We start from the raw sequence: 132,259 nt of genomic DNA, 5'->3' as shown, positions 1-132,259 counted from the left end.
CTATCAAAAATTAAATACAAAGAAAAAATATTAAAAGCAGCAAGGGAAAAGCAGCAAATAACATACAAGGGAATCACCATAAGGTTAACAGCTGATCTTTCAGCAGAAACTCTGCAAGCCAGAAGGGAGTGGCAGGACATATTTAAAGTGATGAAAGGGAAAAACCTGCAACCAAGATTACTCTACCCAGCAAGGATCTCATTCAGATTCAACAGAGAAATTAAAACCTTTACAGACAAGCAAAAGTTAAGAAAATTCAGCACCACCAAGCCAGCTTTACAACAAATCCTAAAGGAACTTCTCTAGGCAGGAAACACAAGAGAAGGAAAAGACCTACAATAAAAAACCCAAAACAATTAAGAAAATGGTAATAGGAACACACATATCAATAACTACCTTAAATGTAAATGGATTAAATGCTCCAACCAAAAGACACAGACTGGCTGAATGGATACAAAAACAAGACCCATATATATGCTGTCTACAAGAGACCCACTTCAGACCTAGGGATGCATACAGACTGAAAGTGAGGGGATGGAAAATGATATTCCATGCAAATGGAAATCAAAAGAAAGCTGGAGTAGCAATTCTCATATCAGACTTTAAAATAAAGACTATTACAGGAGACAAAGAAGGACACTATATAATGATCAAGGGATCGATCCAAGAAGAAGGTATAACAATTGTAAATATTTATGCACCCAACATAGGAGCACCTCAATACATAAGGCAAATACTAACAGCCATAAAAGGGGAAATCGACAGGAACACAATCATAGGGGACTTTAACACCCCACTTTCACCAATGGACAGATCATCCAAAATGAAAATAAATAAGGAAACACGAGCTTTAAATGATACATTAAACAAGATGGACTTAATTGATATTTATAGGACATTCCACCCAAAAACAACAGAATACACATTTTTCTCAAGTGCTCATGGAACATTCTCCAGGATAGATCATATCTTGGGTCACAAATCAAGCCTTGGTAAATTTAAGAAAATTGAAATCGTATCAAGTATCTTTTCCGACCACAACGCTATGAGACTAGATATCAATTACAGGAAAAGATCTGTAAAAAATACAAACACATGGAGGCTACACAATACATTACTTAATAACGAAGTGATCACTGAAGAAATCAAAGGGGAAATCAAAAAATACCTAGAAACAAATGACAATGGAGACACGATGACCCAAAACCTATGGGATGCAGCAAAAGCAGTTCTAAGAGGGAAGTTTATAGCAATACAAGCCTACCTCAAGAAACAGCAAACATCTCGAATGAACGACCTAACCTTGCACCTAAAGCAATTAGAAGAAGAAGAACAAAAAAACCCCAAAGTTAGCAGAAGGAAAGAAATCATAAAGATCAGGTCAGAAATAAATGAAAAAGAAATGAAGGAAACGATAGCGAAGATCAGTAAAACTAAAAGCTGGTTTTTTGAGAAGATAAACAAAATTGATACACCATTAGCCAGACTCATCAAGAGAAAAAGGGAGAAGACTCAAATCAACAGAATTAGAAATGAAAAAGGAGAAGTAACAACTGACACTGCAGATACAAAGGATCATGAGAGATTACTACAAGCAACTCTATGCCAATAAAATGGACAACCTGGAAGAAATGGACAATTTCTTAGAAAAGTACAACCTTCTGAGGCTGAACCAGGAAGAAATAGAAGATATAAACAGACCAATCAGAAGCACTGAAATTGAAACTGTGATTAAAAATCTTCCAACAAACAAAAGCCAAGGACCAGATGGATTTACAGGTGAATTCTATCAAACATTTAGAGAAGAGCTAACACATATCCTTCTCAAACTCTTCCAAAATGTAGCAGAGGGAGGAACACTCCCAAACTCCTTCTACAAGGCCACCATCACCCTAATACCAAAACCAGACAAAGATGTTACAAAAAAAGAGAAAACTACAGGCCAATATCACTGATGAACATTGATGCAAAAATCCTCAACAAAATACTAGCAAACAGAATCCAACAGCACATTAAAAGGATCATACACCATGATCAAGTGGGGTTTATCCCAGGAATGCAAGGATTCTTCAATGTATGCAAATCAATCAATGTGATACACCATATTAACAAATTGAAGGAGAAAAACCATATGATCATCTCAATAGATGCACAAAAAGCTTTTGACAAAATTCAACACCCATTTATGATAAAAACTCTCCAGAAAGTAGGCATAGAGGGAACTTACCTCAACATAATAAAGGCCATATATGACAAACCCACAGCCAACATCATCTTCAATGGTGAAAAACTGAAACCATTTCCACTAAGATCAGGAACAAGACAAGGTTGCCCACTCTCATCACTATTATTCAACATAGTTTTGGAAGTGTTAGCCACAGCAATCAGAGAAGAAAAAGAAATAAAAGGAATCCAAATTGGAAGAGAAGTAAAACTGTCACTGTTTACAGATGACATGATACTATACATAGAGAGTCCTAAAGATGCCACCAGAAAACTACTAGAACTAATCAATGAATTTGGTAAAGTAGCAGGATACAAAATTAATGCACAGAAATCTCTTGCATTCCTATACACTAATGACGAAAAATCTGAAAGAGAAATTAAGGAAGCACTCCTATTTACCTATGCAACAAAAAGAATAAAATACCTAGGAATAAACCTACCTAAGGAGCAAAAGACCTGTATGCAGAAAACTATAAGACACTGATGAAAGAAATTAAAGATGATACAAACAGAGGGAGAGATATACCATGTTCTTGGATTGGAAGAATCAACATTGTGAAAATGACTATACTGCCCAAAGCAATCTACAGATTCAGTGCAATCCCTATCAAACTACCAATGACATTTTTCACAGAACTAGAACAAAAAATTTCACAATTTGTATGGAAACATAAAAGACCCCGAATAGCCAAAGCAATCTTGAGAACGAAAAATGGAGCTGGAGGAATCAGGCTCCCTGACTTCAGACTATACTACAAAGCTACAGTAATCAAGACAGTATGGTACTGGCACAAAAACAGAAATATAGATCAATGGAACAGGATAGAAAGCCCAGAGATAAACCCATGCACATATGGTCAACTTATCTTTGATAAAGGAGGCAAGAATATACAGCGGAGAAAAGACAGCCTCTTCAGTAAGCGGTGCTGGGAATACTGGACAGCTACATGTAAAAGAATGAAATTAGAACACTCCCTAACACCATACACAAAAATAAACTCAAAATGATTAAAGACCTAAGTGTAAGGCCAGACACTATAAAACTCTCAGAGGAAAACATAGGCAGACACTCTATATCATAAATCACAGCAAGATCGTTTTTGACCCACCTCCTATGGGTGAAAGAAATGGAAATAAAAACAAAAATAAACAAATGGGACCTAATGAAACTTAAAAGCTTTTACACAACAAAGGAAACAATAAGCAAGATGAAAAGACAACCCTCAGAATGGGAGAAAATATTTGCAAATGAAGCAACTGACAAAGGATTAATCTCCAAAATATACAAGCAGCTCATGCAGCTCAATATCAAAAAAACAAACAACCCAAACCAAAAGGGGGCAGACGACCTAAATAGACATTTCTCCGAAGAAGATATACAGATTGCCAGCAAACACATGAAAGGATGCTCAACATCATTAATCATTAGAGAAATGCAAATCAAAACTACAATGAGGTATCACCTCACACCAGTCAGAATGGCCATCATCAAAAAATCTACAAACAATAAATGCTGGAGAGGGTGTGGAGAAGAGGGAACCCTCTTGCACTGTTGGTGGGAATGTAAATTGATACAGCCACTATGGAGAACAGTATGGAGGTTCCTTAAAAAACTAAAACTAGAACTACTGTATGACCCAGCAATCCCACTACTGGGCATATACCCTGAGAAAACCATAATTCAAAAAGACACATGCACCCCAATGTTCATTGCAGCACTACTTACAATAGCCAGGACATGGAAGCAACCTAAGTGTCCATCGACAGATGAATGGATAAAGAAGATGTGGCACGTATATACAATGGAATATTACTCAGCCATAAAAAGAAACGAAATTGAGTTATCTGTAGTGAGGTGGATGGACCTAGAGTCTGTCATACAGAGTGAAGTAAGTCAGTAAGAGAAAAACAAATACCATATGCTAACACATACATATGGAATCTAAAAAAAAAAAAAGGTTCTGAAGAACCTAGGAGCAGGACAGGAATAAAGACGCAGACGTAGAGAATGCACTTGGGGACACGGAGAGGGGGAAGGATAAGCTGAGACGAAGTGAGAGAGTGTCATGGACATATATACACTACCAAATGTAGAATAGATAGCTAGTGGGAATCAGCTGCATCGCACAGGGAGATCAGCTCCGTGCTTTGTGACCACCTAGAGGAGTGGGATAGGGAGGGTAGGAGGGAGATGCAAGAGGGAGGGGATATGGGGATATATGTATACGTAGAGCTGATTCACTTTGTTATACAGCAGCAACTAACACAACAATGTAAAGCAATTATACTCCAGTAAAGATGTTAAAAAAAAAAAGATTAATGTGGGTGGTGTTATATGCTTGAGTTGTGGTGGCTTTTCTCTCCTCTCTCAAAAAGGACCAAGTGTTACGGCAACATGACAAGTGTGGGAAGGACATGACCAACCGTGAAGTCAGCAGTAACTCTTTTCTTTTATTCTTTGTTAACCAGTTGATTCAACAAGATAAACAGGTACAACTGGAAACTTGATATGAAGCGCGAAGGAAATTGAATTTCCTGCTGTCTTTGGAAGGAATCTGTAGGAGTGTTGGGGTGGTCTGGTGTCACAAAGGGCGTTAGCTGAGTGTTTGTTGATGATACTTCCTGGGCTTTTCTTCAAGGCCGGGCCCAGCTGAGCTTTGAGGAGCAGCTGCTAAAACGGGACAGACAGCAAGAGTGAAAGTAGTGTGTGGAAACCTCGTGGGAGTTTTAACTTGGGGATTATAAACCCAGACTTTCTCTACCTGAATTACCTCTCAGAGTACATTTGGTGGAAGGAATATTTCAACAAAGGTGCATTTTATAAAATCTGTTGTGTTCTAAATTAATTGAAGTACGTGGTTCTTCCGAGATTGGGTTTTGCTGTCTCCTCACTGCTAGGTGGCGCTCTAGGACAGAAATTCCGTTGCCAAGCCTGGTGCTAAAAATCTTTTCCTTGAAATACTTTGTTTCACAGCACTGTAGAGTTTCAGTGGTGGAAATGGATGGATCCTGGAGCTCACTTCATCCAACCTCTCTTTTTACTTGAAAAAAACAAATAAAGTGACATAAGTGACTTCTTTGGGAAGTAAGGGTCTTGGAGTAATTCTCATAGGATGCTCTTACCACGCTTTAAAATTTCTTCTAATTTGACCCTACAAGAAGCCGCCACAGAGCTCTCTCTTTACAGAACTTAGACTTTAACACTGTATGTCCATCTTTATTACGTGAAGGTGGAGGGGAAACACCAATATAACCATATTTGGAAGCTACAACTACTAATGCTACCTTGCTCCATTGAAAAAGTTCTAAGGAAAAAAAAAAGTCACCTTTCCATCTTTATTTTGGACTTTCCAAGCAGATATGTTTTTACCCTCTTTTATAAATTTCTGTTGTAAAAAAAATGCAAAATCCTTACAATTTAAGCACATTTTGAGTCTTTAAAAGGATTTTCTTATCCCAGGGCATTAAATTGTGTGTGTTTGTGTTTTCTTGGGGGAAGGTCCGTGGCTTCCTTGGATCTTCAAGAATGATTAAGAATGCCTTCAGGAATCTTGCAGCCTGTGTTAAAAGACTATAGAGGAGATGGAAATCAACTGTTAACCCTTGTGACTTCACTCTCTGGTGAAGACAAGCAACTTCTATGGTGCAGAGAATGGGTTTGACTCACAACAAGATCTTGAATCAGTTCTAATAACCGTCACTTCATAGGGCTGTACACATCACAAAGCAGCAGAGATAGCCGCCATCAAAAGCTAATGAGTTTGGGTCACATTAGCACAAGGATCGTATATAAGTTCAGCACCCTGTTCACCTCTGGGCAACACCACATTTACAGAAGAGGTAGACCATCATTCCCAAGAGTATTGCTTGAATAATAAGAGCTTTATCGAGTTTATGTAAGGTGCCACAAGCTGCTTGTTACAGATTATCTGCTTTATACAGATTATCTCATTTAATCCTTTCAGCACCACTATGGAGTAGGTACTATTACTCCTGTTTTACAGATAAGAAAATTGAGGCACAGAAAGGTTAAGTATCTTGCCCACACTGACAGAAATTAATATTGTGTCATAAGAATGTTAATATTAACTTACTAAGTACTTATTATATACTATACCTTCTACATATTTTATTTAATTTTCACAGCATCCCTACTACTATTCCTGTTTTACAAGAGGAGAAACTTGAGGCTCAGAAAATTAATTTACCCAAAGTCACATCTAGTAAGTGGCAGGAACTAAATGTCTGACTCCTCCAAAGAGTTGTCTACGTTGTCTCACACCATGCTTCTTCTATTCCCTCTTAAACCCCCTCCACTTCCACCCACACCACTGTATCAAAAGTGCTCCTGTAGAGGTCACCGGTAACCTCCACATTGCTGATTCTAAGAGTCAGCCCTCAGTCCTCATCTTGCCTGACCCATCGGTAGCATTTGACGCCCTTTCTCTCCTTCAGGATGCCACATTCTCTAGGGTTCCCTCCTACTTGTTGGTTAATGCTTGGCATCTCCTTTCCCGGCCCCTCCTATTTCCCCCTGACCTCAATGCTGGAGGACACCAGCCTTCACTTTCTTGGTGAGTTCCTCCAGTCCCATGGCTTTTAATTATCATCTATATGTTCCCACATATTTATCTCCAGCCCAGACCTCTCTCCTGAACTATATACTCAAATGCCCGCTTGACCTCTACAGTCAGATACCCAAACAACATCTGAAACTTAGCAGGTCCAAAATGGAAACTCATGGTCTTTGCCCTGTCTGCAACCAAAACCATGCCTTGTACAGAGTCTTCTGTAACCCACGTGATTGCAACTCCCTCCATCTAACTACGCAGGCCAAAACCTTGGGAGTTATCACCAACTCTCCTCTTTCTCTCACATCCTGCACCCAGTCGGCAAGGGAGTCCTACTGGCTTTACCTTCAAAATGTATCTGGCATCCGACCCCTTCCCCACCACGCCTACTCCTACCACCTGGTCTGAATCACGGTGTGTAGCCCGGGTTACTTCAGCAGCCTCATCTGGCTTCCCTATGGCCTACGTTGCTCTTTCACTCTGTTCTCCACAAAGAAGTCAGAGAGAAACTTCCAAACCACACGTTGGAAGGAATCTCTCCTCTGCTTGAGACCCTCCAAGGACTCCGAGTTCTACTCAGAGTCTTTACCGTGGCCCTCAGTGGCATTGCCAGATAAAATGCAGGATGCCCAGTTAAACTTGGATCTCAGATAAGCAGCAAATAATTTTTTAGTGTAAGTATGTCTCATGCAATATTTGGGACATAGTTATACTTAAAAATATTCACTGTTTATCTGAAATTCAAATGTAACTGGAATCCATATTTTTATTTGCTCACTCTGCCAACCCTACCCGCAAGGCCCTAGCTGACGTGTGCCCCCCATTACCTTCTGCCCTCATCCCCACAACCTCCCCCTTGCTCACTCCATTCCTCCCACACTGACCTTGCTTTCCTTGAGTAAAACAGGCAGCTCCCACCATTGGCTTTGCCTTGGCTCTTCTCCCTCTAGTATCTGCATCTTCTCAAAGAGGTCATTTTGAAAATTACTACTTGACCCTGCACTCCCAATGCCTCCTACCCTGCCCTACTTTCTTCCATAGTACCTAACATCTAACATAGGATGTAACTTCTTATTGTGTATTGTCTGTCTCCAGCAACCAGAATATGAACTCCACAAGCAGGTATTTTTACCTATTTTGTTCACTATTATATCCCAAGGGGCTAAAACAATAGCACATAGGTACCTGATAAATATTTGTTGAATGAATGAATGATTTCGAAAGACTATGCTCCTTTCCGTTGCGTTATATCCCCTCTGTTTCGACTTGTCTTATGAAAAATATTTGAAGAACCGGAGAGTGTGTGGTTTGGAGAGGAGGTTATTGGCTAAGGTGGGGATTGCACGTACATCCCAGCTATGATGGTCCTTCTGTCCTGGGACATTCTGGGTCAAGGCACGGGGACTGTCCATGTCTCTCTGCCCAGGCAATCACCATGTCCCTCAGCACCCTATTTAACAAAAAGTTGTTTACTTTCTATATGCCAGGCCCCATGCTAAACTCCAAGGATATGAGAATAAACAAGATACTTCCTACCTAGAAGGACCTTAGAGTGGCGTTGAGGTTCCTGCCTGTCTGATAAAACAAAATTGGGAATTGGGCCTGACTGGCCACATTTGCCCCCTTTCCAAAGAAAGCACCACAGCTTCCAAACACCCTCCATATCCAATCATCTCCCCCCAGGATTTTTTCCTACTCTGGTAATCCCCAGAGAAAAAACAAAGTGAATATTAAGCAGCAACAGTGAGAAGAACATCTGCTCTAACCTCACTGTGACCCCGATGCACTGGGCAGAGATAAATTAAAGCAAGCGCAGGAAGCCTGTTGGCGTCAGTCTCGAATGACGCCAACAGGAAGGTGGAGCGGGAGAGGGAGGATGAGAGCGTGCACACATGGGCCCCGAGAAGCAGATTTGCTGCTGAAAATCATTTCCTCCCAGAATGTCCCAGGAGGAAACATAATCGTTAACAACTAGAATAACAATGTTTACTCAATAACTTTGTGTAAATTTGCAACCCACCTTATTTCTGCACTGTTATGTTCCTGAATTACTGATTAGAGAAATCACCATCTCAGTATGCAGTTGCTAACTAGAAAATTCTACAGCGGTTTGCAGAAATGTAGTAGTAATACGGCTAAAATGCATAAACTAGAAGATGGAGCGAGAAGTATCTTTGGGGGAGGATGGTTTTTTCTTCTCTCTCTCGCCCTTCATTCCGGGTGGACCTTCAGCTTGTACTGGTCACTCAGTGAGAGGGCTGTCATTTTCTAATTCAATGAAAAGTTACTATGGCCTATTTAACACAGGCTGTAAAACTTCCTGTTTCCATGGTATTAAATTTACCAAAAGAGCTCACCCTTTACTAAAAGAAGACAGTTCCCTAGTGCAACTGACCAGGCAGAGAGAGGGTAAAAAAAAAAAAAAAAAGGAAGGCCTTGGGATCAACTAAATGCCAGTAGCAAGAACTTGTTCTTTCTTCTTGTGAAAACTGACCAGATGCTAGCTGGAACTCAGGACACCTTAGATGACAGCCCAGGGTTCTAGAGGGAAATCCTAGACCTGCCAGATCTTGTAAGGCAGAACTGGCCCAGCCAAACTGGGGAGCAGCCAAATTGATCCTCAGCATTCTTAGATTTTCATTTTCAACTCTTCTCTCTCTGACCTTTGTTTGCTGTGCCCCATGAGGGGCCCTGCCCTGCCCTCCCCCATCACAGCACATGCAGGCCCTGCTAGGCAGCATGACCCTTGTTTCACTTTTTAGAGGCAGGATTTGGCTATCCAGTTTTAAACTTTACCCATCACTCTTAGTAACTATTAGTGTCTTATAGTGAAATCTAGTCCCCTGACTAAATCTTCCCTCTTTTTTTTTTTTTTTAACAGTTGCACAGTATAAAGGGGGAGAGAATCTATGCTCTCTGCATATTTGCTTCAACAACTTGAGGATTTTCCCATCAGTCCTTTATCTTTGGCTTAACATAATGTTTTTCTTTTTCTTGGTAATGTCCTAGGAAGAAGTATCTTTGTTTTTTTTTTTTTTAGGAGGAAGTATCTTAAACTTGTTTTGGCACTGGGCATTTATCCTTCCTATCACCTTGATGAGGTGGGAATCTTGGAATAAATAAGATTCAAATTGCAAAAATAATTTTAGAAATTAATTAAATAATTTTACTGGAAAAAAATTACACCTTGAGCACCAAAGTAAGGGCACTAGTTTCAATCATTTTAGTAGATTATGTCCCAAGAACAAAATGCTTAGGGCAGGCCTGGCAGACTGTCCACACCATTGGGAACATTCAGGCTGAATGTTCAGCACCATTACTTTCATGTTAAAGGTTAATAAAATTTTCGCTGCTGCAAAAACTAGGATCTGCTAGGATCCACTTACAACTTTATCCCGAACCCCAATCTTCTTCCCAGGGAACTTAGCCATCTAGGAGGGGAATGTGATAAAACCAAGTCAAAAGGAATAGCTAATGACTATAAGCATTTAGATGACCTTTCTTGGAGTGCTTGTCTTTTGGAGAAGCAGTGAATGAATCAAGACAATGAGGCTTTACATGTCCAGGACCAAATAGGCCCTTCTTAGCTGCTATGCCTCAAAGTAATACAAGAATTATCTTAAATTCTGTGACTATGCCAAGAAGAAACCATTCCACTGACCCTCATCATAACTGAGACAACTTTTAGTTCCTAATCAACCCTCCCCTTCTCCAGACAGACGCCAGTTCCCCTTGTTTCTAATTCCTCACCTGTGGCAACATGAAGTGGTATTATTTTAACTATGAAAAGATGTTAAATTTCTTCATTACTTTGTCCAAAAATGTGTGATCCAGTCACATACAAAATGAAAGATGGCTGTTAAAGATTTCTTCCAAGATAACTAAGTCTCCACCTCCCCCAACTCACAGGACCCATTTTAAACTGAGGAATAGACTCTAAGAGGAAACACTAAAGCCAAGTGTGAATAAATGTCTAGCCCACTGGTCCTGGATGGCTAAAGCCCAGCTTCTTCATTCAATCAACAAATACTTGCCAGGGACCTACCATGTGTCAGGCATTGTGCTAGATGCTAAAGACAGATGTCGTTCCTGTCTTTAAGGATTCCGCAGTTTGGTGAGAGGATGGGCAGGATGGCGGGAACTTGCCAATGAGCAACCACGTTTTAGTGCATAGAAGGTATTTAAAAACCACTGGAAAGGTATTTCAAAAGCACAAAAGGAAGAAAGGAAGTATGGGAGACGTATTCCAGTTACGGGGGAGATGGGGAGTTTAAAAAATAAGTTTAAGGAAAATACCCAGAACCTCTAAAGAAGGTAAAAGATGATCTTATGACCTTTTATGTCAAGCTAAGAGCATTTTCTAAAGAGCCTACCTAATTTTATTTGCACAACTGATCATGGCCCAAACATTTTACAAGTCTGTAAAATTTATAAGGTGATTTTCTTTTTTGCCAATTTAAAGACGATAACTCTGAGGTTTGTAGTTTATTGTCCTGTAGGACATTAACCAATTTGAAACTAACTTAGCAAATTTATTTCACCATTCTTTTTTCTTTTCTTCATTAATTATAAAAATCCCAAGTTTTCACATTGCCTTTAAAAACAACTTTGCCATCCTGCTGGTTTCATCATTAGAGTTAATAAAACTTTGAAATGAGCTCACTATTTTTGTTTAAAAATCAGGCTTGTAACATTTTGGGAGTTACCCTTTGATAGATAAGTATGACCAGAAAATAATAGCTCATTATAAAAGCATATATGGTATGCAAAATGCTTATTAAATAAAGGTTTTGAATTTAGTGATATTACCCAACCCTTATTAGCTATGTTCTCCTCTGTTTTTCCATCATAAGAAAAATAGGGATATTCAGTAATGATCTAGACTTAGCACTTTCATCTAGGCAGCAGTCTCAACTATTGATCTGTCACCTATGTGAACTAATAGGGACCTTTTTTCACTGCTTCATCTAGGGGCCTATGGAAATGTTAATTTGTGGGGTTTTTTCCTTGTGCTTTAAAAAGCATATACATTTACAGAGATTAATTTGAGAACACCAGAACCATATAGTACCATGTAGAAATTAAGAAAGTGTATACCTGCCAGGAAACAAGCTTACATCCTGTTGGAAGTAGTGCAGCACTGTGATTAGGACACTTTCTTCTGAGCTTGGCCATCACAAGATCCAAAACTTTTGACATGAGTTTAAACTGAGTAATTTTTAAATTAGTTCATGGTTGTTTTTAAAGGAGTTCATTTCTTCTTCACTTAATTAATTGCATATAAATTGAGAGACAAGTGTATAGATAAATAAGGTGGAGAGTGAGTATGCACCAAGCAAAGAGACCACATGTGCAGAGGTATAGAGATGTGGGGAGCGAGGGAATAGTGTATTTGAGGAACTCCAAGTAGATCAGTACGACTGGATCACTGGGCAGATAAGGTAATGAAGAAATAAAGCTGCCCCAAATAGACAGAAGCCAAATGAAAACGGGCCTTGCAAGCCATACAAAGGAGTGGAGATTTCTGAGGGCAATAAGGAGTCATTGAAGGATTTCAAATGCACTTTGTAAAGATCACTTTGATAGCAAATATGAAGCATAGACTGAAGGACACAAGATTGGAAACAGGGTCACTCGTTAAGAGGTTATTGCAGGGACTTCCCTGGTGGCGCAGTGGTTAAGAATCCAGGGAACATGGGTTCAAGCCCTGCGCCGGGAAGATCCCACATGCCGCGGAGCAACTAAGCCCGTGCACCACAACTACTGAGCCCGCGTGCCAAAACTACTGAAGCCCACGTGCCTAGAGCCCGTGCTCCGCAACAAGAGAAGCCACCGCAATGAGAAGCCCGCACACCGCAATGAAGAGTAGCCCCCGCTCACCAGAACTAGAGAAAGCCCATGTGCAGCAGTGAAGACCCAACACAGCCAAATAAATAAATAAAATTAAAAAGAAAAAAGAGGTTATTGCAATAATCCATAATCCATGTAGAAGTCATGAAGCCCTAAAGGAGGACATAGGGGATAGGGAGGATCAGATTACCTCCCCTTGAAAAGGAAACTGTCCAAAGATCTTATCAGAAAGTATAACTCTTTCCCATGTCTTGTCTCCACATCTATTTGTGTGAAAGCAAAGAGATAACAATAACATTCCAAGCAGGAATTTTATCTATGTGTCTTGAATCTGTTCGGGGAATAATATTGTTTCACATTTGGCCTCTCCAGCTGTATCTTTTGCTGTACACACATTTAGGAACTCAGAGTCTGTGAAACTTTCCCCATGTTCCTAAGAAGAGCACCCTGAGAGGAACTGGTCATGTGGCAGAAACCTTGAACTACGGTTATCTCCCTGCAAGTCTTTTGGAAACAGAAATTCTTCATTTTTACAATTCCAATGAATCACTTATAACTAATCAAAGCTCTTTTTCTTAAAAAAATGCATCATTTTCTTTTGCTAAAGTTGGTATTTTCTTTGGCATGTAGTGGAAAGATAGATAAGTTGATCTCTTAGAGGGGACTAGGATCCCAACTGGTCATTTAAGAATGAGAAGGAGGGGCTTCCCTGGTGGCGCAGTGGTTGAGAGTCTGCCTGCCAATGCAGGGGACACGGGTTCGAGCCCTGGTCTGGGAAGAGCCCACATGCCGCGGAGCGTCTAGGCCCGTTTGCCACAATTACTGACCCTGCGCGTCTGGAGCCTGTGCTCCGCAACAAGAGAGGCCGCGATAGTGAGAGGCCCGCGCACCGCGATGAAGAGTGGCCCCCGCTTGCCGCAACTAGAGAAAGCCCTCGCACAGAAACGAAGACCCAACACAGCCATAAATAAATATGTAAAATTTAAAAAAAAAGAATGAGAAGGAGACAACTGAGGAGTCCAGGACCTAAAGCCATCTGGGAAATTGGTGGAGTAAAGATCACCAAAAATTCCCTCTTTCATAAAAGCAAAGAAAACATTGGCAACATTGTGAGAATCAACTTGTTCAGAACTCTGGAAATTAACCAAAGGCTTGCAGCAATCCAAGGAATGTTCAAGAAAAACTTGGTAAGAAGAGCAAGCATTGTGGCATTTTAACTTGCCCTATTTCCATTCCCCCTTTCCCCAGCATCATGGTGGTCTTGAAACCAACGATCACAGTGAAAATCAGCAGCCTGGCAGCTACTGTAGGGGCGCAGTAGGACTGGAGCTTCTTCACAGTCCCATTACCAGAGAACTTTTATTTTTTGACCAGTCTAGCAGTTCCCTGGAAGACTCCACTAGCAAGTGTATCTTTATTTGACTTGAGGCAGAGTTCAACCAGTGCAAACAACCTATTCCCTGGGGATATTTATTGAAAACAATCAGAGACAATTATTTTACATCATGAATGCCTGAGGCAGTAGATAATAGTTGGGACAGTAGCTGAACCAAAAGTCATAAAAGAAAAGTAGGGCATGAGATATACCTAGAACTTTGAAAAGCTCTGATGTACATATTCCTGAAATTCTAGAAAGCTGTTTGAGGCTGTGCATATGCTCTGGAAAGAATGAACTTGGACCCCTACATCACATTATATACAAAATTAACTCAAAATGGATCAAAGACCTAAGAAAATACAGGCACAAATCTCAGTGACCTTGGATTAGCAATGATTTCTTGGATATGACACCAAAAACACAGGCAACGAAAGAAAAAACAGACAAATTGGATTTCATCAAAATAATTTTGTACTTAAAAGGATACATCAGGAAAATGAAAATATAGCCCAAAGAATGGGAGAGAATTTTTGCAAATATATAAGGGACTTGTGTCTAGAATACATAAAGAAATCTTACAACTCAGTAACAAAAAGACAACTAGCCCAATTAAAATGGGCAAAGGATCTTAATAGATATTTCTCCAAAGAAGATAAACAAATGGCCAATAAACACACTAAAAGGTGCTAAACATCGTTAGCAATTAGGGAAATGCAAAGCAAAACCACAAAGTAATACTTCACAATCACTACCATGGCTATAATAAAAAAGACAGAAAATGACAAGTGTTATGGGGATGTGGAGAAATTGGAACCCTCATACATTTCTGGCAAGAATATAAAATGATGCAGCTGCTTTGAAAAACAGTCTGGCTAAATACAGAATTACCATATGACCTGACAGTTCTACTCCTAGCTGTTTACCCAAGAGTAGTGAAAAGTGATGTCCTTACAAAAACTTGGACATAAATGTTCATAGAAGCATTATTCATGATAGTGAAAGAAGTGGAAACAACCCAATGACTCATGACAACAAATGGATGAATGCATAAACAAAATGTGGTATATCCATACAATGGAATATTATTCAGCCATAAAAGGAATGGAGTAATGATTCATGCTACAACATAGATCAACCTTGAAAACACTACGGTAAGTGAAAGAAGCCAGACACAAAAGGCCAAATATTGTATGATTCTATTTATATGAAATTTCTAGAATAGGCAAATCCATAGAGAGAGAAAGTAGATTAGTGATTGCCAACGGCTAGGGGGGAGGGGAGAATAGGGAGTAACTGTTAATGGGTATGGAGTTTCTTTTTGGAGTGATGAAAATGTTCTGAAATTAGAAAATGGAAATGGTTTCTTAGCTTTATGAATAAGCCACTGAATTGTGCACTTTAAAGGGGTGAATTTTATGGCATGTGAATTATGTCTCAGTTTTAAAAAAAGTTAATTAAAAAAAGTCTTTTGGGGCTTCCCTGGTGGCACAGTGGTTGAGAATCTGCCTGCTAATGCAGGGGACACGGGTTCGAGCCCTGGTCTGGGAAGATCCCACATGCCGCGGAGCAACTAGGTCCGTGAGCCACAACTACTGAGCCTGCGCATCTGGAGCCTGTGCTCTGCAACAAGAGAGGCCACGATAGTGAGACGCCCGCGCACCGCGATGAAGGGTGGCCCCCGCTTGCCGCAACTAGAGGAAGCCCTCGCACAGAAACAAAGACCCAACACAGCCAAAAAAATAAATAAATAAATAAATAAATAATAATTAAAGGTGCTAATAATTTTTTTTTAAAAAAGTCTTGATTGGAGCAAAAGCCTATATCTGATCAAGCGGGGCTGTTGGCTTCACAGACTACAAAGGAGGCTCAGGACACAGTGCTGTATGGGATCTTAATCAGAGACATGGATCAGAATCACTTGTGGAGCTTTTAGAACATACAGACAATAGGCCCACTTTTAAGTTTTCTGATTTAGTGGGTCTGCAGTGGAATTATGAGTGTTTCCATGCCCCAATTCCCATCCTGTCTCTTAAGGTGTGGATAAGACCAAACCTACGATTTTATATATTCCTGATTTAGGTGTTGAGGACTTCCCAGTTATTAGAGGACAGCATGAGAAATTAGAATCAAGAAATCCAGATTCCTCTCATTCTAAGTCATTTTGGTTCTATACCAAGGTTTCTCTCCTCTACTCTAAGAGCAATTGCTGTCCATAACTCATGTTTCATGAAGAATATTTACAAAGCATATTGGTCACTTACACTTATTTTCGCAAATTCATGCCAATATCTCAGCTGTGTTAGGTATGTAAGAGGTACTCAGTAAATGTATTTATTTTCCCTTTTTTAAAAAATGAATTTATTTATTTATTATTTATTTTTGGCTGCGTTGGGTCTTCGTTGCTGCATGTGGGCTTTCTGTAGTTGTGGAGAGCAGGGGCTACTCTTCGTTGCGGTGAGTGAGCTTCTCATTGCGGTGGCTTCTCTTGTTGCAGAGCATGGGCTCTAGGCACATGGCCTTCAGTAGTTGTGGCACACGGGCTCAGTAATTGTGGCTCACGGGCTCTAGAGCACAGGCTCAGTAGTTGTGGAGCAAGGGCCTAGTTGCTCTGCGGCATGTGGAATCTCCCCAGACCAGGGCTCGAACCCCTGTCTGCCGCATTGGCAGGCAGATTCTCAACACTGTGCCACCAGGGAGGTCCCTTCCCTTCTTTATATCTACTTATGTCTGAGCCCCTAAAGCCTTAGGAATGAATAGCTTTCTCTAATAGTAACTTTGAAATTTGGAATAGTAGCTTTTGTAATAATACTTGGAGTATTTTGGGAATAAAAAGAATTTAGAGGGCTTCCCTGGTGGCACAGTGGTTAAGAATCCACCAACCAATGCAGGAAACATGGGTTCGAGCCCTGGTCCGGGAAGATCCCACATGCCACGGAGCAACTAAGCCCGTGCACCACAACTACTGAGCGTGCACTCTAGAGCCCGTGAGCCACAACTACTGAGCCCACATGCCACAACTACTGAAGCCTGCGTGCCTAGAGCCTGTGCTCCACAAGAGAAGCCACCGCAATGAGAAGCCCGTGCACTGCAACGAAGAGTAGCCCCCGCTCGTCGCAACTAGAGAAAGCCCACACGCAACAACAAAGACCCAATGCAGCCAAAAATAAATAAAATTAAAAAATAAATTAAAAAAAAAAAGAATTTAGATAAGGATTAATATTGGTTAGTCTAAAAGTAAATATGAATTCTAGTGAAGATTAGAAATCTCCTTCATCACTGAATGGCATTATGTATGTAAATCTGTTGCTCACAACCTCAGTCTTGGCAAGTATTAAAACATGAACTCTCTAGGGTTGTCCCAAATACAGTGGGTCCCAGAAAAAGAAGAATGACTCATGACAAGAACCCCGTGGAGTGCTTCAATCTGTTTCCATGATTTACAATCCCATTACCTCAGTGGTGACTTCCACTATTTGGTCCAGACCTACAGAGGCCATGTCTGACATTTTGGCAGAGAGAGGGGCATGTACCGTCTTGAATATATCTTGGGCTCACAAATCACCTTTCTTTCCTGCAAAGTTATCAGCTGCTTAATCATAGATGAGAAGTTTGCATCTGTGGCCAGAAACCAGGGCCAGGTTTAATAAAGCCTGAACTGGCTCCCAGTTTCCAAGGACAATCAACATCAAGGAATCCCACTGCACACTTGCCCAGGACGATAGGGGTGATGAAAAATGCCCATCTTCCCAAGTATAATGTTTTCTGAGATTCATGAATGGCTACTGACAATGTCTAATAAAACAACTGCTAATACATCTGGGTTTGAGTGAGATGGCAAGAAAACCAAAACTATCAAGGTGACCTACAAAAATCACTTCCCTTAGGTCTCCATTCCTTTTCCTCTAAAACAACATTCAGGGCACTTTGGTATGGCCCCGAAAAGGTAGGGGAGAGAAATGAATGACTTTTCAAGATTCTTTAACTTGAGTCTTTGTTGTTGTTTTTTTTTATATAAATTTATTTATTTTATTTGTTTATCTTTGACTATGTTAGGTCTTCGTTGCTGCGCGCGGGCCTTCTCTAGTTGCGGCGAGCAGGGGCTACTCTTCGTTGTGGTGTGCTCAGACTTCTCATTGTGGTGGCTTCTCTTGTTGCGGAGCACAGGTTCTAGGCATGCGGACTTCAGTAGTTGTGGCACATGGGCTCAGTAGTTGTGGCTCACGGGCTCTAGAGCGCAGGCTCAGTAGTTGTGGCGCATGGGCTTAGTTGCTCCGTGGCATGTTGGATCTTCTCAGACCAAGGATTGAACCTGTGTCCCCTGCATTGGCAGGCGGATTCTTAACCACTGTGCCACCAGGGAAGCCCTAACTTGAGTCTTTGAAAAGATTCAGAAGGGTCTACAGAAAAATGTCTCCCATCCATTTCCCTTAATCCTCCAGTGTCTTATCCCAGGGGCAATGGTGCCAGGCATCATTTTAGGTCCTGGGGATAGAGCAGCGAATGAAACAGAGTCCCTGTCCTCAATGAGCTTACATTCTAGTATGGAGAGACACAAAATAGCTTTGGGTCCTGATAAACCCTATGAGAAACATAAAATAGCCTGAGGAAGACCAGCCTTTGAGGCTCTCAAGGAGAGCTTGGTCGGCTTTGCCAAATGTTGCCAAAAGGTTGAGTGTGGAGCTACATGTAGTGATGCGTCTACCGGATTTCCCAGCATGAAGATGGTTGGTGACCTTGACAGTGGAGGGTAGGGATAGGAGCTTGATTATGATGGGTGGAAGAATGAATGAGAAGTGAGACAGTGGGAACCATATTAACTCACTCCAGAGACTTGCTGTGAGTGGGCAGAGAAATGGGACAGTAGCTGGCATGTTGTTGTCAAGTGAAATGAAACAGCGCATATAAAGTGCTGAGACCAACACCTGGCACAGAGTGAGCACATAGCTATTTTTAGTATTATCTTTCCTATTCCTAGTCCTTTCTATGTCTATTCACATTTTCTTCTAAAAATATTTTCAATCTCTGATTGTCTTATTTGAGTCCTGGGAATGTACAGTGACTCAGAGAATCACCCACAGTTATGAATGATTGTATCTCTGGCGACTATAGACAAAAGTTACTGTTCCAGGAATTGTAAAAGGAAAGGCTTTGTGCTTAAGTGGCTTGTCAGAGTGCATTTAGTGCTGGCAGGGTGAGGTCAGATGACAAGTCATTTCAGCCTGAAAGAGTGCTTTGAAGGGGCTGCCAAGTACCAGATTCCAGGCAGGAAGTGATTTCTCTCCTTTTTCTCTCTGCTGCTGGGTCCCACCTTCAGCTCAATTATAGTACAGATGTGACAGCACCCACATTCATTGTCTCTAGACAGGTTTTCTGGCATTTGCATATTTTCCTATGACAATTGTTGGGCGGTGGCGGGTTTGTGATTTGTTTGCTTTTGGTCTTTTATTTGAGAAATGTCTGCCACATAGACATATTTCCCAGTTGTCACTGGCTATGATCACTTAAATGGCCATAAGGATAGAAAGACAAAGCAACTTGGACAACTTACAACCAAGGTAAACTACCCTAGCAGAAGGGGAAGGGCGCTAATGGTGTCTATCCTGTCGCTCTAGTCCTGTTCCTCAAGGCACCAGCTCATGTCCCAAGCGGTAGCTCCATATTCGTTTCAAAACCTGGGCATATGTGCAGCATGTCAATCCTGTTAAAGCATCAGTTAATCCCATATTCTCAGTAAATGAATGTATTTGTAGCCAGCTGGACAGATATTGTTCTGGAAAGAGAAGAACATTTCTTCTTATCTTCAAGGGGATAAAGTCAGAATGGACCCTTCTGTTTCTCCTTCTGCCAGCTGAAAGGCACCATCCTGAAGCTTCTCCTCTTGGAGTTGTGGCTTCTTAAACCGCTCCCTTGATGTCTCTTTAGCATTGTCTCCTTTTTGAAAGCAATTTGATGGATATTCGTTATATAACCCCATGTATTTGTGACTTCAGTCATTGCCTTGCATTGACATATAGTTGTTCTGTGTGTCTTATTTTTCCAACTATAACTGTGGGCCCCTTAAATTTCTTTGAATTCCCTTCAGCTGAGTATATAATGTAGATACTCTGTAAATACTTTTGAATTAGTTCTAATGCATTACTTTACCCTCGAGGATCTTAGCGTTTCACTGGGGAGGCAAGGGATACTCAGGTGAAATAGTTCAATAACAAGGCAAAGCAACAATTCAATGCCAAAGTGGAAATGTAGACCCAGGAGGTACAGTGCCAAGGATGCCAGGAGAGAAAAAGTCAGAAGGCTGGGCCAGTCTGAGAAGGCTCTTACTTGCCCTGAGAGAATAAGTCAATAGTTGGTTTTACAAATGAATCTACCTAGCATAATAATATTACTGCAACTGTCATTTTGTCTTTTGTACACAGATCTCTCTGCTTCCCAAAAGGAATTTGTTCTATAGACAAGCCCAGTTCCTGGCCCCTAGAAATCTCCCAGCAAAGTTTACTTCTGTCCTCTTTTCCCACTTTCCAAAGCCCTTTCATCACTATTTTTTTTAAACCTCTGTTTCTATGAAAAGATTTAGCTTATGGTTCAGCTCTCTAAAAGAAAGAGCCGATAGCAGGAGAATGGGCAGAGAAAGGATGCATACGCTTTCCTGTGCTGTTTTCTGGGTTCTGCACTTGTGCTTTTAATCCTGCTGCTGTCAAGCTCCATTAGGAGATTTGAGCATCAGCCTCCTACCTTTGGGGCCTGGCCTCCCGTCAGCCCTGGCTGAAATGAGGACAGTGTTTGAGAATGGTAATCAAGAAGAAAGACAGGTTGGGTATTTGCAAAGAGCCCTTACCATCCTTACAGCCCAATCACCTTTCATATCACGCGGGGGCATTTATCCTCCCAGTTATAAGCACTGATCGCCATTAGGGAAGCCATCAAGATGCCATGTGCTGGCATCCATAAAGTGATTTTAAAACAGTAGTAGAGAATCAAGGCTAAGCTTCTGTAACCCTCGTATACTTTTGAAAAGGAATGGATTTCCTCTTTCTAGGAACATGGAACAGTGCTGGAGGAGCAGGGCCTCCTTTTCCTCCAAAGTAGGCAAAACAATCCTGGTAATCATGGGGTGACAGATGTTACAGCCAGACAGCCTTCACATCTGGCCTCTGATGTGACTTTACTGGGTCAAAGCAATACTTGGACTCTTGCCTCAGACCACTGGCAGCAAGTTTCTGGGAAGGAAAAGGTCCCCTGGTTTCCCTTTCTTTGCATTTGATATAAAATAGGAACCAGTGCCATAGAAAGAATCCATGGGGATGTTTGTTTTTCAAGCTGAAATTAACACCTTTGTTGTCATCAGCAGAAAATATTAAGAGCCCGTCTATGCAGCTTATTATGCTGGATCTCAAACCAGAATCTGTATATTTTTCGTGAGCCCTTAGTGTCAAAAAACACTGATTTGCACTCAGCAAATATATGAAAAAAATAGATGGAATATAAAGCTCAAGATCATTGTTAGTAGGGAAAATAAATAGAAAGATTATGAGTGTTTACCCCTATCTTGTTTCCACAGCTAATTATTGAAATAAATGCTTCTTTTTTTGAGGAAAGCTCAAAAGTTTACGTAGAAATTTATTTGCTGAGCCAGGCATTTAATTTGGAATTTTAATTTATTTGTTAAAATTTAACTTGGAATTAAAATTTGCAAAATTTGAATTTGCAAAAGAAAAAGTTGTATATTAATGCCTACAATTAGTTTTAGTGATATAAGTCCAACACACTCGTTTTTTGAAATGGTTATTCATCCTTCATTAGGTTGAAGCAAAAAATTTTCTAGTATAATCAGTGAGACAAATATATTTAGTATTGGAGGGTTAAGGTAAGTTCAGACAGAATGGCCTCAGAAGAAAGAGGAATATAGATTTATGAGGTGGTATGCCATGAAAAACTATAAATGTGAGTTTGGATGTGAAGTAGCAAAGGAGAGACTGAAGTAGCAGCAAATGTCCAGACGACAATGAGCAAATCACTTCTGATGTGAGAGCCTGGGAGAGCAATACTGAGCTAAATACAGAGATTTAGGGCTCTCCTTTGGACAGCAATGATAATAGTAGGAGAGTGGTGTCAAAGAAATTTCCACAGGAAATAGGACAGTTTGCTCTATAAGACGTGACATATGAGAAAACAATTTATATGGTAGGTTTTTAATGATAACTTCCGGTATAAGAAGAAAATATTGACTTGTGGTGCTCACCTTGGCCTGAATAAATAATGCTCTGGACTTAGGCCATTCTGGCCAGACTCAGCATTGCCCAAACTGCAGTGTTTAGAATGACCTCATCATGATTCCTCTGTGTCTTCAAGCAGCTTGCAAATTAGAAGAACACCATTCTTTTCCCTTGTGCCCAGATATGCTATATAAAGTCTTTTTAGAGGGCAAATATTGCCTCCTCTTTTTGTTGTTGTGATGTTGCTGTCCTTCATTTTTTTTTTCCAGCTTTATTGAGCTATAATTGACAAATAAAATTGTACGTATTTTAAAGTGATAGTTTAATATACGTATACTTTGTGAAATGATGACCACAAGTCAAGTTAATTAACACATCCATCACCTCCCATAGTTACCTTTGTGTGTGTGTGTAATAAGAAAATTTAAGGTCCACCCTCACAGCAAATTCTAAGTATACAATACAGTGTTATTAACCATCTTCACTGTGCTGTACATTAGTTCCTCAGAACTTATTCATCTTACAACTGAAGGCTTGTACTCTTTGACCAGCATCTCCCCATTTCCCCCACACCCCAGCCCCTGTTAACCACCATTCTACTCTGTTTCTATGAGTTCAGCTTTTTTAGATTCCACATATAAGTGATATTATGCAGCATTTGTCTCTCTCTCTGACTTACTTCACTTAGCATAACGTCCTCAAGGCCCATCCATGTTGTCACAATGGCAGGATTTCCTTCTTTCTCATGGCTGAGTCATATTTGTATTCATATATATATCTCACATCTTCTTTATCCATTCATCTGTCAATGGACACTTAGGTTGTTTCCATATCTTGAATATTGTGACTAATGCTGCAGTGAACATGGGAGTGTAGATACCTTAGAGATACTGATTTTGTTTCCTTCGGCTATGTACCCAGAAGTGGGATTGCTGGATCATACTGTGTTCTATTTTTAATTTTTTGAGGAAACTTTATACTGTTTTTGATAATGGCTGTACCAATTTACATCCCCATCAATAGTATACAAGGATTTCCTTTTCTTCACATCCTCACCAACACTTGTTACCTCTTGTCTTTTGGATAAAAGCTGTCCTAACAGGCATGAGGTGCTATCTGTGGTTTTGATTTGCATTTTTCTGATGATTAGTGAAGTTGAACACCTTTTAATGTTACCTGTTGTCCATTTGTATGTCTTCTTTGGAAAAGTGTCTATTCAAGTCCTTTGCCCATTTTTAATCAGATTATTTTGTTTTTGTTTTTGTTTTTGCTATTGAGTTGTATAGGTTCCTTATATATTTTATATATTAACCCCTTAGCAGATATATGGCTTGTAAATATATTCTGCCATCCCATAGGTTGCCTTTTCATTATGTTTATTGTTTCTTTTGTTAGGCAGAAACTTTTTAGTTTTATGTAGTTCTACTTATATTTGCACTTGTTGCTTATGCTTTTGATGACATATCCAAAAAATCATTGCCACAGCCAATGTCAAGGAGCTTTTTCCCTATGTGTTTTCTTCTAGGAGTTTTACAGTTTCAGGTCTTACATTGAAGTCTTTAATCCATTTCAAGTTATTTTCGTGTGTGTGTGAGCAGTGTAAGATAGGGATCCAGTTTCATTCTTTTACACGTGGATATCCAGTTTTCTCAACACCATTTATTAAAGGAACTATCCTTTCCTTTCCCCCGTTCTTGGAGCCCTTGTCAACGATTAGTTAACCATACCTGCATGTGTTATTTCTGGGTGCTCTATTCTGTTCCATTGATCTATGTGTCTGTTTTTATGCCAATACCATACTGTTTTGATTACTACTGATTTGTAATATAGTTTGAAATCTGGGAGAGTGATGCCTCTGGTTTTGTTCTTCTTTCTCAAGATTGCTTTGACTGTTCAGGGTCTTTTGTGGTTCTACACACATTTTAGGATTGCTTGTTCTATTTCTGTGAAAAATACCACTGGAATTTTTATAGGTATTGTATTGCATCTGTAGATCACCTTGGGTAGTATGGACATTTTAACAATTTTAATTCTTCCAATCCATAAACATGGGATATCTTTCCACTTATTTGTGTCTTCTTCAATTTATTTTATCAGTGTCTTATAGTTTTCTGCATACAGATGTTTCACCTCCTTAGTTAAATTTATTTCTAATTATTTTATTGTTTTTCATGTTGTTATAGATGGGATTGTTTTCTTAATTTCTCTTTCTGATAGTTTGTTGTTAATGAATAGAAGTACAACTGATTTTTGTATGCTGATTTTATAGCCTGTAATTTTACTGAATTTGTTTATCAATTCTACAGTTTTTTGGTGGACTCTAGGGTTTTATATATATATACAGTTATATCATCTACAAATGGAGACAATTTTACTCCTTCCTTTCCAATTTGGATGCCTTTGTCTCTTTTTATTTTCTAATTGCTCTGGTTAGGACTTCCAGTACTATGCTGAATGAAAGTGGCAAGAGTGGGCATCCTTATCTTGTTACTGAGGCCAGCATTACCCTGATACCAAAGCCAGACAAGGATACTACAAAAGAAGAAAATTACAGACCAGCATCCCTGATGGACATACATGCAAAATACTCAACAAAATACTAGTAAGCAGAATTCAATAGCACATTAAAAGCATCATATGTCATGATTAAGTTGGATTTATCCCCAGGATGCAAGAATGGTTCAACATATGCAAATCAATAAATGTGATACACCACATTAATAAAATGAAAGATTAAAAATTGTATGATCATCGATCATTTGACAGAGTCAACATCCTTTCATGATAAAAACTTTCAGCAAATTAGGTATAGAAGGAATGCACCTCAACATAATAAAGGCCATATATGACAAGCCCACAGCTAACATCATACTTAATGGTGAGAAGCTGAAAGCTTTTCCTCTAGGAACATGACAAATGCTACATCCTTGATGGCAAAGAAAGACTATAGTGCCAACGATGTTCCTAGGTCTATTCAGGTCTTTTGCATAGCTTGAGTAAATCACTTATATATTCTATCCCCATGTGAAGATAGGCTAATAATCCCAGTTCACATGGGCCTGGAGAGGTTCCCAACCATGTGAATTAATTGCCAAATATATAATTGTGTTGAGAAAGATAAGTTAATATCCTGCCTATGTTTTAGGTGGATAAAACCAGACCAAGGCAAGCAAATTCTATTTTTCTTTCTTTCTTTCTTATTATTATTTTTTTATTTTTGGCTGCGTTGGGTCTTCATTGCTGTGTGCAGGCTTTCTCTAGTTGCGGTGAGCGGGGGCTGCTCTTCGTTGCGGTGCACGGGCTTCTCATCGCAGTGGCTTCTGTTGTTGTCGAGCACGGGCCCTAGGCGTGCGGGCTTCAGTAGTTGTGGCACACAGGCTCAGTAGTTGTGGCTCATGGGCTCTAGAGCGCAGGCTCAGTAGTTGTGGCACACGGGCTTAGTTGCTCTGCGGCATGTGGGATCTTCCCGGACCAGGTCTCAAACCTGTGTCTCCTGCATTGGCAGGTGGATTCTTAACCACTGCACCACCAGAGAAGTCCCTCTGTTTCTTTAAATCACTCTCCTTTGATTTAAGCAATTGCAGGAACCACTTAAAGAGGTTACAAGTCTGAATAAGAAATTGCTCTTTACTTATTTACTGAATTATCCCATAGCTCTTTCGTGAAGTTTTATTCAAAAACGGATTCATCCTTCAATATATTCTGGTGGCCCATGCCAAATGGAAATTGGATGTCAACTTTACTTCATATGGAAACATAGATGCCCTAAAGCCCTTTGGTGCCGGGTGGAGCTTTCAGGGTATGGGCGTTGGTACTGTATTCCCATACAGCCACACACTTTTTTACCCTCAGTTTGCTGTACCAGTTACCTTAACACAGTGGTGAGAAAGTACTCTACTATGATTATAATACATTTCAGCACATTGTTTTAGTGAGTTATATTTGTACCACCCCCCCCCCCCCGCCCACGCAAGAAAAGAGACTGACCACATTCAACTCTAAAAGCAGCTACACTGGCTGTAAAGTGGTTGCTTAGTCTCGTGCATGGCCCTGTCCTGGCCACCAGGGCAGGTGAGAGGAGCCAGAGGAGAGGATGTGAACACAAACCTGCTCAGAGAGGCTTCCTAGAGTGTGAAAGTAAAAAGGGTTGCTTGATAGTGATATGAACATGAAGCACACAGAGATGAGTCAGGGACCCTAGCAACTCTCTATTTTTTAAAGCTGTCTTTATTGTATACTAACTCTGCATAAGCACTGGGTTAGGCAATCTCGTATGTGCAGCCTTAAGAGGTAGAGAGTACTTATCTCCCATTTTGCAGCTGAGGAACTAACGTTAAGAAAGATTAAGTAACTTTCCCAAGGTTACTCTGGCCGTGAAAAGATCCAGACTCAGTTTGTTTGATTAAAAGGTTCATGCTGTTAATCGTTTGACTATTGACTATACTATTTGTTTTTGCAGTATGATTATTTAAAATTCAAGCCAGTAACTCGTGATTCCTGGACTTCCCTTGTGGTCCAGTGGTTAAGACTCCGTACTCCCGATGCAGGGTGCCTGGGTTTGATCCCTGGTCAGGGAACTAGATCCCACATACTTCAACTAAGAGCCCACATGCCACAACTAAAAGATCCTGCATTGCCACAACTAAAGATCCTGCCTGCTGCAACTAAAGATCCTGCATGCCGCAACGAAGATCCTGTGTGCCGCAACTAAGACCTGGCACAGCCAAATAAATAAATAAATATTTTTTAAAAATTCCTGATTCCCAAGAAGCAACTATAAATTAAAAGACTTTATCTTAAGAGAGGATAGATGCTTCACTTGTATTGGGGAGACCAAGAAAGGGAGACAGAAGAAAATGCAAAGTTGAATAAATTTAAATGCAAGATAAAATTCAGACCTTCACAGAGGTAGCACACCCCTTTTTGTTGGATAATTCATTACACCTTACCAGAGTCTCATTTCCAAGGACTTGTGAGAGAAGACCACACCCACATTATTTCTGGGAGTTTTCAGAACTCATTTTCTCACATTTCTCTCTTTCTCATGTATATTAACACATGCTCTTCCTTCCTGACCTGCACTGCAACAGGCACAAAGCCAACCCCCTTCACTTGTTCCTACACACCCACAAATTCACTCACAGAAATGCATATTGTCAGTTTAGAAACTTTGCTGAAGATTTGGGGGAAGAAGTTCACAGGAAGGGGTGACACGTGCCTGTGTCCACTAACCTCCTCTCTTCCTCCTTGTTCTTTACATCCCAGGAGCAACAAAGTCTTCCCCTTGCCTCATAGAGAACAGTTTTTTGAAAATCAATTTCCCCCCTAAATTTAGAAAGGAAATTTGGTGCATATCCTGTCTATTAACATAACACACCCCTTATAGAGACTGGAGTGGCATTCAAATACATCAATGTTTTTGCAGAATTAATAAATACAGGCACCAACTGAGATAAATAAAGATTTTAAATAGCCTCACTGTTGCTTGAGATTTGCCACCAAATCAGATCAGATCGACTCAGGTTCTTTCTCAAATGAGATCTTTTCTATACTGATGTTCAGAGGTTTTTGAATTTCAAATTGTGGATAAGGGATTGTAGAACTGTATAAGAGAAAACCACTGAGCTGGGTTTTATAATCTAACCCCTCTCTAGAGACATCTGTGGTCTTAATCACTGATTAAACAGTATTTGACATCTTTAAAAAGAAAAACTTAAATCCTAGCTCTGATTTAATACGTGGCTTGAATGGCAGATGGCAGAGGTGGTCATATGGAAGAAATTAAACTAACTAACTAACACTCCTTTTTGAAGCTTCCACCAGCAAAACCTGTCTTTAGATAAAAAGAATTTTTATTTACCCAATTATACTGACAACACCAAGACAGCTTTGGAAAGACAGGAACAGCCTTCTCAGATAAGGGAGGAGGAGATGTTTCCACTGGCCAGAGACTGGGTTGAGGTGATGTAGTCCCTGTCTAAAGGGTCCTTTTATTTTGTTATTATTTTTTTAAAATAAATTTATTTATTTTATTTATTTTTGGCTGCGTTGGGTCTTCACTGCTGCGCGTGGGCTTTCTCTAGTTGCAGCGAGTGGGGGCTACTCTTAGTTGCGGTGCGCAGGCTTCTCATTGCAGCAGCTTCTCTTGTTGCGGAGCACAGCCTCTAGGCATGCGGGCTTCAGTAGTTGTGGCAGGCGGTCTCAGTAGTTGTGGCCCGCGGGCTCTAGAGCGCAGGGTCAGTAGTTGTGGCGCATGGGCTTAGTTGCTCCGCGGCCTGTGGGATCTTCCCGGACCAGGGCACGAACCCGTGTCCCCTGCATTGGCAGGTGGATTCTTAACCACTGCGCCACCTGGGAAGCCCTATTATTATTTTTTTAATTTGGCCACACCACACAGTAGGTGGGATCTTAGTTCCCCAACCAGGGATCTAACCTGTGTCCCCTGCATTGGAAGGGCAGAGTCTTAACCACTGGAGCACCAGGGAGGTTCTGGGTCCTTTTATTTTATAATGAAAGTCAGTAGAAAAATATTATTGACTTTACAACTTACTTTACTAGAATGCATCTAAGAGAGCAAGGGATATAGGTAATTGCTTTTTTCCTTGATGTAGTCTTATAGATCTCTAGCCAAATGGCGGAATTTTTACCCAAAAATAAGTCCTCCCAGATTAAAACAAAAACAATACCTTCACACATGCAACTGGAGATCTGCTTCTGATAGTGGCAGACCCATACTCCTGAAGGGTAAGCTGAGGATAACTAAAAGGTTGGATAAAACATGTTTAAAATCTTCTAAAAGCATCAAAGAGCTAACAAGTTAATAAGGAATTACTAGCATTAAAGCCCCAAGAGAGGATAGAAATCCAAAGAGATGGACCTTACATTTGGGACACTGGGGGGGGGGGCATTTGATAATCCTGGTTAGAGGTCAAAAGTTGGAGCCCATGGTTCACCAAAGGTAGGGATGCTGCTAAACCACCCTCTGCTTTAGGTTGGGATCCTAAAGGAGTTACACTGTAGGGTAGGGTGAATGCAAGTGCACTTGTACTTGGGTGTGGGCTGGATTTAGTGACTCATTTCTCATGAATAGTATATGGCGAAGGTGATGATTTTTCTCCACATGATCCTTCATCCTGGGTTTCTTTTTTTCAATTTTTATTTTAATTGGTAGAATAGTTGATTTATATATTGTGTTAGTTTTAGGTGTACAGTGTACTGATTCAGTATTTTTTTCAGATTATATTCCATTATAGGTTATTGTAAGATAATGGGTATAATTCCCTATGCTATACAGTATGTTCTTGTTGCTTATCTATTTTACATATAGTAGTTTGTATCTGTTAATCCCATACCCCTAATTTGTCCCTCCCCTCTTTTCTCTCCCTTTTGGTAACCCCAAGTTTGTTCTGTATCTGTGAGTCTATTTCTGTTTTGTATATACATTCATTTGTATTATTTTTTAGATTCCACATATAAGTGATATTATATAGTATTTGTCTTCCTCTGTCTGACTTATTTCATTAAGCATTATATTCTCTAAACTGAAGATCAACAAGGATATGGAAGACTTGAACAAACTATAAAAGAGCTGGATATAACATACACCTATAGGATGCTTCACCCAACAACAGCATTCTTCTCTGGTGCACATGAAATGTTCTCTAGGATAGACCATACGTTAGGCCATAAAATAAGTCTCAATACATTCTAAAGATTTGACATCATAGAAACCATGTTCTCTTACCAGAATGGAATAAAATTAGATAATAATAACAGAAATAAATTTGGGAAATTCACAAATATGCACAAATTAAACAACATACTCCCAGATTACCAATGGGTCAAGGAAGAAATCAAATGGAAAATTAAAAAGTTGAGATGAATGAAAATGAAAACACAACACACCAAAACTTATGGAATGTAGTGAAAGCAGTGCTTAGGGAGAAATGTATACCTATAAACAGCTATATTAAAAAAGAAGAAAGGGGGCTTCCCTGGTGGCGCAGTCGTTGAGAATCTGCCTGCCAATGCAGGGGACACGGGTTCGAGCCCTGGTCTAGGAAGATCCCACATGCCGTGGAGCAACTAGGCCTGTGAGTCACAACTACTGAGCCTGCGCATCTGGAGCCTGTGCCCCGCAACAAGAGAGGCCGCGATAGTGAGAGGCCCGCGCACCGTGATGAAGAGTGGCCCCCACTTGCCGCAACTAGAGAAAGCCCTCGCACAGAAAGGAAGACCCAACACAGCCAAAAATAAATTAATTAATTAATTTAAAAAAAATAAAGAAGAAAGAAAAAAAAAGAAATCTCAAATCAATTACTTAAACTTCTACCTTAGGAAACTAGAAAGAGCAAACTAAATTCAAAGCAAGAAGAAGGAAATAATAGAGATTAGGGTGGAAGTAAGTGTGATGTAAAATAGAAAAACAATAGAGGATCAACGAAACCAAAAACTGTGTCTTGAAAAAGATCAACAAAATTGACAAACCTTTAGCTAGACTGATCAAGAAAAAAGAGAAAACTCAAGTTACTAAACTCGAGAATAAAAGCTAATCACTACTGACATTACAGAAATAAAAAGGATTATAAAGGAGTACTATGAACAATTGTATGACAACAAATTAGATAACCTTGAAAAAATGGACAAATTCCTTGAAAAACGCTAACTACTGAAACTGACTCCAGAAGAAACAGAAAAATCTGAATACACCTATAACAAATAAAGTGCTTTAATTAGTAATTAGAAAACTACTCACAAAGAAAAGCCTAGACTCAGATAGCCTCACTGATGAATCATATTGTTTAAAGATGAATTAACACTAATCCTTCACAAACTCTTCCAAAATAGTGGGAGAGGAGGGAACACTTCTCAGTTCATTCTATGAGACCAGTATTACCCTGATACCAAAATCCGACAAAGGCATTACAAGAAAAGAAAACTACAGACAAATATCCCTTATGAATGTAGATGCAAAACTCTGCAACAAAATATTAGCAAATCAAATATAGCAACATACAAAATGGATCATACACCAGGACCAAGTGAGATTTAGCCTAGGAATGCAAGGTTGTTTTAAAATCCAAAAATCAGTGAATATAATACACCATTTGAACAGAATGAAAGCCGTAACCACTTGATCACATCAATAGATGTAGAAAGCATTTGATAAAATCCAACACCCTTTTTAAAATAAAAAACACTCAACAAACGAGGATTAAAATGTACCTTCTTCAACCTGATAAAAGACATCTATGGAAAAACCCACAGCTAACATACTTAATGGTGAAAGACTGAATGCTTTCCCCCTTAAGCTCAAGAAAAAGACAAGGAGGTCTGCTATTTCCACTGCTATTAAAAATTTCACTAGAGGTTCTAGACAGGACAGAAAAAGTGGAGAGAAGAAGGCTGACCACAATGGAATCAAAGTAGAAATCAATAACAGAAAGATAACAGGAAATCTCCAAACAACACACTGCTAAATAACCATTTGATCAAAAAGGAAGTCTTAAGGGAAGTTAAAAAAAAAATATTGAATCAAATGAAAGTGAAAATACAACATATCAAAATTTGTGGGACCCTGTGAAAGCAGTGCTGAGAAGAAATTCATTTCACTAAATGCATGTATTAGAAAAGAAGAAAGTCTCCAATCAATAATCTAAGTTCCCACCTCAAGAACCTAAGAAAAAAGAGCAAAATAAACCTAAAAGAAGAAGGAAGACAAGATTAGAACTAAATAAAACTGAAAACAGAAAAACAATAGAGAAAATCAGTAAACGAAGAGCTGTTTCTTTGAAAGAATCAATACAATCAACAAACCTTTAGAAAGACTGACAAAGAAAAAACGAGGTAACACAAATTACCCATGTTTCAAGAATGAAACAGGGAATATACTACAGACCCTGCAGACATCAAAAAGATACCAAGGGAACACAATGAACAACTCTACACACATAAATTTGACAACTTAGATGAAATGTCAGTTCTTTGAAAAATGCAAAGTACCACATCTCACCCAATCTGAAGCAGACAATTTTAACAGCCCTGTAACTATAAGGAAATTAAATCTGTAATTTAAAAGCTTCCAAAAAAGAAATCTCCAGCCTCAGATAGTTTCACCAGAGAATTCTACAAGCATTTGAAGAAGACTAAACATCAAATCTACATCACCGCTTCCAGAAAACAGAACAGGAGGAAACACTTCCCAATTCATTTTATGAAGCCAGTATTACCCTGATACCAAAATCAGACAAAGACAGTATAAAGAAAGGAAACTACAGACCAATACCTCTCATGAATATAGACACAAATGTGCTTAAGAAAATATTAGCAAATAGAATTTAGCAACACATAAGGAGAATTATATACCATAACCAAGTGGGTTTTATTCCAGGGACACAAGGCTGGTTCAAATTTTAAAAATCAATCAATGTAATTCACCACATTAATAGGCTAAAAAGAAAAATCACATGGTTATATAAACCAATATAAAAGTATTTGACCAAATTCAACACCAATTTATGACAAAAACTTTCACAAAAATAGGAACAGAAAGCAAATTTGTCAAGTTGATAACTACAGCTAATTTATACTTAATGATGAAAAGACTGAATGCTCTCTCCCTAATTCTTATCAAAATATCAGCAAGGTTCTTTGTAGATACAGAGAAGATTATTCTAAAGTTTAAATGGAAAGTCAAAGGAACTAGAAGATGTAAAATGATTTTGAATAGGAAGAATAATGTGGGCAGAATCAGTCTGCCCAATTTCAAGATTTATTATATAGCTACAGTAATCAAGACCCATAATAGGAAAAACTGAAAAATCAGACCTTATCAAAATTTAAAACTTCCTCTGCAAAGGAAGAAAAGAAGTATTCATGTAAAGAGGATGAAAAGACAAGCTACAGACTGGGGAAAATATTTTCAAACCACACATGCACAAAAGGACTAGGAACTAGAATATATAAAGAACTCTCAAAACTCAACAGTAAAAAAACAAACAATCCATTTAGAAAATGGCCAAAAGATATAAACAGATATTTCACCAAAGAGAACATATAGATGGAAATATAGATGGCATATAAGTATGTGAAAAGATGTTCAACATCATTAGCCACTAGGGGAATGTAAATTAAAACCACCATGAGCTATCATTACAGATCTATCAAAATGGCTAAAATCTTAAAAACAGCGACAACACCAAAAGTTGGCAAGGACGTGGAGAAATGGGATCACTTATACATTGCTAGTGGAGTGGAAAAATGGTACAGCTACTCTGCAAAACAATTTGGCAGTCTCTTAAAAAACTAAGCATGCAACTACCACACAATCTAGTGATCGCTCTCCTGGGTATTTATGTCAGCAATATGAAAACTTAACATTTACACAAAAACCTGTACATGAATGTTTACAGCAGCTTATTCATAATCTCTCAAAACTGGGGAAAAAACCCCCAGTGGTCTCTCAATGGGTGAATGGATAGTTAAGCAAGCCATGGTACATCCATACCACCCAATAAATAAACCTGGATGAATCTCCAAAGAATTATGCTGAGTAGGAAAAAAATCCAAAAGGTTATACACTGTATGATTTCATTTGTATAACATTTTTGAAATTACACAATTTTAGAAATGATAGACAAGTGGTTTCCAGGGGTTAGGGATGGGAAGGGGTGCCAAGGGGAAGCAGGTGTGGCTATAAAAGGGAAACCTGAGGGATTCTTGTGGTGAGTAAAGATCTGAAGAGGCGTTTCACAAAACAGAAAATTCGATTAGCCTATAAACACATGTAAAAGTGCACAACCTCATTAGTCATTAGGGATATAAAAAGAAGATCACAATTTTGATACCATTCCACAGCCATCAGATTGACAAAAATTAAGAAGTCTAACAATATTATGTTTTGGAAAGGATGTGGAACAGGTGGAACTATCATACATCTCTGGTGGGAGTGTAAACTTTATGACCACTTTGGAGAACAATCTGGCAATATCTGATAAAGTTAAATATAAGTATACCCTATAGCTTAGCAATTCCCCTCCAAGGTATATACACTAAAGAAGAGCTTGCCCTTGCACACCAGGAAATATATGTATATACAAGAATGTTATTAGCAATATTATTTGTAATAACCCCAACTACAACTACATGCAACAAAAATAGATGACCTCATAAACATAACCAAGTGAAAGAAGAGGCCAGACATACAACAAAATATTCATGCTACACTACTCCATTTACAGAAAGTTCAAAAACTACAGCGTTTAGAGATGTATAACAAGATGATAAAACTATAAAGATGTATAAGGAAATAATTACCATAAAGTTAGGATAGCTGTTGCTTTAGTGGGAAGGACTTATGAAAGGGAATGGGATCTGGGTTGATGGTAATGAGCTGGGTGGTTATTACAAGGTTTAGTAAATCATGATTTCTTAGGCTGTATGTTGTCTTCATTTTCTCTGTGTGTAACTGTTTATAACAAAATAACGCATCTCTTCATATTTCACTGCCTTGTCTTCAAGAAGAAATGAGGAGGGAAGAATGTAGGTGTGAGGTTTTGTGTGAGAAAAGGCAGCACAGGAAAATCTGAGGTCAAAATTTAAAACTTGTGAAGAGAGAGAGGGAAAAAAAGTGGAGTCTTGAGGGAATGGCAAACCTGCTGGCATGATTAGGTGTGCCTATGGATGGGTTTTTTTTTTTTTTTTTAAGTGCTTTAGGAATAATAAAGTTTGCTCCAAGTACTAAATTTCTTACTCCCTTCCTTTACAACTAGGACCTGAGCTGAGGGACTATGGTTTTGCAGGTTTTGTTGTTGTTGTTGTTGTTTGTTTGTTTGTTTTTCAAATTGATACTTCATTCACCTTTGCTTTGAATCCTCCAGACTATCCGGGGTATGAAGAGGAAAACATTTGATGTGGAGGAGAACCCTCCCTCCTTGAGCATTAACCTGGATGACTCCATCCCTCCCTCCTCCCCAGTCGTCAGTCCAACCAAGACTGGAGAGCAGGGTCAGGAGAAAGATAAACAGGCCAAAACAGGTAAAAGTTCCAAAAGTTTGGAAGTGCTAGAAAGTGACAGAAAGATGAGTTTCCACCTCATCCTGTCAAGTTTTTCGAGCAGATCTTCTGAACTACTGATGTCAGAACTATTTTTTTGGGTACAGCACATAAGCAACTTTAAAAACTTTAAAAAAAACTTTACAAGAGGATGATTTAACAAGAAACCTAGAGCACCATTAACATTTTCTTCTTGTGTTGTGGGGTGGGGAAGAGCATTGTTTCTTCTTTCCTGCTTTTTCCTGCCAGATCTTGCCATCACAACTCTGATCTTACACTGACTCCCTGCCCCGCCACGAGGACCGGGTACCCCTCGACGGCGGGAACATCAGGTGTCACTGGACTTACAGGGACCACTGCGGGCCGGAAACAGGAAAACAGATGAGCCTTTCAGGCGGCTCTCAAGGCAACGTCCAGTGGATAGCGACACACCCTGGTCCTTAAGACTCTCATTCTCCTGGGAGCTTCCGTGCTGGACCCAGTCTGTATGTAGCACGCCAAGCCCCCCGCGCGAGCGTTCCTAGGGCGCTCGACTCCAAGTTTACATTTTTTAGGCAAAAAGGCAGTGGAGCTAAGGGAAGCCTCTTTGGAAGGCAACAGCCTGCGCTGTTTTATCCCTTCCTTTCGCCCTGGAGCAGGCAGCCTCTCTCGCAGGGCATTCTCCCAGGACTGGGGCCAGCGCCAATCAGGACGCTCGGCACCTGCCCCCAGCCCCGGCACCTGGAGGGGCGATGAGGTTCTCGGCTCGGTGCAAAGCCAGTCCTCTGAGCGCCGGGGAGGGCGGAGGAGCCTCACGCGGGCCTCCCCAACCAGGGGCGCCCGGAAGGACGCGCGCAGACCCCGTGGGAACCGAACGCGGGAGTCGCCGCCGGAGCTGAGCCGCTCAGCTGAGGTAATGTGTAAGGCGCTGCTCCGCGCCGAGGTTCCCAGAAGGAGGGGGAGGGGAGAGGAGGGGAGGGGAAGGGAGCGGCGGGGGCGGAGCGGGGGCGGGGGAGGGGGGAGGGGCGGGCCGAGGACCTCGCGGGGCGCCTGCCTTCGCGCGGGGATGTGTCGGGCCAGCGTGTACTTTCGAGGGCGCCTCTGCAGCCGGGTAAGCGCTCCCCGGGGCCGCCGCCCTCTGCCCACCCCTATCTTGGCCGTGGCCGTGCCCGGCTGGCTCTGGGTCCGCGCTCGCCTCTCCTGCTCGGCCCCCGAGCCGTTCGCTCCGAGGGGGTGAGGGTGGACGTCTTGGGCCTCAAGGCCAGGCCGCGGGTCGCGCCGTCCCCGCCCCGGGGCGGGCCTTGCCGGGTCCCTGCCCCCGGCCGCACCGCTGCTGCTGCTGCTGCTGCCGCCGCCTCAGCCCCGCGTTGCCGACCTGCTCCCCGGCGCCTTCCGCCCGGCGGGACCCCACACGGACGCGGCTGCTGTGCCTCGGCGCCCGCGAGCTCCCGGGGACCATGCGGCTGCCCGGGCCCGCGACACGGCGGGCTGCAAGGGCTGGCCGGGCGCGAGTGAGTGAGCGGGGCGCCGGGCCGGGGCTGCTGACCCGGGGTGGGTGGGAGCGGTCGGATTGTGCGGCGGGGTGGATCCGAGCGCGCGGGCGCCCCCGGGCCAGCCTTGCAATCTGGGCTGGGTGTGCTGGTGGTTTTCCTGAAGTTTTACAAAATAAGGCGGGCGGAGGTGCGTTCGCGGCGCCGGGTCGGCCTCTCAGGTCCAGGACCGCCGGGGGCTGACCGTCTGCCTCAGGGACAGAGAAACCGGACTCTCACCTGGGCCGCTGTCCGCTTCCTCCTGAGGCCCCGGGGCGGGCGTCCCGCACCCCATCCCCCAGGGCCGTGCGCTGACGGGCGGGCGCGGCGGGCTTGTCTCGAGGCGCCGACCACACCGAAGCTCCGCTCAGCGGCCCGGAGGAGGGTTTGGCCGGGGTAGAGAGATCGGGAGGTGAGCGGAAAGCAGTGTCGGGGTGAAACCCGCATTCTGCTGCTCGAGTCCCCTTCACTCGGAGTCTGGCTGGGATGGGCGGGTGGAGTGCCCAGCGCGGCGCCCGGGAGACCGCCTGCAGGGGGGCTTCCTCGCTGCTCTGCGCCTCCGAAGGCAGCGAAGGAGGGCAGGGGTGGAGAGCTGTCTTCTCTGTCAGTGGCCCTGGGCTATTTACACCACCCGTGTTCTTGTGTCTCACGTGGGCATTGCTTTCCTCTGGTGGAATTGTGGGGCCCTGGAAGTTCGCTCTAACTAGTTTGATGGGGCGGGGATGTAGCCAACCCGCAGACTGGGGCCCCGCAGTCAGTTAAGGCACTTTCTCTCGTCCTTTCCAGTCTGCCCAGCTGCGGACCCTCCCCTAGCCCCAGGTCACGCTTGCGGCCTGGCTGGAGGACCCCGGTTGCGGGGAGGGTGGTTCTCACCGGCAGGCCTAGGGGTCCGATTCTGAGGAGGCAGCCGTGTAACTGTCAGGGGTCGACGTCTACGCAGTCTGGTATCTGTGCCCTGCCCGGCCCGCCCGTGTCTGAGGCAGACCCACGTTTTATACCTTGTGAGGGACTAACGATGGGGGACTTCAGATCCTGCATGTTCACTTTGCCTGCGATTGGCTGAGATCTGGAGTCTTGCGGGGGAAAAGGCCACTTTCTTTCTGTAATAATGAAGTACTTGAAATTATGTTCAGATCTTGCCCGTTTCCTTCAAACTGGCAGAGGTGGACCAAGGGGAAGAAAGAGCAAAGGAACATTCTCTGAAAGCAATTATAATTTCTCAGACCTCTCCCAGGAGGTTCCAGCTCCCGTGCCTGAGAGGATCCAAACCCGCATATAGAATATAGAGATGGGGGTCGTGTTGGCACGCAGGGAGGAACTGAAATATGGCTTCCTGAGGTTCAGCCAGGGCATTCGATCAGCAGCAGCGCCCTCCCTCACTATCATAATTTCTGCCATCCTGGGGGATGAAATGAGACAGGACCATGTGTAAATGGGAAAAGCCTCAAGTTCTTTGGGAGGAGGGAGTGTTACATGCCTAGATAGAAGCCCTAGCACCACTGGCATTCCTGCCAAAACTAGAAATCTGCATTTAGTGACCTCATCAAAAATAGTGCTTGGGAAAGGAAAGATGGGCTCTGGTGCCGATGAGAGCAAGTCCTTAATGTTTTGCCCAAGGATCTCTGTTTTGCCTCTGACTTGCCCATCTGAAATTGGAAATGAGCTCTGCTTAGACCAGAGTGCCCTTAGTCTGAATACAAACATCATCTGGCAGCAGCGGAGGCTGGCACAGAAACAGCCCACCCCTCACCCAGAGGCCTTGGGTGGGATTTTAGTGAGCTCTCCTGCTAACTTTGGAAGGAGGGTGTGGTGACTTCAAGGAGGAGTTGGGAATCCTCTGGGTGGCCACTTAACAAAAGAGCCATTTGGCCCTGGCTGGGCTGTTCCAGGTCCTGTCAATTGTGAAAAGTGCCCTGAGGTTTAGAATCTGGCCTGATGATTATTAACACTAATGAAAGCTGCTACTATTTGTTAAGTACCTTCTATGTACCAGAGATAAAGCTTTGCAAAATCAGTATTATGATCCCCATATTTCATGTGAGGAGACTGAGTTTGGGAAAGGTTAAGTAATTTGCTAAGATCTTAAAGCTAGTCAGTAGCAAAGCTGTGCCTGGAACCCAGGTCTGTCTGATTCCAAAGTCCCTGCTCCTTCCACAGCACAACTCTTCTCCCACTAAGAATAGACACACATGTGGTAGCTGAAAATCTAGAACACTGTGAATAAAGACTGTTATTTGTAGGTCCGAGGGATGTTTGTGACCCCATTAGATTTCAGAGAAAGTGCTGGCCTAGTAAAACTGGATGCTCTTTTTTCCCAGTGAGACTCAGGCATTTAATTCATATACAATGGATTAATTTCTTTAATATGTGAAGTGTAAGCTGCAGTGACGTATTTATTTACCTTTCAGTTAGTAAACATCAAAAAGATTGATAAACTGTTGATGAGGTTCTGGAAAAATAGGCAGTTTCATATATTGCTGGTTGGAGAGTAAACTGGTACAACTCCTTTGGAGAGCATTTTAGAAAAGTATATCAAAATTAGAAATGCCCATGCCATCTGACTCAGTGATTTCATTTTTAGGAATCTGATTTGCCGTTGTTCTTGCATGTGGCCACAAAGACATGTGTATATTATAACATTGTTTGAACTATGAAAGAACAACCTACATGCTCATCAAAGGGGGACTTGTGGTACTTCCAGATAGTTGAATACTGTTCTGTTCATCCATAAAAAAAGATTTAGGAAGCTTACGATATAACTGATATATGACAGTTTTCAAGATATAGGGCTGAGTGGAAAACATGCATAGGGTGTTTATAATATGCTACTCTTCATGCTATAAAAGAGGAGGAAGAAGGAGCAGTCCAAGATATTTGCTTGCATTTGCATAACCATATACACAAAACCTAATAATACCTGTTGCCTCCAGGGAGAGTGGACCTGTAAACTCTTTTGTACATTTCTTAACATCTTTATTGGAGTATAATTGCTTTACAATGGTGCGTTAGTTTCTGCTGTGTAACAGAGTGAATCAGCTGTACATAAACATATATCCCCACAGCTCCTCCCTCTTGCGTCTCCCTCCCACCCTCCTCCCTATCCCACCCCTCTAGGTGGACACAAAGCACCGAGCTGATCTCCCTGTGCTATGCGGCTGCTTTGCACTAGCTATCTATTTTACATTTGGTAGTGTATATATGTCCATGCCACTCTCTCACTTCATCTCAGCTTACCCTTCCCCCTCCCTGTGTTATCAAGTCCATTCTTTACGTCTGCATCTTTATTCCTGTCCTGCCCCTAGGTTCTTCAGAACCTTTTTTTTTTTTTAGATTCCATATATACGTGTTAGCATACAGTATTTGTTTTTCTCTTTCTGACTTACTTCACTCTGTATGACAGGATAATATTCCATTATGTGCCACATCTTCTTTATCCATTCATCTGTCGGTGGACACTTAGGTTGCTTTCATGTCCTGGCTTTTGTAAATAGAGCTGCAATGAACATTGTGGTGCATGACTGTTTAAGAGAGGACTGTAAGTTCCCTCTATGCCTACTTTCTGGAGAGGTTTTATCATAAATGGGTGTTGAATTTTGTCGAAAGCTTTTTCTGCATCTATTGAGATTATCATATGGTTTTTCTCCTTCAATTTGTTAATATGGTTTATCACTTGGATTGATTTGTGTATATTGAAGAATCCTTGCCTTCCTGGGATAAACCCCACTTGATCATGGTGTGTGATCCTTTTAATGTGCTGTTGGATTCTGTTTGCTAGTATTTTGTTGAGGATTTTTGCATCTATGTTCATCAGTGATATTGGTCTGTAGTTTTCTTTCTTTGTGACATCTTTGTCTGGTTTTGGTATCAGGGTGATGGTGGCCTTGTAGAATGAGTTTGGGAGTGTTCCTCCCTCTGCTACATTTTGGAAGAGTTTGAGAAGGATAGGTGTTAGCTCTGCTCTAAATGTTTGATAGAATTTGTCTGTGAAGCCATCTGGTCCTGGGCTTTTGTTTGTTGAAAGACTTTTAATCACAGTTTCAATTTCAGTGCTTGCGATTGGTCTGTTTATATTTTCTGTTTCTTCCTGGTTCAGTCTCGGGAGGTTGTGCTTTTCTAAGAAATTGTCCATTTCTTCCAGGTTGTCCATTTTATTGGCATATAGTTGCTTGTAGTAGTCTCTCATGATCCTTTGTATTTCTGCAGTGTCAGTTGCTACTTCTTTTTCATTTCTAATTCTATTGATTTGAGTCTTCTCCCTTTTTTTCTTGATGAGTCTGGCTAATGGTGTATCAATTTTGTTTATCTTCTCAAAGAACCAGCTTTTAGTTTTATTGATCTTAGCTATGGTTTCCTTCATTTCTTTTTCATTTATTTCTGATGTGACCTTTATGATTTCTTTCCTTCTGCTAACTTTGGGGGGTTTTTGTTCTTTTTTCTCTAATTGCTTTGGGTGTTAGTTTAGGTTGTTTGAAATGTTTCTTGTTTCTTGAGGTAGGATTGTATTGTTATAAACTTCCCTCTTAGAACTGCTTTTGCTGCATCCCATAGGCTTTGGGTCGTCGTGTTTTCATTGTCATTTGTTTCCAGGTATTTTTTGATTTCCTCTTTGATTTCTTCAGTGATCTCTTGGTTATTTAGTAGTGTATTGTTTAGCCTCCATGTGTTTGTATTTTTTACAGATTTTTTCCTGTAACTGATATCTAGTCTCATAGCGTTGTGGTCGGAAAAGGTGCTTGATACGATTTCAGTTTTCTTAAATTTACCAAGGCTTGATTTGTGACCCAAGATATGATCTATCCTGAAGAATGTTCCATGAGCACTTGAGAAGAAAGTGTATTCTGTTGGTTTTGGATGGCATGTCCTATAAATATCAATTAAGTCCATCTTGTTTAATGTATCATTTAAAGCTTGTGTTTCCTTATTTATTTTCATTTTGGATGATCTGTCCATTGGTGAAAGTGGGGTGTTAAAGTCCCCTACTATGATTATGTTACTGTCGATTTCCCCTTTTATGGTTGTTAGCATTTGCCTTATGTTTTGAGGTGCTCCTATGTTGGGTGCATAAATATTTACAATTGTTATATCTTCTTCTTGGATTGATCCCTTGATCATTATGTAGTGTCCTTCTTTGTCTCTTGTAATAGTCTTTATTTTAAAGTCTATTTTATCTGATATGAGAATTGCTACTCCAGCTTTCTTTTGATTTCCATTTGCATGGAATATCTTTTTCCATCCCCTCACTTTCAGTCTGTACGTGTCCCTAAGTCTGAAGTGGGTCTCTTGTAGACAGCATATATACGGGTCTTGTTTTTGTATCCATTCAGCCAGTGTATGTCTTTTGGTTGGGGCATTTAATCCATTTACATTTAAGGTAGTTATTGATATGTGTTTTCCTGTTACCATTTTCTTAATTGTTTTGGGTTTGTTATTGTAGGTCTTTTCCTTCTCTTGTGTTCCTGCCTAGAGAAGTTCCTTTAGGATTTGTTGTAAAGCTGGTTTGGTTGTGCTGAATTCTCTTAGCTTTTGCTTGTCTGTAAAGGTTTTAATTTCTCTGTCGAATCTGAATGAGATCCTTGCTGGGTAGAGTAATCTTGGTTGCAGGTTTTTCCCCTTCATCACTTTAAATATGTCCTGCCACTCCCTTCTGGCTTGCAGAGTTTCTGCTGAAAGATCAGCTGTTAACCTTATGGGGATTCCCTTGTATGTTATTTTTTGCTTTTAATATTTTTTCTTTGTATTTAATTTTTGATAGTTTGATTAATATGTGTCTTGGTGTGTTTCTCCTTGGATTTTTCCTGTATGGGACTCTCTGTGCTTCCTGGACTTGATTGACTATTTCCTTTCCCATATTAAGGACGTTTTCAACTATAATCTTTTCAAATATTTTCTCAGTTCCTTTCTTTTTCTCTTCTTCTTCTGGGACCCCTATAATTCAAATGTTGGTGCGTTTAATGTTGTCCCAGAGGTCTCTGAGACTGTCCTCAATTCTTTTCAATCTTTTTTCTTTATTCTGCTCTGCAGTAGTTATTTCCACTATTTTATCTTCCAGGTCATTTATCCGTTCTTCTGCCTCAGTTATTCTGCTATTGATTCCTTCTAGAGAATTTTTAATTTCATTTTTTGTGTTGTTCATCATTGTTTGTTTGCTCTTTAGTTCTTCTAGTTCCTTGTTAAAGGTTTCTTGTATTTTCTCCATTGTATTTCCAAGATTTTCGATCATGTTTACTATCATTACTCTGAATTCTTTTTCAGGTAGACTGCCTATATCCTCTTCATTTGTTTGGTCTGGTGGGTTTTTACCTTGCTCCTTCATCTGCTGTGTATTTCTCTGTCTTCTCATTTTTCATAACTTACTGTGTTTGGGGTCTCCTTTCTGCAGGCTGCAGGTTCGTAGTTCCCGTTGGTTTTGGTGTCTGCCCCCAGTGGGTAAGGTTGGTTCAGTGGGCTGTGTAGGCTTCCTGGTGGAGGGGACTGGTGCCTGTGTTCTGGTGGATGAGGCTGGATCATGTCTTTCTGTTGGGCAGGACCACGTCTGGTGGTGTGTTTTGGGGTGTCTGTGACCTTATTATGATTTTAGGCAGCCTCTCTGCTAATGGGTGGGGTTGTGTTCCTATTCTGCTAGTTGTTTGGCATAGGGTGTCCCGCACTGTAGCTTGCTGGTCGTTGAGTGGAGTTGAGTCCTAGTGTTGAGATGGAGATCTCAGAGAGAGCTTTCGCCATTTGATATTACGTGGGGCCGGGAGGTTTCTGGTGGTCTAATGTCCTGAACTCGGCTTTCCCACCTCAGAGGCTCAGGCCTGACACCTGGCTGGAGCACCAAGACTCTGTCAGTCACCCAGCTCAGAAGAAAAGGGAGAAAAAAGAAAGAAAGAAAGAAAAATAAAATAAAGTTATTGAAATAAAAAATTAAAAAAAATTATTAAAAATAAAAAAGTAATAAAAAAAATAAAGAAAGAAAGAGCAACCAAACCAAAGAACAAATCCACCAATGATAACAAGCGCTAAAAACTATATTAAAAAAAATAATGGACAGGCAGAACCCTAGGACAAATTGTAAAAGCAAAGCTATACAGACAAAATCACACAAAGAAGCATACACATACACACTCACAAAAGAAGAAAAAGGGAAAACTATATATATATATTAAAGAAAAAGGACGAGAGCAACCAAGTCAATAAACAAATCTACCAATGATAATAAGCTCTAAATACTAAACTAAGATAAACATAAAACCAGAAGCAAATTAGATGCAGAAAGCAAACCCCAAGTCTACAGTTGATTCCAAAGCCCACCTCCTCAATTTTGGGATGATTTGTTGTCTATTCAGGTATTCCAGAGATGCAGGGTACATCAGTTTGATTGTGGAGATTTAATCCACTGCTCCTGAGGCTGCATGGAGAGGTTTCCCTTTCTCTTCTTTGTTCGCACAGCTCCTGGGGTTCAGCTTTGGATTTGGCCCCCGCCTCTGCATGTAGGTCACCTGAGGGCATCTGTTCCCTGCCCAGACTGGATGGGCTTAAAGTAGCAGCTGATCAGGGGGCTCTGGCTCACTCAGGCCGGGGGTAGGGAGGGGTACGGAATGCGGGGTGAGCCTGCAGCGGCAGAGGCTGGCATGAGGTTGCAACAGCCTGAGGCGAGCCGTGTGTTCTCCCCGGGAACTTGTCCCTGCATCACGGGACCCTGGCAGTGGCGGGCTGCACAGGCTCGGGAGGGGAGGTGTGGATATTGACCTGTGCTTGCACACAGGCTTCTTGGTGGCTGCAGGAGCAGCCTTAGCGTCTCATGCCCATCTCTGGGTTCCGCGCTGATAGCTGCGGCTCGCGCCCATCTCTGGAGCTCATTTAGGCAGTGCTCTGAATCCCCTCTCCTCATGCACCCCGAAACAATGGTCTCTTGCCTCTTAGGCAGGTCCAGACTTTTTCCCAGACTCCCTCCTGGCTAGCTGTGGCTCACTAGCCCCCTTCAGGCTGTGTTCACGCCGCCAACCCCAGTCCTCTCTCTGGGATCTGACCTCCGAAGCCCGAGCCTCAGCTCCCAGCCCTTGCCGGCCCCAGCGGGTGAGCAGACAAGCCTCTCGGGCTGGTGAGTGCTGGTCGGCACCTAGCCTCTGTGCGGGAATCTCTCCGCTTTGCCCTCTGCACCCCTGTTGCTGCGCTCTCCTCTGTGGCTCTGAAGCTCTCCCCACCCCCACCCCGTCTCTGCCGGTGAAGGGGCTTCCTAGCATGTGGAAGCTTTTCTTCCTTCACAGCTCCCTCCCAGAGGTGCAGGTCCCATCCCTATTCTTTTGTCTCTGTTTTTCCTTTTTTCTTTTGCCCTACCCAGGTACGTGGGGAGTTTCTTGCCTTTTGGGAAGTCTGAGGCCTTCTGCCAGCGTTCAGTAGGTGTTCTATAGGAGCAGTTCCACGTGTAGATGTATTTTTGATGTATTTGTGGGGAGGAAGGTGATCTCCCATGTCTTACTCCGCCGCCATCTTGAAGCTATCCCCCATTAACTATTTTTAAAAAACCCTCTTTCCTTGCCCTGTGTCTGACATATTCCCTCAAGCTCTTCTCCAGCTGAACAGTGTGGGGCAATACTCCCCCTCAGGTTGCTTGAGAGCTTCCCTTTGGGATAAAACCCAAAGGGCTGTGAGACCACACAGGGCTCATAGGCTCTGAACCATCTAAAATTCCTTTAAATTTAACTGTGCAAGTTTTCTTGGAAAGCTGGGGAGAGAGGTGTCTTTAGCCTCTCTGAGCTGGGTAAGCAAGATAGGATCCTCCAATCTTGAAAACAACATGAAGAAATAGACACTATCCTTCTTTCTACCACCCTACTGTTTCCCTATACAGAATAAAGTGTCAGTGCCTGGACAGCACTAGGTAAGGGGGCAGGAGGAACATTGTGGTTGGGCATCAGAGAGGGCAGAAGAAGGTCTATTTCTGGTGTTGCATTTGGGCCTCAGAAAGGAGAGGAAGGGCAATACGCTTGAAAGAAAAGGTTTGAAAATTGCTCTGGGGTCTCTTGGGCTGTATAGCCCCAGAGGAGGAAGGAAGGTAGGTTATTGATGCAGTTGTCACCTGCATCAATCAGTATGTCCCTAGATGCCTCTTTGGCTGCTTCCCATCTGCACAGATGCCCAGTTCAGTTTTTCACCCCCCATGCAGCTTGGAAGCCAGCAGATGCACAAAGGGTATGGGGACAGGTATTAGGCACTGCCTTCCCTCCTTCAGGTAGGGCAGCTGTTGAATAGCAGAAGCAGTGGAAGAAAGACTTGCTTCTAATCACACGAGAAGGGGTCCTCCAGCACTGTTAGGTAGGAAGCCTTCATTGGGAGCTTTCTCTGTTCCCGTTACTCTGCTAAGCACTCTGCCTACATTATCTCATTTAACCACTTGATCAGGTACATGTGAGAACCCAGGCTCTTTGCCATCAAGCAACGACACCTTTATGCTCTCCTTTCAATGACTTTTCCGATCTCTGCACAGTAACCTGCAGCACAGGCACAGCGGCATCACAGAAGTGCTCGCATACTCAGTTTGGGTTATAACAGCATGTGGCTGAGCTGGAATCTTTGCAGGCTGGATAGGTTTGTATAAGGCATGGTTCAGGGACAAAGCAGTCAGCGCTTTTGGTTTGGATTTCCATCTTTCTTGCTTCTGTCTCTGTGTGTGCATTAGGGCTGGGTTGAGTGGACTGCAAGTGTGATGTTCCCCAGGGACAGAGGGAGGAGGGGTTGTCCAGACACCAGTGGTGTGGAGGGCTGTGAGGATGTGCTCGGGAGGCCCGATGTCTGCCCCCAAGGAGGAAGATGAGCAGGGTGGCCCCTGAACACCAGGTCTGTGCTGGGAGTCTGTCTGCTGTTTGAAACAAAACAGCCTGAGAACTGAGAGCCTTGCTCACTGCAAACCTTTCTTCTCCTATGCAGCTCACTGGCTAGGACTCACCTCTGACTCCCATTCCACTTAAAAAAAAAATAGCTTGAATTTTTCTCCAAATAAATTCTGGAGCACACAGGCAGCTGCTCCTTCTGTATGCTCTGTTGCCAGTAGAGGTGAGAGCAAGAAGCTAGACTGGGCTGTCAGCTAAGGCTGCCAGAACCTAGCCAGCAGGGGGAAAGCCAGATACCACAACTATTTTTTAAAAAGTCACCTTATGACACACACACAAATGATATTTACATACATACTAGTAGTGGATGATCAGCCTAACACACTTCAACTCAGAAAATGCCTATTGTTCAAGGCACTGGAAAGACAGAAAGATGAGCAAGGTCTGGTCCCTGGGTTTGAGTTGCCTGCAAGGCGGTGTGAGAGAGGAACAGTCATAACATCAGCAGGACTCTGCAGACTAAAGAAGTAAATGCCAGGTAGAGGTACAGGCAACGTGCTGTCACATGCAGAGGGGCTAAAGTGAATCAGGCTGGCCCCAGTAATTCTGGTAGATCATGAAGGTATTTTTGGAGGAGGTGATTTTTGAACTGAGCCTTGAAGGTTAAGTATGATTTTGATAGACAAGCTCAGGAGAAAGGGCAGAGGTGGCTAAGAGAACAGCTTGGGCAAAGGCACAGGGTTATGATAGAATATGGAGTGTTTAAAGATATACTTGTATCAGTAAAATGTCATGATTTACCCAACTTCTGCTACAGACATAATACATAGCATTTTTAGATACAGAATAAAACTTTCTCTCCCCATTAAGTAGGCAGTCACTATGATTTTGTTTTGTGTGTGGTAAAATCAACAGGGCTTAATGATGGATTAGATATTAGGAGTGAAGCTCACAAGGACTAGACCTGTAAAGTTATAATAGGTTTATATCGGATTCATTTTACTTTTAAAAATAACAGTGGATGGTATTTTCATATGTAAAATCTATGTTTCTGTTGTATCAAACCACTGTGTAACTAAGTTTTCCAGTTCGGAGGCAGCAGAGAATAGGAGGAAGAGTACTGAGGCTGAGGATTTAAGTTTTGTCTTCCTATTTTATTCGGTCTTTTATTCACTCATGCATTTATTCCTGCATTCAACAAACGTGATCCATGTGCCTGGGCCACATGCTGGGCTCACTAGGGAGAGGGAGAGGGAGAGAAGGAAAAGTCACAGTCCCTGTACCCTCCAGGAACTTGCAGTACATGAAAGAGATCACAGGAGAAGGTGATAAATGCTATAGTAAAAATAGGGGCAAAGGGCAATGGGAAAACATAATATTTTCTCAATAAATGCTGGTTGCTAGGGACTTACCTGGTGGCTCAGTGGTTAAGAATCCGCCTGCCAATTCAGGGGACGCGGGTTCAAGCCCTGGTCTGGGAAGATCCCACATGCCTTGGAGCAACTAAGCCCGTGCGCCACAACTACTGAGCCTGCGCTCTAGAGCCCACAAGCCACAACTACTGAGCCCATGTGCCACAATTACTGAAGCCCGCACACCTAGAGCCCCTGCTTGCCGCAATTAGAGAAAGACCGTGTGCAGCAATGAAGACCCAACTCAGCAAAAAAATTTTTTAAATAAATAAATAATATTAAAAATAATTTTTAAAAAATGCCGGTTGCTATGAATAACCAGTATGATAAATTGTACGAGACACCACCAAGAGAACAAATCAGAAAACTAAAAACTTTTCTTTGGATTTGGCCAGTAAGTCTCAAACACTTGTTCGTGTCATGAAACCCATGGGAATCATGGTGTTCTTTGGCGAACACCATGATATATTTATACATTAAAATGGATGAATTATAATTTTGAACTAAATCAGAGAGCATCCTATGCCAGATTCTACCACAGACACAGAAGAGTAGGTGTCACGTATCAAGAAAACTTTCTGAAACAAAATCTTTAAATTGAGAATGATCTGTCAGCTCATATTTTCCCCTAAGAATTGGGGAAAGACTGCCAGGTGTCTATTTTAGTGCAGGAAACCCTCAGTGCAGCTAGTAGAACATCAGGACTCCACAGGAGTACAGTTTTGGCAGTTTGAAGGTTGTTGACTTTAACAAGGGCAATTTCAGAGAAGTAACGAGGCCAGAAGCTAGTTAGAGTCAGGTTGAAAAGTGAGGATCGCATTTTCAAGATGTCAGCAAGTACTTATTGAGTATCACAGGGGATACAATGTTGAGGGGGACCAAAACCAAAACAGTCAAAGCTGCAGCCTTCATGGAGCTTGAAGTCGCTTGCGGGAAACAAATTTGTCACAAGGGAAATGTAAAGTGACACTGTGAAAAAAGCTCTGAAGTAGAGAACATGGTACATTATAAGAGGGTTTAATGGGAGGTCTGGGGCCATCCAGGGAGCACCTGGGAAGTCATCCTGAGGGAGCGATGACTGAGCTGAAACCTGAAGATTGAGCAGGAGCGAAGGAGGTGAGGGGACTTTGGGAGCCGGGAGAAGATATTTCCAGGAATGGGGAAGGTCCCTGGCTACAGGGAACATGGCATTTTGAGATGCCAAAGGCCTCTCAGTGGACTCGGGTGCAGAGAGTGAGAGGGAGAAACACACGAGATGAGCAGGAGAGATAGAAAGGAGTTGGAACATGCAGAGTCTTATCAGCCACAGTAAGGATCTGATGTTGATTCTACAGCAGTGGGTAGTCACTGAAGTACTTAAGCAGGAGAGTGACATAGTCAGATTTTCCATTTCAAAGAGATCACGCTGGTTGTATAGTGCGGACAGTCTATTTGAGGTGGTCAAGAGTATATCCAGGGAGACCTATTAGGAGACTCACTTGATACTTGAAGTGAGTCCAGGTGAAAGATGACACTTGTTTAGGCTTGGACGTATATAGTGGAGATGGAAAGAAGTAGGCAGATTTGAGAGGTTTAGAGGATAAAATGGACAGGAAGTGATGGCTTGCATGTGAGAGTTGAGAAGGAAGTATTGAGGATAAGTCCTAGGCTCCCAGCTATGTGTGGTAGATGGTGGTACCATTCCCTGAGGCAGGAAATAATGAGGGAGAACAAGACTTTAGAGCAAACATCATGAGTTCAACCTCAGCCATGTTGTATTTGAGGAGCCTTTGAGCCATCTGAATGGGGAGATTAGGAGGGCAGGTGGATATATAGGCAGGAGTTTTGAGAAGTCTGGGCAGGAAATATGCCTCTGTAAGTCATCAACATCTCGGGGTAATTGAAGCCATGACATGGATGAGGCTGCCTATGGAGCAAGGATGGGCTTAGAAGAGAAGGCCTGGCACTAACTTCAAGTAGAGGAGGATGAGCCTGAAAAGTAACCAGAGAAGGATGATCCAGGGAGATAAGAGAAAAACCAGGAGGCGAAAACTTCATGAAAGCCAAGAGCAGAGGGTTTCCTGAAGAAGAGAAGAGAGAGCATAGGTGCTGCTGAGAGGTCAATGAAAACGACCAATAAAACTCCATTGGCTTTCGCAACATGGAGATCGCAAGTGGTTTAAGCAAAAGCTTCAGTGATGTGATAGGCAAAAGTCAGATTGTAGTCGGTGGAGGAGAAAGTGGAAAGTGAGGAAATGGGCACTGCATGTATAAATCTTTCCAGAGGTTTGGCTGTGATAGAGAGATAGGGTGGTTTAATTGTTTTAATGGGAGACAGCTGAGCACATTTAAATGCCAATGGAAAGGATCCAGTTGAATGGAGAAGTTACAGGTTAAATGAAGAATAATTCACAATGTGAGGTTCCTAAGAAGATGGGAGGACAGCATCAAACGTGCAGGTGGAGGGACTGGCCTTAGGGTGGAGAGGGACCACTCGTGGGGCTAACTGGAGAGGAGGAGGGTAGGGTTAGGTCGGATGTCAGTATGCTTGTAATTGATGCTTGTAAGCGGTGGTGGCAAGATGAGGGTGTTGCCATCGATGAAGAAAAGGAAGGGTGAATAGAGGGGAGACAGGAGGAAGGGCATTATCTTAGAATGGGCATGGTGAGGACAGTAAAGAGAGAAAGGGTGAAGAAGCTAGAGAAAGGTGATATTGAAGCACTTATTAGGTGTGTGACATTGAGCCCGTTTTCTTACCTGTAAGATGAGTATAATACCCATGATGCCTACTCTAAAGAGTTATGCCTGGCACATAGAAAGTGACCAACAAATGCAGGCTCCGCTTTTAACTTTTATCCTCACCGTCAGTGGCTAGCTGTTGAACACATAATTGGTTTTAGTATGAAATAGTCATCAATACTCCCAGGAAGTTAGTAGCTAAGAAGTAGATGGACACCTCTCCATCTGCCACTTGTCTCATGTCCCATCTCTGAGGCACCAACCTCTTTTTTCTCCAAGCACTTGGAAGCTTTTCTACTACTTAAGCTGAGGGATTTGTACATGGTGCTTAGCCAGGGCAGATGCTATTAGGGATTTAATCATACGGGCAGGGCACTGGGCCAGGGTGAAAAGAGAAGAGGTTCAATTAATTCAAGAGCCCAATCTCTTCTGACCTCATTCATATACGGAGGAACTCATTTCTTCATTCCTTTCATAATGTTAGTTGAAGACAACTTAGCATCAAGCCTGCATCCGGGGCTGAGATACAGAGATGAATAAGAATGGTTCCTACTCTCGTGGTATTAATCTGATCAGATAAATGTTGTAATGACTGTATCACATGCTAGGAGCATGGAAGAAGGAGACCCTGGCTGTGCCCAGACAAGGCAGGGAAGGCTTTCCAGAGCAGGTAGTGTTTGAGCTGGAACGTGAAGGTGAAAGTCTTTGCAGACAAGAAGGGAACATCTTTGCAGACAAGGAGGGAAGTCTCCTGGATCCTGCAGTCAGAGGGAGGCCCCGGAGGCTCAAGAAATGGCAGGAGGAACTGGAAACTGCATATAATCAGTGATGTCAGAGTAGGAAATGTTAGATTATGGAGAAGAAATGAGAGACTTGACAGAGCATGGCATGCTGCCTCCCTGGCTAAGGACCGTGACTTGACCCTGTAGGAGATATGGAGCCACTGTAGATTTTTGAGTAGAGGCAGAGTGATGGGTCAGAAGACAGTGGTGGTAGTCTAAGTGAGGGTTGACCAGAGCACAGTTTCAGTGGTATGGGTCGAAGCATGGCCATGGTAGTAGATGAGTAAAATGAAATTAAAAGCCATCGGTGTTAAGGAAGTTATGGAAGTTTGAGGCTAGGCTGTTAGAGAGGTCATCTTTGTACATGTTGAAACTTTCTGGGATGATGGCAGAAGCTTAGGTGATGGGGAGACAATTGCTAAATCCTCAGTGAGCGAGGGAGCATCGGTTGTGGGCAAGGGGTAGAGTGAAGAATACTCAAACAGCATGGACCTCAAAGGACTAAGGATTTTTGCTAGATAATGGAAATAAAACACTCTAGACTCTACTTCTGGAAAGCAGAATAGACTCATGAAAGACTTTAACTGTTGCTTATGTCCAAGGTGAGGCAGCCACCATAAAACAGCACATATTTCCAAGATCTCAGGCCACTGAGGACTGCTTGAGGACACCCTACAACATGACAGATGGGTACCCACAGATCTCAGAAATCAGCTGAGTCGTCATGATAACTCCACAAGCCATGATGTTGTCCTTGGTGGAGTCCTTTTCCCAGTCCGTCAGAGAACCATTTCCAGCTTCTTTGCTGAGGTCTTGTCCTCTCACTATGGCAAAGGAGTTGGGCAAACAGCAGCCATCATCTCAGGGCACTGGCTGTTCAACACCTGTTGTCTCTTGGCAGATGGGTCTCATTGCCGACTCACTTCTCTGTTGGTCATCCACTCTGTACCCAGTGCTGTTCTGGGCACACTGGAGGATTCAGAAAACTACCAGACATGGTCCATGGCCTCAAGGATCGCATTGTCTAATTAGAAAAGCTAGACTGGTACACCTGGAATAGTAAGAGGCCTTGTCCAGTTTAAGGGGTAGGTGGTTGGGTACAGACAGTCAGGAAAGGAGGTACATGTATTCCTACTATCTAGTCAAGAGTTCAGGGGGATGGAAGAGAGAGCGTAAGGAATCTGAAAAGACCTTCAGATTTTTGGATGGGGGAAGGAGGCGTGGGAAGTGGTGGTGCCATTGGGAGAGACAGGAAGTACAATAGAAGAGATGCTTGGAGGGGAGGTGAAGACCTCTGATTTGGAAATGGAGAGTTTGTAGGCTTATTTAGGTGGATGTGGGACTCACTTTTCTATGTTGATGCAATGGAAAGTTCTGAGCATGCATGAGGAATAAATGTCTTAACAAAAGGAAAAAAGAGTTAATGAGGAGCCAAATGAAGACAATGCCAATAAAAGGATGGAGAAAGCACATATTCTAGAAACAGTCATGAGAAAAATGGGTAAGATTTGGTAATTGATCAGATGTGAAGGGACAGACTGGGATGACTCCAAGTTACTGGGCACGGGGACTGGGTGGATGGTGGTACCACTGATTAAGAGGAGGGAAAGCACTTTGCAGAGAAGAGCAAGTAAAATAATAAGGCGTGTTTTGGAACATTCGAATTGGAGATTCCTGTGGGATAACTAAGTATACAGTGTCTAGGAGCCACTTGGTGGTGCAAGTCTGAAACTCAAGGAGTATTCAGCCCAGATATATAGCTTTGGGAATCATCCGTAAACAGGTGAGTGCCTGAGGCAGGCATGGCGGAGCAAGGAGAGAACCTTGGGAAAGACTCATGTTTATGAGGGGAATGGTCTAGAGAGGGGTCCCCAACCCCCGGGCCTCGGACTGGTAGCGGTCCGTGGCCTGTTAGGAACCGGGCCGCGCAGCAGGAGACAAGCAGCAGGTGAGCGGGTGAAGCTTCATCTGTGGCTCCCCATCGCTCCCCATCCCTTGCATTACCGCCTGCACCATCCCTCCCGCCCCCCTACCCCCATGGAAAAATTGTCTTCCCGAAACTGGTCCCTGGTGCTAGAAAGGTTGGGGACCGCTGGTCTAGAGGAGACAGTCAAAGAAGGAATAGTCTGGATGGTGTGAGTTGAACCAGGAGAGGTAGGATCATGATGGTGGAAGAGGAGAAAAGTTAAGGACTAACGAGTGAGTAGTAGGAGTCCTTTCAAGTAGCAGTGAGTAGTCAACAGTAGATTGTTTGGGAGGGGCAAATGGGGTCATTGATGACCTACGTCAGAGCAATTTCAGAGTAGTGGTGGGAGTTGGGAACCAGTGAGTTGAGAATGAAGTTGTGAGAAAGTAGAGAAACAAATAATTTGAGAAGTTTTGCTGCAAACAGGCAGAGACAGGCAGCAATAGCTGGATGAATATTATGAGGATGTGGAGACAGCAAGGGCAGATTTTTATTCCTAGTAGCTTTGTTGGGAAGAAGCAAGATTGTTGGGACAGTAACAAGCGGGGATGGTATCCTACAGGATACTATAGTATCCTGTAGTATCCTACAGGGGGATAGGAGAAGAAGCAATGGGTTGTTTTTAAGAGTGGAAGAAACTTGATCAGGCCCATGGGCTGAGGGGATAAAGCCAAGAGGAGAAAAGGGGAAGGTCCAGGCAGAGAGAGTATTCAGTGGAGCCTGGGCTGGGAGGAGAGGGAGGAGGTGGGATCTAGATCATGGGTAGGAGGCTGGACTGACCAACAGGAGGAGTCTTTCAGCCTTTGGATAGTCAGGAAAGAGGATGAGGGTTGGGGTCGGCCTGGATAAGATTTTGTGTTAGGCTAGGGACGGGGAAGAGAAGAGCAAGTGGTTCACCCTTGATGGAGTCAGTACCCTCCATGATGGAGACAAGGCTGTGTGCTGAGAGTGAAGAGAATGGGGGTCTGGTGGGAGCATGAGAAGGAGGGTGAAGGTTTAGAACAATCCCTAAGGGGAATGGAAGTACTATGGAGTAAAGGCTTCCGGTTATTAAGCCCAGACAACTGAACAATGATGATCACGTTGACAGAAATTGGATTTGTTCAACGGAAAATTGGGAGGAGAATGCTAAGGGTCTTTTGAGCATGTTAAATTCAGGGTGGTGGCAGGAAATCCACAAGAACAAGTCCTACGGGTGATGAGACTATCTCAGGGTACATGACTACTAGAAGCCAGCATCCTCTCCAGCCTCCAGGCTCTGCTAGCAGAGCTGTTTAGCCCAGCCGCTGCACAGAATCTCCCCTCAGACAGAGGAAGTGGTGAAACCAGTGAGATGTTCAGTAACATGCTATGAGAGTGTCTCTGAGCACCAAGTGATATGGGCTCATAGATGTTGGTATTGTTATTGGATTCTTGATGCCTTGTTAACTGAAAGGTCATATGGGGAAAGATAGGTTGGGCGAGAATTCTTCTTGTAGCTTTTTTTTTTTCTTCTTCTGTCTCTATTAACAAAGCCTGAATCAGAGAACATGCTGCTCTGCCTTGGGAGAAAATGCTTATCTGGATGCCGGAGCTTTCCTCAATCCAGATCATCTTCCCAAATGATTCCCTACTGGCAGGCAAATGGTAACTGTATCTTCTGGATCTTTTAGAATCTAAAAGAAGGTATTTTACTACATACAATATTTGAGGACAAAAGACTGCTGTTTCTCCGAAACAGGCTTTTAATGGTTTAGGAGAAAAACAACAGAAAAAAAAAGCGCTAATGTTTCCCCTAACCCTATCACCCCTTCTCTCCACCCCATCTTCCTGTCTGCTCATGCTTCCACCAGTCTGCATGCCTCCTCTTACTAGATGAGCTTGAGTAAGTGTGAAGGGTACAGGAATGTATGACTATGTAAATACTATAAATAGTTGCTCTAGTCCCTTTCCTTTCTTCAGCTCACTAGCTACTTCATTGGTGTTCCTGGCCTTTTGTCCACCCATCCATCTGACTTTTAGCAGGTATGTATTGGTAGGGCCATGCAGGTTATTACAATTTTTATATACTTTCCTATTGGATGGTAAATGGTCACTTTCTGGAGTTCTTTGAGTCTCCTACCCCTGGGGCTGCTCTAGCCCCTCGCTTAAGACTCCCAGATTTCCCCATTGTCCAGCAACCAAAAGGGTAATGCCTGGCACAGTGGGGGCCTCCTCTTCATAGCCCAGTGCTGTGGTGGACATCAGTACTGACTGTTCATGATGGGCCCTACCAGTTATTTTTCCATACTGAGGCTTAACTGTGTATCAGATACCGGGCCAGGTGCTGGAGATACAACGGTAAACAAGGCAGGCAAGGTCCCTGCCTTTGTGAAACCCATAGTCTAGACCAATGTTTCTCAACCTCATCACTTGACAAATTTAGGCCTGATAATCCTATGTTGTGGGGCTGTCCCGTGCATTGTAGGGTGTTTAGCAGCATCCCTGGCCTCTACCTACTAGATGCTCGTAGCAACCTCTCCCCGCCCCCCACCCCCCATCGTGACAACCAAAAATATGTCCAGACATTGCCAAATGTCCCCTTGAGGGCAAAATACCGCCCCTTCCCCATTGAAAGGATAAAAACTATTATCAAACAATTGATCACGAAGATAAAAATACAATGACCCAAGTATAAAGATGCTCTGAAAAAAAATGAGCAGATACGTTGATAGAGAGTGAAAGGAGACTTACTTTAGGTTTGATTATGAAGCAAGGCCTCATTGATGAAGTAACACTTAAGCAGAGGTCCAGGGGAAGAGAAGGAGCCAGTCACATGAGGAATGAGGGGCTGAACAAAGGGCTTTTGCTGTTTGAAGACAAAAAAAAGGCCCTCGTTTACTGGGGCCTAGGGACCAAAGGGAAAAGTGGTGCAAGATGAGTGTGGAGAGGTAGACAGGGGCTAGATTATGCAGGGCCTTGTAAACCATGGTATTCTAAGAGTAGTCCAAATACTTGTACAGTGTTTTAAGTAGGCAAGCAATATGCGCAGGTTGATGTTTGAAGAAGGTCATCTGTCTGCTGAGTGGCAGCCAGTTGGGAAATGATTACAGTGGTCCAGGCAAGAGATTGAGGGTAGCCTGGGTCAGGGCAGTGGAGATGGAGAGATGTGGATGGATTTGGGATTTGCCTTGCTTGTTCCTGATGCCTCACACATTTTGGTCATATCCGAGGGTTGGCAGTACTGGTTTGGGGACTACCTTTACTTTATTCAGTAGCATTTATTGAGTGCCCACTGCATGCCCAATGAGTAAGACACTGATCCAGGCAGCTCAAAGTCTAGTAGGGAAACAAATACAATATGATGCCAGAGTGTGGAGGTGCCATGACTCTATAAGCATGAAGTGTTGTAGAAGTCTGTGGAGGGGAAGCTAACCCAGCCTGGGGGGAGGAGAAGAGTCAGGGGAGGACTGGAGGAGGTGGCACTTAAATTGATTTATAAAAAATAAGTTAACCAAGTGAAGTGGAGGAGAACGGGCATGCCAGGCCTAGCACAACCCAGCGGAGACCCAGAGGATGCAAAGAGCATGGCAGGGCAGAAGCATAAAAACCAGGGCAGGGGCAGATGAGAGAGGAGGCTGCAGGGGTCGGCAAGGGCCAGACCATGATGGCAAATGCAGCCTTTGGGTCTCAAGGGGCAACTGACAGCGAGGGGAAAACAGGAGCAGATGAGAGATGTGGGGTCTCCAGCTCCCAGTCTAGTCTCCTCCAGTGCATCCCCCTCTTGCTACCAGAGGGTTCTCTCTGAGGTCTAGAACTACTTATGACCTCTCAGGGTTCCCCTCATCTTGTCTGTCCCACAAAGTTCCCCACAGTGGCTCCCAGTTGTCCTCATCGCACTCAGCTCCTGCCACACCAAGTGACATTTACCTTTACAAACCCGCCACTCTCTTCCATGCCATGTGCCCTCTCTCATGTGGCTCCCTAACTCCCCCCACCCCGCCAAAAAAACCAGAAAGAGAAACCACAAGATTGTCCTCACAGTTAAAGTAACTAGTATCGACGGAAATGTTTACTAATCAGGGATTTCTTTAGTAAACTAGCAGCCACTTAAAATGATGTAGAAACATACTTTACATGAAAAGATTTACATGATCTGTAGCTAAATTATAAAGTGGCATGTACATAGTATAATCCAGTAATAAGCATGTGTGTATATGTGGGTGTGTGTACGAGAGTATAATAAAACGTTAACAGGGCTTATCTCCAAGTGAACAGTTACAGGTGATTTTAATTTTTATCTTTTGACTTAGACGTATTTTAAAAATTTTCTAATACACAATTATTACTTTTATGGTAAGAAACAAACAACGAACAAAGCTGCTCTAGAGGTCTGGCTGGCAAAGTTCCCAAGAGGGACTGACCTCTGGCTGGCTACCCTGACTGCTCACTGTAGACACAGCAGTATTTTTCTCCAGGAGGACTGCAAGCAAGACTAATTCATTAAGTTCTTTCAGTCCTGAAGATGACAGGAGCCAGGAAAGCATAAAGTCTTGTTACTACGACAGCCGGTAGCCTTGATGTCTGTGTGTTTATTTATTAACAGGACTTTATGTATCCATCCTCCCACCAGTTCCAGGAGCTTCACAGCTGACTCTGATACAGATCACATTCTCAAAATGGTACAGCCCATCCGTCAGAAGAAAGACAAGGCCGGCTCACCGGATAATTAAAACACCAAGAACACGGTCCTAGGAAGCAAAATGAACTTGAAAGATATTGACTAGGGCTGGTGAGGTGTTAGGAGAATAGCATGTTGAGGAGCAAACTGGATTCTTGGGTCACTTTCTTTAAGCTAACAATTATTGAATGCCTTTATCGTGCAAGCATCGAGTGTAGTTCTGTATACACTTTTCTCCCTTTAAACTTTGCAACAGTTCTGTGAGAAATTACTCCCATTTTAGAGCTGTTGAAACTGAGACTCAGAGAGGATGAAGAATTAGTTAATAAGAGCTTAGGTTTTAACACAGCTATTTCTTCAACGAAACATACCTCCCCACACACACCCCTTGCCACTTAACGGATGTGGCCTAAAGGAAGGGAATTTTAAGGCTTGGAAGATTCCCTATTGATTTTGGCCTAGAAGTTACTCAGCATGGAGTAGATGCCAAATGCTCTTGTTGAATGACTGGTTGGATGGATGGATGGATGAACAAAGAAAGAATGATTTTTAAAAGGTCTTATAGGGCTTCCCTGGTGGCGCAGTGGTTAAGAATCTGCCTGCCAATGCAGGGCACACGGGTTCAAGCCCTGGTCCAGGAAGATCCCACCTGCCACGGAGCTTAGTAAGCCCACGCGCCACAGCTACTGAGCCTGTGATCTAGAGCCTGTGAACCACAACTGCTGAGCCCGCACACCACAACTACTGAAGCCCGCGCACCTAGAGCCCATGCTCCGCAACAAAAGAAGCCACCGCAGTGAGAAGCCTGCGCACCTCAACGAAGACCCAACGTAGCCCCCCCCCAAAAAAGGTCTTACAATCATACAAAGGCAGAGAGAAATAATCACATTAGAAACCTATCTCACAGACAGTTCTACAAATGGATGTGGCCAGGATTGTCTGTTCCCTACCAAAGCCTTACAAATGTATGCCTGTAATGGGAGTAAACATCAGGAGAGTCATTTTTCCAGTGCTGGAGAGAATTGGGATCGTGCTGGGTATGTGGGTCAATCAGTCCTATCACAGTCTGGGGAGGAGAGGTGTTAGCTTGGTCGAGTTCCCTGCACAAAGCTTAGATGTCTCCTGTTCTCCTTTGCAAACTGGTTACCAAGGTCCTACCATGTCCTACCAGTTTGCCTGCATTGCTCTATTCTTGTGGTCCTGGGACACAAAGCAGCAAGGAGACCTAAACAGTGCTGCTTCCTGGGCTACTTGTGAGAGAAATGCTTTATTTCATTTTATTTTTGAAGGTTGTATCAAACTGACAGCTTTCTGTTGGCTCACATGAAGAGCTGTTTTTCTCCGTGTGTGCTGTCAACTTTAGGAATGCGGGAGATTGGTTATTGGGTCAGCAAGTAGAAAATGAAGGAAGCGTTGGTTCACATCTCTTATCTCCTGAGTCATCTTCCTTGCTCTGCATAGAAGAGGTTCACATATTCCTTTTTCCAGCTCTGCCTTAGTCAGCCAGCAACAGGAATGAAGGCCATTGTGTCCAGACCACTGTGGGAGCCTACAAGAGAAATACTTCAGGCAACGTGATGGTCCTTGTCTTCTAGGAGTTCACAGCTTCCTTGGAAAGAGAGTGTACACCAACTTTAGATCACAGAGCAGTGCCACTGAAGCAATGATGAAAAGTCTGTGAGTGAAGGGGCTGCAGAACACTGGATTGACTAGTTTCTTCTTATGAAAAAATGAGGGCAGTTTGGATGGACTCTACTTTTTCCTATTCTCTTTCTGCTTTAAGAATGTGTACTTCTTTAATCACAAGTCTAATGAGGTTAATCAGGGAAGACCCGAAGAAGCTAACTTCTGAGAAAGGGCATAGGACACTTGGAGAAATGCATCTCAGCCTGGGAGGAGACACATGGTCTCTGGTGGTAGGCTGTGGCAAGTCCCACTTTACAGATGTGGAAACTGAGGGCCAGACATCCCCCATACCCGCTGAAAGTGGCAGAGAAATCCTAATGCTTGGACCTGTGCAATGGCTACAGGACAAATGCTTTCCCTTGTCTGAGAAGAAGAGGTACTTTCCCGGAGGCCTCAGCCAGGTGTGTGGAGGAGTCTGAATTCCTCTCCTTGATCTTCCCGCAGACTTTTCCCCTGGTGCTTCCTCACCAGCCCCATCCAGTTTGGATTGGGGAACAGCTTTTCAAAATTATTTCTAAAAGATCACACACACACATACACACTGAGTGAACTCTTCCTTTGTATTTTATTCGGGAAATCATAAATGTCTCTCAGGCTAAATAGAAACCTGAACCAATCAAATGAGTTTCCCAGGGGCTCAAAAGAAACAAGATTCACAGAACTGGCTGACAGTACTGCAGAAAATAGAGCTGATGGAGACCCCCACGTGGGTGTGGGATGACCTTGACAAGGAAAATACTAGCTGGTATTTTTATCTGCCTTCTTTTTCTCAGGACATTGATGCTGTTGAATGCACCAGTAACAGGCTCCTGTTTGTTCTCATAACGTCTGGGCAGAAGGGATGGGGAAGACAGCGTATACTCATGTGCGGAGTAGGGAGGAGTAGCGAAACTGAGCCATAGATGGAGAACGAGCCTTGTTTAACTTCCTGTGGACAGGATTTCGGGTTCCTCAACTAGAAACAGGTTACGCACACTCTGATTCAGTGCTCTAACGGCTCGAATTCTATAATCTCAAGTATTTCCTATTACATTTAATTTCCTTTCCTTCTGTTTCTCTTCTGTTACTCTTCTGTGGGAGGTGAGGTATCAGGTATCGGTAGGGCAACCAACTTGCCCAAGACTCCCAGTTTTAGCACTGAAAGTCTCACATCCAGGGAACCCTCTCAGTCCCGGGCAAACCCAGATGGTTGGTCACTCTAAAGGTATGTCACTGCTTCAAAAGAAACTCCTGTGGAGCGAGATTGTTTCCCCAAGTTTCTTCTGGAGGTGGTCTCACATGGTAGCTAAAGTGTGGGCTCTGGGCACATGGCCAGGGTGCACATCCTGGCTCTGGCAGGCATCCCTGCCAGACCTGGGGCAAGTCACTTGACCTCTCTGTGCCTCAGTTGCCTCATCTGTAAAATGGGGATAATGATAATCTGTACCTCAAGACGTTCCTATGTGAAACTATGTAAATCAGTACTTGTAAAGCACTTTTAAAAGTGACTGTTAGCTATAGTTATTATTTTGTTCATAAATTACAAAGATCACAGGATCTCAGAATTGATGGGATGCCTTCTTAGATTTCATCTCAGTGACACCCAAATTTAAATGCACTTCACACGTTGTAGTGAACCCATTCTGTGTCCACCTTCCCCCTTTTCTGTATCTCCCCACAGTGGTGACAGCTGCAGCTGGTGGAGGTTAGTTTGATCGGCCCCTGAGTGGATGCTACTCCACTTCACCTGGTGGCAGGGGATGGGGTGTGATGGCTAAGTGTGGTGCCTCTCAGATGTGAACGTGCACACAAGTCACCTAGGGATCTTGTTAAAGCTTGTTAAATGTGAATTCTGATTCAGCAGGTGTGGGTGAGGCCCAAGATTTTGTATTTCTTTTTTTTTTTTTTTAAAGATTATTTTGATGTGGACCATTTTTAAAGTCTTTATTGAATTTGTTACAATACTGCTTCTGTTTTATGTTTTGGTTTTTTGGCCACGAGGCATGTGGGATCTTAGCTCACCGACTAGGGATCGAACCCGCACCCCCTGCATTGGAAGACGAAGTCTTAACCACTGGACCGCCAGGGAAGTCCCAAGATTCTGTATTTCTAACAAGCTCCCAGGTGATGTTGCCGGTCCAAGGCCCACACTGTGAGACCAAGGCCACATCGTATGTCAGCCTGTGTGGGTCTGAGCAAAAGCCTGTGAAATTCATGCCCAACATGTTCCTGAGATTAGAGAATTAGTCCTGGGGGCTGGGGTAGGAATTTTTGCTTATTTTCAGCATCAGAGCTGGTTCAAGACTATTGCTTTAATCTGACCTCCTCGCTCACTTGTGTCCATGGCTTTGCTCTCTTGAATGGTAGACAGAGGGATGCAGTGCCCCACCAGTGCCCAGGAATCACACATGGTGAGTAGGGCTGCAGAAAGGTTCAGAGCTACTGGCCTGAAGAGACAGGAGCCCCCAAACCTAGGACTCTGGTGTCCCACCCCATACTCCCTCAGTGACCTTGCCGGAGGGAGGTGTCTAACACTTCCTCAGCCACCTCAGAACATGGGTCCGGATCTTATACCTCTGCTTTGGATCAATGGACCCAGTTCTCCCAAACAATCTGAGTACCAAAATACGCATAAAGAGCAGACCCCTCACATTTGAGGAGTCTTTACTTCTTTTCCAAAACCTTGAACAGGAGTTCTCTTGCCATCCGTCTTCCCTCCGAGACCTTATCTGGCACCAAGATAATATCACCGTCTAGTGCAGTGAATCTGTTCTCTGCTCTCTGGCCTGTACAGATGCGGGAGGAAACTTTGCAAGAGAGGTCAAAGAAAAGGAGCTGGAAGACTAATTCTGCCTGCTGCTTCCTGGATTCCCTGAGGCCAGACTTGTGCTAATTTGAAAAATGGCCTTATGATGCTAAAGGCCTTAAATGGCCTTAAATGAGCGCTAAAACCATCTGCAGACCCTGGTGCCCTGGGGAGAGACTGGGGGACTCAGTCTTCCCAGCTCCCTTCCCTGCACGGCCCGCTCTCAGCATCTGCGCACTTTTAATCTCCCACACGTCTGCCGAGTGTACTACACATTTGTATCTGTCACTTCAGATCCCCCCGCATGGCTGCTCCCGGCCAGCTGGGCTTTCTCCTTTCTTCCCAGAATGTTCCCCGAGGACAACCCAGCCCGTGATAAAGCCTTCCACTTTATTTTGTTTCTCTTACTTTGCTGAACCCCAGCCCCCAACTCCAACCGTACAGGACCTGCCCAGCCCCCTGGCGCCCCCTACCGGCAGCCTGCCTCCCGATGGATTTGGCGGAAGTTGAGAAGGTTCCGAATACAGCTTCCCTCCCACCCCATTTTCCCAAGTGGCTCCCTGAGGTAGTGGTGTTCTGAGGCGCCTCCCAACACAGATCAAACTAACAGCATCCTAGAACTGTGTCATGCGCCTCCATTTCCTGCAACCAGAATAGACCTCAGAAGTTGTTTTTTTTTGTTTTTTATTGTGGTAAAAAACATAACATAAAATTTACCGTCTTAGCCAGTTTTAAGTGTACAGTTAAGTAGTGTTGAATATATTCACATTGTTGTGCAACAGATCTCTATAGAACTTTTTCATCTTGCAAGACTCAAATTCTATACCCACTAAACACTAATTCCCCTTCTCCCTACCCCCAGCCCTTGACGACCACCTTTCTACTTTTTATGATTTTGACTACTTTGGATACTCCATAAGAGTGGAATCATGCAGTATTTGCCCTTTTGTGACTGGCTTATTTCTCTTAGCATAATTTCCTTGAGGTTCATCCATGTTGTGGTATGTGAATGATTTCCTTTTTAAGGCTGCAAAATATTCTGTTGGGTGTATCCACCATACTTTCTTTATCCGTTCATCTGTTGATAGACATTTGAGCTTCTTCCTCAGGTTTTTAACCCCTTATTTTGCTACTGGTCACCCACTTAAACTAAATGACTTGTCTAAGACCACACAGCCAATCACATGTCAGTTTTTTAAGGATTTTATTGTTGTCTCCTGGGTTCCGGCATCAGCATTTGGGGAGCTCTGGTTCAACCTGAAGTTATTGGGATAGGCCCTCCAGGATTTTTGCAGGCTTCAGAGGCAAATGATGGCATCCAGGCAAGTCCTGATGACTATGAGCCTATGAGAACATGAGCTTCGGCTTTGGTGTGGTCAAATGCCCTATGTGTATGGACACTGGATTTTTATGATATTAGGCAATTGTTTTTAATTTTATTTTTAAAATTAATTAATTTATTTATTTTTGGCTGTGTTGGGTCTTCGTTTCTGCGTGAGGGCTTTCTCTAGTTGCGGTGAGCGGGGGCCACTCTTCATCGCGGTGCACGGGCCTCTCTCACTGTCGCGGCCTCTCTTGCGGAGCACAGGCTCCAGACGCGCAGGCTCAGTAGTTGTGGCTCACGGGCCCAGTTGCTCCGCGGCATGTGGGATCTTCCCAGACCAGGGCTCGAACCCGTGTCCCCTGCATTGGCAGGCAGATTCTCAACCACTGCGCCACCAGGGAAGCCCCTTAGGCAATTATTATTCATTTGTTTAGGGGTGCTAATGGTATTGTGTCGTATGTTTTAAAAAGAACCACTTTTAGAAATACCTACCAAAATGTTTATAAATTAAATGTATGGTGCCTTTGGGTGTGCTGCAAAATAATCAGTAGAAGGTATGGATGGAACAGGCTGGGGGCTCATTATACCATTCTCTCTACTTTTGTATATGTTTAAAGTTTTATCTAGTAAAAAGATTTTATTCATTAAAAATTTTTTTTTAATCTTACATTTGGTTAGGGTGACACATGCCCACTTTCCAGGAACTTAAATTCTTGCTGAAATTGGAGCACTTTTGACAGTTATCAATGGTATATTATAGAGAATAAAATACTGCCACCAATGGGCAAATAATGTAAAAACAAGCAAACAAACAAAAAAAACCCTGCAGGTTGTGGGGATGACACCAGCAAATAGGTGTGTAGCCCTTTGGCAGAGGGTCAGTGGCACGAAGGGCTCAGATTTCTCTACTGGAGCATCACAGGCTCTGGGCTCAGTTCTTTCATCCTGAACCTGGGGAGCTTCTCCACCAGACCCTCCTGTCAGCAGTCACCAGCTTCCTAGCTTTCAAATATTTGGCCACAGTATGAAGTAAATATGTCAGTTTGTTGTTCATTTGTTTACATATTCATTCATCTGCCCATCCCCAATTCATCCCATTTTCTAACCACCCACATCCAAGCAACACTATCTGTGATTGAATTTGGCTTCTAAATATCTTGTATCTGCTCATTTTAACCCATAGCCATGGCCGCTACCCTAGTCCACCCCACTGTCATCCTTAGCTCTGTTATTCTAACACCTCCTAATTGCTCTCCTTATCACCACTCTTACCCTCTTCTACTCCTTTCCATCCATTCTTCTGATCTTTTCACTCATCCCTGCTTAATTAAAACCCAGAAGATCTTCCTACTGCCCTTGTGATGAAGTCCAAACTCTGGCGGTGCCTTACAGAGTCCTTGGGGACCTGACTCTCATTGCCTCTCCAGTCTCATTTCTCATCCCCACCCCGTCATTCCCAGTGCCCCAGCCTCTCTGAAATTCTTTCATTTCCTCAAAACGCCATGCTCGTTCTCATTTCCAGGCCTTTGCACAAGCTGTTCTTTCTGCCTGGGATACTCTCCCTCCCCACCCCCTTCTCTGGGTAACTCTTTCTCATCCCACAGGTGTCAGCTAAATCTCACTGCCTCCTAGAAGTGTTCCTTGACCCAGTCAGTTGGTGTTCCAGCTCTGAGCTCATCACATAATTCTCTCATCGCAGCACTTAGACCCATTTGGAGGTGTTCTGTAAATATTTTTTGAATTGACAGAGTAAATTTGGTTTGAAAGAAAGGGAAAATATAAAAATGTATATTCCAACAAGCAGGTTTACAGTATCTCAGTCCCCAGATACCCACTGATCTGTCAGTCAACCCACAAATATTCCCTGGTCACTGAAAGAAGTTTTCCAATTGCTGCTGAGTCCATTGTGCTGCCCTCTGCTGTAGGAACCTGCTTGTTCATGGTGTGATCTCACCTTCTTCTGACATTCATTCTATTGAACTTGTCACTCCCCTCACTTCCACGCCACCACCATGCAGGACCAGCACGACACCTTCTGGCCACGTCCCCTTTCATCAGGGGAGCTGGGCGTTCCCAGCTAGTGGACGTTCCTGCCCAGATGCATCTCCTGTGCTTGCAGCCCCGCCACCTCTGCACCCACAGAGCCTCACCCAGCAGTGGGGTCCTCTCCTGCCCCTTAGATGCTCAGAATCCATCAGCCTTCACTCTCTAATCTCTGGGCCTTTCTGTGCTGCTTCTACGAGAGCCGCTATCACTGTTAATCTCCCCTTTACAAAGTTTCTGTCCTTCCCTCCTTCTCTCATCTTGTCTCTGAAGTGTCCTTCTGACCTGTACTTCCAACCCCATCCTCCCCTTCCTCATCCAGGACCTTGTGCCATCATTGCCCCCCTTTTTCTAGTATCTAATCTGTCCCCCTCTTCCCTGTGTTCTTTCCTTCTGTCTACACCTGTGCTTGGACATCCATCTCTTATAAAATCCCCCCCACCCTCCTGACCCCCATAAGTTAACATCCTGGCTCTCTGCTCCCTCTTCTCACCAGAGGCATCTCACCACCTCTGTCATCACAGCTCCTCACCCCATATTGCCCCACCACTGTCACCAAAGCCACCCGTGCCCATTTAGTCACAAATCCTAAGTGGTCTCCTTGACCTCTCTGCTGCCTTGGATGCCAATGACATCTTCTTCTCTCGGGCACTCTCTTCAGGTTCCCTGGCACAGCATCAGCCTGCCTTGGCTTCTGTCCTTGTCCACACTTTGTGACTCATCTGCTGGCACATCCCCATCTTACCAACCTCTGAATGTAAGTTTTGTTGAGATTCTGACCTCTGCCTACACCAGCTACTCAGCTGCTCCGAAAGACCCCTCTAAGTGGACACAGTATCCAGGCCAAGCATCTCTCCTGCTCTTGTTTTGCATTTCAACTTTGCTGAATAAGGCTAAACTCAAACTGCTCTCCTCTAAATGTCAACTCTTCTGGACTTTCTCTTTCTGTCAGCAGTACTGTCATTCTCTGCTCCTCCAGGCTCAAAACCCACAGCCACCTTTGGCACCTTCCTCTGGCCGCATCCCCTCAGCCTCTAGGTCTGTCACTTATGCTCTCCCCAAGGTTCTCACATCTATCTCCTTTGAGTTTTTCCTACCCCGCCCTTAGTTTAGGTCTCACTGTCACTGGCAGAAACTGTTTGCCCCCTTTCCTCCTCCCCTAGATCCTTTTATTCTGGCCTTTATGCCTCCAGTCCATTGTACACTCTGCTGCCAAGTCCATGCATTTGAAGAATTCGTTCTCAAGGTGCAGTCCTTGGACCAGCAGCTTCAGCATCGCGTACTCTCAGGCTCCAGTCCAGTTTCTACTGGTTCAGAAACTCTCTGAGTGGGGCCCAGAAATCTGTGTGGGGTGATTCTGATGTATACAAACGTTGGAGAACCACTGACCTAAAACATAGCAATAGGCAAATTTCTCCTCTGCTGAAGAACCTAAACATTTTGTTTAGTTAGGACTCAGTTCAGCTGGATATAACTTTTAAAAGTGGCTTAAACAAGATAGAAATTTATATCTCTCTCACTTACAAAATGTCGGGCCATGGATGGTGCAGGGATATAGCAGCTCCATGGTATCACCAGGAACCTAGCTTTCTATTTCAACTCCTGGAGCATGGCTGCAGTGGTCCAGGATGGCTGCTAGAGCTCTAGCTATCACATCTATCATTTTTGCTCCAATTCCAACATTTAGGGTTTGTTTGTTTTGGGTTTTTTTTTTTGCCACACCAAGCAATTCTCAGACACCAGCTAGGTGTCCTACAGTTCGACCCAATTCTGACACTGTCTGTCCAGAGATAACATCAGATCCCACAGGGTAAGGGTCTAGTCTCACAAGACTGCCCCCCCATTCTTCAGATGCCAATAGCAAGTCCAGGTTGTCACCTGTACTTCTGACTGATTGGCTGTAGGTTAGAGGTTCCAATGACCCCCTTCCTTGGGTTCGATTAATTTGCTACAGTGGCCCACAGAGCTCAGAGAAATGTTTTGCTTACTAGATCACCAGTTTATCATAAAAGAATATAACTCAGGAAAGCCAGATGTAAGAGATGCCTAAGGCAGTGTATGGGGAAAGGGCACAGAGCTTCCATGCCCTCTCCAAGTGCGCCACACTCCCCCAGTCGCCACATGTTCATCAACCCAGAAGCACTCCTAACTCTCTCCTTTTTGGGTTTTTATGGAGGCTTCATTTCATAGGCACGATTGATTAAATCATTGGCCCTTGACGACTGAACTCAATCTTCGGCCTCTCTCCCTTCCCAGGAAGTTGGAGGGTGGGACTGAAAGTTCCAATCCTCTAATCACAGGGTTGGTTCCCCTGGCAACCAGCCCCCATCCTGGGGGTTTTTGGTTTGGTTACGTAGGGGTTTTCCAAAAGTCACCCAATTAACAGAACCAAAGACACATTTATGCTCTCATCACTTAGGAAATCCCAAGGGTTTTAGGAGCTCTGTGCCAGGAATGGGACAATTATGTATTTCTTATTATAAATATCACAGTATCTCACATCCTAATACAGACCAAGAGGTTAAGCAAAAGAGCCAAAAGATGGACTCTTCCAGCTGAGTCAGCTCCCTTTAAGCAGCCACCTCAAAAGACCCAAATAACATTTCCACTTAAATCCAGTTGGTCAGAATTTGGTCACATGGCCATATTGGATACAAAAGAAGCTGGGAAATACAGTTTTTGTTCTGGGCGGCAAAATGCCCAGCTAAAAATTGAGGTTCTCTCAAAAAGTTACATACTGTATGATTCAATTTATATAAATTCTCAAAATGGCAGAATTACAGAAGTGGATAACAGATGAATGGTTGCCAGGGGTTGGAGAATGGAGAGGAAGGGAGTTGACTCTGGCTATCAAAGGGCCACAAGAGCCCATCCTTGTGATGGAGCAGTTCTGTGTCCTGACTGTGGCGGTGGTCACACGAATCTCTACGTGTGATAAAATTGTATAGAGCTAAATATACATATGCAGACATGCATGTGTTCGTATAAAGCTGGTGAAATCTGAATCTGGATTGTATTAGTGTCAGTTTCCTGGTGTGATGCTGCACTATAGTTTTGCAGTGATCATTGGTGGGAACTAGGTGAAGGGCATATGGGATATCTCTTTATTATTTCTTATAAACTGTATATAAATCCACAATTATCTCAAAATTAAAAATTAAAGAAACAAAAAAAATTGAGGTTCTATTTCTGATGAGAAAGGGGAGATGTTATAAGCAACTAGCAGTTTCTGCCATAAACCTCAGCCATTCTCCCGTTGTAATCAGTGCAAGCTTGTTAGCATAATCAAGACCTTTATAATCTAGCAGTAAGGAACCTCCCAAGCAACCCATACCTTATCACTGTAGGGGAGGGAAAACTCCCTGTACAGTCCTAGGTTCAATAGCTGGGTCTATGAAATCAATTGACAATATTCAGATTAACAGGATAAAACACATACAAATTTATTAATTTTTAATATTATGTGTATGGGGGCATCACAGGGGAAAAAAGATGACTATCCAAAAAAGCAGTGAGGGACTTCCCTGGTGGCGCAGTGGTTAAGAATCTGCCTGCCAATGCAGGGGACACGGGTTCAAGCCCTGGTCCGGGAAGATCCCACATGCCGCAGAGCAACTAAGCCCGTGCACCACAACTACTGAGCCTGCGCTCTAGAGCCCGCGAGTCTCAACTACTGAGCCCACGTGCCTAGAGCCTGTGCTCCGCAGCAAAGAGAAGCCACCTCAATGAGAAGGCCACGCACCGCAATGAAGAGTAGCCCCTGCTCACTGCAACTAGAGAAGGCCTGCATGCAGCAACGAAGACCCAAAGCAGCCATAAATAAATAAATAAATAAATCAGAAAAAAAAAAGGTCCTGAGATTTAAGAGCTTGTATATGGTCTTAACAGGGGAAGGGGAGAGGGAATGTAGGAACTTAGGGGAGAGTAAATGAGTTTTAGGAAGGATGAATGGGCCATTAGGAGAATAGATGGAAGATATGACAGTTTGTGACAAAGTTTGTCTGCATGTGATACTGACTTCTAGTTTCCTCTCTTGTGATAGGAGTCAGTCTCTGTGAAGAAACTCTCTGGGGATTTATGACCATTGAGTTCCTTTTGGAGGAACTGTCCTTAGGCAGATAAGGGGAGTTAAGAGAAAGCCTCTCCATGCATTTGCTGTTTTTCAAGTGCCTTCAACTCAAAATAATCAATATGCCAAAGTGGCATTTTTTTAAATGGCATTTAAAAAAATTATAGTTGATTTACAATATATTAGTTTCAGGTTTACAACATAGTGATTCAATATTTTAATAGATTGTATTCCATTTAAAATTATTTTAAAATATTGGCTATAGTCCCTGTGATATACAACATATCCTTGTAGCTTATTTATTTTATGCATGGTAGTTTCTACCTGTTAATTCCCTATCCCTACCTTGCCCTTACCTCCTTCCCTCTTCCCTCTGGTAACCACTAGTTTGTTCTTGATATCTGTGAGTCTGTTTCTTGTTTGTTATATTTATTCCTTTGTTTTATTTTTTAGATTCCACATATAAGTGAAAACATACAGTATTTGTCTTTGTCTTATTTCAATAAGCATAATACTCTCCAGGTTCATCTATATTGTTGCAAATGGCAAAATTTCATTCTTTTTTATGGCTAATATTCCATTGTATATATACACCACATCTCTATCGATTTATCTCTTGATGGACACTTAGGTTGCTTCCATGTCTTGGCTATTGTAAATAATGCTGCTATGAACATTGGGTTGCATGTACCTTTTCAAATTAGTGTTTTTTTTTCTTCTTCAGATATATGCCCAGGGGTGGAATTGCTGGATCACATGTTAGTTCTATTTTTAGTCTTTTGAGGAACCTTCATAATGTTTTCCATAGTTTACATTCCCACCAACAGTGTACTAGGTTTCCGTTTTCTCTGCATCCTCGCCAACATTTGTTATTTGTGGTCTTTTTGACAGCAGCCATTCTGACAGGACAGGTGTGAGGTGGTATCTCATTGTGGTTTTGATTTCCATTTCCCTAATGATTAGTGATGTGATGTTGAGCATCTTTTCATGTGCCTGTTGACCATCTGTATGTCTTCTTTGGAAAATTGTCTGTTTGGGTCTTCTGCCTATAATATAGCCGGGTTGTTTGGGTTTTTTATTTTTCATATTGAATTGTATGAGCTGTTTATATATTTTGGATATTAAACCTTCATTGGACATATCCTTTGCAAACATTTTCTCCCACTCAGTAGCTTGTCTTCTCATTTTGTTGATGGTTTCTTTTGCTGTGCAAAAGCTTTTAAGTTTCATTAAGTCCCATTTGTTTATTTTTGCTTTTGTTTCCTTTGCCTGAGGAGACCAAGCCAAAATAATATTGCTACAATTTATGTCAAAGAGTGTTCTGCCTATGTTTTCTTTTAGGAGTTTTATGGTTTCTGACCTTGCATTTAGGTTTTTAATCCATTTTGAGTTTATTTTTGTATATGGTGTGAGGAAATGTTCTAATTTCATTATTTTACATGTAGCTGTCCAGTTTTCCCAGCACCACTCATTGAAGAGACTGTCTTTTCTCCATTGTATATTCTTGCCTCCTTTGTCATAGATTAATTGACCGTAAGTGCTTGGATTTATTTCTGGGTTCTCTATTCTGTTCCGTTGATCTATGTGTCTGTTTTTGGGCCAGTACCACACTGTTTTGATGACTATAGCTTTGCAAAGTGGCATATTTTGGGGTGACATGTCCTGAACTCCGTCACCATGTCTATGTTGTTTGTGTTAAAGCATAAACCTCTAGAAGGCAGGCCCCAAGGGCATTTATGAAGCATTTATCTTTTCATTTACATGGTCCTGAATAGAGCCAATGAAACAGATATTTTTCTCCCCTTCAGGGGCTTCCATTCTGAGAAAGTACCGAGATTCTTAGGTGTGTTGCCAACCTAAAAGAGAATGAAAATGGCCGTTTTCCAATCAAAAGGGGCAGTGAGCAAAGAGGGACTTTTTTTAGATCCATATGTTGCCGTATTGACTATAGTGAGAGCAGGAAGAACTGAAGCATATTTTAAAATGACTTTTAAAGAATTCCATCCTGTCATCTTTTTCCCTGTTCTGATGCTCTTTCCTGAAGGCATTACCCAGCACCAGCTGCTTTCTCACCCCTGGGCAGCTTTGCTGAACTTGACTGTGCCCCCACGGGAAGGAATTAAGCTGCTTGTTAGGAGCTACTGCTCAACCAGAATCCTGCCCAGAGGCTTTTCCCAACAGCTTTCTGAGCTGCTCCAAAAGGGGCAAAGAAGGTGCTGAGGAGGGAGTGAAGGAGGAGGGTACAGGACCTGGAATGGAGCCACACCATGGGAAAATGGTGCCTCGGTGGCAGAAAGATGCTGAAGAGAGAGAAGGGACAGACATCTGAAGAAAGAATAAAGGGATGTAGGCACAGACCTGGGAGAACGAGGAGGAAGGATGGAGTCAGGCAGAGCCAGCATTAAGGGGCCCGGAATGAGAACCTGGAGGTCTGCCTGGCAGAGCTGTCCTCGGCCCTGAGGGGCAAGCACGGTATGTGGCAGAGGCTGCCCGCTATGGAGAGGCCTTCTGGGCTATAGGTCAGGGCTTCCCAACCCTGAGCCACGGACTCCCAAGGGGGTTCAGGGATGGGCTTTGGCTGTCCCATGAATTCCCTGAACTGGTAGGCAGAATTCTGTGCATATATGCTTTTTCCTTTAGAAAGAGTGTCCATGGCTTACATCAGACTCTCAAAAAGATCCATATGCCCCTCAAAGCTGAGAATGCTAGTCAATAATGTAAAGGAAGGGAGCTTTGGAGGGAGGAGTGGTGAGGGAGTTGTAGGTAAGGGCCAGGTGGAACAGGGAAGTAGAAAAGCCTGTGAGAAAGTACTAAGCTGTGGCTTGTAGGCCAAGCTGGTACAGGCAACACTCATCCTCCCAGTTCCCTGTGAGGACAGATGTCCTGACCTGCCCTCAGTCCAGGCAGAAGTCATGGCCAGGGCAGCAGGACAGCCTGCTGCCACTCCCAGGCCCTGGGCAGCCCCTCTTTATGCTGGCTCCTCCTGATCTAATCCTTTATCTCAGCTTAGTGAAGCCCTCAAGCTCAGGGAGAACTTCCCTGAGCCCCCAGACCTGTCTGTTCCACTGAAAGACACTCCCTAACCCCCACTGCATTTCCTTGTCAAAGCCCGAGCACTTGTCACTGTGGCCAGTGTCTATCGTTCCCTCTGTAGGGAGCCCTCCTCTCTTATTCACAGTTGTAGCCACCGCAGTAGCCTGGCCCGGTGCCTGGTATATGATAGACATTCAATATTCAGTAAATATTAATTGAGTGGATGGATGGATAAAAATATAAAAGAGTATGTTGCCTTATGGGTGAGGACATGACACCCAGGGAATAGTTTGAGGCCCCTCAGAAAAACAGCAGAGGTTGACCTTTAATCCAGCAGGGAAGAACAGGAGAAAGATGAGTCCAACTTTGTGAAGTAACTCCATTGAGGTAAAGCCTAATTCTACCTACAAGATATACCCCATGGGGTCCTTGGCAGGAAAGATTTATTCTCATTAATTCTTTGCTATAAATTCAAAAGCAGATGAGGCTGAATGAATTGATGGGGTGGGGAGACATTAGGGAAATAGTTACATTTGAGGGTGAGTGGAATAGGTGAGTCATGGATTCAAAACAAAAGCCTACTTATTTGTGGTCTAGTTAAGCAGTTCGCATTTTAGGCAGTACTCATTGTGGGCCGGGTGCTGAAGAGATAAAAGCAGTATAAACCTGAGGCAGGACTCACGTGAAAGAGAAGGAACCTACAACTTTACCACCCTCACATTCACTATCTCCTCAGCTCTGCCCTGTAAGGAGGTGAGTGTTGGCCTTGGTGAAGCTCTCTCATTTCCACAAGGATGCCAGCCCTGCCCTCTGCTCAGTCAATTGTCAGGTTGTGAAATGGCCTTTAATTGGCAATGCTGATGATCTACCCTTCAAGTTTTTCTGTTTAATTTATTGAAGTGAAATTCACATAACATAAAAAAACCATTTTGCAGTATAAAATTCAGTGGCATTTAGTACATTCACAGTATTCTGCAATCGCCACTTCTATCTACTTCCACATTTCCATCACGCAAGTAATACCCAGTAACCCACTAAGCAGTTTCTCCCCAGTCTGTACCCTGTCTCTATGGATTTGCCTATTTTGGAAATTTTATATAAATGGAATCATGCAATATGTGAACTTTTGTGTCTGGCTTCATTCACTTTACAGTGTTTTTGAGGTTCACCCACATTGTAGCATGTATCAGAATGTCATTCCTTTTTATGGCTGAATAATATTCCATGTTATGTATATACCACAATTTTTTATCCATTCATCTGTTGATGAACATTTGGACTGTTTGCACTTTTTGGCCATTGTGAATAGTGCTGCTATGAACACATGTGCACTTGTATTTGTTTGAGCACCTATTTTTATTTCTTCTGGGTATATACCTAGTAAAGGAAACCCTCTACGTTTTTACCCCAAAATTTAAAAATGAATTTAAATTCTGCTGGCAATTGCTTATCAAAAGCTCAGTGAAGAGAAATATTACTCATGACAGGTTTTTAAGCCTCAGTTTTTTGATGGAAAATCCTTTTGTCAAACAGCTGACCCCAACTCTAATAGAACCGAAAAGCAGAGATGCTCTGGGTGAGGCAGGTGAGGAGGTCAGAAGCCCTGTGAGATCAGCCTTCATACAACACCACCCCCCATGTTCCAGGGAACATGGTCGTGCGTGTGTGTGTGCGTGCGTGTGTGTGTGTGCGTGCGTGTGTGTGTGTGTGTGTGGTAGTAAGTGCCAAGAGGCTCGTAGTGGAGCCAGGTACCACCCACCCCACCTCGTAACACCGTCCTTTCAAACGCTATGGGGCATAATGAACCAGCCCGTCAGACACATGTCTGATGGCTGCGTGACTCAGGCTGCAGGCTAGGATCACAAGGTTTAGGAAGGAGGTTCATAAGGAGAGATTAGATGGACCCAGGAATTCAGGGAATGTTTAGGTTTTATCTTAGAAGCAGGAGGAGCCTTCAAAATATTTAGGCAGGAGAGCGATGTAGTTGTATTTTAGAAAGTAACTCACACTCAGCCATAAAAAGGAACGAAATTGGGTCATTTGTAGAGACGTGGATGGACTTAAGAGACTGTCATACAGAGTGAAGTAAGTCAGAAAGAAAGAAAACAAATATCGTATGTTAACACATATATGTGGAATCTAGAAAAATGGTACAGATGAACCGGTTTGCAGGCATAAATAGAGACACAGGTGTAGAGAACAAACGTATGGACACCAAGAGGGGGAAAGCAGCAGGGGGCAGGGGTGCTGGGATGAATTGTGAGATTGGGATTGACATATATATACTAATGTGTATAAAACAGATAACTAATAAGAACCTGCTGTATAAAAATAAATAAATAAAATTTTAAAAAAAGAAACAAAACAGTGCTCTCAATATACACTCATGTGTTGAAAATGATAGAAAATTTTAACAGTGATTATCCTAGATATTAAGAATCTGGGTGGTTTTTATTTTCCTTATACTTTTTGTCTTTACTCATGTTTATATGATTAGAAAAGGAGTCAATAAAAGTTATAGCAAAATAAACATTTAAAATATTTTATATGGGCAGTAATCTGTGAGGGGTCATGAGGCTCTGAACCAGGACATTGGTAGCAGAAGTAGAAAGACGTGGGTGAATGTGAGGCTTTTTTGAAGTGGGAGTTAGCCTAGGCAGAGAGAGAGAAAGGTTGAACATGGGCTGGAGCAGTCAAGATCACGCCTTTCCTTTGTGGTCAAGCAGCCCCTGGAGAGCCCAAGTGGCCCCCTGGCCCGTCAGTGTCCCTGCTCCCCTGCTACTTTAATGAGAATTAGGGAGGTTGGGGACTGTGGTGACTCTTAGCTGGCACAGAGAGCTGCTTCCTCCCAAAGGCCTTAAAAGCCCCAGTGGGACTTGGTTAGTGGGTCTCAGAGAAGAAGCCCAGGCAGTGACGAAATGATGTTTCAGCTAAATGAATAGACTGAAATGTTCCAGGGAACATGGTGCATTCCGGGCACTTGAGACTAAAAACTGAACACTAATATGCATTCACATTTCCTGCTTATCTGCGCCCATTGGTTTTTGCTGTCCACCTGTAGATAAACAAATTTATGTCGTTTTCAAGTGGAGGTCCCAAGGCCTTCATAATGACAGGTGGGGTTTTTAACTCTAGGAATCCATGTGAATGATAAAGTGGTAATATGTGGCCATGGCCTTGGTTAGAGGGCTGGCTTCACCTCTGGCTGGGGATCTCAGGAAAATCACCTCAGTAAATTGAGTTGCAGTTTATTTGTGTGTTAAATAGAATAATAATGCCATTCCTTGTGTCATAGGGTTGCTTGAGCTTTATAGTAGATGATGTGAACATACTATATAAAGTATAAAGAGCCGTGTGTGTGTGTGTGTGTGTGTGTGTGTGTGTGTGTGTAGTTACTGTTATGAATATTACTGTTTCTTCCCGGAAGAGATATGGTTGTTTTTACAAAGAGTACATGCCCCTAAGAATGCCTGGCCATGACCCAAAGTCTCATGTTGGCTCCATCTCTGAAGCAAAACACATGAGGGGCTGGGGCCAAGCAAGTTCATATGGATATTATGATACAAGCCATGACACACATGTTCAAAGGAGAGCCCTGTAGATGATGGAACAGAAGGGCCCAGGACTATGCGAATGTATATTTATGTTATGGGTAGACATCTCAAAGGTGACCGTAACTAGGAGGAGAATATAATCTGTAAATTCACGGTCACGCTTGTGTTCAGAAAGGAAATTATTTACTATTTGATCATGCCCTTTGCAAGCACATTAAGGAGTTGCTGATCTTGGATGCCTAGTGTGAAATGGAAAACTTTGACCATAAAACACACTTATGAAGATACAAGCAGTGTTATTTACCAATGACTATATTCAAGACAGTGTTATTTACCAATGACTATATTCAATGACTATATTCAAGACAACTTAATTAGCTTGAAGGAGTGACATCTAAATAAGCCAGATGCATGAGATGGGTGACTCTTCTTCTTTGCTGTGGCCATTAGTGGATACAGGGGTGGTAACCATGCATGTACTGTGTCAGTGGTTCTCCAAGTGCGGTCCCGGACCAGCAGCATCAGCATCACCTGGGAACTAATCAGAAATGCACGGTCTCAGGCCCCACCCCAGGCTTGCTGAATCAGAAACTCGGGGGCTGGGGCCAGCAATGCATTTTAACAAGCTGTCCAGGGGATTCTCATGTTGGCTAAAGGTTGCATGATTCCTGTACAGGTACTTGCCCCCTCCCCCCAAACAGTTGACATTAATTATCTTTGTGGTTTCTCATGTTTGCTTAAAATGCCTTATTCTAAATGCTAAAATAAGGTTCTTGACATTGGTTAAACTTCTAACACTAACTACTTATATCAGCTAGACTAGAACTATATTCCCAGACTTAAACCAAAGAACCAGGAGTGCAGTAGTGCGGGAAGAGAGGGCACTTGTCCATCACAATGTGTGGCAGGAACCCAGGAACGTGCAGCATTTACGTGTTTGAGATCTCAGGAGTAAAAGCACCTGATGTGTCTCATGCAAAGGTCTCTTGGTACCCAGTTACGAAAAAATGTAGAGACGGGGAGGGGAGAAGTAGGTGTGCAGGATGGCTGTTAAATCCAGTGATTTAACTGATACAGAAAGTAGATTAGTGGTTTTCCAGGGCCTGGGGAAGAGAAGAGAATGGTATGGGGTTTCTTTTTGGGGTGACGAAAACGTTCTAGAATTAGAAAGTAGTGATGGTTGCACAACGTTGTGACTATGCTAAAACACCGCTGAATTGTATAGTTTAAAATGGTTAAAATTTGAGTTTTGTTATGTGAATTTTATCTCAAAAAATGTTTTTGTTTTTGTTTTTTTTAATTTATTTTTGGCTGCGTTGGGTCTTTGTTGCTGCACGGGCTTTTCTCTAGCGGCGAGCAGGGGCTACTCTTTGTTGGGGTGTGCAGGCTTCTCATTGTGGTGGCTTCTCTTGTTGCGGAGCACAGGCTCTAGGCGCACGGGCTTCAATAGTTGTGGCACGCGGGCTTCAGTAGTTGTGGCTCACGGGCTCTAGAGCTCTCTGTTAGTTGGCTGACTGCTCTGACCCCTGAGAAGGGGGTTCAAATGAGCAGGCACCTGGGGATTAACATGGTTGGACTGCGGTCCCTGAGGCAAGCGTACCTTTTCTTGGAATAAATCCTCACCTCTGGTTCGAGAGATTCCACTGGGATCATGGAGGGGAAAAGTGAATGCAGGTTAGAGAAAAATGACTTCTTGCTTTGAGAGCAAGTTGTTTCCAGTTCCCTGTGATGAGCACAAATCTGTTTATGCCATCAGAGGCAAAGCTTGGGAGGCCAGCTGCTGATCCTTGATGTGGAGAAGGCGCCTCTCCTGGGCTGACTCCTGCCAGCCGCAGACAGCCCCAGGGAACCTGGCGGGATGATCTCACGGTTCTGGGTCGAGCGAGCATCACGGACAAGGACCAGGCCCCTCTGCTCGCAGATATAATCAGCTTTGATGGGCAGAGGCTGAGGCATTTTTCCAATTAGGGCTGTTAGAGGATTCTGGCAGGGGCAGCAGTGGGCTTAATTTAACAGACCCGCACTCATTGAATTAGCCAGTGGAGAGGGGATGAGACGGGCGCTGGTGTGAGGGATGCTGGAGCAGAGACGGGGAAGGGACGATGGGGACCCGAAGGGTGGGTCAGCAGGGACACACAGGTAAGGCCTGGCCATGTGGTCAGGGGGCTGCCTTTCCATGCCTCCTCATTTGGCGAGGAAGCTCTGCAACCAGGTGTGGGGTGGAGCCTCTTCTGGTACCGATAGAGCTGCCTGGGAGCGCTCTGCTTGTGGGGAACTGGATTCTCAAAGGCCATTGCCAGGGTTCAGGACAGTGTCTTGTGCCCATCTGCCCTCCCAGGGACCTGCAGCTGCTGCCGTCTCCTCCCCCTTCCAGAACCTCCAGTTCTAGGCCGCCCCATCAGGCAGCCTCCTGTTTAGAGAACAAGGAACATGAGCACCATTCAGATCCTTAAAGGTCCTGAGTCCACACCTTCCTTTTGCAGAGGAGGAAACTGTTTCCTAGAGAAGTTTAGGAACTTGCCTGAGGCCACCTAGTTTATCAGAGGCAGTGGAGGGTTGCAATCCAGGCCTCCCTAAGTCTATCTTTCCTATCCCCCAACATTCCATTGAAATAATAGAAGAAATAGGAAGAGATAATCCTATTTTATATATGAGAAAAGCAGGGCACAGAAAGGTTTTAAAACTTGCCCAAGGTCACATAGGTATCAAGTATTAATATTAAGTAGCAAATCTAGAATCTGATCGTAAGTCTATGTGAACCCTCAGCCACTGTGAGGGACTGCCACATGCTTTGTACTTTTTTATACTTTCCAAATTTTCTACAATCGAGCATATAAAAAACCTAATTGTACTTCCTGATGGGCTAGGCTAGGTGGCTGTAAGGAACCATCCCTCTGATTATACTTCCCGACTCGAGAATTTGCTCAAACACTGGCCATTTTCACCCTCAAGGACACATTTGGAATAAAAGTCCCTAAGGAGAGATGTGCAAGTGAGCTTCCTTCCTCCTCTGGGCTTACTAAGGCCCATCCGTTTATGTAGGAGCCGGAGGTTGGCTCTGGTCCGCGGTGACCAGGCTGGAGGATTCCTGGAAGGCTGGGGCAGATCAGGGTTGGGCAGAATTGGTTATATTTGAAGACAAGCCCGCTCTATACCCACCAGAACCTTGGGCCTTCCAGAACCTCCTGTCCTCTCCAAGAATGACCTGGCCGGGCTTCCCTGGTGGCGCAGTGGTTGAGAATCTGCCTGCCAATGCAGGGGACACGGGTTCGAGCCCTGGTCTGGGAAGATCCCACATGCCGCGGAGCAACTAGGCCCGTGAGCCACAGTTACTGAGCCTGCGCGTCTGGAGCCTGTGCTCCGCAACAGGAGAGGCCACGATAGTGAGAGGCCCGCGCACCGCAATGAAGAGTGGCCTCCTCTTGCCACAGCTGGAGGAAGCCCTCGCACAGAGACGAAGACCCAACACAAACAAAAAATAAATAAATAAATAAATAATAATTAAAGGTGCTAATAATTTAAAAAAAAAAAAAAAGGAATGACCTGGCCACAACTACACTTACTTGTCCCTGTCCTCCCCTTGGGCCAGTGCCTCCTCTTTGAGAGTAGTGGCGGAAGAGGTGAGTGTGGGATCCAAGCCACGCTGCTAAGTTCACAGCCCAGCTCGCTTCCCAGTGGAGTGACCTGGGCTGAAAGTTACTTTAATCTCTCTGAAATGCTTGTCTGAAAATAAAGACAATTTCGCATTATAGAATTTTTTGTGAGGATGAGCTAAATTTGCAGTTACCGCAGTGCCTGGCACATCGAGGCTATCCCTCTGCTGTAACCTTCCGCAGTTCCCTTCCTGTTCTGTGTCCAGCACTGCCCCAAATACCTACATACCCAAACCAGAGAAAACATGACATGGCATCGTCCCTTGAGGGGCTTATCATCTTGTGAAGGCAAAAACTCTGCACATATGAAACACAAACTTGGAAAGAAAAGTAGGCTAACATTTGCTGAATTCCTGTTATATGCAGAGAAAGAAAAAAGATACTGCATTGCTTTGATATAGAAGATAGCCCAGAATTGAGATACTCACAGCGTACGAGAGCTAGATGCTAGGGGTTTAGGACCTTCCTTCCAGTCACCTTTCCTTGTGATTATTGTATTTCACTGACTTAAGTGACCTGAATCCCCCCCATTCCTGTCCCTTCAATTCTGCCAAGCAAGCTGGACTCTTCTGTTGCTTGGCTACCAGGCAGGTGGTCTCAAATGTGGGAAAAAAAGCGCCCAACCTTAGAAATTGGCCATGGACGTCACTGTGGGAGCACAAATAAATATAGAACGTGAAGGGATTATTCATTTAGAGCCCAGCTCCTCGAACATCTCCCTGCTGTGATTCACCAGATCAATTCAAGATGCCGTAATTCAGTGTGTCAGGGAGGCTGGGAAGAGAACAGATTCACCCTCTCCTGCTGTCCCCCCGTCCACATCCCCTTCCACTCGCCCCCAGCCCTCACGCCCGCCTCTGACCAGATTTGTTCCTCCCTTGCCTCGGATGTAAGTTACTACAGCTTGTTTCAAGAAAACCAATTAAGAAACCATACATTGCGGTGGACTTGAAAGGTCTTTGCACAGGCTATAAATACAGGCGTTTCTAAACTGTGAATGGAAGTCTATCTGAAGCCCATTCTCTTCTCCACACCCACGTCTTCCAGCTGAGGCTTTCCTTTGATAAACGGAGAGCACATCCAGCCCGGGATCAGAAAGGCATTCCCTGGGTTTTCATTCTGCAGCCTGCCTTTTATAGTGTACCTGCGAATTCTGAACTCTGGTGGGACTGTAGGCCTTAGGCACCCCAGCCGGACTCCACGTTTTATTTTGTTTTTCTTCATAACAATCATTTCTTCACAATGCATAAAAGATATATGAGTTCAAGGTAAAAACTTAGAAAACACTGAAAAGCATAATGGGGGAATAAGAACCCATAATTCCATCCCTTAAAACAAATCTAACATTTTAGGATATATTATTCCAGGCTTTTTTCTCCCTAGGCTATATATATATATCCATATTTGTTTTTCTTTACAAAAACATGTTTAAAGAGTATCATTTAGTGATACTGTTTTGGAGCCTGCTTACTCAGCAATATTTATGTTAATGTTATTTTTCCATAGTATTCTCTATGTTCCAGAATGTATTTAACTTTCTCCTGCTGTTAAGCATTTAGATTGCTTCCAGATTGTCCCTCATATATAATGCTGCAGTGAACATTACTGACTTAGAGTTTGCATATAGCCATAATTACTTCTTTTGGGTAAATATGCGAAGTGGAATTGCTGGGCCCTTGATTTTTAAGACTGGTACATGTTGCCAAGTTGCCTTCTAGAAAGGTTGAACCTATTTCCAGTTCACCAGTGTATGCTTGTGACCATTTCCCCACACCCTTGCCAAAAACTGACTATTGTTATATATTTTTTAAATCTTGACCACTTTGTTGGGTTGAAAAAAAGATGTCATGTGGTTTTAATCTAAAAGCCACATAGCATCTACTAACACATCACAGAGGCTCCCAGAACCACCAGGAACTTGACCTGGAGTGGATGCCCTTTCCTCCCACCTTTGGCTAGGCCTTCTGAGGTCCTCACCCTCAAGAGGGTGGCAGTGACGGCACTGGGGCCCCAGGTTCCCCCAGGGCAGATCCAGAGCCAGCACAACGGTCCCAGTCCTGATCATTCCACAGAAGAAGGACACTTCAGGGCCAGCCGCCAACCTGGGCTGCAGGTCTGAGAGTCACGTACAAAGTGAAGCACAAATTTGGATGGGAACCTTACCTAGACTGTGGGCTCAGGCCCAGGGCCTGGCTTTTCTGCTTCCCCACCAGAGCCTTCAGTTCAGCAACAAAGAGGGGTCTTGGGGCTCAGTCTCTTCAGCTACATGTGTGTGCAGCACATAACCACCTGCTAAGCTCTTTGACATAATTGTGTCATTTAATCCTCAAGACAACCCCAGAAGGAAGATACAAATATCATCCCCATTTACAAATGAAAATATCAAGGTTCAGAAAGATTGAGTAATTTTCCCAGGGTTGGAAGGAAAACCAGGATTTAAATCTAGACTTCAGACCCCAAATACTAAGCATTTCCAGTGTGACCTATAACATGTCTGGCCCCTGGCATTTCTCAGCCCAGCAGTACTGTCCTCATCCTTACGTACTTTGTGTGAGTTTCAGGACCCAGGAACTCCTTCTCGAAGGTCCGGCTGTGGAACGTGCTGGCTGGGAAAGCAGGGTGCCTGAGCTGTCGCTGGCACCCCATGCCAGTTCTGCCTGCACCCCGGCCACATCAGGCCAGCTGCCAGGAGAAGGGAGTGAGATCTCCTTAACCATCAGGGCTGTGGGAGGATTAAAGTCCATTAGGCAAACCTTGACATCCTTTGACTTACAAAGCAATATTATTAATAATGTTTGAAATGAGATTATTTCAGAAACATTAAGTGGTCATGGAACAAGTGGTATCAAACCCAAAGCAGAGTCTTCCAGTTCCTAAGCAATCTCTTTAGTCCAAGGCTCCTCTTAATTTGTAGTAAATACACCAAGCTATTTAGCTGTGCGATTAGGTCTTTGAGCAAGGAGAGCTCATAAACATATCTATTCTTGAAACATGCTTGATCTAAAGTGAACGTAAATGGCAGCTCGAGGTACCTGCATGCATGTATGCGTTCATTCATTCAGCTGGTGTTTACAGAGCCCCTACCATGTGCCGGTCCCTAACCAGGCATGCAGGATTTGGAAATGAAAAGGCACAGCCCCCTGCACCGAGGGCTCCCTCCCCCAAATTCTTGTGCAGTTAAATGGATCTGTAATCCCTGAGAGCGGTGCTAATAGAAGACACACAGCACCTGCTACAGGCCTGGGGCGAAATCAGGAAACACTTCCCAGAGAAGCTTTGCAGGAGGAGTCGGGTGGAGGTGAGAGTGGGGTCTAGGCACACCACTCTATAGCTCCCCCAAAAGCGCCAGGCTGTAGCCTGAGGGAGGCAGGGGAGGGATCAGATGTGTTTTAGGGAACTCAGTCTGGTGGCAGAGTGGAGAAGGGACTGGGAGGGGAATTACTGGGGACAGGAGCCCAGCGAGGAGCCCACTGCAGGGCCCAGGTGAGAGTGATGGGCGGCAGTGGACACTGGCCTGGCTGAGAGCAGCAGGGCTCAAACCCAGCTCCCCGTGGGAAGCCCCGTGGGAGCATTTAACCATACAGCTTCCACCTGCAGAATTCTGATTCCGTTGGTCTGGATGGAATCTGGGGACCTGGATGGTAACAAAACTCCCCAGATGATGCTAGTGCCAGCTTGGGAACTACTGGCCCATGTGTCCTCCAGCTTGGATACTCTAGGAGACAAGTTAATATATAGGCTTTGTAAGCTGTAAAATGTTATGCAAACATGAGTGATATGTTTCTCAGGATTTCCTGGGTGAAAGTAATTTTACCAAACACCACCTGATCACTTCTCTCAGTGTGTAATCAGTGGCAGGCTTGACCTTCAGTCTCTGACACTCTGCATCTGTTTCTCTGGTCCTCCAGCCTCTAACCATCCAGGCAAAACAGAATTCTTCTTCAGCCAAGGGAAACAAAAAGGGGATAATTTTGACAGTAAATAATCCTCTCTCTTTCCGACCACTCACTCACCTGTTCATATATTTGGGAAATCCAAATGATATTCCTCTGGTTTTGAATAAGACCATTTTATTCGCAGACTGCTCTTGTTAACCATCCAGAGTCCATTTACCTCCTCCCGGGGGGCTTCCTTGACCTCAGCCTCACAGGCAAAGCCTGCTCTGGCCAAGACCTGCTCTTACACTGACCCTATTACCGTCTTGTACTGGCCAAAGCTTGCAAGATCTCTAATGGGCTGACTCCAGATAAACTCGTGGTGTGTGACGCTTTGAGGCATGCAAATTTAGGTGCTGATCTTGGTCCTGCCTCTTACCAGTTGCATGGGTTTGGACCGGTAATTTAAATTTCTGAGCCTCAGTTTCACAACCTCTAGAATGGGGGAAATAAGACCTATATCCGAGGGATCTTATAAGATTGCAAAGAAATGATGCATGTCATGTGCAGGGTATGGCATTGTGCAAGAATACTGAGTTGCCGAGCTGCAGCTTTTGGGAGGAGAGATGTCACAAAAAGTGAAAGGGCTCAAGAAGTCTGCAAACAAGGCACTCTGGCTCTGTGAGTGCTTTCCCATGCAAGGCCTAACCCTCCAGCCTGCCTCACTTAGCAGGCTGTGTGCTCACCTGGCACAGAGAACTGCCCCTCTCTGGGCACTATGTTCAGGCCTCAGACCTTGTTGCCCTCCCATGTTCCCTAAAACAGTCTCCTTAGGTAGTACATATCAGCCTCCTACCTCCAGCCCCATGCTCATGCAGACAGCATGGTCTCCGTGTGGACACGTCTGTCACCAGACCCCCTTCTGTGAGCCCAAAGATGGTTCTAGTCAGTCATCAAATCAATTTAAAATAAGTGAAAATTTCTGGTTACTTCATCTCAAAATCTTCCAATGCATTCCTAGAAGAGATCAAATTCTTCTCTCTCCTCTTCTTCTACCATCCTCTTTTTTCTTTCTCCATCTTTTTCTCATTTTAAAATGTTGTTAAGTCCTGGCTTTGATCATCTAGCCAGGAGGAAGTTTGCTTTGAGATGTCCCTTAAAAGAGAAGGACAAAGAGTATCCTGAACCAGACCTGCAAGGACTAAAAATTTAATATTTGCAGAGTGATTTAAGCTTACAAAGTGCTGTCACATTATCTTAGTTGGTCCACACAGCTGCCCTAGTAGGAAGGTAAAGTCATTCTATAATAAAGTAGTATTACCACCCCCATTCTGCAGGATGAGAACACAGACGTGAAAACAATTAAGAGCCCTGTCCAGGGTCACACAACTAATAAATGGCACATACTGGATTTCAACCCAAGATACCTGACTGGCAGGATTCACAAATAGACCAATCTGGTTTGCACTGAAGACTCATTTCGGATGGTGGTGAAAAGGAGGACGAGGATTACATTTTGCAGGGCTGAACAGCCGAGTTTATGTTTATGCAGTGGGCAATGGTGAGTCCCAGAATGTTTTAGAGGAGGGAAGGAACATGACCAAAAAATGATTTAGGAAGGTGAATGTAGCAGCACACAAAAAAAGATGGAAAGAAGAGATTAGTAGGAAAGGGACAAACTATTTGATTTCTTGATTTTAAAAAAAAATTTATTGAAGTATAGTTGATTTACAATGTGTCAGTTTCTGCTGTACAGCAAAGTGACTCAGTTACACATATATATATTCTTTTTCGTATTCTTTTCCATTATGGTTTATCACAGGATATTGAATATAGTTCCCTGTGCTATACAGTAAGGCCTTGTTGTTTATCCATCCTATATATAATAGTTTGCATCTGCTAATCCCAAACTCCCAATCTTTCCCTCCCCCGTTCCCTCCCCCTTGGCAACCACAAGTCTGTTCTCTATGTCTGTGAGTCTGTTTATGTTTCGTAGATATGTTCCTTTGTGGCGTATTTTAGATTCCACATATAAGTGATATCATATGGTATTTGTCTTTCTCTTTCTGACTTACTTTGCTTAGTATGATAATCTGTAGGTCCATCCATGTTGCTGCAAATGGGGGCAAACTATTTGAAATGTGACCCTCAACGCAGATGGTGGCAGTAGGCGTAGAAAGGAAGAGACAGATTAAATGCAGGAGACAAGTAAAGGATGTCAGAGATAGTACCAAGGCGCCAAGCCTTGGCGTGGAAGGAATACCATCAACAGAAGTAGGAAGTATTATTAATAACAGCTGACATTTTTTTTGAGAAGCTGTAATGTCCTAGCCACTGCAAAATTAAGAGCTTTTTGTGAATCTTTTCATTAAGTCCTCCTATTGGCCCTGTAACATAGCTAAAATTATCATCCCCATTTTAGAGATTTTAGAGATAGAAAATTGAGACCCAAAGTGATTACATGATTTGCTTAAGATTACAAAGCTAGTAAGCTGTGGACCAGTATTTCAACCCAAGTCTGGCTCACAGTCTCTAGAATCCACATTCTTAACCCAGCGCTGAACAGCACTTTCAACCCACCTGCAGATATAAGCTGGGATAAAGGGAGAGTTGGTTTGGTGAGCAAGGCAAACCTGGCCTCTGTAGCTGCTGTCACCCCTAAGAGACCAAGTTCACCCTTCCACTGATCTGGGTAGATGGCAGTCAGTTCTCATGGAAATTGGGATTTCTGTTTAAGATATTTGCTATAGAAAAGGTGTACTGTAGACTGGGGGTGGGGGGGTGAGGAGAGAAGGCAACTTCAGTTCAGATTCTGGACAGACTTGGGAAGATAGTGGCCTTTGGAACATCAGAGAATAAGGAAAGGATGGAGCTAGAGATTATCATACTAAGTGAAGTAAGTCGGAAAGAGAAAGACAAATACCATACGATATCACTTATATGTGAAATCTAAAATATTGCACAAATGAACCTTTCTACAAAACAGAAACGGACTCGTGGACATAGAGAACAGACTTGTGGTTTCCAAAGGGGAGAGGGGGAGGGAGAGGGATGTACTGGGAGTTTGGGGTTGGTAGATGCAAACTATTACATTTAGAATGGATAAACAACAAGGTCCTAATGTATAGCACAGGGAACTATATTCAATATCCTGTGGTAAACCATAATGGAAAAGAATATAAAGAAGAATCTATATATGTGTATAACTGAGTCACTTTGCTGTACAGCAGAGATGGGCACAGCATTGTAAATCACCTATACTTCAATAATAAAAAAAAAAGAAAAAAAGAATAAGGAGAGAGAAGAGATCAGTGGAGGAAAGTTGTGGGATAGAGGAGGAAAATTCCCCAAAGCCCAAAACATTCTTTTAAGTAAAGGACTTTGTATGGGCAGCCAGGCAGGGAGAAAAGAGCAAAAACAAAAGGAAATGAATTCGTTTCCACCAGTTATTTTATCTGGGTTTCTCCAGCAATATTCCTTTTTAGGCCACTGCACCCAAAGTCTAACAGCCTAGTAAAGCTTCCCTAATGCCCAGCTCAGAATTATCCACTGTAGATGTCTTTGTCCCAGACAGAGGATTTTGGTCTTAAACTCAGATAATATAAACATCCAAAAGAAAGGAAAGACCCAAGGAACTTAACATCATGGAACTCTCATATTGGAAGTAGCCCTTAGACCCAGGCAAGAGAGGCCTCTGCCCTGGGTCTCCTTGGCCACACCCCTGCTCTGTGAGGACAAGTCTGTGTGGTCAAAAGGATGTGTCTATGCCTTCTCTTTTAAACCATTCCTTTGCCCTGTCCAAACAGCCCTGAGCTGCTTCCAAGACCTGTTCAGACCTCTTCTCCCTTGGCTGTCCTTCCACGGGTACGCATACGTCTGTGCAGGGTGGCCAAGAGGCAATTCTTTGGGGATAGTGAATGGAGCCTGGACTTTTAGGCTGGAGTGTCCACACTCTGTGCACATGAGGTCCGTCATGCGTACAGGAGTAAGTCTGGAGTGGAAAGAGGAGGGGGGTGGGCTACAGGCTAACAACTGGGCCAGCTATCCCCATGCTGCCGCATTTCAGCATGGAGCTCCAAGTAGTCTTGGCATTCTAAAATTGAAACTGGATGTCCAGGTGTCCAAGTATATTTATCAAGGCAGGAGGGTAGAACACTTTTTATCTCACAGGTGCTAGCTTGATTTTTAACTTTGAGATATTTAGACACATGGTCTGTGGCCTCCATTTGTCATCTTGCCCTGGGCCCCACAGATGTTAGGAGGAAGAACTTGGATAAAAGAAACCATAAAAGTCATCTGCTTCAATCACCCAGCCAAGCTTGGGATCCCATTAAATGCTTAAACCCTCCAGTTATGATTGGCGTTGATCTCACTGCCCCCTGAGTCACTAGACTACTCTGTCTCAGCAGCTTCTCACTTCTAAAAAGTGCTCCTTTCTTTTGAGTGAAAGTCCATCTTCCTGTTCCGGAAATAACATTTAGTAGTACTAACTGAAGGCTTACTCTGCCAAGTAATAGGGTGCTGAGGTTAATGAGCTTCGGTGTCACATAGACCAGGATCCAAGCCCTGACTCTGCCGCTTACTAGATGTGTGCTTTGGGCAAGTTTCTTAATCTCTCTCACGTTCAGTTCCTTCATTTGTGAAATGGAAATAATAATTCCCACTTCAAAGGATTGTCATGGTTAATAAATATCTATGATCGACACTATTCATTCCTTTTTTTAAGGTAAAATTAACATATAACATTATATTAGTTTCAGGTATATAACATAATGATTCCATGTTTGTATACATTGCGAAATGATCACCACAGTAAGTCTGGTTAACATCCGTTACCACACATAGCTAGTGGGAACCTGCTGTACAGCTCAGGGAGCTCAGCTCGGTGCTCTGTGGTGGCCTAGATGGGTGGGATGGGGGAGGGTGGGAGGGAAGTCCAAGAGGGAGGGGATATATGTATACATATAGCTAATTCACTTCGTTGTACAGCAGAAACTAACACAACATTGTAAAGCAACTATACCCCAATTAAAAAAAAAAAAAGATCCACTCTCTCTTAGCAACTTTTGAATATGCAATACAGTATTATTAACTGGTAGTCACCATGCTGTATGTGACATCCCCACAACTTATTTATTTTGTAACTGGAAGTATGTACCTTTTAACCACCTTTCCCCATTTCTCCCACCCCCCAACCCCTGCCACTGGCAACCACCAATCTGTTCTTTGTTTCTATGAGGACAGTATCCAGCCTTGATATCTTAGGAGAAGGTCCAGTCCCAGTGAGGAGGGACATAGTTAGTGCCAATAAATAGCGGCTTGCTTGTTATTGTTGCCTAGGTGCTCTTACACTTTTTCTCATGGGTGAGAAATTGGTATTTGACCTAGAAGACCAGAGAAGCAGTCTGCAACACCACTTACTAGTTGTGTGACCTTAGATGAGTCACCTGTTCTCCCTGAGCCTCATTTACCTCATCAACGAAATGGAGTTGATGATGACTCCATCACCTCACAGAGCTCTTATATTAAAAAGCTCCTACCCAAACAGTCATTTTTCAGTTTTTCATTCTGTAAACATGCATGAAAGGTCTACTCTGTATTAGGTGCTGAAATAGGAAAGTGTGCCCCAGCTCCTGCCCTCAAGGGCCTTACACTCTAGTGAATGAGACAAAGAGATAATAATAATTTTTTAAAGAAGAATACAGTGTGATAAATGCTGGCAGCCTGATGGAGGGGACAACTGGCTCTGTCTCGGCAGGGTTTCACGGAGGAAGTTGCGCTTGAAAGAGGTGGAGGCAGTGGGGAGGGGAATATTATGAAAAAGAAAGCATGGAGTCACATCATTTAATGGAGCAGAAATACAGCATAAAAACAAGTCTTTCTTTTAAGAGACAGGTCTTCAGATATTTGACAAAAGTTATCATAGCCTTTCCTCCCATCCTTTCTCCAACATCTTCTCTTACACAAGCTCAACAAGCCCAGTTTCTTCAACCATTGTTCCCTTGACTGGCTGTGAACATGGTCCATTCCCTATATGCCCCAATGGCAGGGAATACTTAAAGGTCTACATATATCACATAATCACCATAACCAGTTTATTAGCTATAGCATAATTAAAACCTTATTTTAAAGCCATTTATACTTTCCAGAATTCTAGGAGTCTGTAAGCTACACTACAAATCAGGAGGCTCATCATCTATTCACATAGTGGTGTATGGGCTTGTCTCATGGACATAGAAAAATTATGTGTGTGAAGAGAGTATAAGGCATATAGAAAAGAGGAAAAGAATGTGTACACACTCATGCAGAGATTCTGTGGACTGCTGGCTTAATGCTATTAGGAGACAATGAAAACCTCAGTTCTGGATGGTGTCTTATTAAATCTCAAGGGATCTTGGTGGAATAGGTCAGAGACTAGGTCAGGTGTCATTTTTTAATTCTCTTAGGCTCAAAGGTCTCAGAATTGGCTTTGATGGAACTGGGTGCTTTTCCATGATTGTAAATTAAAAGGAAAAGCAAAATGAACAGAAGGAAAGTTCCCCTGGAAGGAAACAACAGCCCAGCCACAGGAGCTGGAGGCCCTGCTGCTGTTCTAAATATCACACTGGGCATTGGGCAGATGGCAGAGCCCCACCACAAGCTAGGTGGCTGTTTTTGGCCCCGGGCTGTCCGACTTAACACAGGTGTTCATTCTCACTGTTGAATATAGGGCATTATTTGTGTAAATGAAGTCCCCTTTAAAGCCCCATCTCTGGGTGAAAAGAGCCTGGTCCTTGAAGGATAGCTGGAAGGGTACACTGGCACCAGTCCTGTCAGTTTCATTCACAGTGGCCACAGCCAGCATCTCTCAAGGTAGCAGGAGGCCATTGTGGGACAAGATCTACCTAGGACAGTAGCTGTCCTTGCTCACACTCTCAGCCGTCTTCTGCTTCTGTCTACCCCAATGGTAGTACTGTAGCTGCCTGCTCAGCCTGTCAGTTCAGGGCCTTGTCCTTGCTGTGGCCTACTAGGGAATTAAAGGAGGGAAGACACCTGGTTTCCATCATGAAAGAATTAGAACCTTGGGCAGTGGTTCTCACACTTCACTGTAAAAGGAAATACTTGAAATGAGGGTGACTATCCTGGTTTATGCCAGTTGTCCCAGCATAATTATTAATAGTGCCCCCTTTTACTCAAAAGTGTTCCAGTTTGGGCCATAAATTGAACAATCACCCTACTTAAATTCAGATAACCAGACCTCACCCACAGAGAGTGGTTTACTAGGTCTAGGGGTTGCCAGGAATCTGGATTTTAACCTAGCATACTCAGTGTTTCTGTCGCATGCTTTAAGAAATTCTCATAGTGAGGTAAAAGCGAGTAGAAACAGAAAGAAACTATTAAAACAGCCAGAAGACAATTAACAAAATGGCAACAAGTACATATTTATCAATAATTACTTTAAATGTAAATGGACTAAATTCTCCACTCAAAAGACATGGAATGGCTGAATATTTTTTTAAAAACAAGACTCATCTATATGCTGCCTCACTTTAGATGTGAGGACACGCACAGACTTAAAGTGAAGGAATGGAAAAAGATATTCCATGCAACTGGGAAACAAAAGAAAGCTGCAGTAGCTATACTTATATCAGACAAAATAGACTTTAAAACAAGACTATAATAAGAGACAAAGAAGGGCATTTATGACAGACATAATGATGTAGGGTCAATCCAACAGGTTGGTATAACATTTGTAAATATTTATACACCCAATGTAGGAACAGCTGATATATAAAGCAGGTATTAACTGACCTAAAGAGAGGAATAGACAGCAATACAATAGGAGTCGGGGACTTTAATACCCCCACTTACATCAATGGATAGATCATCCAGACAGAAAATCAATAAGAAAACATCAGCTTTAAACAACATGTTAGAACAGTTGAGACTTAACAGATATTTACAGAACATTCCACCCAAAAGCAATAGAATATACATTCTTCTCAAGTGCACATGGAACATTTTCCAAGATAGGTCATGTTAGGCTACAAAACAAGTCTTAATAAATTTAAGATGATTGAAATCATATCAAGCATATTTTCCTACCACAATGGTATGAAATGAGAAATTAATTACAGAAATAAAACTGGAAAACTCATAAATATATGGCATTTAGACAGCATGCTACTGAACAACTGTTGGGTCAAAGAAGAAACCAAAAGATAAATTAAAAAATTAACTTGACACAAATGAAAATGGAAATGTAACATACCCAAATTTGTGGGATGCAACAAAAGCAGTTCTAAGAGGGAAGTTTATAGCAATAAATGCCTACCTCAAGAAACAAGAAAAGTCTTAAATAAACAGTGAAGGTTTACACCTCAAGAACCTAGAAAAAGAACAAATAAAGCCCAAAGTTAGTAGAAGGAGGGAAATAACAAAGATTAGAGCAGAAATAAATGAAACACAGACTAAAGAGATAATAGAAAAGATCAATGAAACTAAGAGCTGGTTCTTTGAAAAACATCAAGAAAATTGACAAACCTTTAGCTAGATTCACAAAGAAAAAAAGAGAGAGGACTCAAATAAATAAATCAGAAATGAAAGAGGAGATGTTACAACTGATACCCCAGAAATACAAGGGATCATAAGAGACCACTGTGAAATTATGTGCCAACAAATTGGATGACCTAGAAGAAATGGATAAATTCCTAGAAATATACAACCTGCCAAGACTGAATCATGATGAAACAGAAAATCTGAACGGACTAATTGCTAGTAAGAAGATTGAATCAGTAATCAAAAACCTCCTAACAAACAAAAGCCCAGACCAGACAGCTTCATTGGTGAATTCTTACAGTCAAAGAAGAATTGATACCAATCCTCTTCAAACTCTTCCAAAAAAAAAAAAAAGAAGAGGAAGGAACTCTCCCATACTCATTTTATGAGGCCATCATTACCCATATACCCAAACCAGACAAGAATGCCACGAGAAAAAAAATTACAGGCCCTATCCCTAATGAATATAGATGTCCTCAACAAAATATTGACAAACTGAATTCAACATTTAAAGGATTTAATTAAAGTACATTAAAAGGATTATACACCATGATCAAGTGGGATTCAGAGATGCAAGGATAGTTCCAACATCTGCAAATCAGTCAATGTGATACACCACATTAACAAAATTAAGGATAAAACTCATATGATCACAATATCAATAGGTGCAGAACATTTGACAGACTTCACCATCCATTTATGATTTAAAACTCTCAACAAAGCAAGTACAGTGGGCACATACCTGAACATAATAAAAGGCCATATATGGCAAGCCCACAGCTAACATCATACTCAACGGTGTAAAGTTGAAATCCTTTCCTCTAAGATCAGGAACAAGATAAGAATGCCCACTCTTGCCACTTTTATTCAACATAGTATTGGAAGTCCTAGCCAGAGCAATTTGGTAAGAAAAAGAAATATAAGGCATCCAAATTGGAAGGGAAGAAGTAAAGCTCTCACTATCTGCAGATGACATGATATTATATATAGAAAACCATAAAGATTCCATCAAAAAAAAAAACTGTTAGAACTAATAAATGAATTCAGTAAAGTTGTAGGATGCAAAATCAATACACAGAAATCTGTTGTGTTTCTGTACACTAATAACAAACTATCAGAAAGAGAAATGAAGAAAACAATCTCATTTATAATTGCTTCAAAAAGAATAAAATACTTAGGAATAAATTTAACCAAGGAGGTGAAAGACCTGTATATTAAAAACTACAAGACACTAATGAAAAAATTGAAGACACAAATAAATGGAAAGATATTTCATGCTCATAGAATGGAAGAATTAATATTGTTAATATGTCCATACTACCCAAAGTAATCTACACATTCAGTGCAATCCCTATCAAAATTCCAGCAGCGTTTTCCACAGAAATAGAACAATCTTAAAATTTATATGGAACCACGAAAGACCCCAAATAGCCAAAGCGATCTTGAGAAAGAAGAAAAAAGCTGGAGACATCATGTACTCTGATTTTAAACTATATTGCAAACCTGTAGTAATTAAAACAGCATGGTACTGGCATAAAAACAGACACATAGATCAATGGCACAGAATAGAGAGCCCAGGAAAAAACCCCACAGATATATGGTCAATTAATTCACAACAAAGGAGACAAGAATATACAATGGAGAAAGGACAGTCTCTTCAATAAATGGTGTTGGGAAAATTGGACAACCACATGCAAAAAAAAACCCAAAAAACAAAAACTGGACCACTATCATACAACATACACAAAAAATAACTCAAAATGGATTAAAGACAAATGTAAGACCTGAAACCACAAAACTCCTAAAGTAAATAGGCAGTAAACTCCTTGACATAGGTCTCAGTGATGATTTTTTTTGAATCTGACGCCAAAAGCAAAGGCAACAAAAGGAAAAATAAGTGGGACTACATCAAACTAAAAAGCTTCTGCACGGCAAAGAAAGCCACTAACAAAATGAAAAGACAACCTATTGAATGGGAGAAAATATTTTAAAATCATTTATCAGATAAGGGGCTAATATCCAAAATATATAAAGAACTTATACAACTCAATAGCAAAACAACAACAATCTGATTAAAAGATGGGCAGAAGATCTGAATAGACATTATTACAAGAAGACATACAGATGGCCAACAGATACATGAAAGTATGCTCAGCATCATTAATCGTCAGGGAAATGAAAATCAAAACCACAATGAGATATTACCTCACACCTGTTAGAATGGCTATTATCAAAAAACAAGAAATAACAAGTCTTGGTGAGGATGTGGAGAAACGGGAACACTTGTAGCCTGTTGGTGGGAATGTAAATTGGTGCAGCCACTATGGAAAATAGGATGGCGGTTCCTCAAAAAATTAAAAATAGAACTACCATATGAGCCAGCAATTCCAGTTTCTGGCTATTTATCCCAAAAAAGTGAAAACACTATCTTGAAAAGATATATGCACTCCTATGTTCATTGCAGCATTTTTTTTCAATAGCCAAGATATGGAAACAAGTGCTCATCAATGGATGAATGGATAAAGAAATTATGATAGATAGATAGAGAGGGGGAGAGAAAGAGAGGTTATTCATCTATAAAAAAGAATGAAATCTTGCCATTTGCCACATGGATGGACATTGAGGGCATTATTCTAAGTGAAATAAGTCAGACAGAGAAAGACAAATACCCTATGATTTCTCTTATATGTGGAATCTAAAACAAACAAAACCAAGCTCAGATTGGTGGTTGCCAGAGGTTGGGGACGGGAGGGTGGAGAAATAGGTAAACTGTTTTGTTCTGTTTTTTTAATTTAAATAAATTGAATAATTTATAATTTAAATTCTGCAAAATTAATAATAAATAAACAAACAGTAATTCTTTGCTTTTACGAAGGGCTTATATTGTGCTTTTATACATGTGACTCTAACAAATATGAGTACCCACGATGTACAGAGCCATTTCTAGGTGCTGTGGGAAATACAAGGTAAATAAGACAGTTCCCTTATTTATTTGATCAGGCATCAAAGGAATTTATATCTGGAAAGGAATTCAGACAGATACAGGGGGTAAACTCCAAGTAACGAGGAAATGCTGAAGGGGAACATTTACACAACAATGTAACAGTGTAAGTAGGAAGGGCTTTACTATAAGGAAATGGGAAATGGGAATTTCAGAGAGGCTGAGTGACTTATCTAGTTTCATTGAACCAGGAATCAAACCTGGGCCCTCTAGCTCAGGTCTGGGCTCCTTCCCCACATACTCACCATGTGTAACCATGGGCACCATCCTGCAACCCCAAAGAAAAGCATGCACATGGTAAACACTTGGTGAAGTGGCAAGAAGGGGACATGGGAGAGGGTTATCAGAGTGACCAGAATTACTGGAAAACATAAGAATTAATCTAAAGAGGATTTATAGAAAAGGGAGTTTATTAAAAACGTATTATAAAACAGCATTACAGAAAGTGATAAAAAATAAAGGGGAAAATCATCTATAATCCTCAACACCACTTCCATTCCCAGTCAAGAACTGTATAGACCATTTCTTTTTTCCTTTACATTCCATTTTTTGCCTGGTTGTTATCATATTTTACATGAATTTATGTCCAGGTTTGTCCACTTAAATGTTTTTCCATAATAGGATAAAGTCTTCATAATTATAACTTAATAATTATACAATGTGTCATTGAGTCCCTGTATTATGAATAAACTAATGATTTCTGTATCATTAGCTATTTACTTGTTCCCAATTTTTTCTGTTATAAATAACACTACAGTGAATCTTTTCTCTGATTCTTTTTCCTTATTTTGTATAATTTCCTTCTGAATATATTTCCAGAAATAGGAATATTGGATTAAACAAATGAATATTTTTTAGGTGTTAATCTCATACACACAAGTTTTAATACAAATGGAATCTTACTCTACCTCATTCTTTTTAACAACTACATAGTATTCCATTGAAGAATTGAAATTCATTTAACATTTCCTCTATTAATGGATATTTATCAAATTTTTGCAATTACAAGTATTACTACAGGGTATATACTTGTAACTGTGCACGTGTGTATTTCTATACAATGGGTTCCTTAGAAGTAGAATTGGTTGGGGCAAAGTGTATGTACCTTTCCGATTTTGGCACATACTATCAAATTGCTCTCAAATTGACTCTGCCAGCTTACACCCTTACCAACAGTGCATGAAAGGGCCAGTAACCCCCTACCTTCAACAGCACTGGATATTATCCAGTCTTTTATATTTTAGTCAATCAGATGGGCAAATAATGCTGCTTCATTGTTGTTTCAATTTATATTTCCTGATTACTAGGAAACAATAAGTTTACTGACTTCTGGGCTTGGAGGCTGTCCATCCCTCTTGATCACTGGGACACTGCTTTTCTTTTTTTTCTTTTTTTTTTAAATTAATTATTTATTTACTTATTTATGGCTGTGTTGGGTCTTTGTTTCTGTGTGAGGGCTTTCTCTAGTTGTGGCAAGTGGGGGCCACTCTTCATCGCGGTGCACGGGCCTCTCACTATCGCGGCCTCTCTTGTTGCGGAGCACAGGCTCCAGACGCGCAGGCTCAGTAATTGTGGCTCACGGGCCCAGTTGCTCCGTGGCATGTGGGATCTTCCCAGACCAGGGCTCGAACCCGTGTCCCCTGCATTGGCAGGCAGATTCTCAACCACTGTGCCACCAGGGAAGCCCGACACTGCTTTTCTTATCCAACTTTAGTGTCCATCCTGGGAGTTTCTTGTGGTGAAATTCCTCCTCCAGAGAGCCTTAAACTTGAACTTTATCCTGCAGGCAAATGCCCAAGTCATCAGCTCAAACAGGCTGGCTTAGCTAGTTTGTCTGAAGGCCCAAGTTCAAAGCCCAAGTCTATCTCCTTTCCCAAGGTCCAATGCCTCTGGTATCTGGATTATGCCAGAGTTCTGGTAGGAAAACCTCTTGTTTTGGATGTCCTTTCTGCCATCTGTTATGGGGTCATGGGTTCTTAGTGTTCACCATCAATCTGCTCCCAACATCTTCATCTCATCCAGAAATTCCCAGTTGGAGGCACAATGTTCTGGTTTTTCAGGACTGCTGTAAATGTATTTATTTTTTCATATGTCTTCTGTTTTTTCAGTGGGATGTTGGGAGGTAGGAAAGATAAATATAGACTTTGGTCAGCCATTTAAAACTAGAAGCCTTTGTTATATACATTTCTAAAATAAATATTGCCAAATATTTTCCCAAAGAGTTTTACAGATTTTCACCTAACAACATAGAGTATTAAACCCCAACCTGATCAACACTAGGTATTATAATTTCCCGTAATTTAGTAGAAAGAAGAAATATGTCTCAATTTGCATTTCTTTGACTATTAGTGAGGTTGGATAATTCTATATATGTTTATTAATTCATTTCATCCTTTGTAAATCATCCATTTCTATACTTTGCCCATTTACCTATTTGGTCTTAATATATTCCTTTATTATCTAAATAAGTTCTCCTATTTATTGCAGGTACTTTCCCAATCTATTATTTACCTTTTAATTAATTTTTCTCCTGGGTTCCTTTACACGTAGAGTTTTAACTTTGAATGTAGTTAGGTTTTTCTTTTGTGCCTATAACTTGGATGACCCACTTCATCAGCTTGGGGTACAAAAAAGTTCATAACTCTTATTTCTCCAACTAATTGTTCAACTCCTCAAATGTTCCTATTAGCAAAAAGTTCAATATCTCTCTCTTGAGACCTCTTTATCCTCTCCCTCTAAACCCTAAGGATCTTATTCAGTCCAGAATAAGATCCAGGTACAAAAATGAGAAAGAAACTTAGAAATTCTGGTCAGTCTATTTACATTTGGTTGATGCTACATGGTGTACTATTGAATGCTAGCTCTGGCACTATCCAATGGACATATTTGTCCACGGCTGTGGCAAAGTCCTCCCTGCTGACATGGTCCCTGAACAGGCCATGCTGCCAGGTTAAATATCTCTTGGTTCTCATGCAGCCGTTGCTCCCCAAAGCCCCATGCTATGCCAAAGTAGCTGAATAAGAAGAGGCTTCTGGCCTGAGCCACATGACAAGTCAGAACCAGCCATCCCCCCGCAACTGTTAAGCCCTGTGTTAAGCCTGGATCACCTTCACAGGTACCCACTGCCCCCCCTGGAGTTCTTTACTTCCAGCAGATCTTGGTCAGGGCCACTCCCCAGGATTCCCTAACTTAAGATCTTAGGAAGGAGTTGAAGTCTTGGTTTCTGTCCTCTCAGAAGGATCTTGGGATTCTTATACAAATTCATACACTTGTTTTTCAGCTCTGTGCCTACAAATGGTACGGTTTTCATCAAGCTACAAAAGCTTTGGGTCACCTTTCCTGGAGGTCAGTGAGTGCCTACTCATATTGGTCAAGTTACAGTTAACAAAAGTCACTCTAGCTATTTAAAAAAATTTTTTTCTAGTTATTTTTATTTTTGTTTTATTTCATTTCAGCTATTTTAAGAGAAGTGTATTTAATACAGGAGATTAGGTGCTTACAAGTCATTGGAAGATCTCAGGGGCAGGCTCTAGGCTGAGCCCCTACAAATGACCCCCGGAACAATAGCACCTTATCAGGAAGCTGAGGGATCACAAAGCTAAGGCTATGGCTGCTGGCCATAGGAACACATGGCCTTAGCTGTAATCCAGAGGTCAGGAAGCTGCCACCACAATGATTGGCTCCAGCGCCACACAGATCCTGCTAGATCCACCACTGCAAAAAATAGATGCCACTAGCCCTGCCTCCTGAGTTACTGAGACTTCTGCTAACCCTGCTACAGAAAACTCATTGTCTCAATAACCCTACTTGCCAGCAGAAGCAGCAGAAAAGCAGCTTCTGCTTTACTTCCACATTCCAAATCTCATGTGAGTGCATCTGATTGGCCACCCTTAAATCATTTCCAGAACCCTAGCTGCAAGGGAGTCTGGAAAATGTCACTTTTAGAGTTCTAGCCTCTGCCGGGTAGTAAGACAGGCAAGAGGAGGATGAGCAAGATGTACTCCAACCCACCATACCAACTGTTTATATTTACATGACAAAAAGAGGCTACCCAAGTGACTGAGTAGGAAAGAAAGAAAAGTCTGAGGCCCAGTGACTGCCCCTGTTTATGGACGTAGAAGCATCTGGCATAATTTTCAAAACCCCACATAACCCAGCAATACCTTACACATCTAAACTTAACACCCTTCCCCTAAGGTTTTTAAAATGTCCTACCAGAAGGGATGGTCCTTGAGTAGAATATTAGATGTGCATGGCTGGGGGAAAGTATTCTGAGAGGAAAGAAGAGTCTATCACCATAGCTGAGGCCCTGTCCCACACCTGCTGTGAATTTTACCATTGAATGAGGGGGCAAAGCCAGCCCAGTGAATCCAGCACCAATCAGTTCAAACCCAGAATACCCTAATTAGATCTGGGGTTCTACATTTGGTGATGGATTAGACAAATTAGAGTTCATTCTGAAGACGGAGACAAGGATGATGAAGAGACTGGAGGCCATGATACTTGGGGAAAGGTAGAAGGAAATGAGAACATTTAGCCTGGGAAAAAAACCAGGGGAGATGTTCTGTCTTTTGTTCATTCAGTCAGTAAGTGTTTACTGAGTCCTTTTTGTCCCAGGCACTCTGCTAAGCAGGTGCCATTCCTGCCAGCACTGGGCTTGCAGTTTAGCAAAGGAGACAGGCCCATCTCAAAACAATTAGAAATTATGCTACAAAGTGCTACAAAGGAGGGATCCATAAGGTACAGAATGAGGAAGTGAGAAGTCTGCCTAGAGGAGTCACGGGATGCCTAAAAGGGGCAGGAGGGGTTCTCGAGCTGATTCCTAAAGGAGTAATAAAAATTTGCCAAATACAGATACGGGTGGAGAGAAAGTGGCCTCAGATGAAGGAACAGTATATATAAGGATGAAGAGACATGAGAGAGGATGGCTTATCTGGGGGACAACATGCATTTCAGTATTACTGGAGCAAAAGTGCAAAGAGAGAATGCCAAGGACTAAGGATGCACTAGAAGGTAGGGACCGTGGCAGAGATGATTCTGCTCTACAAAATTCAGTCCTCCTTCTTCCTGGGCACTTGGCCTTTTATGCCTCCCAGTCTCCCTTGCACTTAGGCGTGGCCTGTGTCTGGACTCTGGCTAATGGCATGTGAGTGGAAGTGATGTGCACCACCCCCAGGTGTGGCCCGTGGAACTGCTCCTCCCGTGATCCTCCACTCGTCCTCTGTCTGATGGCTGGAGGCAAAGAGGCACAAAATGGGAGGATCCTGGGTCCCCTCATCACCACATGGAAGGCTGCCTGCCCAATACCCAGGCCCCAGATTTGGGGGCTTCTCTTTTGCAGCAGCTAGCTAAGCATGGATGTATGGCATGCTATCTGTCTTGAGATGTTGAGAAGACTGTCTTTTTTTTTTTTAATTTATTTATTTATTTATGGCTGTGTTGGGTCTTCGTTTCTGCGTGAGGGCTTTCTCTAGTTGTGGCAAGTGGGGGCCACTCTTCATCGCGGTGCGCGGGCCTCTCACTATCGCGGCCTCTCTTGTTGCGGAGCACAGGCTCCAGATGTGCAGGCTCAGTAACTGTGGCTCACGGGCATAGTTGCTCCGCGGCATGTGGGATCTTCCCAGACCAGGGCTCGAACCCGTGTCCCCTGCATTGGCAGGCAGATTCTCAACCACTGCACCACTAGGGAAGCCCAGAAGACTATCTTTTGAAGAGCGAGGATCTATCAGAAATGACCCTTGAGGGCAAACCAGCTTGAACAGGTGAAAGTCACACAGAGGCAGCTTTCAGCTCATTTATTCCTTTATTGTTACCCAGGTGTCATCTTTCTGCCTCTCCCCCTTTCCCCCCTCACACCGTCTCCAGAAAGTTTAAGAAAACAAGGAAGCAGGCCGCATCCGATCACGAGTCAGCTGCAGGCATCAGCATGTCCGCACAGTATGCGCCTTCTCTTCCTCTCCCTGCCGCTCTTGGCAACCCTTTGGTTGTTCTACAGCTGGGAGTCGCTTGCTTTCTGATTGGATGCCGCCTCTGCTGCATTAGCCTCCATGGAGCAGTGGGATAGAGAAATCACACTTGCTTTTAGTGGCCCATCTCTCCAACCTCATGCCCCCAAAACTTGTGCATGTAACAGTTTTGACTGGCAGGTTGGGAATAATTAGAGGGGCGTATTCTGCAAGAAGGAAAAAATTTAATTGGATGTTGAGCCTGGCCAGTCCCATACCATCATCCAAGGGGACAGAAAGCAAGTTCTCTCCCTTTTCCTCTTCCTCTTTCTCTCTTTCTCAGAGGGAACCATTCTTTGGTCCATGACCCACAGGATTTGATCGTTCCTTAGGATCTGCCCGCCTTGTCCCTCCAAGGCAATGCAAGGACACGGTATGCCAGCAGTCCATTTCCCAGCATCTGAGCTAGCTGATCTAGAATCACATCGGGCATCTGTGGGAGGGAGAGGCTTCACCAGCACAGGCCAGTCCAAGCTGGGCTTTGGCCCTCCAGGTCTGTCTGTCTGTGTCTCTCTGTCTCTCTCAGGTAATGTGACGTGCAGGGATGCCTACTGCAGTTCTCTAGAGGGTCGGTGTTGGTTCGAGCATGTGCGTGCACACACACATTCATATAGCATGTCTCCCAAGGTCAAATAATTCTCAGAGACAGTTCATTCTAAACCCAAATTAAGGAGAAATTTTCCTAAACACAGCATCACCCGTAAAGATTTCCCTGTCCACAGAAGAGAAATCGCTTTACAATATTACCCAGAGCAGCTTCGATTTGGGGCTGGATGTCCTCCCCTGAGGCCTCTGCACAGAGAAAGGAGGCAGCCCCACTCCACCCCTACCTCCCAGGGGGACTGTGTCCCACATACTCCCAGTCCCACCACCTGGGTAGTGGAGTTTGAAAAGGGACTGGCTCAGCTCTTCCTGCTGTTGATAAGAAACTGAGAGGCTTCAGGCTTCAGTTGCTTTTCCTCTTTGCTCATTTACAGATGACACGGTTCAGTGCCCTTTCCAAGTGGGAAAGCTCTGGGGCAGAAGTTCACATTTTTCTCCTCATCTTAGTCCAGCCGCAACAATCTTCCCGGCCTTGGCTTCTTGTTATGAGGCCCGGAGCCCCTGCGTAAGAAGCTATGGCCCAAGAGCTAGGGGCAAAGGGGCTAGTGGCAGCAAGAAAGTCTGCACTCACTTGCCAGCCAGCAGAGCTCTGCCTGGAAGTAAAAACGGACCCATAAGCCAGAGCCCCAAGGAAGCCTTCTAGGGAGCAGGTTACATGGATGTTTTCAATGTGGGAAAATTCATCAAGATGCTTATTTATGGGACTTACCTGGTGGTCTACTAGGTAAGACTCTGCACTCCCAATGCAGGGGGTCCAGGTTCGATCCCTGGTCGGGGAACTAGATCCCGCATGCATGCCACAACTAAGAAGTCCGCATGCCGCAACTAAGAAGTCTGCATGCTGCAACGAAGATCCTGCATGCCGCAACTAAGACCCGGCACAGCCAAAATAAATAAATAAATAAATATATTTTTAAAAAAATAAGCTTATTTATGATTTGTGTACTTTCTATATGTTACGCAGAAATGAAAAGTTAAAATACAGTCTTACATTATGGAAGCAACCTAAGTGTCCACCCACGGATGAATGGATAAAGATGTGGTATATATATACAATGGAATACTATTCAGCTAAAAAAAATGAAATTTTGCCATTTGCAACAACACGGATGGACTTGGAAGGTGTTATGCTAAGCGAAATAAGTCAGACAGAGAAAGACAAATACTGCATGATATCACTTATATGTGGAGTCTAAAAAATAAGACAAATTAGTGAATATAACAAAAAAGAAACAGACTCACAAATATAGAGAACAAACTAATGGTTACCAGTGGGGAGAGGGGAGGGGCAAGATAGGGGTAGGGGACTAAGGGGTACAAATTACTATGTATAAAATAGATAAGCTGCAAGAATATATAGTACAACACAGGGAATGTAGCCAGTATTTTATAATGACTATGATTGGAATGTAAGCTTTAAAAATTGTGAATCACTATGTTGTACACCTGAAACTTATATAATATTGTACATCAACTATAACTCAATAAGAAATATATCTTACCAGCCATTAAAATTTATGATGAATCAAGTTAATAAAAACAGTAGGGTATAGGAATAGTTGTAGGCTAATAGGTAAATAGAACTGAATGGGGATTTCAGAAATAGATCTGTACATAAATAGATCTGAAATTAATATGTACTAAAGTTGATAATTTAGCTCTAAGAAAATGGGCTCACCTGGCAGAATTGGCTCTCTATCTAAGAAAAGAAACCAACTAAAACAGAAACCCTAGGAGTATAAAAACAGATCCCCGCAAGATGAATAATTAAATTTTAAAAATGAAAAATTCCTTACATAACCCTGTGTGCAAGAAAACTTCCTAAATAGCAAAGAAAAAGTGATGAAAGATTTAGCTCCCTAAAAGTTTAAAACTTTTACAGGGAACAGGAATTCATATTGGGAAAAATATTTACAGTATTTATGACACTGCGAGTGTTAATATACCTAATTGGTAATAGTCAAAGAGATCGATAAGAAAAGCACAAAGTAACAAGTAGCAAAAATGTATGAAATTAAGAAGTGGTCATTCAAGTAAGAGGAGAGTTTTTAAAAATATCCTCCTGATCCCCCTGGGTCAGAGACCCACGTGCAGGCTGTGCCTTGGCCGTAGACTGGGGCTTATGTTGGCTGGTCCCAGAGGGACTACTTACTAGGAACATCTTGAGGAACTGTTTATCATTCATGTTTCCTACCAAATCCCTATCTTCTTTGTGTCTTTCTGTTTAGGAAGTTCATAAATGCTAATCTCTCTGTCTCTTTTCAGCTTTACCTAAATTGGCATCCTCCCATCTCTGAGAGTTACTGGTAATTCCTACCGATCATTTTTCTTTGGACAAGTCATCCTCCTTTATGATGATAACCCTTGAAAGAACAGGAAAAGTTGCCTGTGGGCTCAGTCTCTTCAAGGTGTCTTATTTAAAGAAACTCACATCCAAAATGCAAAACATATGTGGAAAGCAATTTAAACCTTTATTGAAGATTTTGGGTAAGTCCCAGTGGGATAAATTTCATTCATAATATACAAAAAAACTTAAAAAGTCTCTTTCCCATTTCCATCCCTCCCAATATCTCACGCACACGGCAGCCACCTCGAGTCTCCTCCTCCCTGCAGTCTCTCCAGAATGTTTTTCAAGTACCTTTCATGCCAGCTCTTGAACTTCTCCTTTTCTCCTTTCATTGTCTAAGTGTATTCAGGTCAGGTCATATCAGTTCAAACAGCATGGTATCTCCCGACTTATCTTTTATTCTCCCCAGTCCAGGAGATGAGCTGGTAGGCAGAGTTTAGCAGAAAGCAGAGGATATAAACATTATATGTTTCCCTATTACACAATATGTTTTCCTATTGCACCAAAAAGTGTAAAGTTGCTCTCTTTTAACCTATGTTTTGAGAAAGCATGGCTTATCTGGATCAGCCTATTCTGGAGGCTTCCCTGATGGGTAATCTGGCCACATGCAGTTTTCACCTGCTTCAGCCCTCAGGGGCCAGTGGATGAAATGGGACTCCTGTCTCCATCTTCACTTCTGGGGGGCAGTTGGAAGCTCAATTTAGAATCAGCACAAGCCTCCCCACCGCATCTACAGGGTGCAAAGTGAGAGATTCAGCTGGAAGAGCCATCACAGTCCCCTCCCATGGCCAGAGAAATTAGAGCATGTAATGCAGATAGAATTACGATTCATCGAGATATAACTACTGTTTGCTTATAGTTTTGCTCCCTCTGCACGACAATATATTGATAAGTAGGTCAATTTTTAGAAAAGTTTAACTTGGAACTTCACGAAGACACCCAAGGAATTAGTTGAGAATTAGCAAACCCAGAATGTGGACTAGGAACCGTATATATTGTGGGATGCAGTTGACTTGAGTGTGTGTGTGTGTCAACTGTTAAGAATAGGGGGCATATTTGGATGTGAATTTCCCATTCTGCTCACTAAGCCCACGGGGTTCTGCCAGGAGCTGTCCCGTGGTTTTCGTGGAGTCCCGCGCCCACCTGCACAAGTAGCAAAAGGTCTGCTGCCTGCATCACTTCATCACCTGCAAATGGACTTTTGAGAGTCCTCCTCAGGGCCCTCTTGCCCATTTTAGAATGTTTTCATTGAAGTGATTAAGGATCCTGAATAAATCCTGGTGCAATTGTTAAGGCCCCCAAACCCTGTAGCTGCCTCGTCACACCCTCATCCTGCCCTCAGCCTGCTTCCATCGGACCCGACTGGCAGGATGAATGGGCCAGGTCTCTGGGCTGGAGGACAGGAGAGGGGGCAGCTCAGTAATGCTTCCCACACCTCCCTGTACCACATGGGTTGACAGTTTTCCAATCTCCCTGCTACATTTGTTTGTGTCCTGTGAGATTTGCCTTAGATTTGGTCTAAATTTTCCTTGGTCTACTTTTATCCCATTACTTCAAATCCTGTCCCCTTGGAGCACATTGAGCAAGCCTCCCCTTTCCTGCTACTCTGAGTTAGATGACTCTAGGGTCCTGTGACCAGTCCCTCACAGGCTAGCTCCCTCTGGCCCACTCATTAGCCTAATGCCTTGCCCCTCCTTATCTCCATCTGGCCTCAGAAATCAAACTCTCTGTCCCTTCAGTGGCCTGGGTTCTTATGTGGATCTCTTCCAGTCTCCTGACATCTTGCCAGCAAGGAGAAACAAACCCCATAGATGCTTCTGCCTTTCCTAACAAGCCTGTTCAGTAGTCATCAGGCTGGAGGCCTGCTGCCTGGGGATCTCAGAACACCTTCCAAACAATAGTAGAGATCAAATACAGATGGAGAGAAATCCAAGCGTGTGGTGCAGAACAACGCACCTCGTGGAAAGGAAAAGTGAACCCCTTCCCAACACACAGGCCATGGTGCCCCTGAGCCTCCTGCAAATGGTCAGGTCAGGAAATAGAACGTGGAGTCAGAACTGGGGTGGGACAGAGATGGGACCCATGGCACAGGGCACATGTTCCCTGCAGAGCTAGAACTATGCTAGTCATGGAAGAATGGTGTGGGCAGCGTGTCCCAGCTCTTCCCAGAATAGCTGTGTGACCTTGGCCAAGCCACTTGGCCTTTCTGAACTTTATGCTTTCTGTGAAATAAGAGAAATCAAAAAACTGCCATGCCTGAACATCAAACAAGATGAACATAAGAAAGCTATCAGCAGTAATGAACGTTGTTTTGAAAGGCAGAAAGGGAAAGAGAGCCAAGTCCAAGGTGAACAAAGCCCTTGATACTTTTACTGGCTTCTGCACCCATCTCTCTGAAGCAGAGAGAACAGATCCATGATCAGGAACCCTGACCCCAAGAGCTGCAGGGACAAGCGTCATCTGCACAAAATAGCCCACACCCATCTAAAATGACACATAATTAAGTCCCTCCGTGCCCTCTAGACTATTAGCACAGTGGGAGTTTGCAGGCAGAGAGCTCAGGGAAGGCTGCGAAGTGGGGCAGGTGGGGCTGGAGGTGCCCGTGAGATGCTCGCTGGCAGGGGCGGTGGGCAGTGGGTGTGAGCGGGGGGAGTGGCGAGGAAGACTTCCCACAAACCTGGCATGTGTCTATTCACTAGTCTCTTTGTTTGACAAACATGTATTGAGCATCTATTATGTTCTAGGGCTGGGGATTCGCTGGCAGACACAAAGCAGCGTGCTTACTGGGTTTTAGATCAAAGTCACACCCCCTCCCCAGCCTGAGGGGCCCATAGCCAGGTTCTTAGGCTCTGAAGGTTTGAGGGCTCCTACACACATGCACCCACTGTTCTTCCATGATCGGCATGGTTTTTATTGGGGGACCACACAGGGCAGCCCATCTTTGGGACACCCTCGTCAGGGAGGAGGTGAGCTCGGCCTCACCTCTGACAGAGGCATCAAGGACACAGGCAGCACCTCTGGGGTGACCCTGGGCTTTGAGGCGCAGGGCTGTCTCCTCTTTGCTGTTCCTCTGCAGCAAATATTCGCTGAAAACCCCAAGCACCGGCTGAGCAGCTCTTCCTGCTCCAGGGAGTTTGCAGGCTCACGCACTGTGATAGGCTGATGGGGACTGCAGAGTCACCCCCAGGCCTTCCATCTGGGGGTCCTGGGGCCTGAGGACAGGCTGTGCCCACTACTGTTTACTAGTCTCCCATCCCGTGAGCTCCTTGAGAGCACTCTGCCTGTTCATCTTTGTGTCCCTGGAGCGGAGCTCAACGCCAGGCACTTACTTAGTGCTCAGTAAATAGCAGATAAAGAATAAGTGAGGGGAATAGCACAGTTTCCACGAGTATCATGCTGAGACAACAAGGTCCCAGCCAGAACACTAGTCAAGGTCATGATCAGGAGCCTTAGGGACACATTTAATCTGAGAGTTAGGTCTAGGCTAGAACAAAAGAGGAATGACCATCTATTTTCACATGCAATACCTCAGGCATAACTCATATATCAGCTGGGATCATGTGTTCTAAGGATCTAGATAGGACTTGCTCTAACCCCTGTTCCAGGGCTCATAGGAAGCCAAAATCTGTCCCAAGGGCCATCGTTCTCATGGTGACCTCTGGCTCTAAACTGCACACACCGAATTAGTTCTTGTTGTGTCATCTGCGTTCCACGGATATGCACCCAGGTCTGAGCTCAGTGCCTTCACTGGATTGCCACAAACAAGGAAAATATCCCTCCCATTTGTGAGTTACCAACAGTTTGCGAAGACAATACAAAAAACTTAGAGACCTCCCAAATCTTAAAAGGCTTTCTCACAAACTAACTGCTGGGGTTTTATCTGGCCAAGAGACTCAGCAGGGTCCCCCAGTCTGGGCCATTCTTTCTGGCTCCTCTCTCTTCCTCACACTACCCTCCCTGCTCTTCCTGCCACCCTACACCCCAATAAATTCTTCTCACTGTCTTATGTCAAGTGGTCCAGCTCTTACCAGGGTCTGCTCCCAAAACTTGGCATAGCCAATTCATCAAGGGATGAGTGTGCACAAAGGGCCATCTCTCCTGTTAGCAGTACAGAGGACTTCAGGGACCCTGAGTCCTTGGAACAACACCCACCCTCCTTAGAAGGCTGCAGCATTTTAAATAACCACACCCTTTCCCATAATCCTCACCCCGTAAGGGAAGATACATCATTTACCTTCGTTTTGTAGATGAACCTCAAGGAGATCATTAATTGTCCAAAATCGCCCAAGCAATGAGTGTAGAAAACAGAATTTAAACCAAAATCTTGGGACTCTTAGCCTCTTTCCACTACATGCAGCAGGTGAGACCAGAATGGAAGGCTGTGTGTTGGGACAGCACTCTGCATGCAAAGCAGCTTCCCCATTTGACCTGCCATCCCACTGTCTAGAATGTGCAGAACACCAGGCGGTGGGAATGGAGCTCTATGAAGACACAAGATTCCAAGTCTGTGCCCTCAAACGGTCTGGAATTTAAGAAGAAAGCAAAATACAGCCACTTGACACCAGTGTGTCAACAATACAGTTACCTGAGAACAAATAGGAAGGTCAAATAGAAATGCGCAGCATTAAGTCAATCATGGAAGGCCTCCTGGGGGTGGTGAGAGACCCCTTCTTTCTTTTTTGTTTGAGTTGGACCTCAGACATAGAAGGTTAAGTTAATTATACTCCTCAGTGTTACTTCTCAGGTAGTCCACATTATTATTCATCATTGGTCTTGGCAAGGTCCCTCTCCTCTATTATTTATTTTTTTCTCTTTTATTCTTATTCCTGTTCTCATTGTCCTCCTTCCACAGTCAGCCATTCTAGCATATTTAATGTGTATGCATTTTGGGGTATGTGTTTTCGGTTTTGTTTTGTTTATTGAGGTATAATTGACATATAACAGTGTATTAATTTCAGGTATACCACATAGTGATTCCGTATTTGTATACATTGCAAAGTGATCACCACAATAAGTCTAGTTATCATCTGTCACCACACATAGTTGCCAAAAAATGTTTTTCTTGTGATGATAACTTTTAAGATCTACTCTCGCAGCAACTTTCAAATATACAATAGAGTATTATTAACTATAGTCGCCATGCTGTACATTACTTCTCCATGACTTATTTATTTTATAACTGGTAGTTTGCATCTTTTGACCCCCTTCGCCCATTTCTCCCAACTCCACTCCCACCCCCACCCCTACCTCTGGCAACCACCAACCTGTTCTCTGTATCTGTGAACTTGGGGGTTTTTTTGTCTTTGTTGTTTTTGTTTTGGTATGTGTTCTTGAAAATGTAAATTGTTGGTCTGTGTGCCTGTATTTTAAATTTATATAAGCAGTATTATACATCTTTATACATCTAATTCTGGGTTGTTGTTTTTTTTCACTTAGCCTTCTGCTAAGATTTATCCTTGTTGCTCTGTGTTTCTATGGTCCACTTGGTCCATTGCTTTCAGCAGTTGCATTATCCTCTGAGGTGTGCATCTACCTGACTTTACCTCTCCACTCTCTAGTGATGATCACTGAGCTTGCTTCCAATTCCCTGCCACCATAAAACACAGTGATGAACGTCTCCACACATGGCCCCTTATGAATATATTGAGAAATTTGGGGGATACAGACCCAGGAGCAGAGTTGCTGTTTCATGGGGTCTGAACTTAATGTGACCAAGTAGTGCCAGGTCTCTCCCTCAACAGTTGTCGTAACTACACTCCACCAGCAGTGCCCTTAAATTCCCACATCTGCTCCAACATGTGACATTATCCAGCATCCTAATTTTTGCCAGTCTACCAGTGTAGAGTGATAGCTCACTGTGGTTTCAATTTGCGTTTCCCAGATTACTAATGAGTTTGGGCATCTCTTCATTTTCTTGTTAGCCTTTTGGATTACCTTTTTTATAAACCACCTGTCTATTACCCGTTATTATATTGAGGGTCTCTTTTTTTCCCTTGATGATTTGCAGAGGTTCCTTGTATCTCTTAGAGAGGCCCCTTCTCAAACAGCACAGGCCTCTCTTTGCTGCTGTAGTACCTCATCTGGAGCAAAGGAACCGATCTGACCACCAACTCTTCCCACCCTCATCCCAGGGGTCAGGGCTTGGTGATGGCCATAAGTACAGTCAGAGTGAAAAGAGCCCCTTCCTCTGATTCCCTCTGCCAGCCATGCCTGAGCACTGATGTCCCACAAGACAGGGAACAAGGAAAAAAACTGTTCCTCTTCTCCAAGGCTGCTAACCTGCTGTGTCAATTTCATGAGTTAATAAATGACTGGAGAAGGCTTAATTGCATCGGAGGAAATTGAGATCAGCCGGTGCTTAGGCCCCACTCAATTAACTTGTGCTCCTAAGGGGGCCAAGCAGGGTGCAGGGGGCAGCCAATCGTTAATTACATGTGCTAGGGCCAGCTACAGCAGGCGTTCTGCCACTGTTGGTCCAGGCAGTGAGGGAGGTGACCCTGCCTCTGGGCGCTGAAGTCACTGAGGGCAGGGGCCCTTCAGAGAGAACATAGACCCCTGGCCTTATGGGGAATGGGAAACCCATTTCCAACACATTCTATCAGGGTGGCTTTTAATGCTCCCCCAGCCCCATTCTTCCCCTAGAAGAATGGCCTTAAGGTTCCGCATCCTGACCTCTTTATTGGCTCCAACCCACCCAGAGACGCCATGTACTTTTGGTTCTCCCCGCACTCCCTTCCTCCTCCTTCTGGCCTGCTTGGCCCGAGGACACAGAATCCAGAGCCAGTCTTGTTATGGGCAGCAGATGATGCCACAAACTCTGCAAGGTCACCCACCTCCCCTGCTGCCTCCAGCCACCTCCCCTGCTGCCTCCAGCCTGAAATCCTCCCAAAGACCTTCATTCCTGCATCATTTCCCGAAAGGGCCAGATAGTGACTCAAACCTGTTAAAGACACAGATTCCGGGCCCCTCCCCTGGAGATGCTGCTTCAGGAGGTCTGGAGTCTCTGCTTTAACATGTGGCTCAGGTGATTGTTACCATCAAGCCAATTTGAGAAACCCTACTTCAGGGGACACCTTAGCTCCTGGGGAGACAAGTGCAGATGTTCTAGGAGGAGAGATAGCATCCTAATGGCAGGGCCCTGGACTGGGGCCAGGAGGCTTTGCTCCCAGCACCTCTCCAGCTCCATCTCTATCGTGCTGTGTGTGGTTAAGCAAGTCACTTGTCCTCTCTGAACTCGGTTTCTTCATCTAGAAAAGTAAAGATATTGGGCCAGATCTCTTAGAGTCCTTCTGTTTCCATGGACCATTTTTGTATAAGTAACTGGTTTGTTAAACAAGCATATTGCATGGTTTATGCTCAAAAAGCAACTTTCATTTTTTTTCTTTTAGTATCCCTTTATTTTTTAATTTTAATTTCTTTAGTATACCCCTCCATTTATTTAGGAACCTTTAAAAGTTTTTATAAAAGTAAAATTTTATAGATTTCTACATAAAGTCTCTGTATAGCTTGTGTTATGTATATACCTAGGACCTAATAATTTTATCATCATTTTATATGATGTCTTTAAAATTACATTTTCTTACTGTTTTTTGCTAGTGAAAAATGATAACAAGATGACTTAGAATGTTTCTTCTTTTTCTGTTATTGGAATGCTTTGTGTAAGATAGAATGATTTCTTTATTAAATGTTTGCTAGGTGTTTCTGGTGAAGCCCTCTGGGCCTAGGTGTTTTCTTTTTCTTCTTTTTTTTTGAAAGTCAATTTTTGATGATTTGATTCTTCACATTATAATATGTTTCAAGTAATTTACTTCTTGAGGAGATGTTAGTAGGTTACATTATTCCATAAATGCATTCATTTCATCTGTATTTTTAGATTATCGGCATAAGTTTGTTTTTAATACCCTTTAGTTTCCTTATGTTTGCAGCATATGTGGTAATATCCATTTTCATTTCTCCTAGTCTGTAGTTGTGTTTTCCCTCACTTTTATTGATCAGAATCTCTCTTAAGGTCTATCACTTTATTTTAAAAAAATTTTTATTGACATATAGTTGATTTACAATGTTGTGTTAGCTTCTGCTGTACAGCAAAGTTATACATACACACATATCCACTCTTTTTTTTTTTTAAATAAATTTATTTATTTATTTATTTTGGCTGCATTGGGTTTTTGTTGCTGGGTGCGGGCTTTCTCTAGTTGCGGCGAGCGGGGGCTACTCTTCATTGCGGTGTGCAGGCTTCTCATTGCGGTGGCTTCTCTTGTTATAGAGCATGGGCTCTAGGCATGCGGGCTTCAGTAGTTGTGGCACACGGGCTGTAGAGCACAGGCTCAGTAGTTGTGGCGCACGGGCTCAGTTGCTCCACGGCATGTGGGAACTTCCCGGACCAGGGCTCAAACCCGTGTCCCCTGCATTGGCAGGCGGATTCTTAACCACTGTGCCACCAGGGAAGTCCTGTCCACTCTTTTTTAGATTCTTATGCCATATGGGTCATTACAGAGTATGGAGTAAATTTCCCTGTGCTATACAGTAAGTCCTTATTATTTACCTATTTTATATATAGTAATGTGTATATGTCAATCCCAAATCTCCCAATTTATCTGCCCCCCTTATCCCCTGGTGACCATAAGTTTGTTTTCTACATTCATGACTCTACTTCTGTTTTGTAAATAAGTTCATTTGTACCATTTTTTTTTAAGATTCCACATATAAGTGATATCATACGATATTTGTCTTTCTATGTCTGACTGACTTCACTCAATATGACAATCTCTAGGTCCATCCATGTTGCTGCAAATGGCATTATTTTGTTCTTTTTTATGGCTGAGTAATATTCCATTGTATGTATGTACCACATCTTCTTTATCCATTCCTCTGTTGATGGACATTTAGGTTGCTTCCATGAGCTGGCTATTGTAAATAGTGCTGCAGTGAATATTGGGGTGCATGTATCTTTTTGAATTATGGTTTTCTCCAGGTATATGCCCAGGAGTGGGATTGCTGGGTCATATGGTAGTTCTGTTTTTAGTGTTTTAAGGAACCTCCATACTGTTCTCCATAGTGGCTGTACCAATTTACATTCCTACCAACAGTGTAGGAGAGTTTCCTTTTCTCAGCACCATCTCCAGCATTTATCGTTTGTAAATTTTTTGATGATGGCTATTCTGACCAGTGTGAGGTGATACCTCATTGTAGTTTTGATCTGCATTTCTCTAATAATTAGTGATGTTGAGCATCTTATCATGTGCTTTTTGGCCATCTGTATGTCTTCTTTGGAGAAATGTCTATTTAGATCTTCCACCCATTTTTTTGATTGGGTTATTTTTTTTTTAATATTGAGCTGCATGAGCTGTTTGTATATTTTGGAGATTAATCCCTTGTTGGTCAATTCATTTGCAAATATTTTCTCCCATTCTGTGGGTTGTCTTTTCATTTTGTTTATGTTTTCCTTTGCTGTGCAAAAGCTTTTAATTAGGTCCCATTTGTTTATTTTTGTTTTTATTTTCATTACCGTAGGAGGTGGATCAAAAAAGATCTTGCTGCACTTTATGTCAAAGAGTGTTCTGCCTATGTTTTCCTCTAAGAGTTTTATAGTAGCCAGCCTTACATTTAGATCTTTAATCCGTTTTGAGTTTATTTTTGTGTATGGTGTTAGGGAGTGTTCTAATTTCATTCTTTTACATGTAGCTGTCCAGTTTTCCCAGCACCACTTATTGAAGAGACTTTTTTCTCCACTGTATAGTCTTGACTCCTTTGTCATAGATTAGGTGACCATAGGTGCAGGGGTTTGTCTCTGGGCTTTCTATCCTGTTCCATTGACCTATATTTCTGTTTTTGTGCAAGTACCATACTGTTTTGATTACTGTAGCTTTGTAGTATAGTCTGAAGTCAGGGTGCCTGATTCCTCCAGCTCCATTTTTCTTCCTCAAGATTGCTTTGGCCACCCGGGGTTTTTCATGTTTCCATACAAATTGTAAAATTTTTTGTTCTAATTCTGTGAAAAATGCTATTGGTAATTTGATAGGGATTGCATTCAATCTGTAGATTGCTTTGGGTAGTATAGTCATTTTCACAATATTGGTTCTTCCAATCCAAGGACATGATATATCTCTCCATATGTTTTTGTCATCTTTTATTTCTTTCATCAGTATCCTACAGTTTTCTGAGTACAGGTCTTTTGTCTCCTTAGGTAGGTTTATTCCTAGATATTTTATTCTTTTTGAGGCAGTGGTAAATGGAATTGTTTCCTTAATTTCTCTTTCTGATCTTTTGTTGTTAGTGTATAGGAATGCGAGAGATTTCTGTGTATTAATTTTGTATCCTGCAACTTTACTGAATCCATTGATGAGCTCTGGTAGTTTTCTGCTAGCATTTTTAGGATTTTCTATGTATAGTATCATGTCATGTGCAAACAGTGACAGTTTTACTTCTTCTTTTCCAATTAGGATTCCTTTTATTTCTTTTTCTTCTCTGATTGCCATGGCTAGGGCTTCCAAAACTATGTTGAATAAAAGTGGCGAGGGTAGACATCCTTGTCTTGTTCCTGATCTTAGAGGAAATGCTTTCAGTTTTTCACCATTGAGAATGATGTTTGCTGTGGGTTTGTCATATATGGCCTTTATTATGTTGAGATATGTTCCCTCTGTGCCCACTTTCTGGAGAGTTCTTATCATAAATGGGTGTTGAATTTTGTCAAAAGCTTTTTCTGGATCTATTGAGATGATCATATGGTTTTTATTCTTCAATTTGTTAATGTGGTGTATCACAGTGATTGATTTACATATATTGAAGAATCCTTGCATCCCTGGGATAAATCCCACTTGATCATGATGTATGATCCAAGTATCCCTTTACTTTAAAATGTATTTAGTGAGAGAAATCTGCCCCTGCCCCTAGATTAAAACTTGTGCCAGCCCCATTGCTTTTTTAAAAATTTATTTATTTAATTTATTTATTTTTGGCTGCATTGGGTCTTCGTTGCTGCACGCGGGCTTTCTCTAGTTGCAGCGAGTGGGGGCTACTCTTCTTTGCAGTGTGCGGGCTTCTCATTGCGGTGGCTTCTCTTTGTTGCAGAGCATGGGCTCTAGGCGCACAGGCTTCAGTAGTTGTGGCTCATGGGCTCAGTAGTTGTGGCTCACGGGCTCAGTAGTTGTGGCTCACGGGCTCTAGAGCACAGGCTCAGTAGTTGTGGTGCCAGTCCTTGAGGCATGAAAATGTCTGTCCTTTGACCTCCAGCTTCTGGCTGAGGCAGAGAACCTGGAAGTGGTTGGCCCTGCCCTTGTGGAGAGTGGCTCAGTGCATCCCATTAACGGTTGAGTTCCTTCCCCAATACAGATACACCCAGTGGGGCGCGTCCTCCTCAGGACAGTGAGCAGGGGCCCAGCGTCACCACCAGGGGGTGTCCTTCCTCCCTCCACCCCACCCCCACCCCATTCCCAGTATAGGGCCTAGACACTCCTCTAAATAATGTTGAGTGGGTAAAGAATTTTGGCTTGAAGGGACCCCCCAGTAATTAGACTACACTGGATTCCTCAGTAGGGTCTCACCTCCCCCTCCTCCATCAGCACATCAGCGTGAACTTACCCATCCAACTGTCTGGTTGGTGGGTTGGCCTGAGGAAGTCTGGATATTGGAGTAAGAGAAAGGAGTGATCAGCTCTGGGCGCTGGGAATACGGACAGGCCCAGGAAAGAATGGGGAAGGAGATGGGAAAGAGGTGTGTGGGGCCAGAGAGAGGGGGATCGGCCATGCAGCCAACAAGGACACATCCGCCAGGGGACAGGTCAGCATTCTCCAGTGGAGCATGAAAGAGGCAGCTGGACTCCCTTCCCCCATTGAGCCTCGCTTCCCAGAGCAGGGAGAGGCTCTTGTCCTGATGGTGCATTGGGCAAGGGTTCCGGACAGTGACACTGAGGGAAGGAAACAAGGACGGGATAGGATGTGGCCTTAGAGGTCTGACCTCAGGTTCTTAGGCTCGGGGACCTCAGACCAAGGCAGCTGTGGAGGTCAGGAGACAAGCCCCCTTGGGGATGTCCACTCCAGAGTCTTGGGGTCACAACCAGGTGCCAGCTTGTGCCTGTCTGTCCTCTCAGCCTCCCTTTCCAGCTCTCACTGACCTTCCCCTCTCTCCTTTGTCAGGGACTGACACCCTTGGCCATGACGTGCCCCCAGCTGCTGTCTGCTCAGGCACAGCCTGCGTGACTGGGCCGTCGCTGCTCCAGCTGTTTCACGTAAGTGTGAGGCACAGGAGAAGGTGCCCGGATGCTGGGTAGAGAGAGGTGTTGGTGGAGAGGGAGCTCCAGAAAGTCCTGGTCACAGAGGGCGGGCCCCGGGGGTCTGCAGTTGGCAACAGGTTTGTCCTCGTTGGCTGCCCTCAGCCCCTGAGTTGGTCGCTACTGAATCCATTCTGTCCAGAGCTCCTAGGCCCTGTGAGGGAACATAGGGACCTTGTTCTCAAGGCCTCAGGAAATTAATCAGGCAACTGGTGTGACACAAACTCCACAGCACTGGCCCTTGGGTCCTGACTCAGACACTTGCTATTGTATGACTTTAGGCAAATCATATAAAGGTCTGGCTTTCCCTCCTGTGAGTGGGGTTTTTGTATGGTTCAAAGGAGGTGTGTTAGTTATCTTTCGCTGTATAACAAACTACCACAATTTAGCAGCTTGCAAGAACACACATCGATTATCTCAGAGTTTCTGTGAGTTAGGAATCCAAGCATCGCCAGCTGGTTCACTGTTTCAGGGTTGGTCATGAGGCTGCATTTAAGGTGTCCACTGGGATTACAGTTTAATCTGAAAGCTCAACTGGGTAGGGATTCACTTCCACTCTCACTTATGTGGTCGTTCGGTTCCTTTTGGGCCATTGGATTGATGGCTTTAACACCCTGCTGTCCATTGGACTGAGGGCCAGAGGCCATCCTCAGTTCCTTGCTTCATGGGCCTCCCCAAAATCCAACTTGCTGCATCAAAAGCAGCCAGGGTGAGAGCTGGCTCACAAGACGGAAGTCAGAATCTTTGAGAAGCTACTCACAAAGTGACATTCCATCCCCTTTGCTGTATTCTGTTAGTTAGAGGCAAGTCACAGGTGGCACCCCTCCTCGAGGGGAGGGGAGTACACAAGGCATGACTGCCAGGGGAGAGGCTCATTTGGGGCCATCTTAGAACCTGCCCATCATAAATGGGGACAGAAATGGAAACACGTTGTAAACTGTACAATGAATGCTGTTTAGATTCAGGGAGTTATCGTGATCATTTGCATCTAGTTGCAAAGAGAAAATAAGCACCCCTGAAATCATAGAGAGCCACTGGGTGTGGGAATTTAAATGCTAAGTTGCACCACCAGGACTGGGCCCTCTGGGAAGCTGGCTGGGACCTGGCTAGTTGACCACATGCACTTCACATGTGCCTTCTTGGTTTATGACTGTCAGGCCAGACTTAAGTGATCACAGAATGTCTGGGCCTTCCTTCTCCCCACAAATAACCATGTTTGAAGGATATCTTAGAGGTTACAAGGGGCCCTCACATACATAAATCTTTTTCCTGAGTTTTTTGGTAATCTCTCTTTTACCATGAGAAAGAAGGTCAGTTTCCAAGATGGGATGTCCGCTAAGCGGCACAGTTGGGCCCTGAATGGGCCTTCAGCCCTGTGGCTCTGCCTGCACTGCAGTGCTCCCCATTTCCAGGCCACTTCTGCTGTGCAGTCTTCATGGTACTGAAAGAGGGAGGCCAGGCATGGAAGGCAAAGAAGGGAGGGCACTGTTCTTGTATGGCTTCATAATTTCCCGTTCCCTAAAACAGCCTGGACACATCCCAGGTGACTAGGCCAAGACTTTCAGTAGGGTGGACCACTGCTGCCCCCTCCAACTTCAGGTCACTAGGCCTCTCTGTCTCCTGTGCAGCCCTCAGGGGTGAGCATGCAGGGGAAGCAGGGGAGGGTGGAGTGGTGTGGCTGTGATGGTGTGTAAGTCCTCCCAGGGCTGAGGTTCACCTGCCCGCCTCCAACAAATACCCCAGTGAACCCTGAAGCATGGCTCCCCGTGCATTTGGGCAAAGTCAAACTGGTCTTGAACAAGGATGCTCTGGTCTGCAGATCAGATGTGAGCGGAGAGATACAACTTGCTGCCCTCTGGTGGCAGATCAGCGTCATTACTGCCAGGCCTGTGAAAGAAACGCCGTATGGTGAGATGATTACCAAACTTTTAAGTACCCACTGTGTGCCAGGCACTGTGTATAATGCTGCAGGAGGATAGGATACAGTATAAGATGCAACTCCTGATCCCAGAGGACTCATAATTTAGCACAGGAGTCAAGATGTTCCCACATGAAAGTTGACAAGCATCATACCAAGACAGGATTTGAAAAGTGGCACATGGAAAGGCATTACAGTAGAATTCCAGCAGGAGAGAGTGCATCACGATGAGGCAGTCAGGGAAGGCTTCTCAAAGCCTTGAAGGATGGGCAGAATTTAAATAGATGGAGAGAGTGAGAGCATGCTCTCCCCTACTGAAACCCTTCAGGAACCCTCATTGTCTTCAAGAGAGTTAAATCCCAATTCCTTGCCTGCCTTACAGCCTCTCCAGCTTCATTCCTACCCCCAGCCTTCCCAGATTCCTTACGGTTCCCGGAGCCTCTGTGTTCTTTCACACTCCTGGACCGTGCATTCTGCCCTCTCCACCTGGTCTACCGGACAAGCCCCCATTCAGCCTTTCGGAGTCAGCTCAAATATAACATGTTCCATGGAACTTTTCCCCAAGTAGTTAGCTGCCCCTTCCTCTGTGTTCCCACAGCCCCCGGTCTGTGCATCTCTGGTTCATAAGGTATATTAAGTGTCTTTTCATCCCTTGGCTATATGCTTCTTAAGAACCGAGACTACCTGATGGGCAGAGGATTCATGCAGGGGGACAATGGGCGGTGAGGGAGAAAAGATAATTGGTGGTGAGCATGCAGGGAAGTGGGAGAGGGCAAAGCCTCTGAAGCTCAGTGTAAAAGTCCGCGCCCGGATAAATGTGTCCTGCAGGCAGTGTGGTGCCACGAAGCCTCCAGAGTAAGAGGGGTGCAGGGCATGACGAAGGGCTAACTGTGGGTGATGTGAAGGGCGCTCAGGGACACAACCAGCGAGATCTGTTAGGAAACCTTTGCACCAGTGCAGGTGTGCGGTGCAGCGTCATAACTGGTGTGAAGAACAGAAGACTGGACGAAGCCAAAGAAGAATTTGAGGATTTGAAAGTCTGGGCATCTAGGGGAACACGCCACAGCTCTGTCAAACTCTAATATGCAAATAATCACCCGGGACCTTGTTAAAACGCAGGTTCTGACTCATTAGGCCTGTGGTGGGGCCTGAGATGCTACATTTCTAACCAGCTTCCAGGTGCTGCCAGGCTGTGGTCCACAGACCGCCCTGTGAGCACTTTGAGTGATTTAGAAGCGGAGCCAGGTGCACACAGGGCTCCAGGAGCACAGTGGTGAGGGGCGGTTGGTGTCTTTGGGTGAAGACAGGTGCCCCTTCCCCAGGTGAGCACAGCAGGGCGCCCGGCTTCCTGAGCAGCCGGCGTTCCAGCCTCACTTACCCTTCGAGTAACCAACAGCCTGCAAAACCCTTTGTGGCAGCCCTGGTGGAACCACTAACAGAGGGGTTGGAAGCGGGGAGCCCACTTGGAGAGAGGGTGATGACAGCCTGTCATAATTGGGTTCGAGGTGCCAGTGGGCATCTGAGGGACAAGTCTGTCCACTAGCAGCTGGAGACACAGCTGGAGCTGCAGATTTGGGACCTCTAGGCCTGTCGATGACAGAGCACATGGTGAGAGAGCAGGGTGAGGTGAGGTGGAGCTCAGGGATTAATCTAACCCTTGGGGCCTTTTTCAGGCTAACACTCTTCTAACATCATCTCCATCCCTTTGCTTGTCTTGCAGGTCACCGTTCCCTTTATGAACGTAAGTGCTCACGGTCATTCTGTCCTCAAGATGCCAAGTCTCCTCACACGTTCCTGCTCCGTTGACACAGCCCACCTTGGTCCCTGTGTGCCTCGGGGGTCGGGAGTCCCCGTTCAGTGGCCTAAAAGGCGAGTTGGCCCTCAGACAGCCTCACATCCGGAGCGCGCCTCCCTTTTACATACGGACGGCTGACATGGTGCCCAACGGGGGCGGAGGCGAGAGGCTCTCCTTTGCTCCCACATACTACAAGGAGGGGGGACCCCCATCCCTCCAAGTGGCAGCGCCCCAGAGTTACCCGGTGACGTGGCCAGGCCCTGGCCGTGAGGTTATTTTTTTTTCAAAAGGTTATTTTGAGGGTTAACTGAGATAACCAGGAGAGTGCTTAACACAGTGCCTCACACAGACTAAGGCCTCAGTGAACAGAAGTTGTTATTCTCTGTGTCTTGGCCCCGTGGGGTAGGGGAAGGGGTGAGGGTTAAGCCTGATGTGAACAGAGGGGAGAGGGGAGAGGAGAGGGAGAAGAGAATTAAAGCAGAAAGACAGCAAGAACCTTTGAAAGTGGATGGAAACAAGGAGCAGAATCACACCTTCAGTTAGCTCTGTGCCGCCTCTCTTCCCTTCTGCAGCTATGAGCCCCCCAGGTTAGGCTGGCCCAGGCCACAGCTATCCTCTGCCTTCAGGAAGCCCCTGGTGTTCCAGTGCCCAGGGCCCTCCCTGCTCTCGGGTCCCCCACGCCTTCAGCTGAGAGAGTTCCAAGAGGGCTCCTGGCCCCAGGCCCAGGGGGGCAGCTGCCCCTCACCTCTCCGCACTCGTCTTTGCAGAGTTTGATGGGGCGTCGGGCGGATGACAGCGGGAACGGTTGTGATCACTGGCGGAATCCTAGCTGCGGTCATTCTCCTCTGCATCATCGCCGTCCTGTGCTACTGTAGGCTCCAGGTCAGTCCCCTGGGCCTGTGGCTAGAGGCCACCAGCAAACCACTTCCCCATCATGGGGGCAGAGCCTGGAGGCCCACCGCGGGCGTGACAAAGCCCAAAGCCGTGGAATGTGGGAGGCGTTAAGTCAAGGGGGCTGGGAGTTGGGGGGGCTGTCAGAAGGGAGCTACATTCCCCTCACGCCCTGCACACTTCGGGCACCCAAGAGAGTGAGCTGGGAAAATACCGGGTCGCTGTGTTGTGTCTCCCGCGCGTCTGAGATTTCAGGAGTGGTGGGAAGGGCACCGTGTGGGGAGACTCTGAAAGCAGCTCCCCGCACCCCAGCCTGTGCTTCGTACGATCTGTATGCCCCCCCCTCTCTGCCTCCCCGCCTCTCTCAGCCTCCGCCTGCGGTCAATGCCCTAGGAAGTAGGGGGAGGAAGAGGGAAGGAACTGGTCTTGCAGGGCTGGGAGGACATCGCTGTGGACCGTGGGCCTCTGGTGTTGAGTTTTCTCTCCAGGGCCAGCCGAGCGCCCGGCGCAGGGTCCTGAGCGGAGCAGGGCCGTGGGCACCTGTGCACACCCCGATGGGGGCACTCAGCCCTCAGGCAGCCCTCCCCACTCTCCCCTCAGTATTACTGCTGCAAGAGGAGCGGAGCCGGGGATGCACGCGAGGAAGAGGAGGAGGAGCACGACCTGCCCGCACACCGCAGAGGCCCCACCTGCAATGCCTGCAGCTCCCAGGCCCTGGACGGCCGAGGCGGCCTGGTGCCTCTCACCAGCGAGCCCTGCGGCCAGCCGTGCGGGGTGGCGGCCAGCCACTGCACCGCCTGCTCCCCATACAGCTCTCCCTTTTACATACGGACGGCTGACATGGTGCCCAACGGGGGCGGAGGCGAGAGGCTCTCCTTTGCTCCCACATACTACAAGGAGGGGGCACCCCCATCCCTCCAAGTGGCAGCGCCCCAGAGTTACCCGGTGACGTGGCCAGGCTCTGGCCGTGAGGCCTTCACCAATCCAAGGGCTATTAGTACAGACGTGTAACCCCTTCCACCCCCGCCATGCACCAACGCTGCCGCCCCAGCAGGAGCGATGGGGACAGCGGACGACACCCCCCAGCATGGCCCACAAGGACTGTCTCAGTGTTTCTGGCTTTCCTTTCCCCACAGTGGAGGGCTCACCCGGATTCAGGCTATTGAGGGCATTGAGAACCAGGCCAGGGCCTGGCCCCGCGGCCCACAGGTGGCGGCCTGACAGGTCCTGTTGGCAGCTCAGCCAGTTTCTCTGTTGGGACTGTCCTCTGGCCAGTGCCGGCACTGCCACCACCCTCTCACTTCCCTCAGCCCCCTGGCTTTGCCGGACTCTGAGGAGAGGAGCGGGAGCACCGGGGGAAGCTAAGCAAAGGCTCCGGAGTCCTTGGGGGATGAAAGGAGAAAGGGGGTGTAGGGCAAAGGGAGAGGCCAGAGCTGAGGCATTGGCAGAACTTGAGAAGGGAGAGGAAGGGGTTAAAGGGACTCTTCAGGACTTGCTTGCTGACATGAATCCAAGAGCTAGTTCACAGTCTAGTTTTGTACTTCGCCCGTTCTAGAGACCGCACTCCCTGTAGCTGTTCCAACACGGGTATTGCTTCCTGAACACATCACGTCTGCGTCTGCCTCTATCTTCACAGAACACGTCGACTGGACTTTAAAGGCTGTGGCATAAGGTTATTTGTGAGGAATGCACCCACAATGGATGTCTAGCCTTGTCTCCCCACAAATCCTCTTTCTCTGCCTCGGGAACCAGCTGCCCTGGCTGGAGAACCTTTTGCAAGTTTTGTTACTAGAGTTTGAGTAGCTTAGCAAAGGAAAGCCTGCTGATGGTCTCTGGGGCCCTGGTCCGCCACGCCGAGCGCTGTGCGTGGATGCAGCCCTGCAAGGACGTGTGCATTCCCAGGTGTGTGCACACAGGCCTGTCACCAACAGCGCACACCAGGACTTTGCCACCTTCAGGAGCCGCAGGGCAGAAGGGTCTCTGATGTACCAACTAGAAAGAAAAATCTGACTCCAGACAGCAGGAACGAAAGGTGATCAAGGTGGCGGCCAATCCCCACGGCAGCCGGCTGGCTGGTACAGGAAGAGCCTGCAGAGCCTCCCCTGGGATAATGCTGCTGCGTGGAAGCCACGGAAGCCCCTCCAGAGACCTGGTGTTCTCCCTGGGCATCCAGCCATGAGGCCACAGAGCAGGACCCCTTCGTTTCACCACGGATGGCAGCCCTCGCTCTGAGGATGGGAGGGACTTGACTTAGCAATCAGATTCCGTGCTGGCTGCCCTCCCTCGGCTGACCCACCCCCCAGTCACAGGACAAGGGCCTGTTTATTGCTGTGTCACTCTAGCCCCCAGTCCAACTCCCAGTTATAACTCAGCTGTGGCCTTATGCTGCTTGAGTGAACGCATCTGATGAGTTCCCCAGTTGCCTCTGCAGTAAGGGGTGTCTGTCCCCCCACCTCCTAAGGGCATTAGTAACCCCCAGACTCTCTTGCATCACCGAATGCTGCAGAGCATGGGGCAGGGAGGGAGCTGGCCCCTCTGCTGAGATCTTGATTTTTGCATTTGCGACAGGGAGGATGAAGCTGGGGAAGGGGAAGAGAATTTGCCGCACCTTTTGCATCGCTCTGGGCACTGGTCACCTTGCATCTCAGTCTGTAATCGAGGCTCACAGGGTTGAGAATCAGAGGACCTGGCGTCTGGTCACACTTCGGTCACTCACTAGCTCTAGGACCAGTCTCTTATCTCCTCTGAGATTCCATTTTCTCCAGGGAAATGAGACTTGCCCAGGGGGACTCTGAGGACCCTTTAATCCTCCATGAAGCCAGCGCTCCCTGAAAAGTTCTGCCAGCCAGACCACTCTTCCTTGCCCCAGTCCTGGCAGGGGCTGGATGCACTTGCCGACTGCCTGATCCTGTGTGCAGGGATGTGTGTTAATGGATGAAAGACCACGGTAAAACACAGGATTCGCAGGCAAAACCATTTTAATTGTCAGTGGAAAGCAGACATGTTTGACCGTCCTACTGAGTGACCTCAAATGATAACATTTCTCTGCTACCAGGAGACAGCTCTAGGTGGGTAATGAGCTCTGTCTCAGAGCCGGGAGGGACCAGCTGAGGACGGCAGCTTTTCATGCCCGTCCCACTGCCAGCCCTTACTGGGCTAAGCACGCCCCCTTGACACGAGCTGCTGGGTCTGGGCGTCCTCGCCGCTTCCTGATGAGCAGCCCCAGTGCCTTGCTTGCCGTCTTGGGATTCCACAGTCACACAACCACAGCAGGGGGCTGCCCCTCCTCACCCAGAAATTCCAGTACCGCCCGCCTTGGGAGAAATCAAGATCCAGTCAACTCTCACCCGCTTCTTGGCCCTGATCTGTTGGGGTCCCTGAGTGAAAAGCATCTCGTGCAATCCTGTCTCCTCCTAGAGCTTTCCCAGCCTAAATCAGCCCACATTTCAAAATCGTGAGTTTGGGGCATTGGAGAGATGGTGGCCGCGGCTCTCCCCACACAGCCCCACGTTGCTCAGGGCACAGGCTCAAGGTTGCCTGCCCGCCTCCCTGCAGCCACGAGGGCCCTGCCTGTGGAAGAGGAAGCTCACCGCACTCAACCACACTGTACTTTTTAGCTGCTGAGTCTGTGCTCTGGGACACTATTTGGACACTTTTCAAACTGCACCCTAAACAGGAAGAGGAGAGGCAGGGGACACCCTGCTCTCTCCGCCTTTTCGCTCCACCTCCACTTCACTGCTCCTGCTACAGATTTCTTGCCCTGCATCTTTGATAACTTGGAGTCACAACTAAGTGAATGTCAAAATAAAGGAGGAATTTGACATAGAAACCCCACAGGGTCCTCTGTTCTTTACCTGGGGAAGGGGCAGCTGGGTGTGGATTTAAGAGTGAATGCTCCTTCTTATCGCCCAGGATGTCCTTTTGCAGCACTGAGGTCTACCAGCTTCCTCTCCCTTCCTGCTTCCCTCTGCCATGTACCCCGTGTCCTCCACCCGCCCCCACCCCCCATCCCTTTCCTTGCCTCAGTGAGAGCTCTCACCCAGGAAGGATGTGTCATTTGTTGGAAAGGGGATTGAAGTGTAGCCACTGCTGTCCCTGAGGTGGAAGGAGCTCAGTCAATGACGCAGAGCCCTGGGGAGCAACCTGCCTGCACTCCACCCTCACTGTCCAGGCCCCTGGGGTCCCACCTGTAATTTGGGTCAAGGTCCCCGCTCTAAAGTCTGAGGAGGGAAGAGAAGAGATTTTGGGGACCAGCTGCTCAGCTCAGGCCCCAGCAGAGATGGGAGAAACGGGAGCAGTGTGGAGTGAGGACCAGAGAACCAGGATATAGGTTCCGAGTGAAAGGGAGGCTTCAGGGGGGATGAGGGTGAAGGTGGGGCTGTGTGTGTGCCCATGAGTGAGTGTGGGAGAGAGACACTCTCCCCGTCTCCGGACCTCCACAGCTGGCTGGGCAGCCGGCAGCCTGGCCTGAGCCGTGCGGCACCCAGGCCCCTGGAGTCAGAGCCCAGCAGGCCTTTCACCCTCAGCTGGGGGGCAGCTGGCGGCAGCTCTGTCACCAGTTGTCCCCTGGAAACAAAAGCCCTGAGGCAAACCTCTCTCATCGCTGCTGCACCTACCCCTGCCCTAAGCATCCCCCCCCCACCCCCCGCCCCCCCAGTGGCCACGCCCATGCCAGCCTCTCACCCAGCGCCTCAGGCCATGCGGTGGGGTTACAGCCCTGCCCCAGCTCTTCTCTCTGACAGCCCCGAGCACACCCAGCCATTTTCTACCCTCGCGCTTAGAAGTGCTGCTCAGAGACTACTGATCATTTCCAGGGCAAGAAGACCAAACCATAAATATCTTCTTTATAAAAAAAAAAAAAAAAAAAAAAAAATATATATATATATATATATATATATATATATATATATTTATTTATTTATTCATTCATTCATTCATTCATTCATTCATTCCGGCCGCGCCAGGTCTTAGTTGCGGCACACGGGATCTTCACTGCGCCACGCGGACTCAGCTGCAGCACGCGTGTGGGATCTAGTTCCCTGACCAGGGATCGAACCCGGGCCCCCTGCATTGGGAGCACGGACTCTTACCCCCTGGACCACCAGGGAAGTCCCCAAACCATAGATATCTAAGGCCAGGGTTCTTGAACAACGCAGCAGCAAAAACAGGCAGGACCAAGAGCTCTCCCCCCAGCTCTACTTGCTCAGAATGGAAATGGCCCAACCTTGGGCCCGACCTAGTCGCAGACACTATTAACCTCTCCCTCCCTCCTTAGCCTGGTGTAGACTGCTCTTCTACCCTCTCTGTTGGCCTCTCTCTCCCCCTTAGTCCCCCAGCCCCAATGGCCATCCCTCCTCCACCGCCTAGCATCTCCTTCCCAAGTAGCACGCGAGCCTCTGAAAGACGCTGTCTGCCCCTCAGGCCTCTGGGCGTCTCAGGGTGCCCAGCACACAGCACCGTCCAGCCCCTCATCCCCCAGCCACAGCTGGTGTTGTGCTGAGCACCGCAGGTATCAGGGAAGGAAGAGCTGCTGGGTCACAAAGCCATCACTTCCTCTCTCCCTGTGACCTAACATCCCAGCAATCTAGTCCTGGTGGTCAGAGGGTGGAGTTTTGTGTTAGACTTCACTTTGAACTCTGGTTCCACCACTTACCGTGTGACTTTAGGCAACTTTTTGGACCTCCCTGTGTCTCAGTTTCCTCATCTGTAAAATTGGGCTCATGACGCCTACTTTATTCCATTGCTGTGAAAATTACGTGAGCCTGGCGCACACGGTAGCCATTGTCATTAGTAGGATTTGGTGGGGACTCAAGTCTGAGCTGTGGAGGCAGCTGGGATTGCTCAGTCATCAGGGTGGAAGCCTCCTCTGGGCTCTTTTTCATCTCTCCCCGAAGCCTTCCGGAGCCTCTCCTCCCTCACCACTTCTCTCTGCCTGTTCCAGACGCTGCCAGGACCACCTCTCTGCCCATTACTGCCTCTCCCTTCATTTGGAAACTCCCTCATAACTGCTTGTGACTCTTTGAGAGACCAAGGGTCCTATCAACCTAGGACTGAATTTTGGCCTCACATTTGCCCCAGTAAATTGTACAAATGAGGGAGAGAATATTCATACATACAACAGATCAGCTCTCAGCTTGGCGCCGTGCATATTTCACTGGTTTCCAAGTTCAAGGCTTGGGTTTGAAAGTCAGGTCAGAAGGGGTCCAGAGGACATCCAGCTCCTCCTCTTGAGCCTGGACTCCCCAGATTGTCCATCCCTGGCCCTGCTGAGCCTCACTCAGAACTTGCTAGACATTCTGGCTGCTCTGCTCCCAGGTGTTAGTGGGGAGGTGAGAGCGGGAGAAGGAGCAGGAGGGAGGGAGCCCCAGTGTCTGGCTGGGAGGGATGGGAATGTGCTTCTGTGGGCCACCATCTGCATCTTCACAGAGTTAGGAAACCAGAGGAGAACTGGACCTGCCACATGCCCATTGCCTCTCCCAGTGCTGGCGCCACGGGACCCACCTTCACTCGGCCCTGAATGTCCCCCCTGCCTGGATCCACGGAGAACAAAGAGAAATGATGGCTGAGCGCTACACCCTAACCCACAGGCCCCAGGGGACTCCATTTCCCTGGCTAACCACTGTATCATCACTTCCATCCCTCCTATCTGCGGGTGTAAACTTCCTAAGAAATAAAATCAAAGTCCTCTTTCTCTATTCAGTTTACAAAAGGCCAAGCCAACTCTGCAACCCTGCTGTGTGCCTATTCGTCTGTTTTTGTCACAATACTTAAAGTGTGACTTTAGGCAAGTTTTCTATATAATTCTAAGTTATTTGGGGAAATGTATCCACAGACTCGTTTCCACTTCAAGATGGGCTAAGGCAGCTGGTGCTAGGAAACTGAGATCTGGGAAATAAGACTCTGGGGCCTATTTTTGCTAGTTCTGTAAAAGAGGATCCAACCATTCCCATGGCCCCCTCCACAGGCGCCCTTAGAGAGGGACGGCCAGCCGGGACCAGACCGCCACCAAGCTTCACCCACCGACCTCCTGCCCTGTCTGCCTTCATCCCTTGTCTGTGTCTTGCTGTGGGTGGGAAAGGGCTTCATCGGTCCAGATCATACTGCCTCTGCCTTTCCCCCTTTTCCCTTTGCTTAGGGGGTTTACAGGGTACTTTTTAGATGGGAGGAAAGAGAACCTGTAAGTATAATGTCGACACTTTGATCATGAGTTTTGTTCTGGATCTAACTACACAACTCAAGGTTAAACAGAGGCCTGAACGTCTTCACAAAGTCCTCTGAACTCTTCTCGAACATAGGGTCCAACCAAAGGGAGAGGCCATCTCCGGACAACCCACTGTCACCCACAATAACAGTGTAGCTGAGGGGGCCATGACTCAACCCCCAGGGAGGGTTCTCTCGAACCCTTCCTCAGGCAGGACTCCTGAGCGGGGCAGGGTCCTGGGTGAGGGTGGGAGGAGGGTGGAGAATGGCACCTCCACCTTCTAATCTCTAAAAGGCAAGATCATCAAAGGCAACCACACACAGGCTCTGAAAAATCTCAACGTTCTCCAAATCTGTGAAAGCATTGTCCAACAAACAAATTCAAATACATTCAGGAATAACAGACTTATCATGAATATTCTTAAGGGTAATATTTTCTGCCTTTTAACCCATTTGTTGGGCAGCCGTGAACTCTTCCTGAAGCTTAGGAGATGAACATTCACCCGGGGCCCCTGCCCTAATCAAGGCGGAAGTCCCCCTTTCTCAAGCAAACTACCCCCCACAGTCCCAGGTGAACCCGCTTCCCCAGGATGTCCTTTTCCAAGGGTGGCTGGTCTCTTGGGGACAATCTGCCCAGGCCTCCAGGGAAGTACTTGGCTCCCAACTTCTTCTCCATCCTGTCATCCCCCCCACCTCCTTCCTACACACACACTACCATCACCACCACTACCCCCAGCAAGGAACCACAGCCACAGCCAGGAGTTGGCAGGTAGATGAGGCAGCCTTCTCCCTGAGCTCACTGGCCCCCAGTGGGCAGGACACTTCCAGTCTTCACAGGGGTGAACATCCAGAAGCCGGGTGGCTGGATCGCATTGGGCATCTGAGATCACCTTCCCCTCCAGGTCTCAACAGAAGATGACACAGCTCATACGGCGCCAGCCATGGGCACCTGAGGCCCTGGAGGCACACAGGGCTCCTGTGCTGGCCTGCCTGCAGGTACAAGCCAGGCCCCACATCCACGCCAACCCATCCCAATATCTGCATATCCTCCTGGGCTGCGTTTTGCCTTGGGCCAGAGGTTTTCTTTCTACCCACTGGGAATTCCATCCTTATTTCTATCAAAAGATCATTCCCCTGAGATCTGTGTTCTGGGTCTAATCAAACATCCTGAAATTATAGCAGAGGCCTGACCCTCCTCACCACATCCTCTGAATTCTTTCTCCAAACATATAGGGCCCAACCAAAGGAATCCAGAATGGTCAGAAGACCCCAAAGCCCAGGCCCCTGCATAGACACCGAGCGTCTCACCAGACCCTCACCCTCCTCTTGCCTCCTTCCCACCGTATGTGGCCCCGGTACCCCCATCTGAGGAGGAGCCATGAGCTGGTGACAACGAATGAGGAGGAGCCCAAAAGAGAAAAATTAAGAACTGAGAATTTCCAATGAGGTCAAAAAGTGGTAATATAAAATGTTGGACATCGGAAGGATACATTAAAAAACAAATAAAAATGGCTTCCTATTGGGAGGGAGTGGAGAATCAATAAGATGAAGGTAGAAACAAAGCTTTGCAGTGTATGCCTGGTTATGTTATTTTGACTTTGTTAACTCTACATTTTGAAAAGTTTTTTTGTCTGTTAAATTATACCAAACTGTGCGTGAGAATAAGCGAGTACCTTCGCGGCAGTCACATGCAGGTGCGTACCCAGCTGTGAGCAGAGCCCGGGGGGGAGCCTGCTGAGGCCTGTGCTCAGATGCCTACCTGAAGAGAGGCTGAGTCTCCTAAGACGCTGCCGCGTTTGGATCCTCCCAGGCCTGGGGCTGGGTCACGGCTTCTGCTGGGGACCCGTGAGTGCGCACTCTCCGCAGGCAAAGAGGCTTCTGTGCTGCAAGTAGGGCGCAGTCTTCAAGGCCAGCAGGCAGAAGGCTAGAGGGAGAAACAGTGTCAGCCAGCATAGGTTCCTGTCAGATAAATATTTTTTGAATGTTTTTTGTTGTGGTAAAATATCTGTAACATAAAAATTTACAATTTTAACCATTTCGAGGTGTATGATTCCGTGGCATTAGTTCAGCAGTGGACCGATTTATTTGAGATACAATTGACATATGACATTGTATTAATTTTAGGTGTACAACATAATTTAATATCTGTATATATTGCAAGATGATCACCACAATAAGTTTAAAGGCCATTAGCACATATAGGTACACATTTGCTGTTGTTTTGTGATGAGACTTTTAAGATCTATTCTCTTAGCAACTTTCCCATATACAATATATATATATTTTTTAATACAGTATTGTTAACTATAGTCACCATGCTGTACATTACGTCTCCAGGACTTTTTATCTTATAACTGCAAGTTTTACTTTTTTAAATTTGATAACAACTTAAGTTCAAATGCATTCTAAAGCTACTTTTTTACCCTTACCGCCCCGCCATGCTATGTTTTTGATGTCACAGTAGGCTCTTTTAATACTGTGCTTCTCCAGTTCACTTGCTAGCTTTCTCCAGTAGAGAAGGCAGTGGCCAAGGGCTCAGGATCTAGGCTCTGGTCTCAGTTTTGCACTAATAACCACGTGGCCTTAGATGGTCACTTAGTCCCTCAGTTTCCCCATCTGTAAAATGAGGAATTTAGACTATACAGCTATTCCAATCATTTCATTTTGGTATTTTACACCCCCTTTTTTTAGAAGCTTCTAGGCAACGAAACTCAAAGCCAAAGTGTAAGGAGCCTATTGGTTATCTAAGTCCAATCAAATGACGTCAGAACATTTCAGTAAAGACAAAACAACCTGGTTGTCAGAAACCTGACTCGTTTGTAACATTCAGGAGTTGATGTGTTGCAGAAAGTTATAAATGAAGTTCAGGGGCCAGAAACCATCATTCCCTTGGTGACCCAAGTGGTTCCCTCTGCAGCCGTGTCCACAGCTTTGAGCCATGTGACCCAATTCTAAGGGTGAACCAAAGTGCTCCCAAGCTGAGCTAGGCAGGAAGGCCAAAGGGCACAAATTGCCAAAGGGCACAAGCTGAGCTAGGCAGGAAAATAGCCATGAGAGAGAAGGGCTAACATAGGCAAAACTGTTCATTCAATTAACATTTGCTGGGGATGCAACACTAGGTAACAAACATTGTGCTAGGAGCTGGAGAAATATAACTGAAAAGTACCACCCCTGCCCTCAAGAGGCTTATACTCCAGGGTGGAAAATTAACACATATTTCACAGGTGAAATACTAAACCCTCCAGGTATTTACTTGCCCTGGACTAAAACAGAGACTGGAGACTCAAAAGGTAGAAGATGGAGTTCCTTGTCCTCAGACTGGCATGGTCTAAGACGGGAAGGGGCAGGGTTCATCGGCTGCCAGATGTGGCACCATTACTTTAGGAAGTTGATACCAGCCTCAGCACTTCTTTCCTGCCAGACTTTGTCCTCATGTTAGAAGGAGCGAAATTGCTAAGTCAGCTCAGGCTGACAAATTACCGTAGATAGGTGCCTTAAGCAACAAACATTTATTTCTCACAGTTCTGGAGGCTGGGAAGTCAA

At 44.3% G+C, this 132,259-nt stretch overlaps 1 protein-coding gene across 5 annotated transcripts; it reads left to right on the top strand.

The window, feature by feature from the left end:
• Positions 1 to 35,922: 35,922 nt before the first annotated feature.
• Positions 35,923 to 125,345, top strand: FAM163A (family with sequence similarity 163 member A). 5 transcript variants are annotated; one of them, XM_082465917.1, is made up of 5 exons: positions 35,923 to 36,183; positions 116,779 to 116,870; positions 120,551 to 120,571; positions 121,393 to 121,507; positions 122,117 to 125,345. In XM_082465917.1, exons 4-5 carry the CDS (start codon positions 121,415 to 121,417, stop codon positions 122,525 to 122,527), a joined length of 504 nt encoding a protein of 167 aa, XP_082322043.1. In that variant the 5' UTR covers positions 35,923 to 36,183; positions 116,779 to 116,870; positions 120,551 to 120,571; positions 121,393 to 121,414; the 3' UTR covers positions 122,528 to 125,345. The 5 variants fall into 5 exon arrangements, with proteins under 5 accessions (XP_082322043.1, XP_082322045.1, XP_082322042.1 ...); XM_082465916.1 differs by lacking the exon at positions 35,923 to 36,183 and adding an exon at positions 36,300 to 36,381; XM_082465918.1 differs by lacking the exon at positions 35,923 to 36,183 and adding an exon at positions 36,639 to 36,781.
• The last annotated feature ends 6,914 nt before the right edge of the window (positions 125,346 to 132,259 follow it).

This window comes from Balaenoptera physalus (assembly GCF_965194825.1).
Source record: "Balaenoptera physalus genome assembly, chromosome: 1".
Lineage (NCBI taxonomy): Eukaryota > Metazoa > Chordata > Mammalia > Artiodactyla > Balaenopteridae > Balaenoptera > Balaenoptera physalus.
This window is presented reverse-complemented; position numbering and strand designations above follow the sequence as displayed.

Coding starts and splice junctions, on each gene's coding strand:
- FAM163A (XM_082465917.1), top strand. CDS start 121,415: ATGACAGCGGGAACGGTTGTGATCACTGGCGGAATCCTAGCTGCGGTC. Junction 121,508..122,116: donor TGTGCTACTGTAGGCTCCAG/GTCAGTCCCCTG, acceptor CTCTCCCCTCAG/TATTACTGCTGCAAGAGGAG.